General features: G+C 37.6%; 4 protein-coding genes and 1 long non-coding RNA gene across 11 annotated transcripts in view; 4 read left to right on the top strand and 1 right to left on the bottom strand.

Annotated features, from left to right (window-relative positions):
* Positions 1-25,391: 25,391 nt before the first annotated feature.
* Positions 25,392-46,939, top strand: LOC122299305. Of its 2 annotated transcripts, XM_043109480.1 has the most exons (15): positions 25,392-25,819; positions 25,941-26,148; positions 26,242-26,382; positions 39,381-39,496; positions 39,668-39,739; positions 39,938-40,025; positions 40,207-40,454; positions 41,695-41,945; positions 42,043-42,242; positions 42,651-43,004; positions 43,690-43,791; positions 44,049-44,295; positions 45,352-45,494; positions 45,740-46,024; positions 46,594-46,939. In XM_043109480.1, the coding sequence occupies exons 1-15, from the start codon at positions 25,467-25,469 to the stop codon at positions 46,813-46,815; spliced, it is 3,030 nt and encodes a 1,009-aa protein (XP_042965414.1). In that variant the 5' UTR covers positions 25,392-25,466; the 3' UTR covers positions 46,816-46,939. The 2 variants fall into 2 exon arrangements, with proteins under 2 accessions (XP_042965414.1, XP_042965415.1); XM_043109481.1 differs by lacking the exon at positions 45,740-46,024.
* A 2,868-nt stretch (positions 46,940-49,807) lies between these two features.
* LOC122299315 lies at positions 49,808-65,660 on the bottom strand. Its single transcript, XR_006239652.1, has 4 exons — positions 65,417-65,660; positions 65,106-65,255; positions 50,926-50,982; positions 49,808-50,488 (listed from the first exon to the last, which is right to left on the bottom strand). It is a non-coding gene; the product is annotated as an uncharacterized LOC122299315 (long non-coding RNA).
* Positions 65,661-72,044: 6,384 nt separating this feature from the next.
* Positions 72,045-74,860, top strand: LOC122299308 (protein FAR-RED IMPAIRED RESPONSE 1-like). Its single transcript, XM_043109494.1, has 5 exons — positions 72,045-72,245; positions 72,335-72,421; positions 72,519-72,608; positions 72,690-72,792; positions 72,875-74,860. The coding sequence occupies exons 1-5, from the start codon at positions 72,186-72,188 to the stop codon at positions 74,476-74,478; spliced, it is 1,944 nt and encodes a 647-aa protein (XP_042965428.1). The 5' UTR covers positions 72,045-72,185; the 3' UTR covers positions 74,479-74,860.
* An 8,141-nt stretch (positions 74,861-83,001) lies between these two features.
* Positions 83,002-84,250, top strand: LOC122298786 (protein FAR1-RELATED SEQUENCE 5-like). The gene is made up of 5 exons (XM_043108645.1): positions 83,002-83,202; positions 83,292-83,378; positions 83,476-83,565; positions 83,647-83,749; positions 83,832-84,250. The coding sequence occupies exons 1-5, from the start codon at positions 83,143-83,145 to the stop codon at positions 84,248-84,250; spliced, it is 759 nt and encodes a 252-aa protein (XP_042964579.1). The 5' UTR covers positions 83,002-83,142.
* Positions 84,251-129,122: 44,872 nt separating this feature from the next.
* The window catches only part of LOC122299302, an 11,994-nt gene continuing 7,325 nt past the window's right edge, over positions 129,123-133,791 (top strand). The window contains exons 1-10 of one of the 6 annotated variants that reach the window (XM_043109469.1): positions 129,145-129,260; positions 129,452-129,494; positions 129,627-130,014; positions 130,136-130,343; positions 130,453-130,575; positions 131,758-131,873; positions 132,043-132,070; positions 132,312-132,355; positions 132,770-132,857; positions 133,032-133,243. In XM_043109469.1, the coding sequence (XP_042965403.1) occupies positions 129,686-130,014; positions 130,136-130,343; positions 130,453-130,575; positions 131,758-131,873; positions 132,043-132,070; positions 132,312-132,355; positions 132,770-132,857; positions 133,032-133,243 (1,148 nt within the window). In that variant the 5' untranslated portion in view covers positions 129,145-129,260; positions 129,452-129,494; positions 129,627-129,685. Of the gene's footprint in view, positions 129,261-129,451; positions 129,495-129,620; positions 130,015-130,135; positions 130,344-130,452; positions 130,576-131,757; positions 131,874-132,042; positions 132,143-132,260; positions 132,356-132,769; positions 132,858-133,031; positions 133,244-133,791 lie in introns of all 6 variants that reach the window. The other 5 variants (XM_043109464.1, XM_043109465.1, XM_043109468.1 and 2 more) reach the window with 5 other exon arrangements.

Here is a 133,791-nt window from a genome sequence, read left to right as displayed (position 1 = left end):
GTCTCATTGGAATAGAGGTGTCACTGACCCAACTTAATTTGTATGGTTGTGGATGTTTCCCCACTAGAAGTTTGAGTTTTTATACAATTTCTTGGGAAATCACGTTCATTCTGCTTCTGTCGTCAATAATAAGGTTTAGAGACTTCCCTTGATGTTCCACTCGAGTATGAAATATGTTATTGTGCAACCAATCATTGCTAGCCAGTTCTTCCTTCTTCTACCCTGTCAATACTCGTCGGATCACACAAATAGGCATTTTAGAGCCTTCTAGTATTTCTTCAAGCCTTGTGACTTCGAGGTCCTCGTTAGTATTCGATGTTTCTTTCTCTTCTACTATCTTGAACTAGTTCTCGCTAGCCCAAGTAAGCCTCTATTCTTTTGTGGGGCATACTATTGCAAAGTGTCTACATCCTCCACATTTGTAGCATTCCTTAAGCTTGCTTTTGCCCGTATCACATTCTGAGCTTCCTTTTTATGGTGCCATCTGAGTCTTGTGCTAGGTGCGTTCATTTGGTGAAGCTTGGTTTCTCTGGGTTGGGTTCCACTTTTGTGCAAGAGTTGCCCAGTTGGACATGGGTTCCGGGGTGGGGGAACTCCGTATTGTTGCTCCAGGCATAATGCCAGTTGATAAGCTTCTTCAATGCTTGTTAAACGAATGGTAAGCAGGTCCTTCCGAATGTCGTCCCATAGGCCCGCTTTATAGCGTGCGATTGATTGGCATTCTATTTCGGATACTTAGCTGTGGATGTTGAGTTCATGGAATTTGTTGGTATAATCGTCTACTGAGGCTGCCCCTTGCCTCAATACTAATAGTCCTTCAAATAGCATCTCCTCATAGTTGATCGGTAAGTATTTCTCTTGCAGCTTTAATTTCATCTCTTCCCAATAAGTAATCGGAGGTTGGTGGAGCCTATATAGCTGTTGCTCAACACTTTTCCACCAAACTCTTGCTTTTTCCTTTAAGTTCATTCTCACAAAATGGACTTTATGGTTAGCTGTCATCACAAAATGGACTTTATGGTTAGCTGTAATCCATTCCTAGAAAGCATAAGTGTTTAAATTCCCATGGAAATCAGATACCTCGACTCTAATTCGTTGCATCACCTTATCACGGTGATTCTCTAGAAATTCCGTTCGATTCATGAAGAATTCATACGGGTTGCGAAGGTGTTCTCACCGTTATACGCTCACAACATCCACCGAGATCCCTGGAAGGGAGTGAAAGGTGGTATGTGGGATTGGTCCTTGCTATTTCCATCTCCTTCGAGATGTAGTTTTTGTCCCCCGTTCTCCAGTGTGTCCTCTTGCTTGTTCACTCATGATCCCTCTGGTTTATCAAATACATGGTTCTAGAATACACCGACCTTCTTGTTAAGAGAACCTACTTGGTTAATTACTTCTAGCAGGAGGTTGTCTCATTGTTGCGGTGTTAAGTGGGTGGTGTTGGGGTGCTTGTTACTGCATGTGTTCATGGTGTTGACGATGGAAAGCTTTGGCTCTTGATACCAAAATTGAAGCAAAACCTCCCAATACTAAAAATAAAATAAAAGTTGCACACTTATGGCATCTCAACAGATTGCTCCCATCTCAGTAACCAATATGTAATATTATTAAATCATCAAAAATGCCTCCAACTTTACATTTTAGATCCTTAAATAAATGTCAAAATTGCAACTAAGATACTAACACACTAGAACTAGGAAAGAACATACTAACATACTAGAACTAGGAAACGATAACATCTACATGGGCATTCAACCCTTATTGATAAAAACTAATTACTAACTTAGCCTTATTGATAATTACTACTACTATTAAAGAGTATCCGTTCGGTGCTGTTGAGTCCTTCTTGCACTCGGACTTTGTTACTTAACCTATTGTAATTCCTTCACTAGGATCAAGGAGTCACTTTTGATGATGAGGTTATGGATTCCCAAGTGGACACTCAACTAGAAATGCCTGAGAATAGCAAGCATCTCGATTCCTACTGCATCTCTAACTCCCTGCTATTTCTTATTAGCCATCATAAGAACCTCACCCTTACAATCACTAAGAATTGCTCCAATACCTGCACTGTGATGGGTTGGAAACATGGCTCCATCAACATTTAATTTAAACACTCCTGAAACGGAGAGGTTGGGGGGGGGGGGGGGGGCTCCCATTGGCAATGGTGTCTCACTAGTTTCAATGGCTTCCCCTCAGTCTCTTTAAACACCTTCTGCACTGTTGTAGCTTGGCCAAGAGCTTGTTCAAGATGCAGGCATTTGTTCTAAAAAATTAATGAATTTCTTCTGTACCAACAGCTCCAAGATATAAAAAGGAATAGCTCAAGGTCTTCTTTGTGCCCCATCCCAATTAGGTAGCCTATAATATCACCATACTGTTTATGAGAGTCTATTGATCAACAATAGGCAGATACTTTTCCCAACATTCTTGGATGGTAGGACAATAGCAAAGAGCATGGGCCACATCCTCCACCTCAGTACCACAAAATTGATACATTTCCTCATTCAATACCTGTCTCCTCTTCAAATTATGTTTGGTAGGAAGACTCTCTTTACAAGTTTTCTAGGCTAAGATCTTAATCTTATTAGGGAGTTGCATAGCCTATAAACTTCTCCACAGTTTCTGTAGGGACATAGTCTTCGAGCATTCACCGTCCATGCTGATTTTTTTGGACTCTTTGAACAATCTATATGCACTTCTCACACTAAAATTCCCATTATTTTCATGTGCCCAAATTAGCTTGTCTTTTGGTGTACCAGGGCTAAGTATTAGTTTCAGCACCTCATTAGTTGCTTTTGTAGGTAACACCGTGCTCGCTTTCTCAACATCCCACCACTTGATATGATGATCAATTAGGCTGCCCACAGTTGCATTGTTGATAGTGATTTCTTCTTCTCGCATGTTGTTAGGAAGTTTAATGTGACCTGGAATCCAATAGTCCCTCTAGATATTAATAAACTTACTCGTACCTTCTCTCCACCTACACCCCAAGGCCATATGCATTTTGGCTTCCCAGATTCCTTTCCATGCAAAAGAGGGAATGTAGTCTAGTTTAGAACCCAAAAATGGATCTCTTAGAAAGTACTTGTCTTTAAAAATTTGGGGTAATAAGGTCGGTTTCTTGCATAATCCTCCATCCCTGCTTGGCTAAGAGAGCATCATTAAAGGTTCTAAGATCCTTAAACCCCATTCCCCTAGCCTGTTTATTCTCACATATCTTAGCCCAACTTATTCAGTGAAGTTTATGTTTTTTTTTTTTGATCCTACCAAAATTGTGCCATCATTTACTCCAGCTCATGACACAAGCTGCTAGGGAGTTTGAAACAACTCATAGAATATGTAGGGATTGAGAGAGCTACAACTTTGATAAGAACCTCTTTATCTCCCTAAGATAGCATCTTCTCCTTCCAGCTTTGAAACTTTATCCACACTTTAATTTTTCATGTCTGAGAATGCTTTTGTTTTGGCTCTACCAACGAAGGGAGGCAAGCCTAAATATTTTTTTATACTGTAAGAACTGCTACACACCCAAGAAGTACATAAGCTCTTCTTACTTCACAGAGTCCACGTTCCTACTGAATACCATTGTAGTCTTCTCTATATTTATTTTTCTGCCCTGAAGCCTTCTTATATCTGCCTAATAACTGTTGAATTCGATTGTTGTCTTCTATAGTAGCCTTGCAAAAAAGGATACTATCATTAGCAAATAGCAGGTGAGAGATTCTAAGAGCCCCACCATTTGCACACATTGAATTTTTCTATAGGAAAATTCATCACCAACTCGAGAGATGCAATGGAGGCTAAATCCCACGATGAAGGAGGTGGTAAAGAGTGAAGTCTTGAAACTTTTGGATGTAGGTATCATTTATCCCATCTCGGATAGTCAATGGGTAAGTCCTACTCAACTAGTTCCTAAGAAATCTGCGATTACTGTTGTGAAAAATGAAAAAGCGGAGTTAATCCCAACTAGAACCACCATAGAATGGCGCATGTGCATTGATTTTAGGAAGTTAAATGCTTTCACAAGAAAGAACTATTTTCCAATATCATTTTTGGACCAAATGTTGGAAAGAGTTTCAGGCCATGATTTTTATTGTTTTCTTGATGCTTTTTTTAGGATATTATCAAATTGAAATAGCTCTTGAAGATCAAGAAAAAACTACTTTCACTTGCCCTTTTGGAACTTTTACATTTAGGAGAATGCCCTTTAGACTTTGTAATGCACCCGTCACATTTCAGTGATGCATGTTAAGCATCTTTAGTGACATGGTTGAGCATATATGATATATTGGAAGTGGTTATGGATATTTTTCAGTCTATGGTGATTCTTTTGATGCATGCCTTACTAACCTCACCTCTGTTTTTGGCTCGATGTGAAGAGAAAAACCTGCTTTTAAATTGGAAAAAATGCAATTTTATGGTGCAGTAAGGTATTGTTTTTGTACACATCATTCAGCTCGAGGCATTGAAGTTGACAAGTCCAAGATTGAACTAGTATCAACGTTACATATTCCAAAAACTGTCGAGGATATTAAATCATTCTTAGGACATGCCGGTTTCTATAGGTGTTTTATCAAGAACTTTAGTTCCATATCGAGATCTTTGTATGAGTTGTTAGATAAGGATTGTGTTTTTACTTGGTCTGATGCATGTCAAGTTGTTTTTGAGCAACTCAAATCCATGTTGGTCATTGCACCTATAATTCAACCACCTGATTGGTCATTGTCTTTTGAGATCATGTGTGACGCTAGTAACTTTGCTATAGGTGCCGTCCTTGGTCAGTGAAGAGATAAACTTCCATTTGTTATTTACTATGCAAGTAAGACACTGGATGCAGCTCAGAAAAATTACTCCACCCCCGAGAAAGTTGCTAGCAGTTATTTTTGCTTTGGACAAATTTAGAGCTTACATTTTAGGCTCTCCAGTTGTTGTATTCACTGACCATGTAGCCCTTAAGTACTTGCTCACTAAAAAGGATGCCAAAACGTCGGCTAATTAGATGGATTTTTTTGTCGTGGGAATTTAATATTATCATCAAGGATAAGAAGGGAGTGGAGAATGTGGTTGCTGACCACTTATCTCGACTCATTGTCAAAAATTCTGAACCTTCTACTCCTGTTTCATATTCTTTTCTTGATGAACAACTTTTAACTGTTGATTCTTTGCCTTGGTTTGCTGATATTGTCAATTTCTTGGTAACAGGACACATCTCACCACATTGGAGCCCTCACGACATCAAAAAGATTAAATTAGAGGTGTGTGCCTAATTGTGACATCCCACACATAATAAATTTCTGTCATGCTGGTGCGTGTGGAGGCCACTTTTCAGCCAAGAAAATGGTGGCTAAAATTTTACAATATGGTTACTATTGGCCCCACATGTTCAAGGATACTTATAATTTTTGTAAAGCAGGTGAACCATGCCAAAAACTAGGTGGAATTACCCGTAGAAACATGATACCCTTACAACCCATTTTAGCGTTAGAAATTTTTGATTGCTGGGGGATTGATTTTTGGTTATCTTTACATCCTTGTTGCTGTAGACTATGTTTCCAAATGGGTCAAGGCAATACCATGTCGGACCAATGATCATCATGTGGTGTTGAAAATTTTTTAAAGATAACATCTTCACTCGGTTTGGGATGCCAATGGTTTTAATTAGTGATGGAGGTTCCCACTTTCGCAATAAACCATTTGCTGCCTTAATGAAAAAATATGGGGTCATCACAAAATCTCAACTCCTTAGAATCCCCAGACCAATGGCCAGGCTGAGTTGGCCAACCATGAAATCAAAGCCATTCTTGAAAAAATTGTCAATCCAAATAGGCTAAGACTTTTTGACACTTTATGGGCTTATAGGACATCTTTTAAAACTGTCTTGGGCATGTCTCCTTATCGTTTGGTTTACAGTAAGGCATATCATCTCCCTATTGAGTTAGAACACAAGGCTTATTGGGTTGTCAAGCACTTTAACTTTGCTACTAACAAATTTGGTGTTTTAAGGAAATTGGAATTGAGTGAATTAGAGGAGTTGAGATGCAATACCTACGACAATGCCGAACTTTACAAGGAGAAACTAAAGCTTTCCATGAGAAGCAAATTCTGAGGAAGAGTTTTCTCCCCAATCAAAAGGTTCTCCTCTACAACTCAAGGTTCCATGTGTTTGTTGGTAAACGTTGATCCAAATGGAATGGTCCTTATTTTGTTCAGATGGTGTTTTCTCATGGGGCTATTGAAATCCTTAATCCACACAATGGTAATATTTTTAAGGTCAATGGTCAACGGCTCAAACTTTTCTTGACAAATTTTCACCAGAGGACACCATCATCTATTTGCTTGATCCCGATCCTCCAGTCGTGCCTTGATATTTTATTTTTCCTTCATTTCATTTTGCATTGTCTTGTTTTACTTTTAGTTTCTGCAGGTACATTTTCTTTCTTTTACCTTTCATTGTTCTCCTCTTGTTGTCCTTTACTTCTTTGCCAAGGTACCTCTTTATTCCTCTTATTATCGCTCTCTTGTTTTTCTTTTGACATCTTTTAATCATTGAGGATAATGCTCACTTTAAGTTGGGGGGTGGAGAGTCTTTTTTTTTCCCCTTCGCATGCTAGGTGTGCTCTGTGTGTCTCTCTAGTTTGATTGAGTTCTCAATGCTCACTTCGTGAAACTTCTTGGCTAAATTTCACAATGACTGTTTTCAAACATCTATGCTTGTGAAAGGAGTGTTGGAATTATGGGTTGCGGTAACTCCAAATGGTTCGGATTTTAGCTCAACCTAGAAGTTTATGTCATACTCAGTCACTTCAAAAAAGGACATGCATGTCTAAGTTGCTGATTGCTATACTTGACAGTACACCAGCGGAATACCTTGGTTGCCTTTCTATTTCACTAAATCAAGCCCAATGTTGCAATTAACAAGGACTCTAATGAACCATATCTTAATGGCTTAAAAAAACACAAAAGTTGAAAGCTGAAAAACAATTGAAAAAAGGGACAAGCCAGAGATCAAGAAAAATCTTTGTGTGCTTTGGAAAAGGCTACCTATCACTAGGGCTTTCAACAAAATGAATAAGGCTTGTGCCAAAGTGAACAAAAAAAAAAAAAAGCCTTTTAAAGTGTGATAGCGTGAAAGCTGCCATTGCAATGGTTTTGAAGTAGAGTATGATCACTTGTGATTCTTCTTGATAAGTTGCTGATATTGGGAAAGATCCAACAAAATGTTACAGTCAACCTTGGTAAGATTGCAGCTCACTTACCCACACACTTACTGCACTTAGTGAGTTGCAATCTTCTACACATTTCTCCTACTTGAGTGTTGAATATGCCATGAGTTTTTATAAGAGTTTTAATCTGATATGTTTTAGTTTCAATACCAATTTTGATGATAATTTATAGTCTAAGGCATAGATTTTTTACTTCAATTATGATGGATGAAAGCCAAGAGTTTGTCTCTCTTAGTCACTCTTTTTCTAGAGACTAACAAAACGCTAGTTGGGGGTGTGATTAGGTGTAAAAAATTGCATAATTAAGTGTTTAAGTGTGTCAATTGGTTATTGCAATATGGATTAAGAGTTTAGTTATGAATATGATTTTAGTAATCGAGCTTAATTGATAAGAGTTGATGATTTGCACTTAGAAACATTTAAATTGCAGCTGGTTGTAACAAAAACACATGTGACTCTCATCACTAAAACCATTATTCCATTTTTGCCCTTAAGTTTATGAGCACTTATGTTTAATTGTTGCTGTGTATTTTTGGAAGACAAAAGATGAATAACTAAATGGCTAAGTTGGAGAGGAATATGCGGCATTTACACCTGAAGAGGAGAGAGGGAGAACGATGTATAAGAAAGGAGAGGAGAGACACATGCACGGCAAGATGGTTTTGGGCAAGAAAGGCTGCGACGTGAGGAGCAGAGCTTGCGGGACCTTTCCCCTCTTGATCTTAATCTTTATCCTTCTTTTTTTTTCTTTCTTTAATGAATTATTCTAGGTTTAATTTGTTCTTGAAAGTTTTGATTTTAAAGATGATAGGCTAGGTTTTAAGCTTGAGATTCAAGGAGTAACCCATGACTGTTTTGGGTTAGATTACCTCTGTTCCATAGAGTTTTAACGATTAACTTGTTGTATTGTATTTCATTTTACTTTTAGAAAGGATTGAAGTGCTCTGTTTCTTGATCTGGATTAGTTGTAGATGTAAAGACACAATTGATGCTTGAACTAGTAATACAACTTCGATGGTTTTCTTTCATTGCTTAAATTTGTTATACAATTTGTTGAGTATCTTAGATTATACTAAAAATTGTGGGCCGATTGTTGTATTATCCAATCATAATCTTTTGGAATGAGAAAATGATTGAGAGAAGAGGAAATTAGTGGTAAATCCTTTATCAAACCAGAAATGGGAGAAACTTGCATCCCAAGTGTTTGATTTATTGTTTCTTACAAGTTCAATTCCATTTCTGCACATTCTCTTTGCAACTCTTAGTTATTGGTAATTTTAGATACATAGATTCATCATTATCTCCAGTCCTACTTGTTTTTGAACCTCCAAATCAGCTAGAAACTCTTGTCTTCATCCAGTTCACCTTTCCTTGGTAAATAGCCATCATTCTGGTGTACCGCTTGAACCTTATTTCTCTCTTCTTATTTGTTATTTCAATCTTTTAGCTTATTGTGGTTTCTTTTGGAATTTCTTGTCACCATAAATGATAATATGTTTTCTTGTGTTATAACTGAGACCTTAATGCTTTCATAATTCTCATTGTCCCCATGAATTTGATCTTGTGATTTACCCTTGTATTACTTTGACAACTTTTGTGCTTGGAAGTCAAAACCATTAGCTTATCAAACCTCCAAGTATCCCCATTCAATGCAATCATAGGCCTTGCTCATGTCCAACTTAATAGACATATAACCATCCTTGACTTATCTCCTATTCCTCAAGAAGTGAATCATTTCATATGTTACTAGGACATTGTCAGTAATAAGGTGTCCTGGTACAAAGGCACTTTGGGAATTGGATATGATATGATTAAGAATAAGCTTGAGCCTATTAGCTAACACATTAGAAATAAGTTTATAAGCCACATTACACAAGCTACTAGACCTAAACTCAATAATTTTCTCAGGCTTATTTTTCTTATGAATCAAAGTAATAAAAGTGTGATTAAGAGAAGAGGGGATTCTATCACTTTGCAGGGCTTGAAGAATAGCAATAGTGACATTATCCCCAACAATATGCAAGTATTGTTGGAAAAAAAGGGGCGCCATTACATTAGGGCCAGGGGCCTTGGTAGGATGCATCTGGTCAAGTGCAACTTTCACTTATTCTCTCTTGAACTCTTTTAACAGCTCCTTATTCATATCATTAGTGACTCTTCTAGTCAAGCCAGCAAGAAATTCCATGTTACTAGTCTGAGGTGCAACAATAAATAAAATCTGGAAGTAGTTTAAAATCACTTGGTCCCTTCCTGCTTCAAATTGCCAAACTCCTTCTTCATCCTTAAGCCTTTGATCCAATTTTTATTTCTCTTTTGGGAAGCCTTATGGTGGAAAAATTTGGTATTTTGATCTCCCTCCTTTAACCAAAGTGCTTTGGATCTTTGTTTCCAAATGATTTCCTCCATTTCTAGCCAATATTGTAAGTTATTTAGAGTAGCCTGGTGATCATCCATTCTAAAATAATGTGGATCACTGGTTTGAACCTGCTGGAGCTGGTCTTGAGCCTATTTGATCTTTTTGTGAAGCAGACCAAACTTTTGTCTATTCCATGCTTCCAATCTCTAACTACAGCTTTCAACTCTAGTAACAATATTATTCATGGACAGCCCTTTATGTCCCCCCTATCAAGATCTAGCAATCACACCTTCACAATCATCATCTTAAACCCACGTAGCTTCAAATCTAAAAATCTTTTTCTTGCTTCGCAATATTTCACTGCTCTCATACAAAATGATTGGTATATGGTCAGAATGTGTTGCTGTTCCATGTAAGACACGGTTAGATGGAAAAGTGCTAGACCAATTCTCATTAGCCAAGAACCTAACTTGCCTTTCACTGATTATTCATGCCCCTCCTATTACACCATTTAAATTGAGGACCCTCATAGCCCAGGTCACTTAGAAGGCAGTCATCCAATCGCTATCTAAATTCCCTCATTTGTCTCTCAAGCCTGGCCTTTCCTCCCATTTTCTCTTGTCAACAAAGAATCTCTTAAAGTCTCCAAAAACCAACCATGCTTGAGCCCCTCCCCCTTTAGTAATTTGATAAGGTTGCAAGTGTCACTCCTTTTCTCAGTTTTAGGATTCCCATAAACACCATTTAAATGCCACTCCTTTCCACTATCAGCATCATAAACCATAGCATCTATATGATTTTTAGAGAAGCTTTTAATACTGAGTTGAAACCCTTGCTTCCACATTAGAACTAGACCACCACTTCTTCATTCACTTGCCATAGCAAAGCAACATTCAAAGCCCACCTTAACTCTAATGTATTCCATATTTTTCATAGATAATTTTGTTTCCTGAAGAAAAAGCACCATGGGAACTTCCTTCCTGACTAAGTCATGAAGTACTCGAACTCTCTACAGGTTCCCAAGCCCACGGGAGTTCCAACTTATGATTGTTTTGGCTCTCGATGGGGCTGATCCATAGCCTTCACTTTTTGTGATTATAGGGTACTTGGTTCCTGCATTCTCGCCTTTTGGGTCTTCCTTCCTCGTTGTCCATTTGTTGTCTCAGAATAGTGCAACTTCCCTTTTGCCTTCAAACTCTACTGTGCTTGGGCAACAACAGTTGAATATTGGTTAGTTTTCTTCACATGTTGCCACTTCCTCCCACTTTTGGATAGTGTGGCCTTGATTAGCTGAGCTAGTGGGCCTTCCTCATTCGCCCTCCCAATTATCACTGGGAAGTCATGTTTAGAACTCACGTGCACATCCTTTCTCTGCATGTTGTCTAATTAATCATCCTTCAGTTTACTCAGCACCATATTTTCACCTCCATACTCGGTTCATTTCCTTTTATCACCGTATTAATGTGACTAGCACCAATCATGGCATCATGGACTGTCCCCTGCCCCTTCTTGATCACATTTTCCTCTTGCTCGCTAGTCAACTTTCCATCCCTAATATTCTTTCTAGAAATCACGTCCCGGGAATCTGTCATAGCAGATTTGCATGTTGAATCCTTCTTTTCCCCTGCTGTGAATTTAGCAGTCCTCCTATCAAACTCCATCGATCGGACCAGTGAAGAATTCAGATCAACAGGGCCCTTTTGCGTCTTGTACTCTCCTCCCTGTCCCATAGCAACCCCTGCACGTAGCCATGGACCAAATGGCATATGAACATCCTTATGCATGTCTTGCTGAGTGTGCTGCAGATTGCATTCTGTGTGGTTATGGCCTAACCTCCCACAGGCATAGCAGAAATTAGGCAATCGTTCATATGCAAATATGAACCAACATGAACCAAACATATCCAGATTGATCATTTTGCCACGCATGAGTGGTTGAGTTATATCCATTTTCACTCTTATCCTCAAGTATTCTCCCTATCCAACATCTCCCTGTTCTGCATCAACTTCCTCCACAGTCCCAATTACACTACCAATCAGCCTCCCCACTTGTTCGTTCATAGTGTGTAACGGCATATCATATAATCTGACCTAAAAGAAGGCTTCTATGATTCGGATATTCGTAACTTGTAACTCTCCTTCAACTACTTTCATAAGTATGAGATTCCTATCAAAAGACCAAGGCCCTTCTCATAGAACACGTTTTTCATCACGTTCATCTTCAAACTCAACTAGCAATAATTTGGAACCCAACTCCTTGAACGCGATTTTTCTAACAGGCTACCAAACTTTCTTCATCGTACTTTTAAATGCTTTTGGATTGTAATATCACTCTGTAAAAAGGGATAAAAGTAAGCATTATTCCCATTGTGCAACTGTTGGCTAAGTAAAATGAGAATCCACCAATATTTCTCCCTCTTCCTTCTCCGACAGAGACATATTCTTGTACAATGGTTCTAACTCGTCAGCCATCATTACTGAATGGCAAAGCCTGTACTACGACAATAGAGAGACCTCTATAGAGAGATGAGACTTTTTATGATGCGTTGAAACATTTTTTTAACTTTAATTGTATCATATGTATATAAACATTTATAACTTTAATTGTATTATATGTATATAAACATTTTTTTTGGTTGTTTTATGTATTTGCTTGAATTTTATGCAATTTGTGAGAACCGTGTACAATGGAATGCTGCAACTAATTCAAAATAACCACATGAACCTCATAATCTCAGGCATAAGTGAGAAATAGTAAGCGAGCAAGGTGAGCAAATCCACGGGCAAGCAATTAGTAGGCAAAGCACAATATTGGGCAAGAAAATCTTAGAACGAGCAAGAGAGCACAACGAGTAAAGACATTGGCAAGCAATGAATGAGCGAGCAAAACATTGGGCAAGTGAAATAAGCGAGCACGACATTGGGCGAGTGATCGGTGCAAAACTGGAAGTGCACAGTATCATAGTTTTATAGTAAAGTGATGAGAAGAGTATTGTCCTTAAGAATTGGTAACTTATTTTTGGCAAATACCGAAATTAAACAAATCTCGACTTTATTTGAAAAAGTCACTAAAATTTTTGTAATTGCAATTTGAAATAAAATCAATTCAAAGAAAATATTCAAACGAAAAGAAAGATGTTGATTGAAGATCAAATTAATGACAAAAAAGAACTTCTAGGAAATTGATTTCACCTAATCCCTCACTATACTTTTCTTATCTAACTAATTGAATTTAATCCACCCTGTTTGTTAGCAAAATCTCCAAGCTCATCCAAAAGCCTCTTTCGATAGTCAATTGGAAATATTCTTGTTCACCATTTTACATAAGAGTATGCAAATTAATAAAGTAAAAAAGTATTAAGACCAACGATTTTAAGACTACATAGTTCATATAAGCCTTTCGATCTCTATATTTATCTATGCTGAAATATCCAAGTTCTATCTTATAATTCCCTCTTTTGATAGCAAATCACAATATCAAAATCATCTAATTAATGGCCAGTCAATTAGAAGCAATAAGTTCAGAATAAATCAGACAAACATAGAAGAGAATCAGACCAAACTAGCTAACCAAAAGGCTCCTCAACTCAATGATTTGGAGGTGCACGATAACAATAGGGATTTTTCGAGGGAGTTAAGCTGGAATTTCCCCATTTTGATGGAGATAATCCATCTGGGTGGGTGTTTATGGCCAATCAGTATTTTAACTTCCACTAGACTCAGCTAGGCCATCGCCTCTTGATGGCTTCATACCATATAGAGGGTGAGGCACTTATTTGGTACTAGGATGCATTGGAAAGTGGCCATTTCACTAGTTGGAAGAACTTCAAAAGAACCTTGCAAGTTAGGTTTGGACGCACGACCTATAATGATCTTGTGGAAGCCCTAACTCGATCTAAGTAGACCTCCATAGTAGTAGTTTACAAGGTTTAGTCTGAAGCTTTATCAGTTGAAGGGTTTACCAGATCATCATAAACTCAACTGCTTCCTTAGTATCTTAAAGGATGAGATACAACGTGTTAAACGCAATCAACTTGAACACTGCCTTTGGCTTGGCCTTCGCATGTTAAACGCAATCAACTTGAACGGTTCCTTTGGCTTGGCCAAAATTTAGGAAGAATACATAGTTAGCACAAGGAAAATGTTTAAATCTGGAGGGGAAAAGGGAAACTCACCCATGAGTGTCACTTTGAATCATTGGGGACAATCACAAGAGGGTAGCAGCAAGTGGCAGAAACCCTTTACTCCTACAAGAAAAAGACTGTCAACATAAATAAATGAAAAATGAAAGTAGGGATTGTGCTACCACTGTGATGAAAAGTGAAACCTAACCCATGTGTGCAAAAGGCCTAAGGTTTACCTATTGTAGGGCAGTGACGATCCTTTAGAAGAAAAGGGAGAAGAAGTTGAAAATGGGGAGCAGAAATGGGAAGAAGAAATTGTAGAAACCTTAAGGGATCTCCTTAAAACCCATTGCAGGAACCCCAGCCCTAAGATGATGAGGTTGGTGGGTAGGATTGGGGGTGAAGAGGTGGTAATTATGGTGGATTCTGGGAGCACACACAGCTTCCTTAACCATTCCATAGCTTGATGAGCTAGGATGGTCATTGATAACTCAATTAAACTCACAGTTAAATGAGGTGTTTTGTGATGTAGTGTCTATGTATGCTGGCCATATTTTGTTGGGGAGGTCGTGGCAGTATGATAGGAGGGTGATCCATGATGGGGTTAATAACATTTATAGCTTTGTAAAGGATGGCAAAATAATCAAGTTTGCTCCTTTATCCACAAAATATGTCAATGAGGACCAACTGAAACTAAAAAATGAAGTTGAGGAAAAAAGAAAGAGTGAAAGTGAAATTGAGAAAGAAAGAGATAGTGAGGCCGAAAATGTGTGTGAGAGAGAGAGAGAGAGAGAGAGAGAGAGAGAGAGAGAGAGAGAGAGAGAGAGAGAAAATGAGAGAGGAAAAAAAAGGAATGAGGCATAACATCAAGAAAAAGAGAGAGTGAAAAAGAAAATAGAGAAGTGGTTGATAGTAAAGAAAAAAAAAGTGGAGCCACAAGAGAAAAAAGAAAGAGAGACTGCAGAGAAAAAAGGAAAAAAAAGTGAGTTTTTATGCTAAGACAAATTTTTATACTAACGAATTTAACTACTTTTTACAGGGATATGAGGTCATGATTCCTAGCAGAATGTTTAGTGGATTGCCACCTATTAGAGAGATAGAGCATTACATTGATTTTGTACCAGATGTGACAATCTCTACTCAACCTTTCTTTGAAGAACATGAGTTCTTGAAGCACTTAAAGGGACAAGGTAAGTTGACTAGAATGCACGCCAAGTGGGAGGAATGTAATGAGACTTTTCCTCATGTCATAAAATATGCAGATGGTAAGAAAAATTTTGTGGTTAATGGATTGGCAAGAAGGTATGTCCTTATCTTTATTTTAAATGCAAAGTTATTGAGATTTGAATATGATAATAAATTGCATGCTAATGATGATGACTTTGCTAGTGTGTATGTAGTAGGTGAGAAAGCATCGTTTGGTAAGTGTTATAGACTAGATTGGTATTTATTTAGAGAGAATAGTTGTGAGCCTGTTAGTCTTATGCGTGAGATGCTTGTGCATGGATGTGGTTTGTTGCAGCATTTTGGTGTAAAGAAGACTTTAAACGTATTGCTTGAACATTTGTAGGAGTATTATTTGCTATTCATTGAGGTTGCATATAATTGGAGTGTTCATTCTATTACTAATTTTTCACATTGTGAAATCGATTATGGCTTTAATCCACATATTCCTTTTGATTTAATGCCTTTACCTGTTGATGACAGAAGTAGTTTGGGTGGACTTTTCCAAATTCTTGATAAAATTAATGATAATTCATATAAAGTGGATCTTTTAGGTAAGTATCATGTTTTTGCTATTTTCAATGTTACTGATCTTTTTCCCTTTGATGTAGGTGGAGATTCGAGGTTGAATCATTTTGAGAAGAGGGGGAATGATGGGCACCATGGTAGACAAGTCTTAAAGATCTTTTGCAAGTTTCAGATGGGACAATCACAAGATCGAGAACTAAGAAGAGTAAGGAAGCAATGCAAGGATTGGTGCAATCCACTTGGGATGAGTCTAGCAAGAGCCCAACATTCAAGATGTGCTTGAGAATAGGAGATCCAGTTTTCATCCATGTGATACAAGCTATGAAAGACATGACTTGTGGCTATTGTTATTGAAAACTTTGGACTTGTTTATTTCATTAAAAAGGCTTATTTTATTAGTCATACGAATTAGTCTAAAATAATTAGACTTGAGGATGTCCAGCCCACACATATGTTTTATGTTTTATGTTTTATGAACTAGGGTTTCAAAAGAAGTTTTTAAGGGTAGTTTAGGGATTGTTTTAATTTTCAGTTAGGATTTGTTTTGGGAAGGCCTTGTATTTCGCCCAAGGGTATTTTGGGAAAGGATTTTATGTTAGCCTAGGATTTTTTTGGGGATTGGGTATTTAAGGTACTATAGCCGCACTGTTCAAAACAACATATTTTTGAATGAATTTTCATTTGTGAGTTGAGTTTATCTCCTCTTGTTCTTCAATGAACTTTTAAACTTATCAAAAGTAAATCATAATCTTTGTGGCGTTCTTCCTTATAATTTAGCTTCTTGTTTTTCAACATGTCTAGATTTTCATATAATCTAGGTTCTTGAAACGAGTTCCTCAACGGGTCTAGATTTTCTATTTGGCTTGATTTTGGCTTCTTAGGTGTGTTTTTAAGTTGATTGTGGATTTAAGGGGTTCCATTCTCACAGGTTCATATCATAAGTACACCCTTATTGCTCTTCTCGTGGTGTTGAAAATTATGTTAGAGGAACTCCATCTTGCGATTCAATGCCTTTGCCAAGGCGTGATTTCATCACCCCGCGGTAGTTATCCTTGGGAGCTTGACCAAAAGAGTCATCACGTGGAAAGCTAGGTTGCACCATTTTTTGCCTACCAAAACGCAACCCATTACTTCATTCCTTAACTCAAAAAGATCCTAGATAATTAAAGCCTAAAATTCTGGTACAGCACCTAGGTGACTTGTGGTTTTGAACGCAGCGGAGAAATAAAAAGGGCAGTCTAAACTACTAATGGTACAAAAAATTCAAATTACAAACTCCAAATACAGTCATCCAACTAGATAAGAAGTAAACACTAAATCAAGCTACATAAGGGAAAAGTCCTTAGGTCTTCAGTCCTTAGGTGAGGTCGATCCTCCAAGTTCAAGACTGTCCTCTGTATCAAAGTCTATAGTTTTGCTTTGATGGGGACACCAAAGTGAGATTTCACAATCCTAGTAAGTAAAACCAATAGAATGACACCAAAAAATATAAGCACAAAAAAAGTGAACATGTCACTGCATTTGAAAAAAAACAAGAGACTTACCAAAATTGCACAAAGTCAATATGCTTCTCAACAATTTACAAAATATGCCACTCATGCCATAAATACACATTTCTATCCATTTAAACACTGTATGCACCATGGTCTCCCTAGGGACCATCCGTCATCCTGTCTCCATTCGTCACACCATAGGTAACGACTGGGCATGTGACTTCGTAACTCGTGATGCCCAGCTTCGTGCTCGGTGTGTACATGACCAACCATCCTCTAGCCTCTGCCAGTAGAGAGGCCACGAAGTTGGCAAGAGAGCGTACCATCCCAACCGAGCCCATTGTCTCCTGGCGACAACCTAGGGGACGTCACTCAGTTTTACATGTTTCTAAGTGATCAAAGGAGCTCCATTGAGATAATGCCCCATCTCTGCTTGGGGTCGTGATATGTACACACTCATAAAATATGTTTTTAATCTTTTGACACTAGAACATAGTTTCTCTGGTTTCACAGCACAACCATAGAACAGAGCACAATTAATAAAATCATGACAAGTAATAACAATTTAAAATGCAAATGCATGACAAACAGTTATTGGATGACATGGCAATAGGTACAACAAACAATGACAGAGCTACACACAATTTCACAGATTCACAAATTACAACTACATGTGATTTCCAACACTTCGCCTGGCCCTCGGCCAACAGTTCCAACACCAACGACAGTATTATATCCCAACATTCCATAAGGCCCTCGGCCACTTAACCAATCACAACTAGACTGCAAGAAACATAGTTTAACTATTAATTCCGTATTAGTATTTCAAGGGTCTACCTAGGGTTTTACTTACAACATGGAAAGACACTTTTTGGATGATTAAGCGTGATGACTTAAAGTATCCCGCAAGTGCGTATGTGTGTTCGTCGTGTGGTGGCGTTTGGAGAGGCAGAGCACAACGGCAACAGTGGTGGCATGGCAGAGGCAGTGGTGGATCTAGACACAATGGGGAGATCTATGATTAGGGAACATTAAAGGGTAGCCAATCTAACTTAAATGTGTTGTGGAGGATGAAAGAGCAAATTCTTCGAGGTGGAGGGTGGCGGAGCAGATCCCAAAGGGGAATTCTATATTCAGGTTGGGGGTGTATCTAAGGGGAAAAAAGGCTAGTCGAACAACCATTGTAAACCTACTGGAAGGGGGTGGCCCGCGGCACACGACAACGCTAGGGGAAAAAGTTGACTTAAACCTACGGGATGGCAAAACAGAGGGAGAGGAAGAAGATGGGACAAGATTTGAGAGCAGGTGAGGAGGCTTGGGATGATTTTTGAAAATGGGAGGTCCGGCCTATTTATAGGATATGGAGTGGGGCTTAGGGAACGTAGCTGTGGCTGCGATTGGTGGTGCGGGACGGTGGGAGGAAGTCGAACATTGCACGCATGGCATTCAACGATTGGCGTGCATCGGCAATAAGTAGTGGACATTGCTGAGAGGTGCACAGGTTGGGAGAGTGGAATGGGAGGTGGCGGTAGATGTGGGCGGTGGCCAGTGCTCCAAGGATGCGTGGCGATGGTGCAGTGGTGGCATGGGTGGCAATGGCTCACGAGTTATAGGAGGGAGGAGGAAGAAGAAGAAAAGAAAAGAAAAGAAAAGAGAAGAAGAAAGAGGTGTGTGGTGTTGGGAGGAAATGAATGAGACCTAGGGTTTTCTTCCTACAGCCAAAACGACGTTGTTTTGGTGGGGGTAAGGGGCTGGGTTTCAGACTCCAATTAATGGGCTCAAGGCACACATGTTGGGCCCAAATCTGCACCTACATCACACTAAAAACAGCCCAACTCACACAAAAACAAGAAAAAAAGAAAAAAAAAAAGAAGAAGAAAGAGAACCCAGTACTTCATAAAAATTGGGCACCGTCTTGACCAAAGAAAAACACACACCCACACACACAAGAGAAAGATTGGGCTTCACACTTACTACACTCTTAAAGAAAAATGCTTTCTATTGGAACCATGAAATTTGGGCTTTTAAAGAATTAAAGAGGGCTATTACCCAGCCACCAATACTTAAACTCCTAGGTTTTTCCTATCCCTTCATCATAGAGTGTGATGCTAGTGGTAAGGGAATAGGGGTACTGCTGATGTAGTCTAGACAACCAATATCCTTCTTAAGCAAGGCATTAAAAGAAAGGGCTTTATCACTATTTACTTATGAGAGAGAATTGTAGGCTTTAGTGAAGGCTATCTAGAAGTGGTGTCCCTATTTCTTGGTTCAATCTTTTATCATCAAAACTATCCAACAAGCCTTAAAACCCTTCTAGAATAGAAGGTAGGGATTGAGATTTAGTAGAAATGGTTAACAAAATTTTTGGATTTTGATTTCGTGATAGAGTATAAGTAAGGAACGGAAAATAAGGTGGCAGATGCCTTATCACATAGAATGGAAAATGAGGAATAAGTAAAAGGCCGGTTAGCTGCTATTACCTTTCCTTCTCCATCTTAGGTTGAGGAAATAAAGTAGAGCTACTCACTATTTGCTGAAATGTTGGAATTGCTAACCATACTAGTAAATAATCAAAAGGCACCCAAGGGTTTTACTATCCAGAGGGGTTTGGTTTTAAAAAGGGGAGGATGGTGATAGTATCTAAGTCACCCTTTAAGGATATGGTACTTCAATATATTCATGTTAACCTTACGGTAGGACATGCAGCTACTTGAAAACCTATAAGAGGGCTAAAAAGGATTTTTTAATGGATGCAAAAGGATGTGAAAAGGTTGGTCAAAGAATGTGACATTTGTCAAGCCAACAATTATGAAACTATTCCTCCTACAGGTTTATTATAGCCACTCCCCATTCCCCAGCAAGCATGGTCAAACATTTCCATGAACCTAATAGAAGGTCTGTTCATTTCTAAAAGGGTCAGTTTCATCTATGTGGTAGTTGATAGATTCACTATATGTGGGCATTTCATGGTCCTGGGTCACCCCTATACAGCACAGGATGTGGCTAGATCTTTATGTCAACAATGTTTAAGTTATATGGATTCCCAAGGTCCATAATGTCCGATAGGAATCAAGTATTTCTAAGCTCATTTTGGAAGGTCTTGTTCAAGCTACAAGGGTACTACAGTTCAGCATACTACCCTTAAATTGAAACTCTCAACAAAACCCTGGAAGGATACCTCCACTGTTATATTGAAAATAAACCTAAGGGTTGGAGTCAGTGGCTGCATATGGCTGAATGGTGATATAACAATACATACCATGCATCCACCAAATTAACTCCTTTTGAAGGATTATATGGGTACCCTACCCCAAAACTCCCTAAACCTCATCTAATGTGGCTATGGATAAACTCTTGCAAAGTAGGGAACATATTATGAAAATTTTGAAGGAAAATTTAATGATGCCCAAAACAGAATGAAAGTGTATGCGGATCAAAGAAAGACTAGAAGGAAATTCGAGATAGGGGATTGGGTTTACCTACACCTTCAACCCTATAACATGAAACTTGCACCTCTCTTCTACTAGCCTTTCCAAGTGGTTGAGAAGCTCGAATCCGTGGTGTATTGCTTAAATCTACTAACTTGTTTGAAGATCCACCCTGTCTTCCATGTATTTTACTTGAAAAAGAAACTGCGACACCAAATTTAGCCCATCCTGACTTTACCACCATCCAACATTCTGGGAGAAATTTTACCAAAACCAGAAGCCATTGTCAAACGTTGTCAAGGTTCTAATTAAGTGGATAGGCACAACTGAGGATAACAATAGATAGGAGAAGCTTTGGAAGCTTCAGGCACTTTACCCACACCTTGTGGGCAAGGTTCTTTAAGTGGGGGAGGTTGTCAAGAACCTAAGTCGGAATGGTGTCGTTGGTAGGAGTGGCTTTACAGTGTTGTTCCTTCAGTAGTTGTTTTACCTTAAATAAAGTCTAATACTCTGTCGTTTGTAATTCCCTAAAACACTGTGTTTTGTCAAATACGCAATAGGCATAGATGGAATTATTTTGTTTGTTACCGCATATTTGGTCATTTAAGTAGGGAGTCAATTATGGGTTTTGTTAAAGCATGTATTAAAGGCATGGGATATGGAGGGAAAAAGTGATTTGTAATTGTGAGGGTTCCTAGAGATGTAGACTGCCTTGAACAATCCAGAATCTTATGTAATACAGAATTTTCATTTATCCCATTTGTTCATCTCTTCCAATCTCTCATTATTTTAAAAAAAAATGTAGAGTCTTAATAGCATACCTCAGTCTCTCTCTCTCTCTCTCTCTCTCTCTCTCTCTCTCTCTCTCTCTCTCTCTCTCTCTCTCTCTCTCTCTCTCTCTCTCTCTCTCTCTCTCTCTCTCTCTCTCCGATCTTCTCTTCGCATGTCACTCATTATTTGAAACATGGATCTAACCCCATTTTTCATTGTCATAGAGCACCTCGAACGTCTCTTGATGATGGTGTCTCACTCTTGAATCCAATCAATCAACGCATGGAAGTAAGTGATGCTCGATACCTACCTCTGAAAATGTTGTTGTTGGTATTGATGATTGTGCCAATTTTTTTTATCATGTTTTTCACTATTATGTCTATGTTCCATGGGTTGAAATGGTGGCCACGGGAATGACCTTGCACCTCTATTACATGATAGAGAGATTTCTGGTTTTTGGCCTCTGGTTGGCTTTGCCCTGTATTGTGTGATTTGTTGTATTGCTTTTGCTAGTCTTTAGTTATGGTCCTATGCCTCTATTACATACTTGTGAGATTTATTTGGTTGTGTTGGTCTTTGTTGTGGAATGTCTTGTTGTCATTGTTGAGGTCATCTTTGGAATTTTGTGGTGTGTCATCTCTTTGGATGTTTGGGTTCTCGATTGTGTTGTTGAAGTTTTGGCTTACTGTCCAATTGATTTTTCTATTGTGTAAATTGTGAAGTTTTTGTATTGGCCTTTGGTCTTGGTTTTTGATTGATGCATTGCATTGAAGTATTGGTTGTAGTTTTGCAAGGGGTTGGTTGTATGTTGGGAGTTGTGTTTAGTTGGGGGAAAACGTTGGTGGCTGATTGTAGATCACAGGATGATGTCATGGAAGGGTGAAGTTGAGTTTTGGCAACTTGGCTTTGTGTCCATTGGGACTTCATTGTGTGTCTGTTGTTAGATATAATTGGTATTATAAATTTTCTATTTTAAACTTGTTGTGAAGTTATAAGTTATACTAGCTAGGATTTTTCCTCATTCACATTGTTTTTTAGCCGTAAAGTGTTGCTAGAATTTCTCACATTTTCTTTGATTTACAACTTGTGATTGCTTGCTAGAAATTTTCCCATGTGCACTACTTTTTCATCGCATAATTGTTGTTGAATTTCTTACCACTGGACTGTTTATAACAAAAATTATTTCCTGAAACTTTATCATCGGATTGTTTTTTAACTTGTAACAGCTTGTTGAATTTCTTGCCATCAGATTTGTCAATGTGAGTCGCATGAGCACAAATACACAATGCAAATGCAATGCACAGGAGCGGTGCAGTGCAGAACTTGAGTGAAAAAATGATAATAGAGATGATGGGTTAGATAGCAACTTCAATTGAGTTGATAACGGGTTAGGTAGAAACTACTAACTCTAGAAAAAGAGTTCCGACAACAATATTGCTAAAAATTAAAAAAAAGAAAAGCTTTCACTGAGGCAACTTCAATAGAGAGATTTTGACAATTTTGACTTGATATTGCTTGTTTGCTAAAATTTGTTACTTTCTGATATTGTAGTCTTGTGCAGTATTTCAAATATTCAAAATTTTTTGTTATTGTCATTTCCTCTAGAGTTCAAAGTCGAAAAATTGAGAATGTTACCGTACAGAGGGAGGAGAAGAAGAAGGATTCGGGAGGGAGGAAAGCAAAGGAGGGAGAGGGGAGCTTGATTCTCAATCATTAAACCGTTTTTAAATAAATCAGCTTGCCACGTCATTAACGTCATTAGTGTGGTGCATGCATCTAGACCGCCTTAGAGTAGAATTACTCCGATTCCCAAGCCGGTCATCTTTAACATTTTTCTATATTTAATTCAGAATATAAGATTTTAACTTACAGCTTGTTTCAAAACTAAAAAATAAACTTACAGCTGGCCTTCGTAGGCGATCATGAGCTGCATCAGCACCTATTACCATGTTGACGTAGTTTAATACTTCGGACTATAAGTACACTTCCATCGTCAGCAGCATGACGTAAAATTCTCAGTTGGTTGAATTTGTCCAACCAAATTGGGGTTCTATTGCATGTAAATACACAAACGTGTAAAAGATACAGTAGTCATATTATTATTTAAAAAAATAAAGTTTATTATTAAAAAATTAATTTTTTAATAAATTATTTATTTATTTATTTCTTAAAAATTATACGATATTTATACATTCACAATTATAAATATAATAATATAATTTATCTTATATCTTAAAAGTGATAGAATTGTAATTTTTTTTAATATAATGTAACAAGAAATATAGAACAGTACTGCCCACGTATATTGAACGAGTTCTTCTTAATAGTCGATGTATAAAGAATATTATCCATTATATTAATATTATAAAACTTCATTTATAATTTATCAAAAAAAAATTCATTTATAAAATATTTTAATTTCAAATTTTTTTAATAAATTAAATTTCCAAATATTAATAAAATAAAAAATATATAACCACATCCAAATAGAATATTTTAAATGGAAGCCTGGAACCGTTTGAAGATTCTGAAGTTCAACTTATAATAATATGGAAAATGATAGGGTTACGATCCTTTCACTATCTATTTACTATTTTTTTTTATATGATTTTTTTTAATTTTTAATTTTACTTAATGATTAAAAAAGTGATTATTAATAAAATTATATATTTTTTTAATTTTTTCTTAGTGATTTAGGATGTTAAAAAATAGTTAAAAGAAAATGATAAGAAAATAAAAAAAATTCAAATCCTTTATAAGTAATAAATGAATAGTGATAAGGTAGTAAGCCTATCACTACCCAAATAAGAGTAATGCTACATACAGTCGTGGAGTATATAAATTTCGTGTAATTATTAAAAAAAAAAGTAAAATTTACGATTAAAAAATTAGTTTTTTATTTTTATTTTTTTATATAAATCTCGTATTAATTCATTTTTTTTTTAAAAATTACACTATACTTACACAAATACGATGGCTAATATCATTTCTTCTCAAATAATATTCCACGCAAATAATCGTAAGGATTATTCCTCGTGGTTTCCAAGGTGGGTGGTCACTCGGCCTGTTTCTTGTAGAAATTGAAGTCAATTTTTAATTTGAAGAGGAGTCAACTAGTTCCGACAAATCACAAATGTATTCACTTTTTATGGAGATGTAAGGTATATCGATAGTACTGACTAATTATGCTAAATGTATTTTTTTTTCCTTTTTCTTAGATATTAAGAAAAATGTTTTATAATTAAAAAAAATAAAAATAAAAAAATAATTTAACACATTTCTTAACAGCTAAGGGAAAAAATGAAAGGGACCATCGGTATTTCTCTTTATTTATTTTTGATAGAGAAGACAAACACTATATAAATATTAATATTTCCGTTTCTACTTTTCCCATCACTGACTAGTCTGATCGATCATTCATTGCTTTTTGAAACTTTGAGGCTACGCCGCTACAAGCCATGTGGGTCTTCGATTACTTGTTTTGATGGAGTATCACTTTCGGTCATAAAGTAAAGTTGAAATTTATTTAAAATTTGATATTGGTACGGATAAAATTTTAAAATCTTTTATCTCTATAAAAATAAAATATTTAAATTTCCTATAACAGAAAATTAAATATAAAAAGATTGTTGAACTATTATCTGATAAATTATTACAGTTAAAACCAATAATTTTAACAAAAAAAATTGATTGATAATGTTTGTTCAGATCTTTCAAATACTTTCTGCGTAGAAAGAAACATGTGTTGTTTTACCTTATATAATATAAGATTTTTCTGATTTGTAGCTACTATGCCTGTTGGAGACTTACATATATGTATATGTATATATATATAAAGTCTAGTAAACATTGACCTTCATTTTCCTTGTTCCACCGCCTCATGCTAATGAATCTACCAGGTACCTGAATCCCTGATCTCTTCTCCCTATCTCATACATTGCTTTTTGAAACTTGGAGGCTAGGTGCCATGTGGGTCTTCGATAAGTTGTTTTCTTGGAGCATGACTTTCTGGTTTCTGTTCTTCCGCGCGCCACTGTGATTTGGTTTCTGTGAGAACTTCCTATATATAGAAAAATATACGATATTTTTACATGCAGTTCTCTTGTTATGCCCGTGGTGGGTAAATAGTAAATACCACTATATTTTATACCCTACATGATGATCTCATCAGTCAATTCTTCTTCTATATTCTTCATCTATAGTCTTTTCGAGAACTTAATATATTTAGTGTCTATTCTTTTGTCCAAAGTTACAGGTTTTGAGTTGTTGAATTAGTAACGGGAGCGACGACCTCTAAGAATTGCGCCCATTTCAATGGAAGCCCTTGAGATGATGAAAAATGCTGCGAATGATTCTCTACACGCCTTGAAAATCAAGATCCAGGGGGTGCTCATGCAAATTCTGATGAGGTTTATAAGGCCAACTGACACATACCTTTACCTACCTGAGCTTTCACAACATGCAGTTGTCGTTGCATTTCTGAGTTGTCTCGTTTTTATCTCGTTGGATATGAGTAGTATTCTTAACGACGACGACAACAATATTCATGGGTGGTGGTCTCCACATCTCTGTTTGGTTGGTTTCTTCTATTTCTTTATGCACCCTTGGGTTCATTTCTTTTCCCAGCCGTTGATAGGGAAACCCAGCTATGCAAGTTTCAATAAATGGTACTTAAATACTACTCTTAATCCTGTGGTATATAAAAGGGTTGCTAATCATTGTAGAGAGAGAGGCAGACAAAACCGATATCATTCACTTAATTAGGAATATATTTTTTTTCTTTTGCAGGTATGTCTCCTGGCTTTTGATAACAACTGTTGATCATCCAATGGAAGAATCCATGAGAATGAATCTGTCTTTATTTTTGACAATTTTTGCCCTTTCTATTCTGTGTCTTCTTCTCTTCCACACTATTTGTTATGGCTTTCGCTACATTTTCTCACGTGAGGTTCGAAAGTGGCCAGAGATATACTGGACGATGCTACAACTTTCGTCTGTAAGCTAGTCCTCATAACACTTTTGTATCAACATATCATCTCGTAGTTTTTCCCATAATTGACCTCCAATGCTTTTCTTCATGCTTTTGAAGGTTGTTAGTATAGCCTGCTGTATTTTTCTGAGTAAATGTAAAGAAAGACCGCGTGAACCAAGAACTTTTAGAGACCAAGTCTGCTCATACTTAATCGTGCCGGACGTAGGCTCTGAGATCAATAACCATCATTATCCCAAGGTATGTACGGGTCAACCATGCATTTATTAATTTTTGATTAGTTCTATTCTTATTTTATTTTATTGACAATTATATGAAAAATAGTAATACAACAAGGTAAGAAATGAAGTGATCGATGTGGTTTTGAATGGTTCTGCTCGATTTATGATCACCATCCTAATAAGGCAAGGGGCAAATATAACTCATGATGCAGTGTATAGATGAAATCTGATACAAAAAATGTAGCACAAATCAAACGGTATTCTCTTCACAATATTTAAGATCATAACTTTTCTAAATTTCATAGAAATCCACTCTGCCTTGTTCACTTTCACAAAATTTTTCATCTCATATCATCTCATCTCATCCGATCATTACAATTTTATCAAATTTCTACAAAATAAAATAAACAATTCAACTTTTTCAAATTCCAATACAAAAATAATATTAAAAAAATATATTCTAATAATATTTTATTCAATTTTCAATTTTAATCTCAACTCATCTTTGAAAACAAATGAGGAAGTCACAGGAATAAGCTACAAAAGAAAATACTCTATGTTAATGTTGTGCTTTATACGCCTTTGGGCCAGGCTCTGGCGACTCGGCTCTTCGATCCTGAACCTGCATAATTGGAGATAACACAGAGAGTCGATGGCTTGGGTGCAGGCTGGAGAGTCTCCGATGCTTAAGTTAGTATCGATTTAGTAGTTTGTGCGAAAGAGTTGAAGAATTAGAGAGAGTTTTTCATACTTGGGGATTGGCTTTTCTATTAGGTTTCTGGAGGGAATCGCCCATACCTTGTGCTAGGAGTACATGTCCCTTCAAATGTTCCTTTAGTTAGATTTCTTTAATGAGGCGTGGCTTCTGGGGTGGCACAGTTAATGAGGCGTGGCTTCCTGTGCCTTCTATCCTACTTGTGCATGCCGTCAGGCTCTTCCTCCCTTGCTAATAGAAGATCAATGGCTCTTTGTGTTTCCTACCCACCTGCTTGTACACTATTCCCTAAGGCTAGGCATCGTAGGGGATGCCAAGACCCTGAATGGGCAGAGGGGTCCCTAGTCGGGCCGGACTCTAAATGTTTGGGCTTGCCTTATGAGCCTTTGGCCAGAGGGAAAAATCCCTTTACAGTTACCCAACCAATTCCTATCGGATTAGTCTGATGGGAATTTCTTCTTGCCTTTCTCTTCATGTCTTCCTATGGTCGTTATCATTTGACATCCTCTCTTTTCGAAAGGGTGGCCATTTTACTCCTGGCTTTTCTACGTGTTAGGTTCTTGGTCACCCCTACTTAGCCTTTTCGTCATTTGATGCAACATGCGATGGTTCCCTTTCGGACTTCATCGGCTTGTTTTTTGATGGTTGAGTTTCGGTACTCAATTGCGTCCATTTTGTCCCTTCTGCATTGATGGTGCAGGCGGCTACCTCCACGACACATTGTTCTGCAAGTTCCACGGGATTTGAACCGTTTTGTATCCCACATCTAAAACATGGGGTTGGAAAAGCCAATTGTCACTTCCCTTTATAAGCTCAATCTTGTTCTCTTTTCTCCCCTTTACCACATTTGCATCCTTCCCGCATTCTAACCTTCTTATTCTCCCTTGCTTGCTTCCTCCTTCTTTCCACTACCTTCCTTATTCTCAATTTCAATGGCTTTCAAGAAGGCCATTCAATCCAAGATTCCCGGGGAGTTAGATCGGCCTGAGGTCCACACCTCGAAATAAACTTTTGTTTGTTACCATTGGTGCTTGAAGGCTACCCCTGAGTTCTTGTCATTGTTGATTTCCACCTATCACATTTTGGAGAAAGTTGTTTTTAATGTCCTTGAGCCACGGGAAGGGGCAATCGACGATGAGGGTTATGCCTCGTATGTTGACCTCTTCCCTAGCATGTTCTCATCTGCGTTGAGGTTACCCTTTCCCTGCCTCATTTGTGACATGTTGGACGTTCTTAGACTAGCTCCCTCCCAGCCTCACTCGAATGCCTGGAGGATTTTGATGTACTGCTACATTCTATGGAGGCGTGACTTGCTGAAGTTTGACCTGGAGCATGCTGACTTAATTGGCCACGAATTCCATCTGACCCGTAACATTATAAAGCGTGAGGAGAACCTTTGCAGTTTCAGGGTGATGCATGCCCTTGTCGCACTGGAACTGCGCTATTGCAAGGTCAAAGACTAGACCAACAAATTCTTCTTCTTTTTGGGGCAGGTGACCCACGGGGAGTTCCTTGTCTGAGCTAAATGAGGGATGTATCTGACGACAAAGCAGTACGACCAATGGCTTTTTTTGAGGAATTGCGTCATATTGCCCTCATCAAGGAGTGGGTGAAGAATCACCCAAATGCTGTCATTTCAGAAGCCCTTCTCCGAGAGGAGAATATAAGGGCATATCTGCCTCCCCTTAGCCACACCATCTTCTGCGACCACACCATTCACATGCAAATGCCAGCCAATTAGGCAAAGAAGCGTTCTCCCAGCCCTCCCCTTGTAGGCAAGGGGAAGAAACCCCACAGGGAGAGCGCTAGAGCCGACAGTAGCCGAGGTTGCTCGCAATGACGTCTTAACCACATTGACGGCGACCAGCTCTACCTATGAGTCGGTTGATAAATTGACCACCAAGGTGACGGCCCTCCAATAGTCATTGAGCCGACTTCAAGGAGAGAATACTGAGTTAAGGGGCCACTAAGACACTGAGGCCCAGTAGCTCAAACTATTGGAGGAAGAACGTCAAACCTTCTCAGATGCTCTAAAGGGCACGAGAAGACTCACTGTCGGCTGCTATCAACCAAGAGAAAAGGAGGGCCGAATAGGTGTCCAAGGAGTTTGAGAAAACCCAACAAAAGGTAGCCGCCTAGGATGTAGTCATCGAGGACTTGCGGAGTGACTTGTCCCAGGTCTAAGAGGCCTTCCCCCATTTGGGATAGTTGAGGCCAACAATATTTTTCCATGATAAGGCTTGGTTGGACGAGTATATTGAAGGCCTTAAGGGATGCGGGACCACGTTCTATAGAACCCCTATGCGGATTCTAGGGCACTTGAGGTGCACTTAAGAGCCCTCGACGACCGTGATCTCCCTCTAGGCTATGATGCCCTTGAGCATGGTTGCAACTTGGGCTAAGACATGATCCCCGGCCCCTTTCCTTCTGACTCTGAAGCTCCCGAGCTTGATCTCTAGGTGCCAAAGGTAGATCCTTGAACTTCTGAGGTCGACCCCACCGCGCCCGAGGTAGACCTTGATGCTCCGGGGCCAGATCTCGGCACTCATCTGCCTTAGTTTTTATCTATGTTTCTCGTATTGTAATATTCTTCGTGAAGATGTGATTTTCCGTTTTTCTTTTTTCTCTTGTAAAGACTTCAATAAAAAAAAAAAACATGTAATCTTTTTTATTGTCCTGTTGTGCATATTAACTTACTGCTTTTCCTTTTCCTTTTTCATTGGTTGGGCTGATGGATCTGATGGGCTCCTGATCTCCTGGTTAGCTAGTTCGTGGAGACAAGGGTTGAGGCAAGTCCATGAGGACACGGTACTTGGCTCCCTAATCTTCTCGTCGGCAATTTTCGAGTCTGTTTCCTTTGCTTTCCTTTGTTTGTACTTCTTATATACATTTTGCATGCTTCGAGGAAGCGTACGGGTGAGGGACCATTTACACCACGGACAATTTGTAAGTAGAACTCTTAAGGAGTTAAGCCACGCCATGGAGAGACTGGGCCCCCATTTCACTGGGAGAGAGGTTGGGATGCCTTGGGCAAATCCCTTGTTTCTTTAGTCTCTCCAGAGGGTGAGTTGTCAAATAGCCAGTAAGTTTAAAACATAGCTAGAGTTAGGCAGGAAGTGGGCTCACCGTGTAGTGTCTGTACGTACGTGGTCGGGCAGGCAAGCAACTTGCTTGCGCATTTGGGCAATTGGGAGGTTGCGCCATCCTTGACCTTCCCACCCTGTTAACTTGTTATAGAAATGGTGAATAGCTGGGCAGTCAAAAGGTGAACAATTTTCTCTAATTCTTTAGAGGAGGTTGAGCAGTGTGTTCAGGTTGGACTCACCTCGTTGACCCTTACGCTTGGCAAGGGGGCCGAGCAGCACATTAGGGCTGAGCTTGCCTTGAGTCTCTAGAAGAGGTCGAGCAGTGCGTTCAGGCTGCACTCACCTCGTTGACCCTTGTGCTTGGCAAGGGGGGCTCAGCAGCACACTAAGGCTGAACTCGCTTTAAGTCTTTAGGGGAGGTCGAGCAGCCTGTTCAGGCTGGACATGCCTCATTGATCCTTGCATTTCGCAAAGGGGGACCGAGTAGCATGTTAAGGCTAAACTCACCTTGAGTCTTTAGAGGAGGTCAAGCAGCGCGTTCAGGCTAGGCTTGCCCTAAGTCTTTGTAGGAGGTCAAGCAACACGTTGACCCTTGTGCTTGGCAATGAGTAGCTCATAAGAGTGAACTCGCCCTAAGCAACATTGGGAAGTCAAGAGATCGAACCTGCACTTCGCCGTGAGGCATGCCGGGTCACCTTAAGGCTGGATCGACCTGTGGCCCTCAACGGGAAGGTAAGTAGGAGACATTTGTTCATGCTGTGAGAGTCAAACCAGTCACTGTAAACAATCTCTCAAATTTGCTAACCTAGGCTATCCTTCCAAAGTGTGGCAGAGGTCCAAGGTGCTACTCGTTTGGCATTCCGTTATAGGAGAGGGCGTTTTGGAGTAGGATCGGGCACTTGAAGGACTAAGCTCGCACTCCACCAAGGGAGGGGTAGGGATGCCTTAAGCTAAGCCCACCCCTTTGGTCCCTTAGGGAGGTAAATTTTCGGATGGCAAAAAAGCCGGCTTGCACTTCACCATGATGGGGGCAGTATAAGTCGTTCAAGCAATCGAGAGGCTAGACCCACTCTCCTATGTGTGGGAGGTCAGGCCACCGCGCGGCTGGACCTACCTATCGTCCTTCACGTGGGGTAGGTTATTCAGGTAGTTTGTGATTGGACCCGTTCCCACTTGCTGACATCACTGGGAAGGTAAGTATTGGGTCAGGCTGGCCCTGATCCCACTCCTCATCGTAGCGGAGGTTGGGGTAAGTTTCTCGAGCAGTCGAGAGGCTGGACCTGCTCTCTGTGACGCCCCCAAATCCCCACGCCCGAACACGGGAAAATTGAGGCGTCCGGATGGTGACAACCCGGGTCACCATCCCATCGACGGGTGCCAAGTGTGTGCAAGGCAACAGATGTGTACAGAGAAACACGCAGCGGATAACGAAGGTCATAACTAAGTACCAGAATTTTTCTTAACGTAATACAAGCTGTTTAAAACATACATAAATAAAATATTACAAAAACCCAAATACAGTTTTAAACAAATATAAAAGATAGCATCAGCAACCCGGCGGAGCCGCATCCTCGGGCTCAGCCTCCTCCTCTTCGTCCTCTAACTCTGCACCAAAAGCTACGGAACCACGAATGGTACCGCAGGTAAGTAAAACCCAAACACTACCAGATAAAAACACATAAAACTCAAACAAGATGCATGAACCATGCCCAATGCACAAAGCCCATAAAACACAAGTTTTCCACACACGCCAAAAACCCATTTGGCCGCCAAAAGTCCATTTGGCCCAATATCTCGCCAGAAGTCCATCCGGCCCAATATCTCGCCAGAAGTCCATCTGGCCCACGCCAAAAGTCCCATTTGGCCTCATAAACCATTATCCAATTTTAACCGTATGCACCATGACCTCCCCTAGGGGTCATCCGCACACCCTGGCTCCAGTGTCACACCGTAGAGTACCACCACGCATGTGACACCTAACGAGCGATGCCCAGTTCCGCGCCTCCCGCGCGTGCGTAGCCAAGCATCCTCTAGCCCTCGCCAGCGAAGGGCCACGGAGTCGGTGAGTAGGGCGATGCCCGGTTCCACGCCCGGCGCGTTCGTAGCCAAGCATCCCCTAGCCCCGCTCCCGTCATCTCTCTCGACAACTCAGGGGACATCACTCAGTTTATTCCGCTCCCGAGTGACCAGAGGAGCTCCACCGAGATAATAACCCATCCCGGCTTGGGCTCGTGATACACACGCACCCGCAACACACTTACGCCAATACACAGGCTTTTCACGTAAAACCACAAACACACGTGCATGCACCATGTAATGCCATAACAATGCATAATAAAATAATCCAACAACATAAAACAAATAAACAGGAAACTCCGTCCTCCATCCATCCGACCCCCGAAACTCCTCGGACTCAGTCCGGAATCATCAACCAACAACAATAAATAATTGAATGAGTAATATATATTAAAATCTGAAAATAGGGTTTGGAGAATACTTACAGCGCTATATGGCAATTTTAGAAAACAAGCGGCATTGCAAACGGCGGAAAAACAACAACGTCACAGTGAAAATTCACTGTGGCCGTGGGTTTGAAAAACCCACTTTTGAACGGGAACAAACTAGGACACGAGATTGATAGAGGATGGTCAAGGGATGGTTGTGAAGCTATTGGAAGCGACGAACGGCCGTGGGTGGCGGCGGAATGGCCGGAAATGGCCGGATTACCCAAAACGGAAACTATGCTCGTAGGAGCTGTTCCGGTGATCGTTGGAGGCCGGAAATGGGTGGGTTAGGACGGCAAGGAGTCGGTGATGAAGTGGTGGCCAGAGGTGGAGCGACGGCGGCAGATCGGAGCCAAAACCGTGCGGCTTTCTTGGAGCTTTTCCGGCCAAATGGCCGGCCGGTTGGGGGTGAGCTTGGGTGGGGTGGTGCACCGGAGGGAGAGGAAGAGAATGGGACCGGTGGGGGGCCGAACGGTGGCCGGACGGCGGCGGTAGGGGCTGGAGAAGAGGACGCCGGCGTGAGGGAGAGGGAGGAGAGAGAGAGAACACGGGGGGGGTCCGGATCGGGGAGAGAGAAGAGAGAAAAAGAAAAAGAAGGAAAAAAGAAAGGAAGGGAAAAAGAAAAAAGAAAAAAGATGTGAAAAGAGATGAGGTCCAGTCCTCATTCCGGGAAACGAAACTAAACCGCCAAAAAGATTAAAACCACACAACAACTAAAAGAAATAAAACACAACCACAAATAAATTATATTAAATTAAAAACAAATTTTAAAACGCAAATAAATTAAAATAAAATAACTGATATATTAATTATAATAAAAACAACCCTTCAGTGAAAATACACGTAAAAGCGGGTCATCACACTCTCCTCCGTGGGGAGGTCAGGATGCCGCGGGAGATGGACTTGCTTGTCAACCCTCATGGGGAGGTAGGTTATTTGGGCAGTTTAGGATTGGACCCGTTCCCACCTGTTAACGCTCATGAGGAAGGTAAGTAGTCGGGCAGCTGAGAGCTGGCCAGCAATATGCTGTGATGGGGGTAGAGTAGGTTGTTCAGGCAGTCGAGAGGTTGGATTCGCTCTCCTCCATGAGGGAGGTCGGGCCCCTGCAGGAGCTGGACCCGCCCATCATCCCTCATGAGGAGGTAAGTTGTCCGGGTAGTTTGGGAATAGACCTGCTTCCCGCCCGTTGACATCATAGGGAAGGTAAGTGTTGGGTTAGGTTGGCACTAATCCTACTATTCATTGTGGCAGAGGTTTGGGTAAGTTGTCGAATGGCCGAAGGGCTAGACCCACTCTCCTCTATGGGAGGGAGAAGATGGCCTTAAGGCTCGTCTCGCCCATTGGGGCCCCCCGGGGAGGTAAGTTATCGGGTAGTCTAGGACTGTACCTTCTCCCGCCTGTTGATGCTCACGAGAAAGGTAAGTTGTCATACAGCCGAGGGCTGGCCTGTACTCCGCTTAGGAGTGATAAAGCAGCACTTAGGTGTGACTTATCCTGTTGGTACCCCTCGGGGAGGTAAGTAGTTATTGGAGATTCTACTGATAGAGATTTACGTTGATGGAGATAATGTTGGTGGGGATTACGATGATGAGATCGGGAGAATTTACACATTCTATTCCTGAAAAGTCATGCTTTCATTAATAAAATTTACACTGTTGATATAGGAATGTAAATTACAAATTATAAAACTTTTATCAACAAAATTTCTCAATTTCCACAGGCACTCAGAGTTTTGGGAGTATGGCGGTTTGTTCCCTTCGTCCGTTGTGATATGCACCCCCACTCCCCCCTCCAGCCAGTCAGGAGGAGTCGTCGGTGAAGACGTGCCAAGGCTTCATGTGAGGAGTATATTTGACCCCTTTCTAGCGGCTTAGGCTCAAAGGGAACACTTCCAGTGGCTCGTTTGGCTTCACCTTTTTAAGCTGTCGAGGGGCAGACCATGCGTACCTTGCCAGCCCTGGGCTTCAGTTCTTGCATGTAGCACTCTCGTGCCAAAACCTCTCCCACTCCATGAGAGGTCAGGAACTTCATCTTCAAGTGGTTGGTGGATGTTACTACTCTCAGGCAATTGAGGGTTGGCTAGCCAATTATGGCATTGTAACACGATGGGTCCTTTACCACCAACAAGTTGACCATGATAAAAGTTGTGCAATGGGTGTTGCCAGCCGAGACGGACAGTGTAATGGTCTCGACTGGCTAGACAATTTCCTCGGAGAAACTCTTCAACGACATGGGAGCCAGTTGGAGTCAGACAGTGTCTATCCCCATCTACGTGAAGGCTTCTCAAAAGAGGATATCCGCCGAGCTGCCATTGTCGACGAGGATTCTCCTAGTGGTGAAGTTGGCAAGCAGATTACAGGGGCCAATTCTTTCTTTTGTACTTGGTGGGGCGGTAATCCATCGAGTACACTTCATGGTACATTGCTTGTCTGGCGTGCACCTTCTGCCTGGACGAGGTTGCATGCCAGCCGGTGAATCCTCATGCAATGGTCCTGATCTCCCCCAGTAAGGGTCCTTCCTGATGTGGCAATTGGGGACGGCCACGTGGTGGTCTTCACTCGGCCCCCTTCACCTCTGGCTTTCTTCCCTCCTTAGGCTGTTGCCCCTCTTGACACTCCTTTCCGAGGACCTCCTCCTCCTTTCCTATTCCAGCTTGTGGGTGGGAGGATATCTCAGCCTTGACTGATCTGCTTGCTCCTTTCGCCCTTTTAAGAAATGTAATCTTTGGTATTGTTGGTAGTGGACTGGTGGTAGGTGCAATAGTGGTGGTTGGTGCTCTCGAGGTCGTTATCTTAGGTGGGCTACCAATCATCTTTTTGGCTGGCGATCACTGACCGGTCAAATCGAAGTTCTAGGCTCCTTCATAGGGGCTTTGTCCCTCTACTGTCGCACGTCCTTTCTCCACCTTCTCGCGAGCCTTGCCTTTGGCTTAGGCCTTCCCTTTCTTGTCTGCACGCTCTAGTTCATTCATCCTCAGCTCGATTAGGGCACAGAGTGTGTCCTCGACATTGATGAAGTTGTCGGTTGGACTCGTCCTGGTCATCTATCATTATGCACTCCTTATTGAACCTAGACAAATATGCTTTCAGGCTCTCATCCTTTCCTTGTTTGATGGTGAGGAGGTACGCTGCAAAGCACCCCTTCTCTTGCTTGCCATAAACTACGTGAGGAACAAGCGGGCTAGTTCCCTAAAGCTGTCTATGGACTTGAGTGCCAAGGACCCAAACCACACTCTCGTCGGCCCTTTCAAGGTTTGGAGGAAAGCTCTACAGACCACCTTCCCTGGGAAGCCGTGTGGAGTTATATGAGCATTGAAGGTTTCCAGGTGCTCGAGGGGGTTTTTGGTCCCATCATATATCTACATTAGGGGGACCCAAAACTTTGGTGATAAGGGCACAACTATCACCTTCTCGTAGTATGGCATACCTGTGCTGGTGAGTAATTGGTCTACCAATGATAAGGTGCCCATCTTGCTTGCCATTTCCTCATATTTTCCATTGAGGTTACACAACTCTTTTTGCATTTTCTTCCTCCCTTCCTCTGCGTCACCTTCCCCTCCAATGTTCCTGGACCTGACGTGCTTGGTATTGTTGGGCTTTGCGTCGTTTTCTGGCTCGTTCGTGGTTCTCCTAAGCATCTCGTTTTCTTTTCAGAGGGTCTCCACCTCGGTAGTCAGCTTCCCTACCAGCTGTTCCATCGCCACAAGTCTTACTTGTATATTTATCGACGTTGCTTCTTCTTGTCCTCGAGTCATTTGAGAATGCGTTGTTGTAGGCATACTAAAGACACGTGAAGTCTATATAGATTCCACAGATGGCGCCACTGCTAACATCGTGTTTCGTATGCCTTTGGGTCAGGCTCTAGGGACTCGAGTCTTCGATCTTGGACTTACACAATTGGAAAAAACATAGAGAGCCGAGGGCTTGGGTGCAAGCCAAGGACTCTCCGATGCTTAAGTTAGTATTGCCTTAGTAGTTTGTGTGAAAGAGTTGAGAAATCTGAGAGAGTTCTTCGTACTTGGGGATCAACTTTTACACAAGGTATTTTTTTTGGGGGGGGGGGGGGGGAATCACCCATACTCTGTGGTAGTAGTATATGTCCCCTCAACTGTTCCTTTAGTCAGATTCCTTTAATGTGGCTTGGCTTCTGGGGTGGCACAATTAATGCAGTGTGGCTTTCTGTCCCTTCTATCCTGCGGGTGCACGCCGTTAGGCTCCTTCTCATCTGTTGTCAGAAGATCATGGGCTCCCTGTGTTTCTCGACCACTTGGTTGTACAGTGCTCTTTGAAGCTAGGCATCGTAGGGGGATGCCGAGGTGATGCATCTCTTCCTCCCCTGACTTTGGGGCTTCCCGCGTGATTGTGCCATGGGTCGTCCTTAGCTTTGAGACCGGGGACCCTTAATGGGCCGAGGGGCTGCCCAGCCAGGCCAGACTCCCTATGTTTGGGCTTGCCTTTTGAGCCTTTGGCCCGAGGGGAAAAATCCCCTTACACTCTCAATATAATTCCCTCTAAACAACAAGCTATTTGTTCATTATTGCAAAAGAAAATCTATGTATCTAAATACTTATAATTACAAACCAATTCCTAATTAATAACTTCTTAAAATTGGAATCGAGTTTGTTAAATAGAATGAAATCAGGCAAGTTTGCTAGACCAAAGTGTCTAGTACTACTATGATTATTCCGAAATAGTATTGTGATTCTCACTTGACTGTGCGTCGAATGAGAATCGAGTGAATTATTGGATTGCAATCCCAATTGGTTACTAGTGAATGTCGAGTGAGGCCTTTGTCTGACTCTTCCTTCATGTTTTGTGCCATATTCTTTCCAATTTTTAATCTCTTCTAATCTTCTCAATGCTCCATTTCTTCAATGACAATGTGGTTAACATCAATAACTGAGTAGCAATTAAGGATCATAACGAACTTCATCAGTTTGAGCTTAATTGTCAGTACAAAAGAGATGTCAAGTAATTAGTCCTACTTGTAGTTGTAGCCACTAGTTATGTGATGCCCCTAAGTTTCACTTGTGATTTGGTGAAATTAGAGATTTTGGGATGTTGACCACATAGGTCATACACCCATGTGGTCTGGACAGATAGAGAGAGAGAGAGAGGGGGGGGGGAGGGAGCCAGAGGATGCTTATTGGTAGTGTGAAGGCTTGAGGTGGAGGACAGTAGCGGTAGACACCACAACATAGAGAGAGAAAGGAGAAGAGTGAATGTGTGGGGGAGAGGGAAAACCAAAAAGGGAGGAAACTAGAGAGGGAGAGATCGAGGGCATACCTTCCCACTCTTGGAGTCTGACGACAGCAATGGATGGTGTGGGTGATGCCAAAACCCAGGGGAGAGGAGAGCAGAAGAGAGATGGCGAGAGAGTGAGGGGTTAAGAGACTGAAGAGGGAGATGGTAGGAGAGAGATTTTTCTTCGCAAGGCTATCGAGGCAAGAAGGGTAGTGTGGGAAGGGTAGCCAGCTCGATGAAGTAGGAACCACGACAACGAGGACTGCAACAACGGAATACTCACTATGGATGGAGAGAGAGAGAGAGAGAGAGAGAGAGAGAGAGAGAGAGAGAGAGAGAGAGAGAGAGAGAGAGAGAGAGAGAGAGGGAAATTGGAACAAAGAGAGTGAAGTAACCGCCAGGTGGGTGGGGTTGTTCTGCACATTGGAAGGAAACCTAATGCCTAGGGCTTAACGGGCTGGGTATCACAAGACGAGTAATGCTAAATACAGTCATAGGTTGTGCAAACATCGCATACTCCTTTTGAAAAATATTAATGTCTATTATTAAAAAACTAATGTTTTCATGTAGGTCTTATATATATTTACTCACTTTTTTCAAAATGAGTGAATGACCCTTACGCACTTTATGATTGTAAATATCATTTAAGATACTTGAAAATTAAATGCAAAGTACTGCTCTTAGCCAGGAACTGAACACAAGTGGATCCACACACTTGTGGCCATGCAGTTACAAGAGATAATTAGTAGCCCTACTTTGGACATATAAATCTTAGATTTCCGGTGACCTTCTCTAGGTCATAAAGTTCTGCATCATTTTCTAATTACTTTGATGTCGCTCCCCACAAATATGCATTACGCCAGGCATATTTAAGCTTATTCTAACGGCTAAGTACTAGTGAATCAATAAAAATTAAGAATTGAGAATCTGAGATTAAGAAAAGATGCAAAACAGTGATAAAACTCTTTTAAGAGTAAAGTTTATTGGGCTCAAATAGCTATAAAAATCTAAAATTGTGAGAATTTTGCCAAAAAGGCAAAATCCTAATCATTACGTAAAAATAAAATACATGATAAAATAAGAATTCTGCTAAAGATCATCTGGCCCAATTCGAGGAATCGTCATCGTTCCTTGTCATATTTGTGCTGATTTGCCTTATGAAAGTAGTCCAGCATCATCAAGATAGAGATTCTGCCAAAACTGCATCATCAGACCTAGATCCCGTACATCATGTATCCAGTCCATTTTCCTAGTGCTTGTTCATATCTTGCCGTGCACTTCCTGCAAATGATGAAGCTATTTGCCATCGATTACTTTCAACAGGAGGCCATATGTTTTCCAATATATATACATAAATACACAACAGGAGGCCAAATATATTTTTCCTTACTCTAATTATTGTGTATATTTTCAATATTGGTGGATGTTTTTCCTTACTCTAACTGTGTAACCCGGAATTATTTCCCAAGGTTTTTAGCGATGTGTTCCCCCAGGTTTCAACGGACGAAATGCATGCTCTGTACTCGTTATGGGCCACATTTATAGGCCTTTACATTGCCAATTGTATAGCGGAGAGGTTAACAGCGTGAGTAGTATTTTGTACCTTAATTTTCTATTGTGCATGTACTTTTTTTTTTTAATTTTAATTTTTATGCTTGAATTGAATTATTCAGAATTTTTAATGATGTCTTGCCTAGAATATATATATATATATATACAAGCTAGACTAAGTTTTCTCTTATGTTCCTCTGTCCAGGTCAGGTGAAGAATATGAGAAGAATAAAATAATGAAACCGGATTTCTTAGAAATGGTTCCCTGGTATTCAGGGTATGTCCAGTACTGTGTTATACATGTGTGTGTGTGTGTGTGTGTGTGTGTGTGTCGTGTGTATACATGTATATAAGATATCCTTTTTCAACTGTTTTCTGTCTTTTGAGATATTTCCCCGGCCCAAAATTAAAGAGATTTTCAGTAATATTTACCTGTTTAACATTAATTATATGGTGATCCATGGTTGTGTTGCAGAACATCAGTTGATCTCTACAAAACAGTTTTTAACATCGTCGTATCAGTAAATTTCTTTCTAGGTCGTTTTGACATGCGTGTATTGCAGGTATATCCCAGGCCATATGTTGTCGCTCATATATTTATATATATATATATATATATCATATTGTGTACGTGTGCCGATTAGCAATCAATTTTCAGCACTTTGTAATTAAGCGAAAAACTAAACTTATAAATATATAGAAAAATCCTATTTATAAGACGATGTGGTTTGACTTCATGATCAGGCTGCAGCAATGAACAGGGTAGGAGGCCGTGTGCCAAAGAATAGAAGGAAAGGTCAAGATGATGATGGAGATTTTTTGTATGAACTTCATGGTGAAAAGAAAGAACTATGGTTTGACTTCATGGCCGATACTGGTGATGGTGGAAACTCAACTTATACAGTGGCACGGCTACTTGCTCAGCCCCGTATTGAACTTGGTAAACATACCTTAAACCGTGGAGAATTGCTACTCATTGGAGGGGATATCGCGTAAGTCATGATCTTATATATTCATAACTAAAGAGAATAATTCTACTTATCATCACCACACATGCACCACACACCACACACTACACATATTTTAATTTTATTTTTAATTTTTCTTATAGTAAATATGTGGTGTATGGATGATAATTAGTAAAACAACTCAATTAGTTTAACAAGAATATAATAAAATAATAAAATAATATTAAAATATATAAACTGTGTGGTGTGGGATGATGAGTAACATCTCTCAACTAAAAAACTATATATAAATGTCCTTAATTTGCTGTCATTTTATCTTTAAAACATTTTTTCATTTTGTTTCCAAACTAGGGTACGTAGCAACTTTAAAAGCATGTAAATAAGATATATATTTACAAACAATAAATAACTTTTTAATAGAAAAATGCTATATTGCTAACAACAATTCCAAATCGACACTTAAGGCATGTTTGGACACTTAGAGTATATTAGAATTTAGTGAATAATAGTGAAATAGTTTGAGTAAGTATGTGTTATTGGGTTTTGAAAAATGAGAGAGAAAATTTTGAATAAAAATATTATAAAATTAAAAATTTATTTGAATATAATTTTTGTTTTAAAGTTTGTAAAAGTTGAATTGATTTTTGTGTTTGAATAATGATTAGGTAATAATTAGATGAAAAAGTTAAAAATTTGAAATTGAGAAATATTTTGTATTAATTGAGTGATATATATTTGAGAATGAAATTATGAGAAATTTTGTAAAATATTTTTAGAAATTTTGTAGTGTTTAAACATGCCCTTACTGTTATATATATTGTAGTTGTAGTTACTATTCATTTATATATATATATATATATACATATATATATATATATATATTTACTCAATAACAATTACTCTGAATGACTACGGGCCTTGACTATTATTTACAATACATAAAACATATGACAATTTTACACCATATTGTTGGGCATTCATTTTCACTAGCTAGTAATTAGCATGCCCTTGATTGTTAACTAGGTTATTATAAACTGAATGGTTAAAATCACTATTTCATCTTACCTAGTTAAATTTCTGAAATAACTAGATATTTAGCATATATATATCAAGCAAAATGAAATCTGTTTTCATATCTATATATAAATTATAATAGACATCGTTTTAGACATCTGAATTATCCGATCTTTAATATGTTCTTTTCAACATTTTTAATAAATGTTTTTTGTTTAATTGGGATGTATGTCTTGCCGTTGAATTATAGGTATCCTAATCCATCACAATACACGTACGAAAGTCGTCTCTTTCGCCCTTTCGAGTATGCCTTGCAGTCACGATCGTGTGCTGGACAAGGATCGTGTGCTGAACAAGCACGTATGGCTGTGGACAAGCCTAAAGCGCCTCCCGAGGTGTCTGATCCATCAAAGCAGGGAAGAAAAAGATCCAAAAAGCACCCCCCAAAACAAGTGAAGCCATATGAGGGGCCTCGATGTTTTCTTATTCCCGGAAACCATGGTTTGACGTTTTAATTTTTATTAAATGAAAGCCCTCAAAAGTGTGTTGTCATTTAAATGTTATTGTGGTGTGATAACCTCTACTTTCGGCATGACAGATTGGTTTGATGGACTTCATAACTTTATGGGTCATATATGTCATAGGAGCTGGTTGGGCGGGTGGTTTATGCCACAAAGGAAGAGTTATTTTGCTTTGAAACTCCCTAAAGGATGGTGGCTTTTTGGTCTTGATCTTGCACTCCATGGTGATATCGATGTGTACCAATTTCAATTTTTCTCAAAACTAGCCAGAAAAAGGGTATCGACGTTCCAAGTTCTCTATTTCATTGTCTATGTTAAAATGAGTTATAACCAAGATATATATTATAGGCATTGAGGGGAGCCGACGATATTGCTCTCTATGACCGATCTAAAAAGGGCCATGCGGGGTATGATATCGAGTGGTATTAGTAGTGAACAGGCATAATGGAGGGTACAATATTAATGCTGAATGTCATGAAACACTAAGTGGTTTAGGTTGATTGACAGCTCAAGGTCCAACAATATTAACGCATGTCTACTCATAAAGGAAAAGTTTTGCATCAGTACTGTTTTCATCTATAGGATCAAATAGGCTCTTATACTATATTTTAATCCCATGTTTTGCTCCTAAACATTTTGTTAATCGAGCTAAACTTACTTTTTTATTGGACCATGTGTGATCAAGGTTGGCGAGAGAGACTCTGTGATTGTTATGACGCACCAACCAGATTGGCTTCTTGATTGGTACGAGGATGGTGATCAGCATAATTATAAGCACAATATTTCAGACCTAATATGCAATATTCTGAAGAGAAAGTGTAGGCTTCGGATTGCTGGGGACATACATCACTACATGCGGCACGAAAGAGTTAACTCTGGTGGTGGGTCAGATGAGCTGATTTATCCACAACATCTACTTGTAAATGGTTGTGGTGGGGCATTCTTGCATCCTACCCATGTGTTTCGCAATTTCAGTAAATCTCATGGAGTTTCCTATGAGTGCAAACAGGCTTATCCTACTTTTGAAAAGTCAAGAAAGGTACTATACTCAGTTTTTCTCTTTTCTGAGTCCAATCTATTTCCATTAATTAGGACTGGTTTGGTTATACAAATGAAACTATTTTATCTCATCTTATATAATCATTATAATTTTTTCAAATTTCATGTAAAATATAATAAATAATTCAATTTTTTTAAATCTTAAAATAAAAATAATATTAAAAAATAATATTCTAACAATATTTTAGTTAACTTTTAACTTTTATTTCATCTTATTTGTATAACCTGACGAGGCCTTAGTATCCAGTACCAATTACATTTTGTTACATTATCTTGGGGGGTGAAGTCAGGATTTATATACAGGGTTGGTAGGATATATAAATGTTTGTATATAACAAAAGTTCAAAGATTATTTAAAAGCCTGCATGAGTATATAGAAAGTTTAATTTCAAGTTTAATGTAAAATAAAAAATAAAAATATTTAACATGCCATTTGTTCTCAATGTTCTTTCAACAAATAAGGGTGATTAATTATTACATTAATTATCAAATTAAATTATCAACTTAATTTATGATTTATAGAGAATAAAACATATTTGGGATTGAAAAAATTCACATCTATTACTCTTTTATTTTTATTTTTGCATAACTTTAGATTAAACTAACAAAAAATTTCAGAATTTTTGCAGCTTATAGCTAGCTAGGTTCTCATTGATTTCGTGCAGCTTGCGTGGAGAAATATTTCGCACTTTCGGAAACAGAACTGGCAATTTGATTTTATTGGTGGCATTCTATACTTTATATTGGTCTTCTCGATGTTCCCAAGGGTGAATTCCTATTATTTTCTTTTCTTATAAATATATTTTGAGTTTTGATAAACAGTAGTCAATGTGTTAGCACACCACTTAATTATAGTGGTACTTATTATAACTTTAAAAGAATTAATCATCAAAACAACAATCGTTTTGTAACATTGTTGACATGGAAAAGACTTAATTAATTCTAAATAGATTTTCTTATTATTAATTAAGGTCTCTCCATATATATCACATTTGTTTTTTGCCTTTCTTTGTTGCCTGGCCAGTGTGAGCTTGGTACGGTGTGGAGTGCTTTTATGTACATGGTGCATCACTCTTATGTGTCTCTGGGTGGTTCAGTGCTATTTCTAATGGCATCAATTGCATTTACACCCTCAAAAAGGTCATGGACGACAAGGATTGTGATTGGGTTTTGTCACTTCTCCGCTCACTTGGTCGTAGATCTCATTCTTTTGTGGCTGTTCGAATTGGGTGTCGAGACGTTTGTCCAGATCGGATTATTGGAATCTTCAGGTGGGATTTCGATCATTCGCTTTACATATATCCCCCAATTTCTTTCTTTACATTGTTGGTAAAAGTATGAACCGCATAATATTGGTTTGATCAGCGAGTACTAAAACTTTGAAATGAGCATGATCCCGAACTACAAAGAGTTATATATTAATTTTTCAACTCAACTGCTAAAACTTTGCAATGTACAGTCCTAGAAAAATTCTATTTATCATTCGCTACATCATACAGTACTAACATGTGATTTGTTATTTTTATTATTTTATTTAAACGTATATATTGATGTGTAAACAACCCTTCTATTTAAACATATATATTGATGTGTAAACATGTGTGTTTAAATAGAAGGATAAAAATGAAAATCACTTAATAGTATGTGGTGTGAAGATAATAAGTAGCATTTCTCATAATCTTAATATGTAAGAGCTAGTCGTTATCAAAAAATAGACAACATGAGATAGTCTTAGGTTAGGTTTGGAGAGTGAGATGATAATTTTTTAGTTTAGATGAAAGTTGAAAACATTATATTTTAATATTATTATTGTTTCAGGATTTGAAAAAGTTAAATTGAGATTTGAAAAAGTTAAATTATTTATTATATTTTGTATGAAAATTTGAAAATATTGTAATGATTAGATAAGATAAAATGAAAAGTTATAATAATCAAATCTTAATAGGTGATACACATTGAATTTTTTTAAGAGAATTACTATTATTTTAAGATCTCTACACTACACAGTGTGTATATGGCACGATTTGATTTAGAATATATATTTTAAAATTTGAATGTTATAAGTTAAATTTTACCATTTAAGTGATATGTATATATGATGTGCTTTACGTACCAGCTTGAGGATAGAATAATTATTTTTTTAATATTTAAAATGTAGTTCGAGGACAAAAAGTGTAGATACACCTTATAAATCAGCTGTGGTATTTGTTTCCAAATTGTTACTTTAATTTGTGATAAGTTTCAATGAGAAAGAAAAGATTCATTGGATATTATTATTTATTTTTTTCTAAAAGTTTGAAATTTTGTTTGTTTTTTTATTTTATCAGAATATCACTCTCTCTATCGATCACTAGAAAGTATGCTTATTCAAACTGCCTCAAATGGCAATCGGACTAGTTTAGAACAATGGACATTCGGCCTTTATCCTGCCTGTATCAAGTATGTCATGACTGCATTTGATGTGCCAGAGGTAAGAAAAACTCTCCCCTAGGTGTTCCACAAGATAAATGATATTTACAGTCTTAAAATATGTAAATCTTACGTACTACCATTTAAAAATTTTGATAAAATTGAGACTCACATGAAAAAATTATTTTTTAAATGGTAGATCCACTCTTTAAAAAAGAATATATGTGTTGGAACCACAGCTGTTCTCTCTTTTTCTTTTCTTTTTTACTATATATCTTAAATTCGTTTGAAATTTGCTATCATCAGCACATAGTTGTCACAAGGAGGAATATATGTGAGAATGGGATGGAGTCTCTATCTCGAGGGGCTACCATTGTTTATTATGTTTCCGTCTTCCTTTATTTCTGGGTCTTGTCCACCCCAGCAGTTTCCATGGTGTTTGGATGCTACCTATACATCTGCGTCAATTGGTTTAACTTACACTATGATGAAGCCTTCTCCTCTCTTAGGATTGCTAACTACAAGGCTTTCACACGATTTCACATCAAACCAAATGGTGATCTTGAAGTTTTCACCCTTGCAGTTGATAAGGTGAAAAAAGAAAAAAACCCATATTACTTTTCACTTGGTGATGCTATATATGTTTTTGTTATGAATAGAATACGAATTTAGGACCTCTTCTTTGATACTCATCAAAATTACCACTCATTCTAAAAGTTTAAACTTTTAAGACGACTGATGATTTCACATGAGTTATATATATATATATATATATATGGGATAAATTCAATTTTCACCATCAAACTATCTCATGAGTTGCACTTTGATTGGCACTAGTGTGAAAAAAATATTATATTCTTGTCTCTGGCCTTACTGTACTAATGCCCTTTTGATCCATCATTAAGGTCGATTCCCTTTGAGTTTTTTTCTCCTCTTCAAAATTAATTATAATTCCCCTCTTCTTCTTGTAACAGTTTCAAGTATTCAGATTTTTCCTTAATGTCCTTTTCTCTGCACGTAATTTATGCTAGGAAATGTAGAATATTTTCTGAAAAATGTTGGAAATTAAAAGTATCTGTAAGAGCATTATTGGCAAGCCCGTACTAGTCTTAAAATTCATATAATTGTAGTTAATTACCATACTTCGTGTTGATATATAGGTACCAGAGGATTGGCAGCTGGATCCTCAATGGAAACAGGAATCAGAGGAGTTGCGCCAGCGCAGAGAGTTTGGAGAGCAGGAGTACCCGGAGGAGTTGAGCTACCGTAGAGAGTTTCCTAGCAAATGGAGGGCAGCTGCTTCGTATCAAGACCCCTTAGATACTGTGCGTATTATTGATCATTTTGTAATTCGACAACAAAATATAAGACCCAATTCCTAAGGGTGGCAACATATGGCATTATCTGTAAACTTAACAGGTATAGGACATGAAATAGACGAGTTTGAGATTGATTTAAATGAGTTTGGGTCATAAAAGATTGATATAATAAGACATGATTAATAAACGGATTAATTACAGGTCAACTTGCGAAATCTGCGATCAACCTATATAACATGAATAAGTTCCATTTTGAATTTCTTAAGTGTTTATAATAATATATCAACTCGTTGGATGTAATATTAATATTGGTATTTGACTATTTAATTATATTATGAAAAAATAATTTTTTTTTTTTAATAGGAAACTTGAAATTTCATTCATAAAAAGAAAGTAACAGGCATTTATCAAACCAAACGGCTTGAAAAATAAAGTCTGGACAACAATCACACAACATTGAGATACTCTCAACTTTCCAAGCAAATTGGGCAAGAATGTGAGCAACCCGATTGCCTTCTCTATAGACATGCTGAAATTTGCATTCTACAAACAGTCCTTGTAGCTCTCTGACTTCGCTCAATAATGGAACTAAATAATGCATCAGATTCAAGTTCATTGTTGAGCACTTGTACAGCCATCAAACAGTTTGATTCCACCATTAATCTTAGGATATCCATACTAGCACAGAACTGTAGAGCTCAAAAAATAGCCAACACTTTAATGGCTTCAGCAAAGTTCGCTTCAAACTCAACTTTGCTAGTGCCAATTACCAGTCCCATCCCAAAGCACCAAATCCACACCTGCCTTATGGACCTCAGAAAAAACAGCACCATCACTACCAAGAAAGAGGGTTTTTCCAGCGATTTTTATTCTGTTGCAAATAAAAATGCTACAATAAGTAACTTTTAGCAGTGATTTTATTTTCATCGCTGAAAACAGTCCCAGAATTTACGCTGGTACAAGAGTCAATTGAAGCAATTTTCTCAGATATTGCGGCGATTGTTTTCTTTGAAAAAAAGAAAAAACATCTTGCAACGAGCTAACAATCGTCGCAATATAGTTTCTGGCGCCAAAACACACGGATTGTTTTATTTTTCCCCATTGAACCTGTTTAGTCATTCCCATTACTTTCACTCTTAGTGAACTCCTTTGTTCATCCCCATCCCCAAGTACGTACCATTGCTGTTATACCCACCCCCGCATGGCTTGACCAGCATTTTCAATCCCCACCCAAGCTTCTATTCCTCCACTTTGTTAGCCTTCCCAGCGGAAGCTATAGTCGTCTTCTCCTCTCCATACAACTGGGTGCCTTGCGTTTAGGAATTTGAAACATTTGGTTTTTCAACTATTTTTAAGGAAATCGAAGGTGGAGATTTGTCGACCAAGACTCTTGGGTACCTTCTGTCACCACAGGTATGGCTACAATGAATTTGTGTATCTCTCCCTCTTCATCCATTCTTGTTGGAGTGTAAAAAATTGCCATTTTTTTGTAGACTAATTTCTAGGCTTTTTGAGCCTGAAATCATGAATTTTTTCACTATAAAAAAAGATAGAATTGCCGGCTTTGGCTATGCGCTAGTAACTATCCAAAAAAAGGCCGCTAATTAATTCGCGGCGTTTTTTTACCGGCGTAACCATCCGCCATTAATGGAAGGTTGCTATTTTCCATGTTCCGGCGTTTGCGCAAACGCCTGTATTTGTAAATCTCATTAGCGGCGTTTGTATATAATTTAGTAGAATTTTATGAAACACCGCCATAGTATCTACATTAATAACGTTTCTCGAAACACCACCACTTTATTGTTGCCATCTCCTGGCATATATACTAGCGGCGTTACCATAAAACGCCACTAGTACTTCATTGCCGATTTATCATATAAATTAGCTGCATTTATTTAAATGCTACTAATAGTACATTGGCGGTAGCACATTGAATTTTTTAACGGCATTTATCTGACCGCTGCCACTTTTTAAAATAGCGGCGTTATGATAAATGCCACTATTAGTAGTTTGCCGACGCATCATATAAATTGGTGGCATTTATTTAAATATCACTAATAGTACATTGGCGGCGGCACTTTAAAAAATTTAATGACATTTATCTAAACGCCGCCAATGACCTAATTTAACGGCGATTAGCTAAACACCGCCACTAGTACGCTGCCGACTCATCATACAATTTGGCGGTATTTATTTAAATGTCACTAATAGTATTTTGGAGAATTTATTAACGGTGTTTATCTAAACAAAGCCAATGTTTAAAATAGCGGCGTTAACAAAAATGCCGCCACATTACACTGCCAGCGCATCATATAAATTAGCGGCATTTTTTTAAATGTTATTAATAGTACGTTTACGGCACATTGAATTTATTAACGGCATTTATCTAAACGACACAGTTTGTTTTTCCTGGAATGCGGCTTATTGTAAACGCCGCCACTAATTCGTTGCCGGCACATTTTTTAAATTAACGATATTAATATAAATGCCGCTAGGAATACGTTACCAGATCATTGCATTAAATAACGAGATTTAGAATGCACCAATAAATATGATATCCCACAATCAAAAAAATATAATATATCAATTAATAATAAATATGATATAATGGATCATTATTCATATAATAAAAAAAATTACAAATCAAATCACATGAAAGTTCTTCATGGATAATTCTTCTTCATATTGTGTTTGTCATTAATTAGCTTTATGACCATTTCTTTCATGGGTAGTTCTTCTTCACATTTATCCAATAGTTCTTTAAAATTGTCATGCATTCGTTGAGCCTAGAAAAGATCAAAAAAGTTATACTAAATTAATAGAGAGAGTAATAAATGTTAAAGGAATAACGCGTAGCAAGTTATATGTATAATGGTTGGGCAGAACAAAAACAAAAACCAAAAAACAATCTTATTAGTCTTCTTGACCAAAAAACAAAGACCAATACCCATGAAATCGTGTTTAACCAAACAAAATCAAGCATTGAAAAATTAATCAACTACAAAATTAAATGTTTAAGATGTTTTGCAAAATGTTTCTTTGGGTAATATTATCATATGATCCTCAAGCTGGAGAGCTTCTAATCTAGTAGCTGAAAGTATAAAAGTCTAGATTCAAACATTAATGGGGAAGAATAAAATGCTTTGTAGGTGTATATATCCTACTGATCAAAATCCCAAAAACCAGAACATGCGCCGGCAATGGCCTATGTCATGCAACATAATCCAGAAACAGCATCAGGAAACAAAGAAATGTACATTCAAAATTCAAGCTTACTCAATCCATTGGTTTTGTACCATGGGCAGCTTCACCGACTAATTAGCATAAGTAATTTGAGTACCTTACTCATTGCCACTATCTCCACTGCATAACCCAAGAGCCTCATAAGCATACAAAGCCAATAATTTTACCAAGACAAAAACATCATTAAATTCAATCTTCAGCTCTAGAACACCAAGATTTTGTTGGCAAACAGCCAACAAAATTTGCAAATATAGAACACCAAACAGATCCCACACGCCATGTTCCACTACCGTATTCGCCATTAAGACTACAAATTCAATAAGCATCTGTTTTGCCGCCTAGAAAGGTAAAGAAAACTAAATAATACCGACTTAACATAAAAGTTATCACCTTGTCAAAGCTCAGGCTTGAGATATGCGGTAAACTCAGTTCCTGTACGTAGCTTCAGTTACCCTTGTATGGAAGACAGGAGAATAAAGCGAAAGAAAAGGTCCTACAGTTTCTCCACGACCAAATAGATCCCACAAGACACGTGATCCAAATCATCCACAACGTTATCCAAAAAAGACAAACAATTTCAATTAGAATCTATTATCAAGCAGAAAGAAATTGGAGAAAATGAAATGACAAAGTGAAAATACATTGGTTGAAAAGAAAATGCTATTCTGAAGAGGTTTAGACGTTGTTTGAGAAACAGGGACCTCTGGCTTGATGTGGAGCATTTGGTTGGTATGCACCGTGATATTTTTTTAAGGCAAAAAGAACTTTCATGGCTAATATCAGACAAAGAGAAGAATTTATCTGTAGAATATTTGCAAAAAAAAAAAAACTAAGAATCCTCATTCCTGATGATTTATGTTATTTTACCTGAATGCAAAAAAACAAAAAAAAAAATGTTTGGCCAATGATGGTTGTGACGCTGCCACTCACCCCATGACAATCAGCTTCCAACTGTTTCATCCTCATCGTCTCATGCTTCCTCACGAGCTTCACAGACAAGGTGAATGAAGAGAAGATGGAATGAGGTTGCAGAGGAGGTGTTGTAGCGTATAAAGAGGTGATCCAAATGATCCACACCATTATCCAAAAAAGACAAACAATTTCAATTAGAATCTGTTTGGCCGCCGAAAGAAATTGGGGGAAATGAAATGACAAAGGCAACATACAAATTTCAACATAAATTGAAAATACGTTGGTTGAAAAGAAAATGATGTTCTAAAAAGGTTTAGACGTTGTTTGAAAAACAGGGACCTTTGGCTTGATGTGGAGCATTTGGTTGGTATAAACCGTGATATTTCTTTAAGGCAAAAAGAACTTCCATGGCACACATATCAGACAAAGAGAAGAATTTATCTGCAGAATATTTACAAAAAAAAAAAAAAAAAAACTAAGAATCCTCATTCCTGATGATTTATGTTATTTTACCTGAACGCAAAAAAAAATAAATAAATAAAAAGGTAGAAAAACGATGCTTGTGACTCTACCACTCACCCCATGACAATTAGATTCCAACCGTTTCATCCTCATCATCTCGTGCTTCCTCACGAGCTTCACGGACATGATGAATGAAGAGAAGATGGAATGAACTGGTTGCAGAGGAGGTGTTGCAGTGTATAAAGAGGCAATAAATATGAATAAGGGAATAAATAGAAGCTGGGAGGGAAATTCAAATTTTTTGAAAATTTCAGAGGGCAGAGTAGGGCGCCAACTTCAGATGAATGTTTAGTCTTCTTCTTTCCTTATTTTCCTCTTCGCCGAGTCTATTATTTTTAATTGCTTGACTTCTTTTCACCGCCTCTTTGTTTTTTATATTCTTTCCTTATTTTATGCTATTAGATATAGTGGGATATAGTGGGATCTCGTATTAGATATAGTGGGATCTTGTATTTTATGCTATTTCAATACAATAAAATTAAAATAATGAAAGGTTTAAAATTAATATTTTAATAGAATTGTGATAGATTTGTTGAGTTTATTATTTAGTGTTATGAAAAGTAGCTAGTTAAAATTTATAAAAGTGAATTTTATAGTTAAAGTTTGACCAAAATTTGTTAAGGCCACTACTATTGCTCTTAGAGCATCCAAGCAAATGAGGATGTTGGCCAAAATTTGAACTATTTATGTAAAAAAAACTATCATTGGATTGGGAAAATTAATCTAAAACATTTTACATTTAGTCTATAGTCATTAGCTAAAGATGGGAGATCACTTTCATTCACCAAAAATTAAAATATTACTTTCTCACTCCTATACTTTTATTTCACCAATTAAAATATTAATTGTGTATTCTACACTTTCATTTCAAATGATTAAATGACCTTTGAAAATATGTTTTTGTAATATTAATTTAATTATAATATAATTCTTAATAATATTAAATTGGTAGAATTATAAAATGTGATAAAAATAAAAGAATGAATGGCTAATCCAATGTGAGGATTGAATAATATTAAATGACCTTCATGCTACAATTCTTGGCATCTACATGACTTAATGGTTGGGTGGAACTCTTTCCATGAGATTGTTTCACATATCATTGAGCGTGATGCCCTGCTGTAGTTCTTTAATGATGAATTAAGTTGTTTGCTTTCTTGTAAAATAGAAATAAAAATTACTATATAAATCACTATAGTATTAGTTATACTAATAATATATCGCTTATGATACTGTTAATTATAGTGATCGATATAGTAATAATAATACTATTAATGATATAAACATACTATCAAAACAAACTTTTGAATACCGAACAATATGGCCAATCAAATTGTGGCCGTCTGGCCAGAGTACAAAGCTAACGTCGCTTGTAGATCAAATGATCAAGAAATTGTTTAAGATCATCGACAATAAATATATAAAACTTGACCACTATACCTTAAACAAACTCTTAACTCGTAGTTTTAGATAATAAAATGTAGGTAGATTAATGCAGAAACAAACCTTGAAATAACACAGATATATATATATACAACTTGACCACTAAACCTTAAAATAACACGGCGTTTATTTATCCAAATCTAAATTAAGCCAACCTTTTATGAGGAAATAAACCTTTAAAATTAGGCCCACTAAGCTCTACTTATAGAAAATAAAGAAGATTTTTAAATTTTCCCTAAGTACAAATTTATTAAAATGTAAACTAAGTTTTGAATTTGAGGCGCCTCTAGGCCTAGCAAAGTGGCATTGTAGGTTGATAGAGTTTACAAATGTCGAAAATTTATCAATTATATGTGAGTAAATTAGTACTTTTTCGACGTTTATCAATTATCAAATTTTAAACTTTAGTACAGTTTTAAATATCTTTGAATCTTTATCATTTTTAGGCTTTATTGTTGTAATCTAATTTTTTTTTTCCCAATTTAAAGAAAAAGAGAATTCAATGAAAACTTCATCTAAATTTCACTCAATATATCTCTTCCATATATATGCTTCATCTAGAACTTCATCTAAAACTCACTCAATAAAACTTCATCAATTTTAGGCTTTATTGTAGTAACCCCATGTATAATTTTTGGCAACCGTTTTATATTCCCCATTAAAATACCTAGGGTTGCTGAAAATTTATTGGTCCACACAATCATCGTCCATCACGTTCTCACGCATCAACGCCTCCACAGATTAACGCCCCTTCGCATCGCCCCTGATCACATCTCCTCCTCCACACAGAAACGTTCCCACACGGTAAACGTTCTACCCACCATCATTATTCCCTTAAGTCTCAACCATCACCACCACGTTCCTCCATCGAGAAGATCAAACATCTTTTGTTTTGCGCCCTCAAAACAGAGCAGGTGGTTGCTCTCAAGTATTCTATTGTACCCTCAAAACAGAGCAGGTGAATAGCCAGGGGACAGGCCTGAGTCCAGAAAGCAATCAAAAAAGTACAACCATATTTCCATTCCAACGTTTATCATTGTAGCAGTCAAGGTAGTTTCTCCTATTTTTCTATGCGGTCTACATGATGTCTTAGTCAAGTCAAAGTAAAAATATATGTCAACATTGTCATTTTTTATTATCTGTAGCATGCCAACATTAAGGATCATGTTTTTCATATCACGGTGATCATTATACTGCATTAAAATTGATATTTCCTCAGTTGGTTGCCGACCTTGCATTGGAAGACAAAAAAAAGGATGATTTATTTATTAGATTTTATAAAAGCCGATCGATGCTTCATGCATTCTCAATAGTTTTTATAATACCTGTTGGACCACCTCTCTGCTGCAACATGGACCAAAAAATGTACTAAATTAGACTTTGTTTTACTGTTTCTACATAATCATTTATCTGATCTCCAGTTAAGTTATGTCATCATGGGAACCGATCGAGCTAATAACTATATATATATATATATAAATATATGTTGAGCAAACTTGACATGATATAGGGCTGCTAATGCTAATGCTTGGCATTCTTGAGAGTTACTGCTAATGCTAATGCTTGGCATTCTTGAGCAACTCATGATATATATATATATATATATATGTTGAGCAAAATTGAAGTAAACTGATCTGGAATACGAATGGTATTCTTGGCAGTCTTTTGTTACCACTCACTTTCCACAATAATAATTAATAACAATATTATATCTTACCATGAATTAGAGAATATGACCCAACTTTAGTATAAGTACAGCCCCATGACCCTGTGACGTACTCTATGACCACAACTCCAATTAAACCTATAACTTGTTTTTTTATTTGGAGTGGGAAAAATGAAACAAAATAAAAGCCACGACTTACATAAACATTAAACATACATAAGTACTGAAAGGAGAAAGAAATCCTACTAAAGCTAGCTATAAATGTCAATGAGCTTAGGCAGGGGTCCATCAATTACTCCAACAGGTGAGACATCACAGTCCATAACATAACCCCATCCCTCTCCACGTTGCCTGCATCCCATATATGCTAGCTTGGCGTTCACAATATATATATATATATATATATTTCTAATTTTCAAGTTCTTGAGGATTAATACCGTGCAGTTTAGTTGTTCAGAAAATGGCCTGTAGCATGCATGCGATGATCCTGGAGAATATTCTCTCTTAACTCCTCATTCACACTGATCAAAGCCATTTAATCAAAGCATTTGTTTAAACGATATAAACGTCAAAAAACTCAACACTTTACTGGTGTAAAATCTATCAATTATCGGCATTTTGTGAGACGCCGCTAATGTTATATGTTATTAGGGCTGAGAGTCGGACGGTCCGGACCGGATAAACCGACCGGACCGGCCATTTTTGGACCGGACCGGACCCAATTTTCAAGGGACCGAAAGGGATTCGGTCCGGTCCCGGTCCGAGGGTTTTTCACCCTGGACCAGACTGAATGGAAATTAAAAAAAATTATTATTTATATATATTATTTATATAATAGTTGTATATAATTAATTATTAATTATACAATTATATATGGTATAAAAAAAATATTAATAGTCTAATATAGACTATAGTTATACTTATACTAATATAGTTATACTAAATCACTATAACTCATACTTCAACAATAGCTATAGTGACCTATACTAATAGTCTACTATTAATACTAATATACTATTATATAATTTATATAGTTATACTAATCACTATAATTAATACTATGTATAGCTATATAGTATATTTATCACTATAATTAATATAATTTAATTATCACTATACTTATATTTAATTAATATATATAAATCATTATAGTTAATACTTATATAGTTATACTAAAGTACTGATTCACCATAATTAATATTACTAATATATAGCTATATTAATGGTCTAATACTATTATAATTTATATAGTTATACATATCATAATAAGTTAATAACTAAATCACTAAAAATATAACTATATATATTTAGTATGAATGTATTATTATATTCTTTAATATATAACTATAATATATAGTACTAGTATATATTAATATATTATAAGAGTTATATAGTATAAATATAATATATAAATTATAATATACTAAATCACCATAACAGTATATATAGTTATACTAATAGTCTACTATTATATAGTTATACTAATCACTATAATTAAAACTAATATATAGCTAAACAATATACTTATATAGTTGTACTAATACTATTAGTTATTAGTCTATTATATAGTCTAAGACTCTCAATTCTAATATAGGCTATATAGTTATAACTAATACTAATATTTATATCAATACTAATAATGTAGAATATAGTTATAATAACTAACTGATTCAACATAACTAATATTACTAATATAATATAGCCAAATTGAATTACTAATAGTCTAATACTAATACAATTATATAGTTATACTAATCATAAATTCATAATAACTAAATCATTATAAGTTTATAACTATATATTTAGTATCAATGTACTACTATATTCTTTAATGTATAACTATTAACTATAATATATAGTACTAGTATAACCGATCAAAAAAATATATATAGTACTAGTATATATATTAATGTATTAACATATTATAAAAGTTATAGTATAAATTATAATATATCATATATTTGTAAATTTATAATAGTATTAGTATAGTTAGCTTAATATGTAATATGTTAGTATTAAATCATTATAATTAATTAGAGTATTAGTAATAAGAGTATTACTATTATTACTATTATTTAATATAGTATTACATATAGTATTATTATCATTACATATAGTTATTAGTTATAGTATTAGTACTAGTATAGTTATTAGTACTAATAGACTAATAGTATTAGTTATTAGTATTACATATAGTTATTAATTATAGTATAGTTATTATTACATATAGTTATTAGTTATAGTATTATTACTAATAGACTAATAGTATTAGCGTATTACTAATATATATATATCTATATAATAGTATACTATATGTATATATATTAAATATATCACAATATTAATTACATAAGTATTAAACAAAATGTCATTGGATAAAAAATAAAAAATAAAAAATCAACCGTGGACCGAATGGACTGACCGGACCGGACCGGACCGATCCTAAGGGAGTTCGGTCGGGTCCAGGATGGGAAAACTCTAGACCGAATAGGTCCGGTCCGGTCCACAAAACCTCTCCGAACCAGACCGAACTCACCCCTATATGTTATTACCGGCGATATATTAGAAACTTCGACAAACACAATTAATATAACGGCGTATAATTAATAAATTATTGGCGTTTGTTTAAACACCACAAAAAATATATATTATTACCGGCGTAACAATATAAATGCCGGGAAACTACTAATTTCCCGGCACATCATTATTATATTGGCGGCGTTGTTATAAACTCCGCCAACGCTATATATTATTACTGACTTAAAAATTTAAACGCCAGGTATTTCAATAATTTATTGGCGGAAAAATTAAGCGCCGATAAATTTATATATCTATCGGCGCATAAACAAAAGCCGCACATATAAATGCTGCCAATTTAGCTTTTTTAATAGTGAATTTTGGCATGAGATTTTGATCGTATACATGCATTTTGTGGACGTGTTGACGTGGGTTTAGATTTCTAGGTACCCTCATGTAATTTGTTTGGCATATATGATTCATAGACCTGCGCAGAATTTTGAGGATAAGTAGCGGCAACTACTTGAGAAGTACGATCTTGTAGATAATGCATGGCTTTATCTAGTTAAGAGAGACTGCTTCAAGAATTTGCTTCTTTTTCTTCTTTTAGTTAAGAATATTCATGAAGTATTATCAGGTTGTGGCTGTCACACGAAGTAACATATGCAAGAATGGAATGGATTCGTTTTCTCGAGGGGGTCATGCTATGATATATTATGCTTCAGTCTTCCTTTACTTTTGGGTCTTTTCAACCCTTGTGGTTTCATCGATGTCCGGAAGCTACTTATACATCTGCATTAATTGGATTCACATACACTTTGATGAAGCTTTCTCTTCTCCAAGAATTGCTAATTACAAGGCATTCACACATTTTCATATCAAACCAGATGGCGATCTCTAAGTTTACACCGTTGCTGTTGATAAGGTGAGTGGGAAATCACTTTCAATCATACGATTTTTCTTTTTGCTGTTCCCCCCTCAGTAAACTATTTTGAAGTTGGTTCTTTCTTCTTCTCCCAACAAGGAATAAGATTGCTTTAGATTTCTGTGTTGAACCACCCTAAGTGTGAAACCAACCCCCTGCAAACTCAGGACCGTTCTCTATTTTGGAGTATCAGGCGCCACCCACCCACAGTTCCTGCAGCAAATGATGCCCCAAAATCTGTAGCAAATTGCTGCACCGAATTCCTCTAGGATTGAAGCTGCTCTCTCCTATAAAAAGGAGAGCTTAGTTGTGTAGAAGGGGTGTGGTGGGAAAACAGAGAGAAAAGAGAGGACGTGAGAGAGAGAATTTGTAGAGTTTTTTGTAATCTCGTACAAATTCAGTAAAAGAGGTTCCAATGGACGTAGGCAATTTGCTAAACCACTTAAATATCGTCTTGTGTGATTTTGGACAGGCCGGAAGCGCAACAATTGATATCAGAGCTCTGGTTCGCGATGTCCAGAAATCAAGTTGATCGAAATCAACTTTTGACAACTCCAGGGTGTTCCTCGCGTCGAGACGAATCCGTTGCTGCAAATGGAATCGAAAACAGAGGTCGGAGGAGCTCACACGTGCCCCAAGAAGATCGGAGCGTGCACCCACGTGCCAGACGCGCATCTGGAGGTTGAAGACGACTGAATCTCATGCTCCACGCGCCCCCAAGCGCAGACACGCACCCCACGCGACCGGAGGTTGATGACGCGTGTCTTCCACGCGCCCCCAGTCACACTGCTTCAGCGCGTGCATCTCACGCGCCAGACGATCAAGACCGTCCATTTTTTCAGATTCTTGTCATGATTGATCTAAGCCATTTGGAGTCCGATTTCAACGATCAAATAGTACTTTCCAACTATTTGGATCATTCCGGACTCATCCGTACGGTTAGAATTTTGAAATTTTGTATTTAAATTTTTTAAATTCAAATGGAAAGATCTGGAAGAGATAGGAGCTCTGAAAATGCCAGTAGCTCTGGACGTCGGTCCATAGTGTCAAATGCCAAGTTTGAAGTTGAGAAGTTCGATGGAACAAGCAACTTCGGCATGTGGCAGTGTGAAGTCATGGACGTTTTGATCCAACAAGAGTTGGATATTACATTGGACGATAGACCAGATGATATGACTTATCAGGATTGGAGGAAGCTGAATACCCAAGCTTGTAGTACAATCCGGTTATGCCTTACCAAAAAACAGAAGTATTTTGTCATGAGAGAGACAAATGTTAAGAAACTTTGGCAGAAATTGGAGGATAAGTTCATAAAGAAGAGCATTGAGAGCCGTTTGCACTTGAAGAAAAAGCTCTTCAGATTCCAATTTCGTGAAGGTATTTCTATGTCTGAACATCTGAATAGTTATAACCAAATTCTTGCTGATTTGTTAAATTTGGATGTTGAAATCCAAGATGAAGATAAAGTTTTACTTTTGTTAAATTCCTTACCTGATACATATGAGCATTTAATTACTACTCTACTGTATAGGAAGGAAAAGATTAGTTTTGAAGATGTATCTAATTCTTTAATTAGCAATGAGTACCGCAAAAGGGATAAGCAGGTACAACAAGATATATCAAGTGAAGCGCTAACAGCAAGAGGGAGACTATAGTCAAGGTATCCCGAAAAGAAGAAAGGTTTTCAATCGAAAACCCAGGCCACATCACGTGGTTCATCAGTCGGCAGAAAACTCGCCAGAGACGAGTGTTCCTTTTGTCGCAACAAAGGACACTAGAAGAAGGATTGTCCCAAGCTGAAGGGACAACAGCAGAATCAACCCACCACAGCCAATGTCGTGGACATAGATAATGATTCAGATTTTGCCTTGACAATTTCATCATCCATTTGTCATTCCGATGAATGGATTATAGATTCCGGATGTACCTATCACATGTGTCCCAATCGGGACTGGTTTACTGACTTCACAAAGATTGAGGGTAGAGCAGTACTTATGGGCAATGACAGTACCTGTAAGACTCAGGGAATAGGTAGCATTCGGTTAAAGCTACACGATGCCAATGTCAAGACTCTGACAGAAGTTCGGTACATTTCGGACTTGCGAAAGAATCTCATCTCACTGAGATTTCTGGATTCAAAGGGATTTAGAATCACCATTGAAGACGGAACTCTCAAAGTACTAATGGGAGTTCAGGTGGCAATGAAAGGTTTGAGGCGAGGAAACTTGTACTTCTTGCAAGGAAGTACTGTTGAAGGAAGAGCTTCCACATGCTGTGAGAAGCTAGATGAGACTGATGCTGACACCACCAGTTTTTGGCATATGCGTATGGGACACGCTGGAGATAAAGCTTTGCAAACACTGATGAAGCAAGGCTTACTCAAATGTGTCAAGACTAGTAAACTGTCTTTCTGTGAGCACTGTGTATTGGGGAAGCAGAGGCGGATCAAGTTTGGAACCGTTGTACACAATACACAGGGAATACTTTACTATGTACACTCCGATGTTTGGGGACCTATCCAAAATGCATCTTTGGGAGGTAAGCATTGGTTTGTAACTTTTGTGGATGATTATTCTCGTCGTATATGGGTATATACGATGAAGAATAAAGGTGAAGTGCTAAAAATCTTCCTTGATTGGAAGAAAATGGTTGAGACTCAGACCGACAGAAAGATCAAGCGGCTCAGATCTGATAATGGAGGTGAGTACACTTCAGACTCCTTCATGGAAGTATGCCGGAGAGAGGAAATTGTCAGACACTTCACGGTACGAGGTACACCGCAGCAGAACGGTGTGGTAGAATGAATGAATCGTACTTTACTAGAGAAAGTGCGATGTATGTTACTAGATGCTGGATTCAGTAAGAAATTTTGGGCTGAAGCTGTGACATATGCCTGCCACCTCATCAACCGACTACCCACAGCTGCTAATGACGGAAAGACACCCACTGAAATGTGGAGAGGTACACATGCTACTGATTATGACTCTTTACATATTTTCGGAAGTCCTGCTTACTATCATGCTAAAGAAAGTAAGCTTGATCCTAGAGCCAAGAAAACAAAATTCTTAGGCTTTAGTACTGGTGTAAAAGAGTATAGACTCTGGTGCATAGAGTCTAAAAAGGTAATCATCAGTAGAGATGTTACATTCAACGAATCTGAGATGCTTAAGTCACATAAGCATAAAGATTCCAATGAAGGCAGCCATGATAGCGAAACACCTAGTGATTCGCAAAAGGTGGAGTTTTCCACTCAAAATGATTCAGGAGAAACAAATGGAGAGCACGGACAAGATGAGGTTGATAGTCTAGTCACAGTACCTCTAATACAACCTGAATCAATAGCAACCAACAGACCGAGATGAGAGAAACGTGTACTGACACGTTTTGCAGACTATGTGACATATGCATTACCAGCTGAAGGGGGTGAGATCCCAACCACTTACAGAGAAGCCATACAGTCCAGTGAACAAGTTGAATAGACAAATGTGATGAATGAAGAGATGCAGTCTCTTCACCAGAACCAGACTTGGGAGCTTGTGCCGCTTCCAAAATGAAAAAAGACAATTGGCTGTAAGTGGATCTTCAATCAGAAAGATGATCAAGCTACTAAAAATGGAGTGTGATACAAAGCTAGGTTGGTAGCCAAGGGCTACGCTCAGACAGATGGAATTGACTACAGTGAAGTATTCTCTCCTGTTGTGAAGCATTCATCCATTCGGATATTGCTAGCTTTGGTTGCACAATATGATCTTGAGTCAGCACAGCTTGATGTAAAGACAGCTTTCTTACATGGTGATCTAGAAGAGGAGATTTATCTATCTTAACCAAAAGGTTTCAAAGAAGCTGGAAAAGAAAATTGGGTATGCAGTTTGAAAAAGTCACTCTATGGCCTGAAGCAGTCACCTCGGCAATGGTATAAGCAGTTTGACCGCTTTATGATGGATCTGAAATACACTCGTTACCAATACGATCACTGTGTGTATTTCAGAAAACTTGCAAATGGATCTTTCATTTATTTGCTTTTATATGTAGACAATATGTTAATTGCATGTAAAAGCAAGGGGGAGATAAATCGCTTAAAAACTCAGTTAAGTCATGAGTTTGAAATGAAAGATCTCGGAGAAGCACGAAGAATACTGAGGTTGGAGATCAGCAGAGATAGGGTGAAAGGTACAGTTCACCTTACTCAGAAGCAGTATTTGAAGAGAATACTGCAACGCTTCAATATCGACTCGAAGACGAAGCCGGTGAGTACTCCTATGGCCCCATATTTCAAGTTCAGTGCATTGCAGTCTCCTAAAGATGATGAAGAGCAGGACTACATGAGGAATGTCCTATATGCAAGTATTGTTGGAAGCTTAATGTATGCCATGGTGTGTACACGACCTGATATCTCCCAGGTCGTTAGCTTAGTTAGTCGCTATATGCATAATCCTGGAAAGGTTCATTGGCATGCGGCTAAATGGATTCTACGGTATATTTTAGGGACCGTAGATATTGGTTTGAAGTTCGAGAAGAGTGAAGATAGTCTAGTAACTGGATATATTGACTCAGACTATGCAGGAGATCTTGACAAACGTCGATCGACAACTGGATATGTGTTCACTATGGCTAGAGGACCAGTTAGTTGGCGATCAACTTTACAGTCGACAATTGCACTATCATCCACTGAGGCTGAATACATGGTTGTAACAAAAGCCGTGAAAGAAACTATTTGGTTACAGGGATTGGTAACAGATTTGGGCTTTAAGCAGCAAGAGGTTACCATTTACTGTGACAGTCAAAGTGCAATTCATTTGGCCAAGAATCAAGTATATCACTCTCGAACAAAACACATAGATGTCCGATTTCACTTTGTAGGTGAAATATTAGAAGAAGAGGACATCAAACTTCAGAAGATTGACACTAAAGATAATCCAGCAGATATGTTGACGAAAGTCGTCATAGGGATCAAGTTCCAACACTATTTAGACTTGTTCAGTATTGTACACTACTGAGCACCCTTGGGTGCATTGGAGCACATTCGATAGCGAAAGTCTCTCATGTCAAAGAATGAGGTGCGTTCATTTGAAGAATGAATCAGTTTGCAAGCAGCCTGGTATGGCACACTTGGGTGGAGGGGGTGATTGTTGAACCACCCTAAGTGTGAAACCAACCCCTGCAAACTCAGAACCGTTCTCTATTTTGGAGTATTAGGCGCCACCCACCCACAGTTCCTGCAGCAAATGACGCCCCAAAATCTGTAGCAAATTGCTGCACCGAATTCCTCCGGGATTGAAGCTGCTCTCTCCTATAAAAGGGAGAGCTCAGTTGTGCAGAAGGGGTGTGGTGGGAAAACAGAGAGAAAAGAGAAGACGTGAGAGAGAGAATTTGTAGAGGTTTTTGTAATCTTGTACAAATTCAGTAAAAGAGGCTCCAGTGGACGTAGGCAATTTGCTGAACCACTTAAATATCGTCTTGTATGATTTTGGACAGGCCAGAGGTGTAACATTCTGCACTACAGTGTTTTTGTTTCACTTCTTCTCCCAACTACTTTGAAGTTGGTTCTTAGTTGGACATGATTAAGTTTGTCTGAGGTTCAGCCCTGTGGTTTATGTGGGAGTGAAGACCTAAACTAATAATTTAATAATAATAGTTGGGGCTTTTCTAGTTACTGTACTCTAATTAGGGACCTTATAGAATTTGCTTCTTCCTCTTATCCCATTTTTATTTTTGAACTAAATTAAACTGTCACACGTCTCCCAAATAGCTAAAGTAAATGCAATTAGTAATGTTGTTGTTGTCTTGGTTTTTCTCCTCTTTTCGTATTGTGGCATTTATGTTTTGACTTATTAACATAATTTTGATCGGTACCACTATCTTGACCCAAGCAGCAAAAAACCCATCATCAGCTTTTTATGTTGTTTACTTGTTTTAGAGGGATCAATTGATAAGTCAAAATATAAAAGAGTCATATTCTAGTTTCAAAATATAGATTCAATGGATGCTTGAATGCCAGAGATTTTGAATTGGTTATTTAACTTTTAAAACTGGTTCAGAATACAGTTAGGAAGACGATACCTCCGAATTATAGTGCCACCCAACATCAATGCTATATACCACTTACACCAGATAGTGGAGCGACTAAACTGAGCTTATATGATAATTGATATTGATGATTTCATTACAAGTTATAATAACTTGATGAGGTAGTTTTAAATTGTAATCTTCATCATTTTTAGCTTAGTAAGATATTTAACTTGTAGAACCAAACTAATATGTAAAAATATTCCAAATATGGCAAGTTTTGTATTTTCCATCTTACTGTTGAATGCAACAGCTTGACATTCTTTGGTAGTTTAGCAATTTAGCTATAATTCATATTGCTACCCACTGACATTCAGGTCCCAAAAGAACGGAAGCTAGATCTTGACTGGGATGGGGAGGTCAAACAGCCACAGCAATTGAACCACCTCAGAAAGTTCCCTAGCAAATGGAATGCAGCTGCTGCCCAGCACGACCCGATTCACACCGTTAGGATTGTTGATGAATTTCTTATACGACAAACGGATAAATCAGATATTGCAACCAGTAATGGATCAGCGGTTTGCTGATCCAAGCTGCGCATATTGTAAGATTTATTTCCTCACCATTGAGAAAGCAAGTGAGAAAAGAAAAGGAAAAAGAAAATGACATGGTCTAGTTCTGGAGTTCCTTTCTGTCAGCTGTCTGCTGCATCCAAAAGGGGGTGCCGAGTCTGCTATTAGATCGGTCTCAGTTAAGCCTATATATGTTGTGTTCTTAGACGATCTAACTAATTTACTACACAGACTACCTTATAGATTATTTATTGTATATAGAAATATAAGGTGACGCTTAAATATTTATTCAGTAAGATGTGCATCAACATCCAGGTCTTCAGACGACTTGAAAATTACTCATCATCTGGTTTTTGGTCTCACTAGTTCGATTGGAATGACGAAAATGTAACCCCCCCTCCCCTTTTTTATTTGTTTCATTTTTACCTACTCTCTGGATTTTTCGAACACATTTCTGCTTATCCTCAAAGTGTTTTTTTCAAAGTGATTCTTGAAATAGGAAAAAATGGGTCATTCTTCAAAACTTGAATGAGATATGAATGCTAACCTGGCACATTTAATTTCCTCCTTTATCTCGCCGGAAAGGCCCACTTTTCAAATTTTCATCGGGAATGGATCGACGCTCCAACTCCTATAGACTCAAAATAATGACTCGGAGTGGAGGATTAGTATTCCTATTCCTTTTCTCCCCCTCAAACTGAGAAATAGAAACATGAAACCAACTTAACGAAATTCTTCAAAGTTATGGCGAACCCATTAATAATCGAATCCATACAATTAGCTTGGAGGGAACAAACAAGATGAAGCGGACAGAGGAAGTCGAGCACCAACTCTTGGGCTCAAAATTAACACACACACCTGGCTCTACTCTTCAACTCTGTGCAAAGAATATAATCTCAAAAGCATATTTCAAGCTTGAGGCTTCTCAATGCTTGGAATGCAACCATGGTTGTTGTCATCTCAACCATCATAACATACGTTCGGTTGAGAGGAGGATAAAAAAAATGACGACTTTTTTAGGTGGTGTTTTTAATGAAGAAAATTCCTGAAGTGCAAGTAAAAGTTGAGAGAATGGAGTGGAAAGCATAATGGAAATGGAGTTAGGGTCTTAAGAGGATGACAGTAATGTTCTGTTTACCACACAGGATTTAGGTACCGTTTAGATAGTGAGTTGATATGAGATGAGTTGAAATGAAAGTTGAAAGTTGAATTAAATATTGTTATAATATTATTATTTTAATATTATTATTATTTTTAGATTAAAAAAATTGAATTGTTTATTATATTTTATGTGAAAATTTAAAAATATTGTAATGATAAAATGAGATGAGATGAAACGAGGCATTTTTTTATATCCAAACGGAAAGTCTCTTGAAAATTAATTGTTGTGTCCCTCCAAGAGGTGAGGCCTCGGGATTGTGGAAGACAACTCGGTTTTTGCTTCTAGTTTGTGGTTTTTCAAGCTCTATCTTTTATGGAAACTTATGAATGATGGACGCTGACCCAAAGTAGAAATATGTCGGCCTCCTCGAAGTAGTTTGCATTTTTTGCCACGGTAGTGAATCAGAGAAACCTGACCTCTTGATACTCTATACCCGAAATAGCACTCTAGAAGAAACATTACTAGCAATGGCTGTCATCTCTCTTTCACCGTCTCATTTTCTCTTCTAAAAAAAAATGGTAAGAGTCGATGGACATGACAGTGGCTTCTTGGAGGATTCATTTTCGAAGTTTCCCAACTAGCAAGCATTACTCTCGATGTTTTTGTGAGGTGAGATTGAATGTGAAGCCCGAGGTGGCATTGGCCGTTGTGGTAGTTGTTGGGTTTGTGGAGCTTGGTTTGTTGTTACAGGCGATCCAATTTGATGACCCAACCCATGAAGGTTTCGACACGGTTTTTTGGTGGAGTTCCAATGAGGTTTGGGCCATGGGAGCGCAAGCTTGAGCAAATAAAGTAGAAAAGTAAAAACTAGAGCTTCTACCATGTGATGTTATAAATATGTACTTAATAAATAGTATGGCCGGTTTTGAATAGCAAATTTCACCCCCAATGTGTATTTTGTTATTCCTCAACATAATAAAATTCTCTACAGTTTTATGGACATAGGCAAGTTGTAATTTTATAGATATTGTGTGATTGGTTGCTCTTGTTTGCCTTTTACTTCTTTTTTTTTTTTTCTCATTGTTTTCACAACAACAGCCACCTCGAGGACTCTGTCGATTCCTCACGCAGTTGCCATCAATTTTAGGAGGGTTATTATGACTAGGAGCCATAAGGTTTCTCAACGATTCCGAATTCTTAGAAGAAAGGGAACATAAGAGGAAAGAAGGAGGTGAAAACTGAAAGGAAAAGACGAGCTTGGAACATTAGAAGATTTAAATTCGGGCGGTACAAGAATACTTTGAATTATACTAGTTGCTTATGTGTTACAGTCTTAGTGGCGGGCGTAAAGCGGAAAAGAGCACCGCATCCTGTTTAAAAATTTTCCCTTTCCGTCATGGGTCTCGATGGTTCTAACTTCTAATAATTTCAAAGAAAGTAGAGATGCAGGAGTATTAATAAAACACATTAATTATGAAATCCTTAGGGGTGCATGTATTTAGAAAATTAGAAAGAATATTAATATCGGTCATGCCCAATGCCCATAGCCATCAGGCATCAGCACAGGACCTGAAAACAGTCATCATGTGCGTTGACCATTCAAAATTTGAATTTTCATGGTAAAAAAAAAATAAAAATTAAAAAAAATAATGATATATTTGTATGTATGTATATATGTAGTTAATTGAAGAGTTTTTTAATCATCAGGATTAAATTAAAACAACGACACCCAAAACTCGTGTGTTGAACGAGTTTTATTTATTTGCTCGATCTGTATGATTCATTGACTCAGCCGGAAACTGGAAAGGATACCTCATAGGCTCATCGTCAGCCACCTGACGTGAAATCTACCTTATTGATCATCTAATAATGTTGTCTGTTATTGACGTTAAATAAAATATTATATATAATTTTTTAATATTAATTTTATTTTAAAATTAAAAAAAAATTAAATTATTTATTATATTTTATATTAAAATTTATAAAAATTATAATAATTATTTGAGATGAAATAATTTAATTTTATATCTTAATACTAAAAATAAATTATATGAAAACAAAAAGGAGTGAAAAGTATTTAGGATGTAACAATGGAAGTAGAGGCTCCAACTTGCATTTCTATAGTGCTAGTCCTAATCACTTTAAATGCTTTGTATATGCAATCCTGTGCGTGTTCCCATTTTCAACGATGTCTCAATTCAAAGGTGATCCAGAATTTAAGATCTCTGAGAAGTGATTGAAAAACATCTCTGCGAGTCCAGCTAAAAGAACCAGAATTTACGTGCTCAGCCAACATCTGTCATTATTTCTACCATCAGTCCAACATGTATTAATTACAGATGTGGGGGCCAAATTGTCAGAGGTAGCTTTTCCACGTCGCGGTCATAATTGAGTTTCGTTTAAAGAGAAATATTTTAATAAAAAAATTTATAAAATTAAATTTACAAACATTTTATCAGTTAAAAACTAAATAAAAAAACTTTTAATTTAAATAATTTAAAGTAAATTCATATCAAATACAACTCAAAATTTAGTACACGACAAACCACTTAGACCATTAATCGTAAATAAGTAATATGTTGAGTGTGTCTCAATATAAAAAACTTTGTATATAGATTTTTTCTGAAAAAAATAACTCAATTTGAGTGATGTTGGTTGTTTTCGGTAAACAAAGTCATATATTAACTTGAATCATTACATTTTCAGATTTTCTTATTTGTTTCTCGGCATTAGATGTTGCTTAGTTGCAAGATAAACTTACACACGTATTCGACCGAAAAGTATTCATTTTGTTGAACATGTCCTGTTCAATATTCTTTGACGATTACTTCTACAGTCATTGAAGAAGTGTGCGAGAAAGTGTTTCGACATGTACATTTTATATTTTTATTATAATTATTGTTTTCATGCATTTTTCTTAATTATTATACATTTAAAAATAAATAAAAAAATTACAATATTATTAAAAACATACCTTCTTAATCATCTTAAGATAAAAACATTAAAAATAAATTTAAAAAAATTGTCAAAACCCTTACCCATATCGAGACCCAACTGTCGGTGTCGGTAAATATAGAATTTTTCTTCTGTCCGCTTCTGACAATGGCACATGTAGTCGGAAAACACTAGGTTCGCATTTGATTTCTACTGAAATCATCTACGGAAATGTTTTTTTATTTTTTATTCTACTTTAAGTAAATATTTTTAAATAATCCAAAGGATCCTTCCTCGTTGTAAGAGCATTCACATTGGTTTAGGCATATGCATATGCAAAATCATATCTTTTGGAGATTCAATTTGCCATACAAGCAAAATTTCAACATTGACTTATGCAAATTTGAGACAAAATAATAATAAAATATTATCATTTTATTTTTTTTTTTTTGCTTTTTTTTAATAGGGTTTGATATTCAAATATGTAAAATATTTAAGTAAAATATTTTTTGGAGAGTGAATGAGTAAAATATGTAGTAAAATATTTAAAGGTAAAATATGTAGAAAGAGAGTGGGAGGAGAGAAAAAGAATGAATAAAATATGTTTTGGAGAGTGAATAGTAGAACTTTAAACATGTAAATGTACTGTTCATAGCTATGCAAATATTTGAAGATGCATAATCTAATGTAGATGAATTTAGGCTCATATTATGCAAATATGACTTTGCATATGTATATGCATAGACCAATGTGAATGCTCTAAAGGCATCAGCAATGGAGTATTCATCTTCATCTTCATCTTTGAATTTGAAGATTATGCCTTTAAAATGTCCTGCATTGGTATATGCATCTCTATAATTTTGAATAAATTGCTACAGTGTTTATTCAAAGATGAATAACCACTTTTCATCTTTAAATATTATTTTTATTATTCTTTCTCTCTCCAAACTCCCAACCGGCTCTCTCTTTTTCTCTTTTTCTTTCTTTTCTTTTTTCTCTTCTCTCTCTTTTCTCTCTTTGAATATTTTATTATTATTTAGTCAAAAAATACATAATCTAATGTAGGAAATTTTGTTCATATTCAAAATCAATCTTCAAATTATGAAAATTTGCATATGAAAATGAATAATTCATTACTGATGCTCTAAGCAAGGTGGTCGAGTTTCTTCTGGCAATTAAAGGCAATGTTCGACTTGAAAAAGAGTCAGCTAATGCCGACAAATGTATATATTGTTTTTGGTAGAGAAGACAAACATTATAAATATTAATATTTCTTTTTTTAACTTTTCCCATCACTGACTAGTCTGATCGATCACGTGTTTACTACGTTCTTTGTACGTCTATATAAGAATAATTATTTGATATTAAAATAAATATACTCTCATCCTACATTTTTTATTATAAATAACTTTTTATATATATTAATTATTTATATCATTATATTTTAAAATAACAATATTTTTATAAAATAATGTTATTTTTATAATTTCGGTAAAGCTAGGGCTTTATGCCTGCCTGTTGTCCAGAATCCAGCAATAGAGAATGGACTTTGAACATTGAAAAAAACTTCTTTAGTAGCTTCAAAAAAAACAAAAAAAGTGAGTGGGATGGCAGAAATGACGTGGGTCAAGACAGCGAGAATTCAGAGAGAGCACGGCAGACTGGACTGAACAAATGAGCTTGTTCGCTTTCGAAATGGAAGAGCAAAGACGTGGAAGTTTTACGCTGGCCCGTGTTCTGGTCTGGAAGAGAGAGAACTTTGGTCTGGTCTAGTCTGTTGGAAGGGAAGATGAAGTGAAGGGTATTTTTGACCTTTGAACAAAATTTTAGGAAAATGACGTAAAGACGTCCTCGTGCGCACGCAGGCCCCCAATGGGGCCTGTACGTAGCACGTCCCGACAGAGTGGGAGAGAGAGGAAGGCTGAGTAACGGGTAGCAGCGTTCAGTGAGAAGTTTTTTACGCTACAGTGCTTCACATGATTTCTGACTTTGGGATCGTTTAAAGTGTTTTAAAATATATTTGAAGAGTTACACTACACAACCACCCACTGTTCACGCATCCACCGCACTCCAGCCTACGTGGCAATATTTTTTTTTTTTTTTTTTGAAAAAAAATTAGAAACGCACGTTTTGCTATACATTTCAATTTCTTCCCCCCCCCCCCCCCCCCGCTTCCCTCCCCTGGTTCGTGTTCATCAATTGCAGAAATCTTCCCCGCGTAGGTAGTACTCCTCGCCTCCCCCAGCTCGTGTCTTCGCGGGCCTGACCCTCTCCCCCCCCCCCCCCCACCGACATCAGTACGGAGCTTTGTGGGTTCAAAACGCCGTCACGGTGGAACCGAAGTGAACATCTGGGTGCACCAGTTCCGTATGGGTTCTCGAGCCCCACGGTTTCGGCACGGGTTCAGTCCTCCAGTGGATGAGCTGCTTCCGAGACCCACCTTCTCTTGTCTTGAAAGGGTAAGAAACTAACGGCTAGGGTTTTGATTTTTCTATTTTCGTTCACATCTCCATTTATAGCATTATTCTGTTTTGTGTGGTATTTGCGTTTATTACCCAGCATTTGATGTTGGTTTCTGCGATTTGATGTTGGTTTGAGTAGCTTTTTTTGTTGTAGAGTTACAGTAAGTAAAGTCGGTAGCATATCTACCATTAAATTTACTCAAGAAACGAAGAACGCCACTAAAGAGAACTTTTCAAAATCTATATCCAACTGTTGACAACAAATAAAAACACAGAACTTGCATCTTCTCACACCAGCCTTCCATAAATATCACTGTTAGAACAATATTCAAAACTTATGCCCCTAGGAAATTCAAGTCCCACGAATATCCAAAATATATAAAAAAGTTTAAAGCATTTCCAATAATTTCTACAAATTTAAACACCATATTGACCGAAAAAGCTTGTTGCTTGGTTGTGAGAAAATTCAAGATAAAATTTAATTCATTACATGGATTTCCAAATTGCATCCCTAGCTTGTCATTAATTTATATTTCTTGAGAGTTGATAACGTTGCATGCACTAAGCACAGAGATTACAATGAATATTGCCCCTGGTTAACATTTCTTTGAATGATTATCCTTAAATATAATGGAGGTGTAGCCAGGCAGCCTGAGTCCCCTACCCCAAGTAAGGTTCCTCACTATTACTCCCAACAATTTAAAGATAAAGAAGCCCAAATTACAACCTTGCACTACCCATGATCAGTACTGGAAATATACAAAAAGTTATTAATATAAATTAGAAGTCGAGTGGAGCGGGATATCAATGTTAGAGCAGGTCCTTTTTTTGGCTTTTAATTGATTGATATTTGGTCATAATCGATACATGTCATAAAACTGAATGAAATTTTTTGGAGGGTACTCATGCCAAAAGTTCAATGGGTATTCAATTTATATGTTATTCATAACCTTTTTAATGATATTTTTAATATTTTTTAATATAATATTATGCCCAAATCACTGTAAACAGGAGTGTTATGTGTTTGCAGGGTGTTAGATGAGGTTGATTTTAAGTAGATAAGCTGCCCACCCACTAAATTTACGTGTAGTAGATACTGTTCCATAGAAATATCTATTCAAATAGCGTGATGGGCGAAGAGGAAGATGGAAGGCCACCCGGGCCTCCCGGGCCTTCTACATCGACCCAGGTTTGATACACAGATTGCATATTTGTATATGCTCGCAGTGTTAGATATTGTAGCATCAAATTAATCCATGGCTTTTTTTTATATTGTAGGGATATCATGGTACTGGACTTCCATATGGCCCGCCATATATGATGCCTACATATCCAAATCCATATCCGTATACTTGGGGTAGCCAGGTCAATAAATTCTGGTTTCATGGTTGATTGACTTCATCCATTTAAATTTTGTTACGTGCGGGGGTTTGAGTCATTCTAATGCAGTGGGTAATTGCAGCATTTCGCCATGCCACCCTTTGGGCCAACCATGCCATACCCTATGTCGAGAAATCTGGATGAGCTGAGAGAAGGTGAAGATACAACCCAGGTAGTATCTTGTATGGTTTATCTTGTATTGGAGTATTTTGGAGTATTTCTTTAGTAAATAATCTGATGATACTGAACACAGCGGGAGATGCCGCATGATGAACCAACAATGCGAAATCCAAATTTCCCAAGTGGCTCATCATCTATGCAATTTAGTGTTGAAAGTGAAGAGAATGTAACCCGGGGTACACTTTTCACTTGATTATATTAACATCCTATGTATATATAATCAAAGTTTTTCCTAACCTTGTCCCATTTCCTTTTCAGAAACTTCACCCGTCATAAACTTGGAATCCCCAAATGCGGAGGAGATGTTTGAAGATTCAGACGAAGATAATAAAGTTGAGCCTCCGAAAGCTGGTATGAAATTTGGGTCTGATAAAGAGGTTTTAGTGTATTACAAACGATATGCCAAACAAGAGGGTTTTGGTGTTATTATAAGAAGGACGAAGAGAGATATAGATGGGAGTCCAAAGTATGTGACGATATCGTGTGCACGTGGCGGAAAGTACTATCCTAGTGTCGATCGCAATTTATCAAAGCCACGGCCGACGACAAAAACGGATTGTAAGGCGAAGGTTAATGCTCGCCTTGTGAATGGGGAATGGGTGTTGACCAGTGTCGATCTAGTTCACAATCATAGTACTGTTAGCCCTAAGAAATCCCGATTTTTTAGATCTCACAAAAATTTAGATGAATACAGTCAGAGGATGCTCGACTTGAATGATAGAGCAGGTATTCAGATGCATAAAAATTTCAATGCACTTGTGACTGAAGCCGGGGGGTATGAGAACTTGAATTTCCAAGAGAAAGATTGTAGAAATTTTATTGACAGAGCTAGAGTTTTGAGAATGGGTAAAGGAGGTGGGGAGGCACTGAACGAATATTTTAAGAGAATGAGAAAAATGAATGATGGCTTTGTGTCTGTCATGGATGTGGATGATGAGTTTAGAGTTAGGAATGTATTTTGGGCTGATGCAAGAAGTCGAGCGGCATATGAGTATTTTGGGGATGTGATCACGTTTGATACGACGTACCTCACAAATAGGTACGGAATGCCCTTTGCTCCCTTTGTCGGTGTCAATCATCACGGACAGTCCATACTTTTAGGGGCAGGCTTGATTTCTAGTGAGGATACAAAGACTTTCGTCTGGTTGTTTGAAGCATGGCTAGAATGCATGAATGGACGGGCACCCCAAGCAATCATAACAGACCAAGACAGGGCAATGAAGAATGCCATAGGAATAGTATTCCCGAACACTAGGCATAGATATTGTCTCTGGCATATAATGCGGAAACTGCCAGAAAAATTGGCATCCCACGCAGACTACAACGGGTTGAAGACTGCCATTCAGAATGCAGTCTATGATACACAGAGTTGCCAAGAATTTGAGGAGAAATGGGGCCAGCTAATGCATGACTATGATCTAACTGATAATGCATGGTTGCAAGGGTTGTACACTGAGAGATCATTTTGGGTACCAGTTTATTTGAAAGGTGTATTCTGGGCTGGCATGAGCACTACCCAACGTTCTGAAAGCATGAACGCCTTCTTCGACGGCTTTGTGCATTCCGATACGACCTTAAAAGAATTTGTCGATCAGTTCGACAATGCTTTGAGGAAGAAGGTGGAGACGGAGACCACAGCTGATTTCCAGTCCTGTAACCAAACGATTCCATGTGTTTCACCATTCAAAATTGAGAAGCAGTTTCAGACATGTTACACGAATGCAAAATTTAAAGAGGTCCAGGCTCAGGTTATGGGGATGCTTTTATGTAACCCTTCAGTTGTCAGCACACAAGGTAGCATTTCTACCTTTGATGTTTTTGAAGAGATTTCCACCCCCGATGGACAATCAAAAATTTTGTAGTATCTAGTTTACTTGAATGAAGAGGAATTCGAAGTGAAATGCACTTGTGCCCTGTTTGAGATGAGGGGGATTATTTGTAGGCATGCATTTAAAGTATGTCAGATGAAGTACATTCATACTTTGCCAAAGAAATATGTGTTGGACCGATGGCGGAAGGATACAAAGAGAAGATACACACTGGTTAAGAGTAGCTACGATGATTGTCGGGTCAATGCGGATGCACGTCGGTATGAGCTTGTTATTCAAAGATGTACAAGATTTGCGAGCCGTGTTTCTCGGAATGATGAGCATGTGAATGCATTCTTCCAGTTTTTGGATGAGTTTGAGCAAAAGTTGGTAGGTGTAGAGCCTGTCACCTATTCAACAAAGGTGACAGAGAATGTGGACGTCGATAGGGGACCGAAAATTCTGAGTCCACACGTTGTTCGGGGGAAAGGGAGGCCTCCAACGCGAAGAAAGGTCCCGATGGTCGAGAAGGCTGCTGGGAAGAGGAAGAGGAAACAGGTATTGACTTCTATTGGTTCGTCAGTGCGAGGTTATGAATTACAAGAATTTCGGTTCCTAATATATGTTATTTTCTATTTTCCAATTTAGGTAAAGAGGAAAATATTAGACGACGAATCACAAAAAGTCGACCATACGGGGGTAGAAGTTGGTGCTACTGTTAAGGAGAATGTGATCCCAACACAGTGTAGTAATGTAACACAAGTAACACCACTAGCACCCATATACGCCCTTTTAATGTTATTTCCACTAGCACCCATATACGCTATTTATTTGTAATTTTCCTTTTTTAATTTATATTATTTTAATGGAACAAATTCTGTATTACTTTAGGCAACACCAAGCTTGCCCCATGATACTTAGCATTGGATAGTGAGTAGTGTATTTTGGAGATAAAAGATGTATTGTGAACTAAGAAGGTCGCTAGAGATTGGATCGACGGATTTTGTCAACTATGGTAAGCGGGAAAAATGCACGGAATGTGGTATTTAAGTTTTAATTTTCTGCAAATCAGCAAGTTAGAATTTTCATAATGTTTTTTGATGTTTTGTTTCACAACGGGTTGCAGAAAATGTCCCATTTCCTGAAATAGCGTGTATTACTAATCCATGTTATCCAAGTTATCTCTTGCACATCGAGGAACTCCCTATTATGTTGGTAACGGGGATTTTCGCTCTTTTAACATATTTGTGGTTGTGACCATGCAGTTTTGTATGGGGGGAGAGAATGATCATCATCATTTGTCGGGTCATCATCTATGAAATGTGGGGAGTGTAGCTAAATTATCTCCGCGTCCGAGCCATACGGAGTGAAACATAACATACCATTATCTCAGATATTTTATTTATTGGGATTTAGAAGCTTGACTTCTAAAACCATTGTTCTTTCACATTATTTTGTTATGAATGTTAAATATTTGTATAACACTTTATTATAAATGTGTCGGAACACCACTAACTTGGAATATTTGCATTTAATATGTTGCAGGGACTATTATCAGATCCTTTTAGTCTTGGTATTTTGATCCTACTCAACATACAAGAAGTTGTGTATGTATATTGGTTACATTTTTTGGAGGGTATGGCATTTCCTGAAAGGATCATCACAGGTGTTCACCTATTTTGAAAGAAGAATCACTTTTGTAAAGGAAGTTGAAAACTGTATCACAGGTGTAAAGGAACTTGTATATGAACATGTGAAAATTTTACCTTGTAAATTCATGGCTGTATATGACGCGGAACAAATGATTTTAGATAAAAATGTATATGAAGTGGAACATGTGAATATGGCAGGAAAAATTTCATTTTGGTAATGAGTTACAATAGAATGAAGCAGGGTTTTAGTGTATTTCGGATAGCACTACAACAGGGTTTTAAATATGCTATTCGGATGCAAGTTTCATAGAGTTTGTTGGTGGTTGCCGTTTATTGATAGGGTTCACTACTCACTAGCACCCATATAATGGCCATTTATTTCATCATCTATTTGAGATGAGTGGAAGTGTCCTCGACTTGTATATGAATGCTTGAGGGTAGCAGGTCTTGAAAATTTGTTAAAATATAGAAAGTCTTGGCAACAAATGAGTTACACTGCCTGAATTACAAGAAGGCATACACGTTCCAGGTATGCCTTTTCAATGCACGCTACACTTTTGAAAATCTGGAGTATTTTTGTAGATATTGGGTTCTTTTCAAACTCAGCTATTGCAAAGATGTATTTCTTCCAATTTTACAGGTCACTCATGCAGTTAGAAGACAAATGCATAAATAGTATTTTCTGATAAAAATAATTCATTAACATTCGGTACACCCAGAAGATAGTCACAACTAGGGCATCTTGGCAATGCCACATTCTGAGTACAAAACTGTTAGCCGATTGAAAGTGTCATGCAAAATTAGGCTATTACATATCCGGTGTCATAATGCTACATCTGGCTTAGGATTAGTATCTAGTTTTTTACAACCTAAGACTAAGATGATACTGGAAAAATTTACATCCAACTTAATACCAGGGAGACAATCCAAAATACACAAAAAAAAAAACGACCAATCCTATTACAAGCTATCCTTCTTTCCAGTTCACCCTCATGCTTGATAAGCATATGCTCTCTCTCCAATAGTTTGTCCTTTTCTTTTTGAGCTTCATATTCACGCAACAATACAGCATCCTCCCTCTTCCGAACTTCATTCTCTCGTGTCTTGTTTACATTCTCACGTACTACTGATTGAAAGATATCTTCCCAAATGAAGAATTGACATCTTGGTTCTTCCTGTGGACAATTCAAGAATTTCAAGGTTACACTACAGGTCATTCGACTTCATCCATTCCAAAACCAATAAGAAAAAGGGGCAGGAAATATTACCGTGTAATATTTCGGACAAGCATAAAATTTTCTTCCCGGATTGTTGTGGGTGTGGGAGATCTTTAATGGCGATTTCAACCCACACCAACAATTCGGTGATTCAATTTCAAGATCATTAACTACAGAGGATGATGATTGACTTGATGCCATAGGAAAATATCTACATGATGATTGACAAATGATCCCCAGAAAATTATAAGCAATATCAAACGCAATGACTACTTTAACTGCAAGCATAACTGACATATTAAGTGCACGATTGCCATTCATCATTATTACAAGCTATCGGCAGAATATAATCATCATTATTAAATACCACTGAAGCTTAATACCACCCATGAGGCAGGGAATCCAACAATTGGCATGTTAACTATGGGTATGGGGAGCAAAAAATTCTATGCACTTTTTATTGGAATTCCCAGTTTTACAAGAATGGTTAAACAAAACAGTTTTCAAAAAATCTGGGTGAGATGGCTAACTAAATAAGTTTGATATTATCTTTTAGAAGAAACAAGTAATAACAAGCATGCAAAAGTTGACAAGCAATAGTTGAAAAAATGTAACCAGCTGATTTAATCCATTATATCATTCGGTGCACTTAAGCATGGCTTGAGTGGGCCAACCTTACTTCCATTCCTGCTTTAGCATACCAACAAAGAAATTAAGTTATATAGAACTGAATACCAACAATATCATGAAAGATAAATCATACAGAATGGGGCAGCAGTGTAATACATAAAGTAGCATCAAGATAGTAGTCATCCTTCCAAAACCATAAAATCTATACCCCAAAAGGCAATACCAAACCAAACAAACTCATGGGTAGTGCCTTGAAGGTCGTCCACACTAATAACATACAAGGGATGACCTCGCAGTGTTAGAACAAGCCAATAGAAATTCAAGGAATTCTAGTTGCAGGTATTCAGATGCCACCATCTTTAATCACAAAGGGAGGGGATGAGCTCCAATTAAAAACAATAATGCAATTCATACGAAAACTAATTTCTTTTCTAAAAATACTGGAAACAAATAATTCTTAGCCTATGCTCCAAAATATAGGCCCTGCCTCACCTGCAGTTGTAGACATGATTTATCTAAAAAATTCTGCCAAACTCCGAAAACCACACGTCAATATATTGGCAAGCCCACATAATTCTTCAAAAAAGTTCACAAAATCCAGATATGCAATATTAATATCCACAAAAAGCAACACAACACCCAGGAAACAGACAGATTACAGGAACAAAAAATCAACATGAATTTCAATACCAAAATGACTTCCCAAAAAAAACAATTATAACACTTGTTTACATTTTATACAAAAGCAAACAACCTCGCAGACAGCCAATAAAATGTTTCAAACCACAGGTCGTTGTTTACATAAGAGGATCCTATGTCTACCTGGACGGTGGAGACATAACCAAACGATTCCCCAAAAAAATTAGAAAACTTACCTTCACACCGACTCGGTCCAGCGGATTGGGGCTGTAGGAAAGAATGGGGGTGAGAGAGAACTCAAGAAGGGGTGACTCCTTCTGTCGTCTAGGGTTTGGGAAGTCGTCGCGTTGAGAGAGAACGGGTGAGAGCGAAGAAGGAGGAGGAGTGGGTTGACAGATCTGGTTCTAGGGTTCGGGACGGCGTCGGGGTGAGAGAGAACGGGTGAGAGAGAAGAAGAAGGAGGAGTGGGGTGATAGATCTTTCGTCTAGGGTTCGGGACGGCGTCGCGGTGAGAGAGAACGGGTGAGAGAGAAGAAGAAGGAGGAGTGGGGTTCCAGATGTGGTTCTAGGGTTCGGGACGGCGTCGGGGTGATCGCGAACGGGTGAGAGAGAAGAAGAAGGAGGATGACTCGAGTGACAGGGAGGACGGGAAAAAACTCGAAGACACCGGGAGAAGAAGCAGTACGTCGCGAGAGGGAGGAGATCTAAGGGAGGGAGGAGGTCTGAGGGAGAGAGGAGACAGAGAATCTCGACGCAGGTTTTCTCGAGAGTGAGGGGCTGGTGTGTGTGTGTTTGAAATCGGGTGGGAAGGGAAAACCGTGATGTGGCTCCCGACCGGGTTTGCCACGTCAGGAGTGTGGTGTGTGTTTGTAAAACCGGAGGTTGAGTAGCTTTTTTGATATTTGAATGGTTGACACTTCTCACCTGTAGGAGGGTAGCAGAGAGCTTGTCAGAACTTCTGAGTACCCAAACCTAGCTGTAATTTTATTTATATATTTATTATGAAGAGGTTGGTCCTGTCAAAACCAAATATATGCATTGACACGGTTTGGGAACAGTACGTCGCTTCTTTACGACTTTTCCCTTTTCTTAAACAAAATATTAGTTTTACAGAGGAATTCTACCGAAATTCTCTACTAAAGTGTTTTAAATTTTTATTTTAAATTTTTTTTACTTGGTTATTAAGTGTTTTTAAATGAATATGTGATTTTTTTATTTTAAAAAAATGTTTAAATTATTTTAAAATATGGTGAAAGAAAAAGTAAAAAAAAAAAAATAATTTCCACTGAAGATTTCGATAATGTCCTTTTCTAAATTTAATATGTCAAATCATGCATATTGGATTACGGACATGTTTGGAATTACGGTAGGAGGATTAAAAAGTTTTTAAATATTTTTAAAAATTTTTTAATAAAAAAATTAGGTCGTTTGGATATTATATATGAAAGTACTTTTAATCTCAAATAAGATAAAAAGTGTATTTGAGAAAAAATATTATTTTTATACTTTTTCTCAAATGTACTTTACCAGAAGAACGTAATTCGAATTTTAAAAATACTGTCAATAGATAAAAATATCTATACAGCTTTAAGATAATTATAATTTTCAAACTTTTAAAAATATGATTATAATCTTTAAAAATTTCAATAATCACCATTTCTATCTCATAAAATATTTTTTTAATTTGTTTCCAAATAAACGTAATATGTTTGAAAGTGTTTTAAACATTTAGTTATTAACCAATAAATAATTTTTTAATAATATAACTTAAATAATAAGTTATAAACTATAAATTTTAATATTATAAGATATATTTTTTTACTACAATCCCAAACATGCACATCTGCCTTTGTTGTAAGCAGTCAAAGAAGAAAAATGCTACAGGTCATGTTACGAGACCGCAGGTCCATCTATAGCTGATCGATGCTTTTAATATATATATTATTGTCAAAACATTATAAAATATTCTTTAATATTTAAAGAAAATAAAAACAATTATAAAAAAATTAATTCAATACATTTTTTAGTATTTGAAAAAAAATATAAAAAAAATGCACCGAAGAATTTTCCATATTTCAAACATGGATTTTTTAATGGTAATATTCCACGCAAATAATGCAAAGGATCCTTCCTCGTAGTTAGCAAGATGGTCGAGTTTCTTCTGGCAATTAAATTCAATGTTCGACTTCAAAAAGAGTCAGCTAATGCCGACAAATGTATATATTGTTTTTGGTAGAGAAGACAAACATTATAAATATTAATATTTCTTTTTTTAACTTTTCCCATCACTGACTAGTCTGATCGATCACGTGTTTACTACGTTCTTTGTACGTCTATATAAGAATAATTTTTTGATATTAAAATAAATATACTCTCATCCTACATTTTTTATTATAAATAACTTTTTATATATATTAATTATTTATATCATTATATTTTAAAATAACAATATTTTTATAAAATAATGTTATTTTTATAATTTCGGTAAAGCTAGGGCTTTATGCCTGCCTGTTGTCCAGAATCCAGCAATAGAGAATGGACTTTGAACATTGAAAAAAACTTCTTTAGTAGCTTCAAAAAAAACAAAAAAAGTGAGTGGGATGGCAGAAATGACGTGGGTCAAGACAGCGAGAATTCAGAGAGAGCACGGCAGACTGGACTGAACAAATGAGCTTGTCCGCTTTCGAAATGGAAGAGCAAAGATGTGGAAGTTTTACGCTGGCCCGTGTTCTGGTCTGGAAGAGAGAGAACTTTGGTCTGGTCTAGTCTGTTGGAAGGGAAGATGAAGTGAAGGGTATTTTTGACCTTTGAACAAAATTTTAGGAAAATGACGTAAAGACGTCCTCGTGCGCACGCAGGCCCCCAATGGGGCCTGTACGTAGCACGTCCCGACAGAGTGGGAGAGAGAGGAAGGCTGAGTAACGGGTAGCAGCGTTCAGTGAGAAGTTTTTTACGCTACAGTGCTTCACATGATTTCTGACTTTGGGATCGTTTAAAGTGTTTTAAAATATATTTGAAGAGTTACACTACACAACCACCCACTGTTCACGCATCCACCGCACTCCAGCCTACGTGGCAATGTTTTTTTTTTTTTTTTTTTTGAAAAAAAATTAGAAACGCACGTTTTGCTATACATTTCAATTTCTTCCCCCCCCCCCCCCGCTTCCCTCCCCTGGTTCGTGTTCATCAATTGCAGAAATCTTCCCCGCGTAGGTAGTACTCCTCGCCTCCCCCAGCTCGTGTCTTCGCGGGCCTGACCCTCTCCCCCCCCCCCCCACCGGCATCAGTACGGAGCTTTGTGGGTTCAAAACGCCGTCACGGTGGAACCGAAGTGAACATCTGGGTGCACCAGTTCCGTATGGGTTCTCGAGCCCCACGGTTTCGGCACGGGTTCAGTCCTCCAGTGGATGAGCTGCTTCCGAGACCCACCTTCTCTTGTCTTGAAAGGGTAAGAAACTAACGGCTAGGGTTTTGATTTTTCTATTTTCGTTCACATCTCCATTTATAGCATTATTCTGTTTTGTGTGGTATTTGCGTTTATTACCCAGCATTTGATGTTGGTTTCTGCGATTTGATGTTGGTTTGAGTAGCTTTTTTTGTTGTAGAGTTACAGTAAGTAAAGTCGGTAGCATATCTACCATTAAATTTACTCAAGAAACGAAGAACGCCACTAAAGAGAACTTTTCAAAATCTATATCCAACTGTTGACAACAAATAAAAACACAGAACTTGCATCTTCTCACACCAGCCTTCCATAAATATCACTGTTAGAACAATATTCAAAACTTATGCCCCTAGGAAATTCAAGTCCCAGGAATATCCAAAATATATAAAAAAGTTTAAAGCATTTCCAATAATTTCTACAAATTTAAACACCATATTGACCGAAAAAGCTTGTTGCTTGGTTGTGAGAAAATTCAAGATAAAATTTAATTCATTACATGGATTTCCAAATTGCATCCCTAGCTTGTCATTAATTTATATTTCTTGAGAGTTGATAACGTTGCATGCACTAAGCACAGAGATTACAATGAATATTGCCCCTGGTTAACATTTCTTTGAATGATTATCCTTAAATATAATGGAGGTGTAGCCAGGCAGCCTGAGTCCCCTACCCCAAGTAAGGTTCCTCACTATTACTCCCAACAATTTAAAGATAAAGAAGCCCAAATTACAACCTTGCACTACCCATGATCAGTACTGGAAATATACAAAAAGTTATTAATATAAATTAGAAGTCGAGTGGAGCGGGATATCAATGTTAGAGCAGGTCCTTTTTTTGGCTTTTAATTGATTGATATTTGGTCATAATCGATACATGTCATAAAACTGAATAAAATTTTTTGGAGGGTACTCATGCCAAAAGTTCAATGGGTATTCAATTTATATGTTATTCATAACCTTTTTAATGATATTTTTAATATTTTTTAATATAATATTATGCCCAAATCACTGTAAACAGGAGTGTTATGTGTTTGCAGGGTGTTAGATGAGGTTGATTTTAAGTAGATAAGCTGCCCACCCACTAAATTTACGTGTAGTAGATACTGTTCCATAGAAATATCTATTCAAATAGCGTGATGGGCGAAGAGGAAGATGGAAGGCCACCCGGGCCTCCCGGGCCTTCTACATCGACCCAGGTTTGATACACAGATTGCATATTTGTATATGCTCGCAGTGTTAGATATTGTAGCATCAAATTAATCCATGGCTTTTTTTTATATTGTAGGGATATCATGGTACTGGACTTCCATATGGCCCGCCATATATGATGCCTACATATCCAAATCCATATCCGTATACTTGGGGTAGCCAGGTCAATAAATTCTGGTTTCATGGTTGATTGACTTCATCCATTTAAATTTTGTTACGTGCGGGGGTTTGAGTCATTCTAATGCAGTGGGTAATTGCAGCATTTCGCCATGCCACCCTTTGGGCCAACCATGCCATACCCTATGTCGAGAAATCTGGATGAGCTGAGAGAAGGTGAAGATACAACCCAGGTAGTATCTTGTATGGTTTATCTTGTATTGGAGTATTTTGGAGTATTTCTTTAGTAAATAATCTGATGATACTGAACACAGCGGGAGATGCCGCATGATGAACCAACAATGCGAAATCCAAATTTCCCAAGTGGCTCATCATCTATGCAATTTAGTGTTGAAAGTGAAGAGAATGTAACCCGGGGTACACTTTTCACTTGATTATATTAACATCCTATGTATATATAATCAAAGTTTTTCCTAACCTTGTCCCATTTCCTTTTCAGAAACTTCACCCGTCATAAACTTGGAATCCCCAAATGCGGAGGAGATGTTTGAAGATTCAGACGAAGATAATAAAGTTGAGCCTCCGAAAGCTGGTATGAAATTTGGGTCTGATAAAGAGGTTTTAGTGTATTACAAACGATATGCCAAACAAGAGGGTTTTGGTGTTATTATAAGAAGGACGAAGAGAGATATAGATGGGAGTCCAAAGTATGTGACGATATCGTGTGCACGTGGCGGAAAGTACTATCCTAGTGTCGATCGCAATTTATCAAAGCCACGGCCGACGACAAAAACGGATTGTAAGGCGAAGGTTAATGCTCGCCTTGTGAATGGGGAATGGGTGTTGACCAGTGTCGATCTAGTTCACAATCATAGTACTGTTAGCCCTAAGAAATCCCGATTTTTTCTTGCTCAATAAAGTTTAGAGGATAAAACTTCTTAATTATTTTTCATATAAATCATCAACTTTAAATGATTTTTTTTATATTTTCACTTTAAATTCCATACTAAAAAGTCTAATATTTTATAACAAAAGAACTTTAAGAATCATATTAATAAATTTATTATTTTTCTTAAATTTAGTTTAAATTAATTTTAGTGAGGTCACATTCTTAAAGATAGATAATATATAAAAATTATACAAAATTATGAGATTATAGGAAAAAAATTTAAGAGATGCATTTTTAGGTATATAGAAATTTTAAAAAATTTTAGAAATCATATGGGAATTGTAACTTTTTTGGATGAGTCATTTGTTATATTTATAAAATTATAAAATAAATGTACGAGAGATTTTAAAATTTCAAAAAATTATGGGGGGCATGGCCCCTTCAGCCAAACGTGGGTCCACCAGCAGCAGCATGCCAGCAGCAGCGATCGAGAAAAGTCGTATTGTTTCAGTTTTTAACTTTTCTTTTAAAAATATCTCAAAGTCAAGTTTGATATAAATACGAACCAAATATAAATTTAGATGTGTTACAATTTTTAAAATCTTTTAGAGATAGACCTACAAAATTAAGGGATACTAAAGAACAAGTCGTTTTGACGGATTTGTTTTTTAAAAAAAAAATTAAAAGGTGTAAGTTTCGGTCATTCTTTTTAGAAATTTTTAAGTTTCAAAATTATATAAAAAAGTTATTTTTTGGCAAACTCTCATTTATTTTTTAGCAAACACTCATTTATTTTGGTAGCAGCATGTGATCAAAGAAGAAATGTGTAGCAACCTGAAGTAGAAGAATGTTATGCACTGCAGAAAGCGATAGAAATATACAGGGACCTTAATTTCCATAATGTAATATTAGAAGGGGATGCAAAAGTCATCATCATGATAGTAAAGAGTGAAAATGAAGTTTTCCTCTTCACTTAAGGAAAACCTTTAGACCGGTCGGGTGTAAATTTCCTTTTTACACCCACCAGTGAAAAATAAACACATCAAGAGCTTATAGAAATTACAATGAGAATGGATCCAGGGTAAATCCCCTTTTTTCTCTTCCAACCCCGTAGCCCTCCACTTCTGCAATAGCATTGCTACTGATAAGTATCATACATCACATACCTCATGTTTTTTATTTTTTTTTTAAATTCTTTTTAGATTTATTCTTTTTAAACTAATTCAATTTTTTTTCTTTATTCATATACTAAACATTTGATAAAAGAAAAAAATTAAAAAAATTAATGATGTGTGGTATATGAACTTATGTTTAAAATTTTTCCTTCTGCGATACACTTCTTCAACTGGAACCCCGTAGCCCATCTTTTTGTATTCTATGTATATGCTTCAGATATTTCTCTCATGAAAAAAATAGTCCATTCATCTGTAGATACAGAGCACTCTCATCTCCATCTACAGATCTTTGTTTTTTCCATCCAAGCCTCAAGGTACGGCCATCGCACCTGTTGTAGTGTCCATATTCCGTATGCAACTTGCTGTTTCGTCCCTTGCAACGTCCACATCCAACTCCATTTCTTCCCTTGCTGTGTAATAAATATTTTGTTTGTGTCTATTTTAAATAATATAGTTGAGTATCCTTCGTCTCTTTGACATACATGTTAGGGGTGGCAATATGTCACACAACCCGTTAACCCAACACGAACACGACACGATAATAGCGGGTTAAGGTTTAGTCTTAATGAATTCGGGTCAAAACGGATTGACCCGTTAAAACACGATTGCTTAACGGGTTGATAACGGGTTAACCCGTTTTGACCCGTTATGACACGTTAAGAAAGTTAAAGTTACAATTATACCCTTATATTTAAAAATAAAATTGTTAGAATTTCAATTTCGATATTTTTATTATTTGAATTGTAGTTTTGGACTTATAATTAGTTTTATAATTTTTATAGATATTGTAATTTTAACATTTATATAAATTTATGCTAAATTTAATCAGGTTAAAAAGGTTAATTTCGAGCATATTCAACCTATTTACATAAATAGTTTAAAATGAGTTGTATTGTGTCGTATTAACCTATTTCGTAATATTTTTTTAATTTATTTGTTTACTTATAAAAAAAAACATATTTCGTAATATTTATTAATAGGTCAAAACGGGTTGACACGACACGACCCGTTATGTTAATGGGTCGTGTTAGGGTTTGAGATTTTGACACGATAAGCTTAACGGGTCGGGTTAGGGTTGACCGATAACACGATTTGACACGACACGAACACGACCCGTTAACACTATTTGACACCCCTATACATGTACTACATGTGAGAGGAGACTCACATGTATGCGGGTCCAACTCTAAATTTGGTAAGATGCCTACGTGGTTATTTCTGGTTGGTTCATGGGAAAACAAAAATGGCACCACTGGGAGCGCTACTCTTTGACTTATTATGGTCCTAGTTGAAAATATAAAAAATCAAAATGAGTGGAGGTTACAATTTGCTTATAGAGATAAGAATACAGTAGCTCATAAACTAGGCATTGGCAATCACCATTGCCATATGCAAGTGTAAAATAGATAGAATTTATACAATAATTGTTTGCAATGACCTAGTCAAATTTTAAAAATTTGACATAAATGCTACAGTGATTATAAACTGCTCGCCAGACTTGGAGAGCTACTGTGTATTGATGAAGAGAGGGTGTGTATCGAAGAAGTTTTAGATTTCATTGTAAATTGTCCTAAAAAATATAAACATTGTATGGTTTGAGTTCATAGACTATACAGAGTTTTATATTAAAAAAGCAAAAAAAAAAAAAAAAAAACAGAAATATCTAGTTTTTTTTAGTGAAAACGACCTTTTCTCTTTTATGGAAGAATAGTGGTTGTGCTCCAGATAGACCGCTATTATTCTACTCTGATTTGAATTAGTAAGACTATTAATTTTTCCAAAGAACAAAATTGAAAAAGAAAAATTACTATAATATTTCATCCAATGTAAAAATTCATAATAATTTATCCAATCCAAAATTTCCACAATTCTAGTACTGTAGAAATACAAATGAGATTGAGTTTCCCTTTACTTAATATCTGCTATATATAAGTGCGAATATATATATATATTATTCTGAATTTAAAATTAAGAAATATAATGGGATATTCATCGACTTAATTTGTTAGAGATGAATTAGAAATGAGAGTATATTCTTAAAACTAGAAATCAACCTTCCATTAATGACATTGTATTTGTTGAGTACAGTAGAGTCTGGTCCACACCGCTCAAGCGGAGGCATTGGCCGCTCGAGCGAAGTCAGGCAGAGTCGAACGCTCGACGTCAGCTCGACAGTGAGCTCGAGCGGGATGCGGAAGGGAAGTTCGCTCGACGCGCGCTCGACACGCCGCTCGAGCGAACATACGATTTTAGGGATTCCGCCGTTTGAACTATATATATATATGATTTTTTGACTCTTATGTCTGGGTACTGTAGACACGAAAAACACTGTGGACGAACAGTGTTGAGATCCATCTTGTAGTGTGATATTCCTCAATAATAAAATCCTCTGCAGCTCCCGTGGACGTAGGCAATTTGTCGAACCACGTACATCTTGTGTCGTGTGTGATTGCGTGTGTGATTGTTTTTTCTCGTTCGTTATTATCTCTCAATTCATTGTCATCGTTTTTCACAACAATTGATATCAAGAGCCAAGGTTCGGGTCTGAGGAGAAACGATGGCTAGAGATGAATTGAAGGTATCGGGGATCGAGAAGTTTGATGGCACGGATTTTGGATACTGGAGGATGCAGATAGAGGACTACCTCTATGGGAAGAAACTTCATCTTCCACTATTGGGGCAGCAACCGGAAAAGATGGATGATGCTAGTTGGAACCTGTTGGATCGACAGGTTCTGGGGGTTATTCGATTAACCATGTCGAGATCCGTTGCACACAACGTCATCAAGGAGAAGACGACAGCGGATCTCATGGCGGCTTTGTCAGGTATGTATGAAAAGCCGTCAGCGAATAACAAGGTACATCTGATGAAAAAGTTATTCAATTTGAAAATGGCAGATGGTACGTCTGTTGCACAACATCTGAATGATTTTAATACTATCACAAATCAATTGTCGTCTGTTGAAATTGAATTTGATGATGAGATACGTGCACTGATACTATTGGCTTCATTGCCAAATAGTTGGGAAGCCATGAGAATGGTTGTTAGTAATTCTGCTGGTAAAACTAAACTGAAATATGATGATATTCGTGATTTGATTTTGGCTGAGGAGGTGCGCAGGAAAGATTCAGGCTAGACCTCGGGTTTGAGTTCAGCCCTAAATGTTGATTCTCGAGGGAGATCACATGACAGGAACTCAAACAGAGGAAGATCAAAATCAAAGTACAGGGGCAAGAGCAAGTCGAGGCCTGGTCAGCAGGCAACTTGCTAGAATTGTGGCAAAGCTGGCCACATAAAGAAAAACTGCAAAAACCCCAAGAAGACGGAGAATGATAGTGCTAATGTGGTCACTGAAGAAGTACATGATGCACTATTGCTTGCAGTTCATAGTCCAGTTGATGACTGGATACTGGATTCAGGGGCTTCCTTCCATACATCTTCCCACCGGGAACTAATGCGGAATTATGTTGCAGGTGATTTTGGGAAGGTATATTTGGCTGATGGTGAGGCTTTGAACGTAGTGGGGATGGGAGACATTGACATTGCACTCCCTGGCAAGAACAAATGGACCTTGCAAAAGGTCAGGCACATTCCTGAGTTGAAGAAAAACCTCATTTCTGTTGAGCAGCTTGATGAGTGTGGTCATTCAGTGGTGTTCTCAGATAGCACCTGGAAGGTCACAAAAGGGGCATTGGTACTAGCTCGGGGTAAGAAAACTGGTACACTATATATGACTACTGGTTTAATTGACACTATTGCTACTACCGTTGCAGAGAGCACAGCAGACTTGTGGCATTGTAGGCTTGGCCATATGAGTCAGAAGGGCATGACGGAACTTTTGTCTACAGGCAAACTACCAGAACTGAAGGTCAGCTTCTTGAAAAGTGGCAGGATGCCAAAGACAGGAATTCTTGATCTTGTGCACACAGATGTGTGGGGTCCTTCCCCAGTTGCATCTCTTGGAAGTTCTCGCTACTATGTTACGTTCATTGATGACCATAGTAGGAAGGTATGGATTTATTTTTTGAAACATAAATCTGAAGTATTTAATGTTTTCAAAATTTGGAAAGCCATGGTTAAGACAGAGACAGGCTTGAAACTGAAGTGTTTGAGGTCTGACAATGGTGGTGAGTATGTTGATGGCGGGTTCAAGGAGTATTGTGCAGCTCTGGGTATCAGAATGGAGAAGACCATTCCTGGGACACCACAACAAAATGGAGTTGCTGAGCGTATGAACAGGACTATTAATGAGCGTGCTAGAAGCATGAGGTTGCACGCCGGATTACCACCCACTTTCTGGGCAGATGCAGTCAGCACTGCCGTTTATTTGATAAACAGAGGGCCATCAGTTCCACTGGATTGTGGATTGCCTGAGGAGGTTTGGAGCGGGAAAGAGGTTAAGTTTTCTCACCTTAAAACCTTTGGTTGTCTTTCTTATGTGCTTGTTGATTCTGATGCTCGTAGTAAGCTTGAGGCTAAGTCAAAGAAATGCTATTTCATTGGCTATGGAGACGAGGCATTTGGCTATCGTTTCTGGGATGATCAGGGTCGGAAAATCATAAGAAGCAGGAATGTGATTTTCAATGAGAAAATGATGTACAAGGATAAGTCGAGTACAGCTTCTGCAGTAGCTCCTCAGGAGTCTGAGTTTGTAGGATTGGATGTCCTTCCAGAGGTCACAGTGCAGTGTAGAGATATGAGTGGCGGGGAGAGTGGGTCCAGTGCACCCATTCCTATTATTCCGTAGGCAGTTTCAGAACCGTCTACTCCTACAGTTGCAGTTCGTAGGTCAGTTAGGACTATACGTCCTCCACAGTGTTTCTCACCTACTTTGAATTACATTTTGTTGACAGATGGTGGAGAACCGCAGAGTTATGAAGAAACCTTGCAAGATGAGAATTCTAGCAAGTGGGAGCTGGCCATGAAAGACAAGATGGATTCCCTGCTAGGGAATCAGACATGGGAGTTGACAGAACTTCCATCAGGGAAGAAGGCATTACACAACAAGTAGGTGTACCGGGTGAAAACTGAGCATGACGGCAGTAAGAGGTACAAGGCTAGACTTATTGTAAAAGGCTTTCAGCAAAAGCAGGGTATTGATTACTCTGAGATCTTTTCTCCTGTGGTAAAGATCACAACTATCAGGATGGTACTGGCTATGGTTGCCACTGAAGATCTATTTCTTGAGCAGTTAGATGTGAAGACAGCTTTTCTTCATGGAGACCTTGAAGAAGACATCTACATGCACCAGCCTGAGGGGTTTGTGGTACAGGGAAAGGAAGGTTCAGTTTGCAGACTGAAGAAGAGCTTGTATGGCCTGAAGCAAGCTCCTAGACAGTGGTATAAGAAATTTGACAACTTCATGCACAGTGCAGGGTATATTAGATGTCAGGCAGATCACTGTTGCTATGTTAGGCATTTTGACAATTCTTACATTATTTTGCTGTTGTATGTGGATGACATGCTTATTGCAGGGGCTAGTATTGATGAGATCAATAATCTGAAGAAGCAGATGTCAGAGCACTTTGCAATGAAGGATTTGGGAGCTGCAAAGCAAATCCTTGGCATGAGAATTGTCAGAGACAGAGTCAGAGGTACGTTGAGACTCTCACAGGCTGAGTATGTGAAAAAGGTACTCAGCAGGTTCAATATGGACAAGGCCAAACCAGTTGGCACACCCTTGGGAAGTCACTTCAGACTCAGCAAGAATCAGTCACCGGAGTCAGAGGAGGAACAAGATTACATGAGTAAGGTTCCTTATGCCTCAGCCATTGGTTCACTTATGTATGCTATGGTTTGCACAAGACCGGATATTGCCCATGCAGTGGGAGTTGTGAGTAGATACATGAGTAACCCAGGAAAGCAACATTGGGAAGCAGTGAAGTGGATTTTGAGGTACCTAAAGGGTTCCTCAGAAACCTGTATATGTTTCTCTGGAGAGAGCTTGGAGGTGCAAGGCTATGTTGATGCTGATTTAGCTGGAGATATTGACAGCAGAAAGAGTACCACGGGCTTTGTTTATACACTTGGTGGTACTGCAGTGTCATGGGGTTCTAATCTACAGAAAACAGTTTCTTTGTCTACAACAGAAGCTGAATATATTGCAGTGTCAGAGGCTGCAAAGGAGATGGTATGGCTACAAGGCTTCTTGGAAGAATTAGGTAAGAAGAATCAAAAAGGCACTCTTTACAGTGACAGTCAGAGTGCCATATTCCTTGCCAAGAATCCAGCATTCCATTCCAGGACCAAGCACATTCAGATCAGGTATCACTTCATACGGTCATTGTTAGATGACGGACAGTTGTTACTTGAGAAGATTTGTGGAAGCAAGAACCCTGCTGATATGTTGAAAAAGGGTGTTACGCTTGAGAAACTGAAGTTGTGCGCAACTTCAGTTGGTCTTCTAGAATGAAGACAGGAGCAGTGAGTTGCAGAGGTGGAGGATATCATGTTTGAGGAAGACGGCGATACAGCGAGTGTACCAGTCTCCAAGTGGGAGAATTGTTGAGTACTGTGGAGTCTGGTCCACACCGCTCGAGCGGAGGCATTGGCCGCTCGAGCGAAGTCAGGCAGAGTCGAACACTCGACGTCAGCTCGACAGTGAGCTCGAGCGGGACGCGGAAGGGAAGTTCGCTCGACGCGCGCTCGACACACCGCTCGAGCGAACATACGATTTTAGGGATTCCGCCGTTTGAACTATATATATATGATTTTTTGACTCTTATGTCTGGGTACTGTAGACACGAAAAACGCTGTGGACGAATAGTGTTGAGATCCATCTTGTAGTGTGATATTCCTCAATAATAAAATCCTCTGCAGCTCCCGTGGACGTAGGCAATTTGCCGAACCACGTACATCTTGTGTCGTGTGTGATTGCGTGTGTGATTGTTTTTTCTCGTTCGTTATTATCTCTCAATTCATTGTCATCGTTTTTCACAACAGTATTAGAGAAAAAAACATATTGTAAATTAATGATTTTCAGATGTAAAATAATAAGATATTTTAAAAACCTAGATTTTCAGAATTTTTAAAAACCTTCCATCAACGTTGTTGTCTCGTTGTGTTTTTGAGCTGTCTAAGAATAGATTTTTCTAGGCATACGAAAAACATGAAAAAAAAAATTTAGGATCCCATATATGGTGTTGTTGTTAACATCATGTTTTGTATGCCTTTGAGTCAGGTCCTCAGCAGCTCGAGTCTTCAACCTTGGGTCTGCGAACACAAAGAAAACACCCCGAGACGGTCGCCATGGTGGTGGCTGGGAAATCTCCGATGCTAAAGTCAGTATATCGTTAGAGGGGGCGTTTAAGTGAGTAGAAAGAGTTTAGAGAGTTTAACCCTTTTCCCGATACCCTAGAGTCGTTTTTATACCTGGCTTCTGGAACCAGGAGCCCATGCCTTGCTGTGGGGGGAGGTGCCTCCCTGCAGCTTCTTCAGCCATGTTTACTTAATGCGGCGTGACGTTTTGAAAAGTGCATTTAATGTGACGTGACTCTCTATCATGTCTGCCTGTCGTAGGTATGATGCGTCGGATATCCCCTTCCTCTTTGCTTGTTGTCAAAGGATTATGGGTCTTTCGCTTGTATGAGCTACTTACCAATTTTATCCCTTTGGTGCCAGGTGACACAAGGGGGGCTTGAGTGCTCCTTGTTCCTCTTTCTTTTGGCTTGGAGGCCCCCCATGGGCCAGGGTTATCTGGTTAGCTCAGGTCTCTTGCGCTTGGGCCTGTGTTAGTAGACCTAAGGCTTCGGGGGAAAAATGCCCTAATAAGATGAGTTGAGTTGAAAGTTGAATAAAATATTATTCTTTAAATAATATTATTGTTTTGAGATTTGAAAAACAGGAATTTGTTTATTGTATTTTGTGTGAGAATTTTAAAAAATTGTAATGATGAGATGAGATGAGATGAAATATTTTTTATATCGAAATGGGGCCTTAGCCTCTTGAAAATTAATTGTTGTGTATCTCCTAGAGGTGGGGCTGCGGAATTGTGGAAGACAAAACTAGACTTATGCTTCTAGTCTGTGATTTTCAAGCTCTATCTATTATGAATGTTGCCCAGATGACTAACACAAGAGGGGGGGTGAATTGAGTTGTATTAAAAAAATAACAATTATAAATCAAATATACAATATAAAATATAAACAAAATACGAAATAGCAATAAATATAAAGAGTAAGGGTAAGAGAGAAGCAAACTCAGTATGTTAATGAGGTTCGGCCCCACTGCCTACGTCCTCGCCTCAAGCTACCCCTTGAGGATTCCCAAATTCACTATTCAACCTCCTTCAGGTGGAGATAGAAACCTATTACACCTTTGAACAACACCGCTACAAAGGATCCGTGTAGAACACCCTCTACACTTGCAATAACCTTACACATGGTGATTCAACTATTCCCTGTGTAGAACACTTTCTACACGCACAAGGGTTATACACACCCTTTTACTGATACAAGAGCTAATAGTGGGTAGGTTATCAGAAAACACTCCTCAATGAGTGAAATAAGAATAATACAACACAAATTATATCTCTCAAAATGAATAAGGATTAAGGCTCAATGCTCAGAGAAGAGAGAATGAAAGCTTTGAATGAATGTTGTATGCTCTGGATGTTGTGAATGTGAAGCTCTCAAATGATCTATTTATAGGCATATGTGACTTCATATTCAAATTTAAAAAGATTCACATGTCAAAGACAACATCATTCACTTTTTCAAAAAATTCAAATAAAAGGTTCTTCTTTTTCAATTGTCAAAGACAACATCATTTATTTTTCAAAAACTTCAAACCTAATCTTTTACTTTTTGCATATGACAAAAGGAGCACACTTTACTTTTCAAATATTTCAAACCTAATCTTTTACTTTTTGCATATGACAAAAGGAGCACACTTTACTTTTCAAATTTTTCAAACCTAATCTTTTTACTTTTTGCATATGACAAAAGGAGCACACTTTACTTTTGAAAATATTCAAATAAAACATGCACATGTGAAAGATGACAATCAATCATCTTTAATATTTTCAAAGTTCAACCCTTTAATCAAGGCATGCACATGTGAAAGATGACTATCAATCATCTTTCAAAATATTCAAATTTAATTTTCAAAATATTCATGCACATGTGGAAAATGTATTTTAATGCTTTATGATAAAATATTAATTTTGAGCCTTAATCCTAATTTCGAATTTTTAGAGATTTACAATATTACTCTATGACTTTAATGTGAACTTATTCCTTCTTGCTCATGCTTGGTTCCTTGATGTGCTTGATTCCATTGTGTGGACAACTTGAGCTTGAGACTCCTTTATTCTTTGAATTCATTTGTTATCATCAAAATCCATGTGTAGATTTATAATTACACGAAACTTGAAACTTTGGGTTCAAGAATCTCCCCCTTTTTTATGATGACAAATATTTGATAGAACCTGAAGTCTGTATTAATACTTAAGCTCCCCCTGAGAATGTGCGTTAGTTTTTCAAGCAAAAATATAAATATAATTCCAAGCATATATAACAAGTTTAGCAATTTAAACAATGTTAATGTTCTAGTCTAAAACTTCTCCCCCTTTTGGCATCATTAAAAAGGATCGGCAGCAAGTAAATAGACTGAAGAAAACGGTGCGTTAATAGACACTGTAGATAGTTGAAAAAAGGAAGTCGTCCGTGACCCGACAAGTGCTGCAAAGTCTCGAGACCTAACTCTATGAATTTAGTGCAGCTGGAGATTTAAACAATCGCCTGATGTTGTTGACAAACGTGATTGAAGGCTCTGAGTTTCTATAAAAAAAAATGATCATTTTCATCTATCGGATGCTAAAAAAATACATCGCTTCTTGACCTGAGTTATGTTTTTCCACAACGATAGAATGGCTGAGCAATTCTCTTCCACTAATGTTCCAGATTTGAATCAGGAACCCTTGACGCATCAATCATCAATCTTCTCTCCTGAGGCCGTCAATACCATGATAGGAGCAGAGAACCGTTTTTCTAGAAAGGCTGATTCTGAGATTATTGCAGAATCAAGAATGCTCAGTAGTCAATATGCTACCTCTGTTACGATCATGTCTCGGAGGTTAATGGCGAGGGTGAGTGAGATTGATCATCTTAATATGCAAATATCTGAATTACGACAGAAGCTTGCTAATAAGGATAGTGAGAATAAAAGGATAAAGTAAGAAAACCAAGAGTTGAAAAAATTTGCAGATTGGTATGCTCATGATCTGCAACCACGAATAAAGGAGCTGGAATGAGAAAGGGTTCAGATACAAGGTCAACATCGGCAGATAACAGCAGAGGTTTATCGTTTACTAGAAAAATAGGGACAATCTACTGTTAATCTCGCTGGCTTAGTAAGAAAGCTTTTGACAATGTGTGTCCAGCATATCTTGTATTTATAGTTTGTCTTGTTCTTTATGCTATCTCTATAAAAATAGTCTTAAAGTTCATCCGATTTGCATCAAATCTTATTCTCATCTCTATAACTCATCTGCATTCCTTCAGCATTCTCACTTTAAGTTTTCAATTCTATTCTCAATGGCTCATTCTTCTAACATTCCTCTAGATCCATCCATGAGGTATTCTACACCTCAATCTCCTGTCCTTTCTACAGCTGCCATTGGTGCCATGTTGCAGCAAGAAAATAATAATTTGACTAATAAGTCAGATTCTGATGCTATTTATGACTTGGTGAGTCTTGGGACTCGCTACTCTTCCTCTATTGTTGCTTTTTCTCAGCGGCTACAAGCCAAAAACCATGAGGTTGAAAGGCTTAAAGAACAAATTGTTGTAATTCAACGAATTGTTCAAGAGTCTCACACAAGGGAAGGAATCATTCGGCAGAAGAATAAACAGTTGAAATCTCTATTAGATTCTTCATTCCGCTTGCCAGTTCCCATGGATAGGGATGACATGATATTGTATGAAGAGAATGAGCGTCTCAAACATGAAGCTAAGAACCTCAAGTTTATGTAAAAGTATTTAAAATATCTATCTATTTTTATGAACTCTGGTCTACCTTTTAAGAGATATTCATAACATGCATCATACCTATTTCTCTTCTAATCATACACAATCTATCTTCTGGTAAAGGTTTTGTGAATATATCTGCTAACTGATTGTGTGTGTTTGTGAACTCTAGTACTATATCACATTTCTGCACATGATCTCGAAGAAAATGATATCTTATTTCAATATACTTAGTTCTAGAATGTTGTATTGGGTTCTTTGAAAGATTTATAGCACTTGTATTATCACATTTGATTGGAATGTGATTATACATGAGTTTAAAATTTTCAAGTTGTTGCTTCATGTAAAGAACTTGAGCACAACAACTACCCACAGCAACATATTCTGTCTCAGCAGTAGATAGTGCAACAGAATTTTGTTTTTTACTAAACCAGGAAACTAGTGCATGACCTAAGAAGTGACATGCTCCACTAGTGCTTTTTCGATCTATTTTACAGCCAGCATAATCTGCATCTGTGTAGCTGATTAGATCGAAAGATGTGTGCTTAGGGTACCGTAACCCTAAGTTAATTGTACCACTAAGATATCTAAGAATGCGCTTAACTGCAATTAAATGTGATTCTTTTGGAGATGATTGAAAGCGTGTACATAAGCACACACTAAACATAATATCTGGTCTACTGGCTGTCAAATATAATAAGCTACCAATCATACCTCGATATACCTTCGAGTCAACTGGTTTACCGGATTCATCTTTATCAAGTTTAGTGGATCGGCTCATTGGTGTTCCAGTTTCCTTAGCACCTTCCATCCCAAACTTCTTCAGCAATTCCTTAATATATTTCGATTGATTGATGAATGTCCCATTTTTTGCTTGCTTAATTTGCAATCCGAGAAAGAATGTAAGCTCTCCCATCATGCTCATTTCAAATTCTTCCTGCATAGTCTTAGCAAAAACTTGGCACATATTTTCATTAGTAGCACCGAATATTATATCATCAACATAAATCTGAATCAAAAGAATATCATCATTTTCGTATTTAATGAAAAGAGTTATATCAATTTTTCTTCTTGAAAAGCCTTTTTCAATCAAGAAACCACTGAGTCTCTCGTACCAAGCTCTAGGAGCTTGTTTGAGTCTATATAGTGCTTTTGTGAGTTTGAAAACATGATTTGGGGAAATATGATTTTCAGAACCTGGAAGTTGCTCAACATATACCTCTTCATTTATAAAACCATTTAAGAAAGCACTTTTAACATCCATTTGAAAAAGTTTGAAATCTTTATAACAAGCATATGCAAGTAGCATTCGAATAGCTTCTAATCTTGCGACAGGTGCATATGTCTCATCATAATCGATTCCTTCTTCTTGATTAAAACCTTGGGCTACAAGTCGAGCCTTATTTCTAGTAATGACTCCGGACTCATCTTTCTTGTTTCTAAAAACCCATTTTGTTCCAATAATAGTATGATTTTTAGGTCTAGGAATAAGTGTCCAAACATCATTTCTTTCAAATTGATTCAACTCTTCTTGCATAGCTAGAATCCAAGATTCATCAAGAAGTGCTTCATCAATATTTTTGGGTTCAATCTGAGATAGAAAAGCAGTATGATTGCAAATATTTCTAAGAGATGATCGAGTACTGACACCTTGTGAAGGTTCTCTCAAAATTTGTTCTACTGGATGATCTTTCACAAATTTCCACTGTTTGGTTGCATCTTGTATTAAATTTTGATGATCTTTCCTGATGGCTCCATGTTGAACTTCCTCTATTGTGTTCTCTTTGTTGAGATTGAGACTTTCCGTATTATTTATACCTCCTGTTTCTTCATCAATAGATTTCTTGGAGAGTGGAGAATTAGATTCATCAAATACTACATGCATAGATTCTTGTATAGTCAAAGTCTTTTTATTGAATACTCTATAAGCTTTACTATTAGTAGAATACCCGAGAAAGATACCTTCATCAGATTTTGCATCAAACTTGCCTAAATTATCCCTATCATTCAAAATAAAACATTTGCATCCAAATACATGAAAGTAACCAATGTTGGGCTTTTTCTCATTCCAAAGCTCATAGGGGGTTTTATTTAACTTAGACCTTAGCATAACTCTATTTATAACATAACATGCAGTACTTACCGCTTCGGCCCAAAAATAACTAGGCAAGTTGTTCTCATTGAGCATTGTTCTTGCCATTTCTTGAAGAGATCTATTTTTCCTCTCTACTACCCCATTTTGTTGAGGAGTTCGAGGAGCAGAAAAATTATGCACAAAACCATTTTCATCACAAAATGTTTCAATATTTTTATTAACAAACTCTTTTCCCCTATCACTTCGGATACTTGAAATAGTATAACCCTTTTCATTTTGAATTCTCTTGCATAACTTGGTAAAGACATTATGTGCCTCATCTTTATGAGCAAGAAAGATGACCCAAGTATATCTAGAGAAATCATCAACAATAACAAATGCATAATATTTTCCTCCTAGACTTGCAACTCTATTTGGTCCAAAAAGATCCATGTGTATCAGTTGCAATGGTCTAGTAGTGGAAATATGTTTCTTGGTTTTAAAATAAGTTTTTGTTTGTTTACCAAATTGGCATGCATCACAAATTTTGTCTTTAAGAAAATTTGTTTTTGGTAAACCTCTCACAAGATCATTTTTTGAAAGTTTGGAAATAAGTTCCATGTTGGCATGACGTAATCTTCTATGCCATAGCCAACTAGTTTCATTTTGAGCTGAAAAACAAATAGCATCTTGTGAGGTAATTTCTTCAAAATCGATTGTATAAAAATTATTGTTTCTAAAAACAATAAAACAAATATTACAATCATGATCATTCAAAATAATGCACTTATCCATTTTGAAAGTAACTGTAAATCCTTTATCACATAATTGACTTATGCTCAAAAGATTATGTTTTAGACCTTCAACAAGTAGAACATTTTCAATTATGAGAGAAGATTCATTATCAATTTTACCTATTCCCACAATCTTCCCTTTCGAGTTGTCTCCAAATGTCACATGTCCTTCTTCTTTAGATTTAAGATCAAAGAACTTAGTCTTGTCTCCCGTCATGTGTCTTGAACATCCACTATCTAAAAACCACTTTTTTTTTCTTGTGGATGACTTCATGCATACCTATAAAAACAATTAAAATGATTTTTTTTGGTACCCAAGTTCTTTGAGTCCTTTATTTATTAGTATTAGAAGAAACAAGATTTTTAGGTACCCATATGACCCTAATAGTTATTGTATGATTTCTTCTAATAGGACAAGTATGATAATTATGACCATTTCTATTACAGAAATTGCAAATAGCATGTGACATATATGAAGAACTTGAATGATTATAATAATATCTTTTTTTTGACAAAATTATTTTTATGAAAAGAATTTTGAATATTGGTCTTTGATGTAGAAGGATTATCAAAGAAATTTTTATAAGGTTTGTATTTTTGTTTTGGTATATATCCCACATCGGCCTTGTCAAAAACACATCTTTGACTACCAAGAAGTTTTTCAAAATTTCTTTTTCCATTCGTAAAGTTTTCAACAATATTTTCTAAATCGGTTTTCTTCTTATTCAACTCAAGATTTTCATCTTTCAAAATGATACTTTCTTTTCTTAAAATATTAATTTCATTTGTTAAAGAACAATTTTTCTTTTTCAAAGCAGTATATTTGATACCCAATTTTTCAAATTCCTCATAAACCTTTTCTAAAACATTTTGCAATTCTTCATATGAAGGATCTTCAATATTATCAAGATTTGTTACCTCAATGTCATCTTTAGCCATAAGACAAAGATTTGCTGATTCTCCATTGCTTGCTTCACTATCTGAGCTACTTGAATCATCATCTCATGTAGCTTTCATTGCTTTCTTGCCCTTGTTTCGATCTTTCTTTAGCAGAGGACAATCTGGCTTGATATGACCAGGCTTATTGCATTTATAACAAATTAAAGTGTCATTTTTACCTGAATCTTTCTTGGAAAACTTTTTGAAGGATTTCCTCGGAAGAGTTTTATTTTTCTTTAAGAACCTCTGAATTCTTCTTGTTATCATCACAACTTCTTCATCTTTGTCTTCATTTTCCTCATCTTCATCACTTTCACTTTCATGAGGAACAGCTTTAAGTGTCAAGCTCTTCTTTGGCTTTCCTTCTTCTTTTCCTCTTTTCAATGTGTACTCATGGGTGATAAGTGACCCGATGAGTTCATTCACTTCGAGTTTCTTGAGGTCTCTAGCTTCAAGGATCGCTGTTACTTTTGATTCCCAGCATTTTGGTAGAGAGTTGAGAATTTTTCTTACTATTTCCACCTTGGAATAAACTTTGTCAAGAGCTGTCAAGCTGTTTATGATGTTAGTAAAATGAGTGTGCATACTAGAAATAGATTCATCATCATTCATCTTAAACATTTCATATTCATGAGTAAGAATATAAATTTTTGATTCCTTGACTTGCGAAGTTCCTTCATAAGTAACTTCCAAGTTATCCCAAATTTCTTTTGCCGTAGCACAAGTCATTATTCTATTAAACTCATTTCCATTAAGAGCATTAAATAATAAATTCATAGCAGTTAAATTCAAAGTATAAAGTCTATCGTCTTCACGATCAAACTCTTCTTCTTCATTTTTGACCTTTACTCCATCAACTACTTTTGTTGGAATATAAGGTCCATTTACAATGCATTTCCAGATTTCTAGACCTTGAGCCTGAATGAATATTCTCATTCTAACTTTCCAGAATAAGTAATTGTCTCCACAAAAGAGTGGAGGCCGACTGCTAGATTGACCTTCACCAAATGAAGTTGCAATGTTAGCCATAAGATCTTAACTCAAAAGATAGTTAATCTTATAATAGAGCTCTTAGCTCTGATACCAATTGTTGCCCAGATGACTAACACAAAAGGGGGGATGAATTGAGTTGTATTAAAAAAATAACAATTATAAATCAAATATACAATATAAAATATAAACAAAATACGAAATAGCAATAAATATAAAGAGTAAGGGTAAGAGAGAAGCAAACTCAGTATGTTAACGAGATTCGGCCCCACTGCCTACGTCCTCGCCTCAAGCTACCCCTTGAGGATTCCCAAATTCACTATTCAACCTCCTTCAGGTGGAGATAGAAACCTATTACACCTTTGAACAACACCGCTACAAAGGATCCGTGTAGAACACCATCTACACTTGCAATCACCTTACACGTGGTGATTCAACTATTCCCTGTGTAGAACACTTTCTATACGCACAAGGGTTATACACACCCTTTTACTGATACAAGAGCTAATAGTGGGTAGGTTATCAGAAAACACTCCTCAATGAGTGAAATAAGAACAATACAGCACAAACTATATCTCTCAAAATGAATAAGGATTAAGGCTCAATGCTTAGAGAAGAGAGAATGAAAGCTTTGAATGAATGTTGTATGCTCTGGATGTTGTGAATGTGAAGCTCTCAAATGATCTATTTATAGGCATATGTGACTTCATATTCAAATTTAAAAAGATTCACATGTCAAAGACAACATCATTCACTTTTTCAAAAAATTCAAATAAAAGGTTCTTCATTTTCAATTGTCAAAGACAACATCATTCATTTTTCAAAAATTTCAAACCTAATCTTTTACTTTTTGCATATGAAAAAATGAGCACACTTTACTTTTCAAATATTTCAAACCTAATCTTTTACTTTTTGCATATGACAAAAGGAGCACACTTTACTTTTCAAATTTTTCAAACCTAATCTTTTTACTTTTTGCATATGACAAAAGGAGCACACTTTACTTTTCAAAATATTCAAATAAAACATGCACATATGAAAGATGCATATTCAAAGGAGCACACTTTACTTTTCAAATTTTTCAAACCTAATCTTTTTACTTTTTGCATATGACAAAAGGAGCACACTTTACTTTTGAAAATATTCAAATAAAACATGCACATGTGAAAGATGACAATCAATCATCTTTAATATTTTCAAAGTTCGACCCTTTAATCAAGGCATGCACATGTGAAAGATGACTATCAATCATCTTTCAAAATATTCAAATTTAATTTTCAAAATATTCATGCACATGTGGAAAATGTATTTTAATGCTTTATGATAAAATATTAATTTTGAGCCTTAATCCTAATTTCGAATTTTTAGAGATTTACAATATTACTCTATGACTTTAATGTAAAGTTGTTCCATTCTTGCTCATGCTTGGTTCCTTGATGTGCTTGATTCCATTGTGTGGACAACTTGAACTTGAGACTCCTTTATTCTTTGAATTCATTTGTTATCATCAAAATCCATGTGTAGATTTATAATTACACGAAACTTGAAACTTTGGGTTCAACAATGAAAACTTATGAATGATGGGTGCTGACCCAAAGTAGAAATACCTAGGCCTCCTCGAAGTAGTTTGCATTTTTTGCCACGGTAGTGAATTAGACAAAGTTACAAACCTCACCTCTTGATACTCTATAGCTCCCTAGAAGGAACATTACTAGCAATGGAGGCCATCTCTTTCACCATCTTATTTTCTCTTCTAAAACTAGTCTTAAGATTTGATGGACCTAGTGGTGGTTTTTTGGAGGATTCATTTTGGAAGTTTTCTGACGAGTGAGCATTGCTCTCGATGTTTGGTGAGGTGAGATTGAATGTCATGAAGCCTGGGTGGCATTGGCTGTTGTGGCTGTTGGGTTTGTGGTGCTTGGTTTGTTGTTGCAGTGATCCAATTTGATGACCCGACTTACCAAGGTTTTGTCACGATTTTTTGGTGGAGTTTTGATGAGGTTGGGGCCATGGGAGAGTAGGTTTGGGTCGATACTCCTGGGAAAAATTTTGACACTTTTTTTTACTCAAAAAAAGCTAGATAGAGAGTTCGCTTGAAGTTCACACAATAGGTTGCTCGAGTGAAGTTTAAGCAGAGTGTTCGTTTGAGATGTGCTCGATATTTCGCTTTAGCAAACAATGCATAAAAGTGAAAATTAGGGCATTTGCTGTGTGATACTATAAATATGTACTTAATGAACAGTATGATTGGTTCTGAACAGTGAATTTTGCCCCAATGTGTATTTTGTTATTCTTCAGCATAATAAAATCCTCTTCAATTTTGTAGACATAGACACGTTGTAATTTTATGTTGTGAGATTGATTGTTCTTGTTTGCATTTTACTTTTGTTCTCATCTTTTTCACAACAGCAGCGATCTCTTGGGCTCTGCTGACTCGTCACGCAATTGCCATCAAGTTTAGGAGGATTGTGACTATGAGGAGCTCCCATTTCTCAACAATTCCGAATTCATTAGAAGAAAGGGAACATAGAGAGAAGGAGGAGGTGAAAACTGAAAGAAAAGACGAACTTGGGACGTTAGAAGATTTAAATTCGGACAATTACACAGTGCAGCACAAGAATACTTTGAATTATGTTAGTTGCTTATGTGTTACAATTTTTTTGGTGGGTGTAAAGTAGAAAAGTGCACCGCATTCTGTTTAAAAACTTGAAAAATGCTAGGTGGATCAATGGTCTATCGAAGCATTTGCACCGACACCGCATTCTTCCGCTGCAGTTTATACTCCAACGTGTAACCGCAATTTTAGACGTGGAAGAGTCTGTTTGGGTTGAGTTTGAAAATTTAAAAAATACTTTTAATTATTTAAAAATTTTTTTAAAGAAAAAATAATATGTTTAGTTAATTTATAAAAAATATTCTAATCACTTAAAAAATTGAAAGTCTACTTTTTAAAAAAAGTATTAAATTAAAATTTTTATCGAAAATCTCTTACAAATAATTATATATTTTAAAAAAATTAATATAACTAATTTTAAAAATATTTTAAATACATATTTATTAAATAATAAATAACTTTTAAAATATAAAATTTATTATTTAAATTTTAAGTTATAAATCGTAAAGTTAATTTATATTTTTTACCATAATTCCAACAATGTAGGAAGTCCAGTTTCAGTCACACGTGATCGGAATATGACATTAAATAGTGCAATATTCCACGCAAATAATCCTGGAGGATCCTTCCTCGTAGTTAGCAAGGTGGTTGGCAATTAAAGTCAATGTCCCACATTTGAAAGAGTCACCTAATCCCGACAAATGTGTTTATTGTTTTTTTTTTTTTAAGTTGCATTAAAGAGAACTATGGCCTTCAGCCATTACATGAGTCTTATACCAGAACTGTTACAATCAACCATAACCTGAGACTCAATACATAGGTTGATTTTTATCAATATCTATCACTTCATTACTTAAAAAAACAGCTTGTTGCATTTGGTAGAGAAGAGAAACATTATAAATGTTATAAACTATCTTGAATTGTATGACCACATTTAGCTAGCCGTCAAATGTATAGTACTAGTGCATAGTACTAGTCGTCAAATGCATAATGCATAGTACTAGTGCATAGTGCTAGTCGTCAAATGCATAGTCCCCTTTGTACTCCTATATATATCGTTGAATCCTTTAAGAAATTCATAAGTTTCATAAATATTATAAATGTTATAACATTTATAAACTATTATAAATGTTATAAATTATCTTGAATTGTATGACCACATTTAGCTAGTCGTCAAATGCATAGTGCATAGTATTAGTGCATAGTGCTAGTCGTCAAATGCATAGTGCATAGTACTAGTACATAGTGCTAGTCGTCAAAAGCATAGTCCCCTTTATACTCCTATATATATCGTTGAATCCTTTAAGAAATTCATAAGTTTCATAACCTCTCTGAGCTCTATCTCTTTCTCTCTCCTTTTGAAAGTTTTATAACACGTTATGGCTCTATCTTTTCTATGATTTCATAACACGTTATCAGCACGATAGTTCTGACGATTTTCAAGTAAGTTTTTCAATATATTTTTGTAGTTTTCAAAATGAATATGAAATGTTACATTACTTAATAAAAACTCTATACTTATGTTCCTGATTTATATATGTAAAAAATGTCAAATTTTACAAAATTGGAATTCGTTGCTCTTGACATTTCTGGAAAAAATTATTTATTTTAGATCCTTGATGCTGAGATCCATCTGGATGCGATGAACCTGGGAAATACAATTAAAGAAGGAAATCAAGGGGCCCTGCAGGACCGTGCTAAGGCAATGGTTTTCCTTCGGCACCATCTTCATGAAGAATTAAAAACTGAGTATCTAACGGTGAAAGATCCACTTATTTTGTGGAATGATTTAAGGGAGAGATATGAACATCAGAAAACTGTAATCCTCCCAAAAGCTCGTCATGATTGGATGCACCTGAGGTTGCAAGACTTCAAGAGTGTTAGTGAGTATAACTCTGCACTCTTTAAAATTAGCTCGCTATTGAAATTATGTGGTGAAAAAATCACTGATGATGACTTGTTAGAGAAGACATATACTACTTTTCATGCCTCGAATGTGCTCCTGCAGCAGCAGTATCGAGAGCGAAAGTTCAAAAAATATTCTGAACTTATATCTTGTCTTCTATTAGCTGAGCAAAATAGTGAGCTTTTGTTAATAAATCACCAGTCACGTCCTACTGGTTCTATATCATTCCCTGAAGTGAATGGTACTAGATTTACATCATTCCCAGAAGCGAATGGTACATCTTTTCAAAGAAAACGAGGGCGTGGACGTGGTAGAAAAAACTATAGAAGTGGAGGTCCTAGAAGTGACCACACTAAAAGGGACAATAATAGATATACACCGTACCACCAGAAGTGGTTCAACTCAGAGAAGGGCAAAGGTCCTCAAAACAAATTTTTAAAGAAAGATGAAGATGGATGCCATAGATGTGATATGACTGGACATTAGGCTCGTATCTGTCGTACAGATAAGCACTTAGTTGACTTATACCAATCTTCTATAAAAGAAAAAACAAAGAAATTTGAAACAAATTTTGCTGAACCATCATATGCTTTAGATTCTATAGATGGAGAAGATATTACAAGCCTTGATGTTTCTGATTTCTTTGAGGATTCTAGTGTTAAAGTTGATCATGGAAGTGTTCCTTTTTCATTAATGTATTTCCTTTATCTTATTATAAAATATTTTTATATTCTGTAATGTTTTGTAGTAATGAAAGTTTTATTTATTCTTTTATACTTGTTATAAATTATTGATGATATGATTTATCTGAGAATGGAAATGGAGCATCCCTGAAGGATCGCCCTAAATCAATAATTTTATTGAGTATCTCATATGAGTGATACTTGTACCAAAAGCTCAGTATGATTTATGCACTTGAAGTTGCATAATTAAAATTGTGGAAAGAATATATATTTGAATGAACGTGTGCTCCTGAAGTAGCAATATCGAGTATGCTCCTGAAGTAGCAATATGAAATGCAAACGTTCACAATATATTCTAAATTTGTATCAGGTCTTTCAGTGACTGAGTAAAATAATGAGTTTTTGATAAGAATCATTAGTCACGTCTTACTAGATCTATATCATTCCCTGAAGTGAATGATAATGAATTTATATCATTCTATTCCCTGAAGTGAAAAGGATGATGCGTTTCATTCAAAGAAACTAAGAGATTGGACGTGATAATGAATATCTTTTCGGGCCAGAAGCTCGTATTGGAAAAACTGTAAGATTTCTCTTTGAGATGATATTATACAAATTATTAAATCAAATATTATGATGCATCAAAAGGTGATATGATTCAAAATATTTGTATCTTTTCATGGTTATCTTGATCATCCAAAATCAATTACGATAAGTCGAATGATTTTCATATGGACGTCCATAAAAGAACCAGAAGATTCTTTTACTATAAAGTCTTACCACCAGAAGTGGAAAGAAAAATTTGCTTGAAGCAAATAAGATGAAATTATTCAACGTTATCTTGATTATTATATGTGAACCAGAAGTTCAGATGATAATTAAATTTTGGATGCAATAAGATAAAAATGTCTCATATTCTAGCTGCTAAAATCCCAGCGAGGATTGAAATCCCTGTAGGACAATTAAGAAATTCAGTAGTCTGAAAGCATGTGAGACCTATTGATACAAAAGGTACTGCATCTCAAAAGAGAAAGGCACAAATAATTTGGTGCTCCTGAAGAGGCCATACCCACAAAACAAGCAATAAAGTCCATCCAAATACTCTGTATAAAATTCTCCTATATAAACTCTTGAAGAGTGCCTCCTGAAGAGGTTTTTCATCAAAATGTCTTCCCTTAAAGAGGGACAGGTACCTGAAAATAACGAGATCTCGTTACATTTCATAAATAATGGAGAAATTATGGATAGAAATAAAATCGTTGTCGACAACGTATTTCCATATGAGATGGCAATTGACATTACTAGAAGTAATGATAAAAGTGAATCAAGAATCGTCGAAGAATACGACGTAAAATATTGGCCAAATTTGAAAGAAACAATTCCTGCAGAATTGATTCACTAGTAAAATATGATGCATCGGGACTTATAGTCCAAACACCTAAAAGAGGTGATGCTTGTTGAATGTCAGTGGGTATTTATGGAAAGGAAATAAAAATGTGATATATAAATCACGAGTCAGTTTCTCAACTCCTGCAGAATTGATATCACTTAGTAAAATGTGATAAATATGGATTTGAAGTCCAAACACCTAAAGAGATCGATGATTTTTGTTAAATATCAGTGGATATTTATATACATGATATAAAAAGCCTGAAGCTTTTAATATGAAAATGTGATATAGAAATCGCAAGTTAGTTTCTCAAAGAAACAATATTGATATGATTTTAAAGTGGTTGAAATCATATTGAGATTTTTATTAGCTTGAAAGTTACCGAGAGTTTGGATATGCATGATTAACTGCATATTTATATGGATCATTGGATCATGATATATATATGAAAATCCCTGAAGGATAGAAAATATCTGAAGCTTCTAATATGAATACATCTGGAAATATGTATTCTATCAAGTTTCAAAGATCCTTATATGATCTAAAGCAATCCAAACGCAAATGGAAACAAGCTATTATTGCAGTTTATATATATGATTTAAATGTCATTGAGGCTCCAGAAGAGCTCATAAAAACTGCACATATTTGAAATATAAATATGAAACCCTTGCGGCTTCAAGGGGAAGATGGATGATGTTATTAGTCATGAAATACCATCTTTTAATACAATTAGTATTTCAGATTCATATTATGGGTTTGATATGAAGTGTGCATTATTAAAGAATAAATAAAAGAGAGCACATAGAACATCTACCAAAAGATAGAAACACAAATATGAATATTTGTGAAATATTATTTTATTATCTTGAAGTAAAAATTACAGAAATTTGAGGCACTTGGTCTCATTCTTCAAACGCTCTTGTTCTTCAAGAATCTGCATGGCATCCCTATCTAAAGGGGTGGGCAATCGAAAAGAAGATTTAAGCAATGATTTTAAATTCCTATTCTCTTGCTTTATTGATTCTATCTTCATGTTGGACTTCAGAAGAAGTCGCTGAAGTATAGCAATATTCTCATTGAGATTGTCAACTCCACAAGTTCTGGATTACAGTTGCTGAGAAAATGCGACAATGGATGATGAGTATCGGGTACCGAGACTCACAAGCTCATAGATAGCTTCATTATCTGACCTATGAGTCAGATCATTATATTGCATGATAGCACCTGTGGTAGAAGCAGGTACAGCTGATGAACGAGGTGCAGAGTACCTCATATATTGGCCATGAGAAGATCGCTGAGCCATTGCAGGATAAGAATGCAGAAAGAGATTGCAGAGTAAAAATACAGTATGATTACAGAAAAGTGAAGAAGATGAGATGCGAATGAAAAAGAGCTGAATATCTCTTTTATAGAGAAAATTATGATACAACATCTCTCGTGAAGAAAGAGAAAAGAGACGAAATATAGCTTCATAGCTCTGCGGCGCCTGACAGCACGCCTGACACCTACAAAGGAGTTGAAAATCCGCGGTGCTTGTCTGATCTTAAAAGGCTGGCCACCGTTTTTATTAAAAAATGAGGTTAGCGGTTTAATGTTGATGAATTCTCCACTAACTGTGTTATTTACAAAAACTCCAGAAGAGTACAACTCCAGAAGAGTAGTGATGAGCAAAAGATCCAGTTGTGATTATTTTATCAACATGGATCAAGTCCACAGTTAGTTGGATGTACAGATGTGAGTTATCTTTCAGATACACACAAGAAGATCATTGCAATTCATGAGAAGAAAGTTGAAATTGATATCAAGAAGGTACGGTCAAGTAAAAATCTGGCAGATTTATTCACTAAAGTATTACCAACTGCAACATTTAAGAAGATTATGCAGAACATTGGAATGCGGAGGTTTGAAAACCTGTTATCATGCACTTTTCAGGGGAAGTAATGTCTTGAAAACTTGTGCTGATTGTACTCTTTTTCCTTCGCTAAGGTTTTATCCCACTGGGTTTTCCTTTGCAAGGTTTTAATAAGGCAATCCTAAAGCACTCGGCGATACACATGAATACTGTACTCTTTTTCCTTCGCCATTGGTTTTTTCCCACAGGGTTTTTCCTTGGCAAGGTTTTAACGAGACATATTATTTAAATATGGTCATCCAAAGGGGAAGTATTATAAACTATCTTGAATTGTATAACCACATTTAACTAGCCGTCAAATGCATAGTACTAGTGCATAGTGCTAGTCGTCAAATGCATAGTGCATAGTGCTAGTCGTCAAATGTATAGTGCATAGTACTAGTGCATAGTGCTAGTCGTCAAAAGCATAGTCCCATTTGTACTCCTATATATATCGTTGAATCCTTTAAGAAATTCATAAGTTTCATAACCTCTCTGAGCTCTATCTCTTTCTCTCCCCTTTTGAAAGTTTTATAATACGTTATGGTTCTATCTTTTCTATGATTTCATAACAATAAATATTAATATTTCCTTTTTTACTTTTCCCATCACTGACTAGTCTGACCGATCACTTGTTCACAACGTTCTTTGTACGTCTATATATGAATAATTATTTGATATTAAAATAAATATACTCTCATCCTACATTTTTTTTATTATAAATAATTTATTATATATATTAATTATTTATATCATTATATTTTAAAATAATAATATTTTTATAAAATAATGTTATTTTTATAATTTTGGTAAAGCTAGGACTTTATGCCTCCCTGTTGTCCAGAATCCAGCAATAGAGAATGGACTTTGAACATTGAAAAAAGGAAAAATATAGTTGCAAGCACAATTGTGCACTAATCTGTGCACCAATGTGATGTGATTGGTCAAAAAAAGTAGATTTGATTGAAAACAGTGTTAATTTAAATTTGAAGTATGAATAAATCAGTATTGGTACACAGATTAGTGCGCGATTGTGTTTGTATGTAGCAAAACTCTTGAAAAAATGCTCCTCACTATTTTACCACAACGATAACTTTGCCCCTCCCCTTCCCAGCCCCCCTTCTCTCTCTCTCTCTTTCTCTGTCTCTCTCGGCCTTCGAAGACCTTCACATCGAAGACTTCTGAAGACCTTCACGACGCCGAAGACTTTCAGACGGAGCTGAAAAATAGACGCCAAAGACTTTCAGAAGACCATCACGCCTTCACGTCAAAGAATTTCTGAAGACCTTCACGCCTTCACACCGAAGACTTTCATACCCCTCCCCTTCCCAGCCCCCCCTTCTCTCTCTCTCTTTCTCTGTCTCTCTTTCTATTTTCGTGAGCTTATCCAAAAATAGAGTCGAACACAGAAACGAAACTGATCGCTCCTAGCGGACATCGCGTCTTATACATACGTACGTGTTCTTTATATTAATTGTAAAGATGGAATAGTTCATTAGTTGATCTCTGTCAATGCAAGAATATTGATTCAGTTTTCTCTGCATGCATTTGTAATTTCTGATGATATTAAGCTCACTTATTATTGGGGATTTGAGTGAAAATCAATGTGAAACCTCAACTGTTAAGCACTTATATATAAACCTTTAACGGTGGTTAATGGTAAGGAAAAAAAAAATATTCCAAGAGTAGTACTCGATCCGGCCTCATAGCTCGGTTAGAAAACTTGTTAAAAAACAAATTAAAGCTTATCCAAAAATAGACTATTTTCGTGAGCTTGTCCAAAAATAGAGTCGAACACAGAAATAGAGCCTCGAAACGAAAGCGTGAGCTGGCTAGTATCTTCTTGACGCTGAATCACCATCTCCGATGCACGAGAAAATGTACAGCCATGAACGTAAACAGCATCAGCGGAGCTAAAACAGAATTATAGGAGTGGGCTTCGTAGCTCTAATAACCGTAAATAGCCATGATCGTCGATCGAGTGGGCTTCGTAGCTCTATTGGAGCTAAAACAGAGCTATTGGAGCTCGGGGATGACGACGATTATCTACCTCCTGGAAGCATGGAGGATGAAGAAGCAGAAGATTACTCAAGCATGCAACAATCAGAGATATCTAGTGAAAATATTATTAATATTGAGCGTGATTATATTGCTCTTTCACTTATGCATGGTTGAAGTTATTTTTATTCCATTATAATTACTGAAAAATCTATTAGACTATTTTCGTTGTTATTTTATTATAATATTTTATTTCTATCAAGCATATACCCTTTTGTGTCATTTACACCTCAAAAAGTGCTTTTTAAATTTGTTTCTAAACAAATCTAATATATTTGAAAGTACTTTAGACATACGGATCCCAAACAGTAAATAACTTTTTAATAGTAGAGCTTATTACGTTAAGCTCTAAGCTATAAGCCTTAAGTTAAAAGTAATATTTTCTACCACAAGCCCAAACATGCACTGAACAAATGAGCTTGTCCGCTTTCGAAATAGAAGAGCATATTTGGGATGTGATTCTGATTCATGCATTGAGAAGTTAGATGCTTACGCGTCAGTTTATTATTAGAGCATATTCTATAATTGTTGAGATTATTTTTTAAAGAGAAAGTCTAAACGCAGGCCTGGGGGGCCTCCCCGCGGACGGTCTCTTACGTGGATTAAAACGTCTCGTTTAAATTAAGTGATGAAAACGCCCCTTTTTGGTTCAACTGATCGAACCCCTCAATGAAAATACAAAATGTAGCTTTTTCATTTGTGACCCTTCTTCTCCATCCATTCGAGAACACGCAGCATTTTTCTTTCAAAGCCGCTTCTAAGCGGTCGGGCTGGTAAAGGGCTGTTAACAGCCAGCCAATAGAATTTAGACACGTCAGTTATTACACATTAATAGAAGTAGAACCGGTTACACAGGATGGAAGGCAACAATCTGAAACCGAGTGATACACACACGGCCATCTCTGAAACCGAGTGAAAAGAACAGCAGCCGCCCCCTCTCTAAACTCGAAGCCTGAGCGCCGACCACCTCCCGACGCCGACCTCCACCAGTCCAGCACGATTCTGAGGCTGCCACCTCCGCCAGTGGGCTTTGATTCCGAGGCTGCCACCTCCACCACAATGCCTGAAAGTCGACCGATTGTTGACGCCCAGGTAAACAATCCAAAACCGAGCATACCTCCACCGCTAGCATCCACCGCCAACAGTCCACTACCGCTAGTCCATCGTTGTCCTCCTTGGCTGATTTCTCCCAGACCGATTACTCCAGATTTCACCCAAGCCGTGCTGATTTTCATGGCTAACATAAAATCTTAACCTTAAAAAAAAAAAAAAAAAAAAAGATCATCGGAGAGATGGGCGGGAAGTCATCTTCATCATTCTCAGTCTGTAACATAAAACCTTAATCTTTTTTTTTTTTTTTGTCCGTTTGATTTGGTAAGCAACTCACAGAAGCTAAGGGGAGGCAGCTTACGGGAAGGGGTTTTTTTTGGGGGGGGGGGGGGGGGTTTCGTTCGGGGAGGCAGCTTACGGGAAGGGGTGGGGTTTTAGTTTATGGGAAGGGGTGGGGGGTTTCGTTCCAAATCACCGGAAGGGGAGGGGGGTTTCGTTCACGAAGGGTAAGGGGAAGGGGGTGCTGCGAAGGGAAGAAAGGGATGGGGTGCGGTGGTCTGTTTTCGTGTCAAACACTTTCTGCTATATCCAATAAAAATGAACCCCAAGAGAATGTAGCAATGAAGGGCCTTGCAGAATATATCTCTTCTTGATGATGGACAAGGCACGACACTTTCTTCATTGACAGTGAGGTTTGGGTTTCTTTTTTATTTTTTCTATTTTTATTTTAACACAATAGTACCTTTTTTTTTTTTCAAAGTGGTTTGAGTATATGGAGCCATTGATGTCAAAAGAGCTTCTTTATTAATTTCCCGGCAACTTGGTCTGTCGGACTGAGATGGTTGCGGTTGAACTTTCAAAACTGTTGGGCAGTGGTGCAAACGGACGGAAGAGATGACCGACCCCTCACAGCGAGCAATGGTCTGTTTCGTAGAAGTGACACTACAAGAACTGAAGGGCACATGCACCGAGTATTCGGTGTAACAGAAGTTCACATTAATTATAGTGGAAGTCTTACGTGTCTAAATACTAGTGGGTGGCTGTTAAATGGGGAAGGCCAGCCCGACCGGCTAGAAGGAATTCTCTTTTTCTTTTGATCGCTGTTGTCTTACTCTCAGCTCAGCCGAGGAGAAAAAGAGGGAGAGACTGATATAGATAATGCAGAAACAGAGAAAAAGAGAGAAGACACATCAGTGCTATGTGATTGTGTATGTGTGTGTGAGTGGGAAGCAGATGAGGAAAGCAACTGTGAAAAGGTTGACTGGAAAATCCTTTTTGTGTGAGGGGCAATCATTTGCAGCTTTTTCCTTTTTGCCATTTTCCACAAAATAAAAACTTGTGAAAAATACAATGAGCCTTTGCCATTGGCAAATTGAAAGAAACTTATCAGGTTCAAAGCTGTGGGTTGTTGCAACTGGTGCACGCCAGAGCTACCATGGCGAGGAAGAGATCGAAATGGTGAGGCACGGCATTTTCCCCTTCCGTTTGAACTGGGCATGCATTTTCCCCTTCTCGGTTCATTTGCATCTTTTTTCTTTTTTTTTTTTTAATTAAAAAAAATTATTTTTTATTTATTTATATATATATATATATATAAATGCCACGTCAGTGGCGTTCCCGGGCAGGCACGGCATTATGCCTGCCTGTAGCACTACTCTAGCCGTGAGCGGGGAGAGTAGTGCTACAACATTAAATATAAAATATATATATATATATACACTATAAGAGAAGCGGGCTTTTATAACTAAAATTTAATGAGCAAAATGACTATTTCCTACTATTTTGGTAGGAAATAGTCCTTTTAGTCATAAAAGTTTGGTCACAAAAGCTCACTTCTCTTGTAGTGATACACACACGCACGGAAGAGGCCTTTCTTCCACTACGACTTATACTTCAACGCGTAAGCCCAATTTCAAATGTAAAAGAGTCCATTTGGGGATTGAGTTTGAAAGTTTAAAATAATTTTAACCGTTTAAAAGTTTTTTTAAAATGATATATTTAGTTTTTTAAAAGTTTTTTATACGCCTTTGAGTCGAGTTTTAAGCAGCTCGAGTCTTCAATTTTGAGTCTGCAAACACAAAGAAAACATCTCGAGACGGTTGTCGTGATGGTTGGAAAATCTCCGATACTAAAGTCAGTATATATTTAGAATGGGCGTTTAAGTGAGTAGAAAGAGTTTAGAGAGTCTTAACCCTTATCTTGATATTTTGGAGTTGTTTTTTTTTTTTTTTTTTATATTATTTTTTAATATTTTTAAATATTTCAAAAAATAAAAAATTTATAATAATATTAAATAATTTTTTTTAATCACTAAAAAAAAGAAAAAAAAAAAAGGCTGGGAGAGGTGGCTGCAGCGGGGATCTTGCATTATTCAAGTTGTTATTTCCAACCATGCAGTAAGTCCAGTTTCAGTCACACGTGATCGGAATATGCCATTGAATAGTAATATTCCTGTTCCACGCAAATAATCCAAAGGATCCTTCCTCGTTGTAAGCAAGGTGGTCGAGTTTCTTCTGGCAATTAAAGGCAATGTTCGACTTGAAAAAGAGTCAGCTAATGCCGACAAATGTATATATTGTTTTTGGTAGAGAAGACAAACATTATAAATATTAATATTTCTTTTTTTAACTTTTCCCATCACTGACTAGTCTGATCGATCACGTGTTTACTACGTTCTTTGTACGTCTATATAAGAATAATTATTTGATATTAAAATAAATATACTCTCATCCTACATTTTTTATTATAAATAACTTTTTATATATATTAATTATTTATATCATTATATTTTAAAATAACAATATTTTTATAAAATAATGTTATTTTTATAATTTCGGTAAAGCTAGGGCTTTATGCCTGCCTGTTGTCCAGAATCCAGCAATAGAGAATGGACTTTGAACATTGAAAAAAACTTCTTTAGTAGCTTCAAAAAAAACAAAAAAAGTGAGTGGGATGGCAGAAATGACGTGGGTCAAGACAGCGAGAATTCAGAGAGAGCACGGCAGACTGGACTGAACAAATGAGCTTGTCCGCTTTCGAAATGGAAGAGCATATTTTTTTAAAGCGTGTGGCTCCTTATAAATAACCCTTTTTGAATACCGCGTTTGTGGCACGAAGGGTGCGGACAGAATGGGAGAGAGAGGAACGCTGAGTAACGGGTAGTAGCGTTCAGTGAGAAGTCTTTTCACGCTACAGTGCTTCACGTGATTTCTGACTTTAGGACGTTTAAAGTGTTTTAAAATATATTTGAATGGTCGACACTTCTCACCTGTACGAGAGTAGCTGAGAGCTTGTCTGAGTACCCAAACCTAGCTTTAATTTTATTTATTTATTTATTATTTTAAAATTTTAAGGTAAATAATAATTTTTTATAATATTAGATTAGAGGTTTTAAGTTCTAACCCTAATTTATACTTTATTTTATTTAATTAAATATATATTTCATGGCTTATTTTTTAGATAAATAATAATTTTATAGATATTGTCTGATTGGTTGTTCTTGTTTGCCTTTTACTTTCTTTTTTTTTTTTTTTTCCTCATCGTTTTCACAACAACAGCCACCTCGAGGGCTCTGTCGATTCCTCACGCAGTTGCCATCAATTTTAGGAGGGTTATTATGACTAGGAGCCATAAGGTTTCTCAACGATTCCGAATTCTAAGAAGAAAGGGAACATAAGAGGAAAGGAGGTGAAAACTGAAAAGAAAAGACGAGCTTGGAACATTAGAAGATTTAAATTGGGGCAATTACAAGGTGCGGTACAAGAATACTTTGAATTATTCTAGTTGCTTATGTGTTACAGTCTTAGTGGCGGGCGTAAAGCGGAAAAGAGCACCGCATCCTGTTTAAAAATTTTCCCTTTCCGTCATGGGTCTCGATGGTTCTAACTTCTAATAATTTCAAAGAAAGTAGAGATGCAGGAGTATTAAAAAAACACATTAATTATGAACTCCTTAGGGGGTGCATGTATTTAGAAAATTAGAAAGAATATTAATATCGGTCATGCCCAATGCCCATAGCCATCAGGCATCAGCACAGGACCTGAAAACAGTAATCATGATGCGTTGACCATTCAAAATTTGAATTTTCATAGTAAAAATAAAAAATAAAAAATAAAAAAAATAATGATATATATGTATGTATGTATATATGTAGTTAATTGAAGAGTTTTTTAATCATCAGGATTAAATTAAAACAAAGACACCCAAAACTGTGTGTTGAACGAGTTTTATTTATTTGCTCGATCTGTATGATTCATTGACTCAGCCGGAAACTGGAAAGGATACCTCATAGGCTCATCGTCAGCCACCTGACGTGAAATCTACCTTATTGATCATCTAATAATGTTGTCTCTTATTCACCATTGAAAATTAAATAAAATATTATATATAATTTTTTAATATTAATTTTATTTTAAAATTTTAAAAAAATTAAATTATTTATTATATTTTATGTTAAAATTTATAAAAATTATAATAATTATTTGAGATGAAATAATTTAATTTTATATTTTAATACTAAAAATAAATTATATGAAAACAAAAAGGAGTGAAAAGTATTTAGGATGTGACAATGGAAGTAGGGGCTCCAACTTGCATTTCTATAGTGCTAGTCCTAATCACTTTAAATGCTTTGTATATGCAATCCTGTGCGTGTTCCCATTTTCAACGATGTCTCAATTCAAAGGTGATCCAGAATTTAAGATCTCTGAGAAGTGATTGAAAAACATCTCTGCGAGTCCAGCTAAAAGAACCAGAATTTACGTGCTCAGCCAACATCTGTCATTATTTCTACCATCAGTCCAACATGTATTAATTACAGATGTGGGGGCCAAATTGTCAGAGGTAGCTTTTCCACGTCGCGGTCATAATTGAGTTTCGTTTAAAGAGAAATATTTTAATAAAAAAATTTATAAAATTAAATTTACAAACATTTTATCAGTTAAAAACTAAATAAAAAAACTTTTAATTTAAATAATTTAAAGTAAATTCATATCAAATACAACTCAAAATTTAGTACACGACAAACCACTTAGACCATTAATCGTAAATAATGTGATGACCCGTTTTTAAGTGTATTTTCGCTGAAATATTTGTTTTTATTTTAATTAATATATTAGCTATTTATTTTAATTTATTTGCGTTTTTAAAGTTGGTTTTTAATTTAATTTATTTTATTTGAGGTTGTGTTTTATTTCTTTTAGTTGTTTTGCGATTTTAATCTTTTTGGCGGTTTGTTTCGTTTTCCCGGAGTGAGGATTGGACCTCATCTCTTTTCACATCTTTTTCCTTTTTCTCTTTTTTCCTTTTTCTTTTTCCCTTCTTTTCCTTTTTCCCTCTTTTTCTTTTTTTTCTTTTTTTTCTTTCTCTCCTTTTCTCTCCCGCGTTCGGACCCCCCCCCCCCGTGCTCTCTCTCTCTTCTCTCTCCTCACCCACGGCCGAACCCCTTCCCACCGTCGACCCAGTGCCGTCCGGCCACCGTGGGCGACACCTCCCCCACCATCCTCTTCGTCCACCTCCGGCGCACCTCCCCACCGGTTTCCTCCCCCATCCGGCCGGCCGTTTGGCCGGAAAAGCCCTCCAAAGGCCGCACGGTTTTCAGCTCGATCCGCCGCCGTCGCTCCACCTCCGGCCACCATTTCTTCACCACTTCATCACCGACCTCTTGCCGTCCTAACCCACCCATTTCCGGCCTCCATCGACCACCGGAGCAGCTCCCACGAGCTTGTTTTCCGATTTGCCCTTTTTGGCCATTTCCGGCCATTCCGCCGCCACCCACGGCCGTCCGTCACTTCCTATAGCTTCACAACCACCTCTAGACCATTCCCTATCAATCCCGTGTCCTAGTTTGTCCCCGTTCAAAAGTGGGTTTTTCGGACCCACGGCCACAGTGAATTTTCACTGTGACGTTGCTGTTTTTCCGCCGTTAGCAACGCCGCGAGCTTTCTAAAAATACCGTATAGCGCTGTAAGTATTTTCCAAACCCTATTTTCAGATTTTAATGTATATTGCTCTTTCAATTGTTTTATTTAATTAAGCATTTATTTATTTTATCTGTTGTTGGTTGTTGATTCCGGACTGAGTCCGAGGAGTTTCGGGGGTCGGATGGATTGAGGATGGAGTGTTTGTTTGGTTGGTTGTGACTGGTTGATTTGATTGGACCGTGTGGCGTGCGTTGCATTTTATTTGCGTACATGTGCGTTTTGCTTTATTTGTGTAATTCATGTTTATCAGCGTTTTGGTCTTTGGTTGCATGTGTCTCACGAGCCCAAGCCGGGATGGGTTATTATCACGGTGGAGCTCCTCTGGTCACTCGGGAGCGAATAATACTGAGTGACATCCCCTGGGTTGTCGCAGGGCGACGACCGGATCGCACGATAGGGTGACGATGTCGTGTCGACTCCGTGGTCCTTCTAGTGGCGGGGACTAGAGGATGGCCCAGATGGTTCGCGCTCGTGTCGTGAGTCTGGGCATCACTCGTTTAGGTGCCACATGCGCAGTCGTTACCTGCGGTGTGGTACAGAGCCATGTATACGGATGATCCCTAGGGGAGATCATGGTGTATGCGTAATCGGAACTCCTCTGGTCACTCGGGAGTGGTTAATACTGAGTGACGTCCCCTGTGTTGTCGAGAGCGATGACGGGAGCGGGGCTAGGGGATGCTTGGCTACGAACGCGCAGGGCGCGGAACCGGGCATCGCCCTACTCACCGACTCCGTGGCCTTTCGCTGGTGAGGGCTAGAGGATGGCCCAGATGGTTCGCGCGTGTGACGTGAGTCTGGGCATCACTTGTTTAGGTGTCACACGCGTAGCCGTTCTCTACGGTGTGGCACTGAGCCAGGGTGTGCGGATGATCCCTAGGGGAGATCATGGTGCATACAGTGTGGGTGTGGTATGGTTTTCGGTTATGATCTATTTTCTGGGAAAATGGTGGTTTGGGCCATTATCGGGGATAATGGCGAGGTTTGACTTCTTGGATGTTTTGTGGGCCATATGGGTTTTGGCGTGCGTGGAAAAAATGTGGTTTTGCGGGGCATGTGTTTAGGTTGTTCTTGCATGCATGTTGTTTGAGCTATATGTGTTTTTATCTGGTAGTGTTTGGGTTATACTTACCTGCGGAACCATTTTTGGTTCCGTAGCTTTTGGTGCAGAGTTCGAGGAAGAGGAGGAGGAGGCTGAGCCCGAGGATGCGGCTCCGCCGGGTTGCTGATGCTGTGCTTTTTATCTGTTTTTAAACATGTATTTGTTTTTTTTTATAATATTTTATTTATGTACGTTTTAAACAGCTTGTATTACGTTAAGAAAAATTCTGGTACTTAGTTATGACTTTCTTTATCCGCTGCGTGTTTCTCTGTACACATTTGTTGCCTGACACACACTCGGCACCCGTCGATGGGATGGTGACCCGGGTTGTCACCATCCGGACGTCTCAATTTCCCCGTGTTCGGGCGTGGGGATTTGGGGGCGTCACAGGTGGTATCAGAGCAGTTTGGCTCTGGGTAAAACCACATGTCCCGTAGGTAGTACCAGAATGTTTTAAAGTTGTGTTTTAAAAATTATGTTAAGTATAGTTGTTTTATTTGTTTATTTGTTTGAGCTTGGTTGCTTGTTTTTATTTATTTAGTTATGTTTTAACATGCCGGTTTCTTTTGTTTCTTGTTGTGTTGTGTTGTTTTTGTTTATGTTGGTTTTGTGACGTTTTTTTTTGTTTTCTTAAAGGAGGGTCAAGTGTGGTGTTGTGTCGGGAAATGGGAAGACCAGGAAGACCAAGGAAAAATACTCAGGAACCGCAAGACAATACCTCCAGAGATGACTCCTTAGCCGAGGCAATAAGGCAGATGACGGAGTTTATGCAACAGAATATTAGGCCACAACAGGCAGGGCCTTGGCCACCACAAGGACCTTGGCCACAACAAGGGGGTCCTTGGCCACAACAAGGAGGGCCTTATCCACCACCAGGAGGGCCTTATCCACCACCAGGAGGGCCCTGTCCACCACAAGGAGGGTATTGGCCCCAACCAGGAGGTCCTTGGCCATATCAGGGAGGACCTTGGATGCATCCAGGAGGGTCCAGTAGCATGGTGCAAGCCGGATGCACCTATGAGCGCTTCCTAGCGCATCGGACTCCACACTTTACTGGAAATGAGGATCCTCTTCAGGCTGGAAAATGGATCAAAGATCTGGAGAAAACCTTTGAGGTGTGTGGATGCACTGAAGATCAGCAAGTACTCTACGCCAGTTATCTTTTGCAGGGTATCGCTTCTGATTGGTGGGATACCAAGAGGGTGCTGTTGGAATCTGAATTGGGATCTTTCGCTGCGGTGACTTGGCAGCGTTTCAAGAAGGAGTTCAATGACCGCTTCTTTCCCGCATCGGTAAGGAAGCAAAAGGCAAGAGAGTTCTCCAATCTGGTCCAAGGGGGCGCAACAGTGGAACAATACGCCCGGAGGTTTATAGAACTTGAGCGATTTGCTCCTCATCTTGTTGCCACTGAGGAGATGCGAGCAGATCGTTTTCAGGAAGGGCTACGCCCTGATATACGCCGTTTGGTGGTCAGCCATCGGATATCCACTTTTCAGGAGTTAGTGGATGTGGCCACCCTTATAGAGCGGGAAAATAATCTGAGTATGGGCTCCCCTCCAGGGCAAAAGAGGCGGAGTTTTTCTGGTGAAGGAAGCAGCTCGGGTTCGCCCCAGAAGTTTGTTCAGCGGTCCGGGACTCGACCGCAAGCATCCTCAAGTGTTCGCATGGGAGGACGTGTACCTGTTTGTGGAGTTTGTAATAGAGCCCATGTGGGCGAGTGCACTTCTGGTGGGGTTCGATGTTATAGTTGTGGCCAGCAGGGTCACATTGCCCGAGAATGTACACGAATAGCCCAAGGGAGCCGTGGAGGTAGGCGCGGTGGAAGGACCAACCCGAGGCAAACAGTGCAAGCTCGGGTTTATGCTGTCACACCCGGAGAGGTGGATGATGAGGCACCAGCGACCCATGATGCTGGAGTAATCACAGGTATGGATTAAATTAATTTTAAGTTGGATTTAATTTTTGGTGCATTTGGCTCTTTCTTTGCTTTTTTGGATTTCATGGGTTGTGTGTTTGGTTCAGGAAGGGTCCGTTTGTATGAGTTTTATGCTTGTACTTTGTTTGATTCCGGTGCTTCACAATCGTTTGTATCTTCCACGTTTGCTCGGGTGTGTAACTTGATTACGGAACCGTTGCCGAAGGCCATGGTAGTGGCACTACCCGATGGTGAGATGGTGTGGTGTTCCAAGGTTGCTTTGGGATGCCCGTTAAATTTTGAGGGAAGGTCTTTGGATGCTGATCTGGTGGTGTTCAAGCTGTTGGGTTTTGACATCATCCTCGGGATGGATTGGCTATACCGATATTCGGCGACTATTAATTGCAGAAGTCGGACAGTTAGCTTTCAGCTTCCGGATGGAGATTGTCTGGAATTTGCGGGGAGTAGATTAAAAGAGAAGCCGATGATTATATCGGCGATACAGGCAAGAAGAGAGATTGCATGGGGAGCGGATGCATTCTTGGTTCAGATGGTGTCCACGCCGTCTGAGAAGAAGTCCTTGGCAGACATTCCAATTGTAGAAGAGTTCCCCGATGTATTTGTGGATGACTTGCCCGGACTACCCCCTGTTCGGGAGATGGAGTTTGTCATAGATTTGGAACCTGGAGCGGCTCCTGTGCATAAAGCTCCTTATCGCATGGCACCGGCTGAATTGAAAGAGTTGAAGACTCAGTTGCAAGAACTGGTAGAGAAGGGATTTATTCAGCCTAGTACGTCGCCGTGGGGTGCTCCAGTTTTATTTGTTAAAAAGAAAGATGGAACCCTTCGTATGTGCATTGACTATCGGGAGTTGAACAAGGTGACCATCAAAAATAAATATCCTCTCCCGCGGATAGATGATTTGTTTGACCAGCTTCAGGGAGCAGCCGTGTTCTCTAAAATTGATCTGAGGTCGGGATACTACCAGCTGAGAATCAGAGAGCAGGATGTGCCAAAAACTGCTTTCAGGTCGAGGTATGGACACTATGAATTTAAGGTGATGCCGTTTGGGTTAGCTAATGCCCCTGCCGCTTTCATGGATTTAATGAATCGGGTGTTCCAACCTTATCTGGATTCTTTTGTGGTAGTATTTATTGATGATATACTGATTTATTCTCGAGATGTTGAAGAGCATGTGTATCATCTTAGCTTGGTGCTTGAGAAATTGAGAGAACACCGGCTTTATGCCAAGCTTAGCAAGTGTGAGTTCTGGTTGGAAGAAGTTAAATTTCTTGGGCATGTTATTTCCAGAGACGGAGTGGCTGTTGATCCCAGTAAGATAGAAGCCATTTTGTCATGGCCACGCCCGACTACAGTACGGGAGATCAGGAGTTTCTTGGGGCTCGCCGGTTATTATCGAAGATTTGTAGAAGGTTTTGCTCGCCTATCCGGACCTCTCACAGCCTTGACTCGGAAAAATACAGAATTTGTATGGTCAGACAAATGTGAGAGAAGCTTCCAGGAATTAAAGAATCGGTTGACGACGGCACCAGTGTTAGCACTCCCAGAACCGCATAAGCCTTTCGTAGTCTTCAGCGATGCGTCCAAGTTTGGGTTGGGTTGTGTCCTTATGCAGGAAGGACGGGTTGTAGCCTATGCATCTCGTCAGCTTAAGGACCATGAAAAGAATTACCCGACGCACGATCTAGAATTGGCTGCGATTGTTTTTGCACTCAAGATCTGGCGGCATTTCTTGTATGGGGAAGCTTGTGAGGTATTTACTGATCATAAGAGTTTGAAGCATTTGTTTTCCCAGAAAAATTTAAATATGAGGCAAAGGCGGTGGCTGGAGCTAATCAGTGACTATCAGTGTGAGATCAAGTACCATCCAGGAAAGGCTAATATAGTTGCTGATGCTTTGAGCCGGAAGTCACATTTGGAAGACGAAGCTGAGCCGTCGGAAGTGGATTCGTTACTTTGTGGGATGAGAAGGCTCCTACTAGAGAGTTCGCAGCAAGTGGAAATTTTATCATCAGTTCTTGATATTCGGGTAACCGATTTTGAAGAATTGAAAGCTCTCCAAAGAAAGGATCCGAAGCTGCTGAACATCAGGAAAAGAGTTCGAAAGTCTCGAGGGCCGTTGCACTATAGCATGGATAGTGATGGGATATTACGGTTCCGAGATCGCAGAGTGGTTCCAAAGGACTCAGATTTCAAAGAGCGGATCATGGCGGAAGCTCATGCGGCCCCTTATTCGGTTCATCCCGGCAGTACAAAGATGTATCGGGACTTGAAGAAAAATTACTGGTGGGATGGAATGAAGAGGGACATTGCCTTACATGTGGAGAAATGCCACACATGCCGACAGGTAAAGGCCGAACATCAGAGACCTGCAGGTATGCTCCAACCCCTCCCAATTCCTGAGTGGAAATGGGATGACATCACGATGGACTTTGTTGTGGGTTTGCCGAGAACGCCTAGTGGGAAGAATTCGGTTTGGGTGATTGTGGATCGGTTAACGAAGAGTGCTCATTTTCTGCCTGTTAATAACACCGACTCTTTGGGTAAGTTGACCCGTTTGTATGTTAAGGAGATAGTGCGGCTACACGGCATACCAAAGAGTATAGTGTCGGATCGGGACCCGAGGTTCACATCGCAGTTCTGGAAGAGTTTGCAGGCAGCTTTGGGTACTAAATTGAAGTTCAGTACTGCTTATCACCCGCAGACAGACGGCCAGTCAGAACGCACCATTCAAACTCTGGAAGACATGCTGCGAGCGTGTGTCATGGAATTCCAAGGGAGTTGGGAAAATCATTTGCCGCTCATTGAGTTTGCCTACAATAACAGCTTCCATGCGACCATTCAGATGGCTCCCTACGAAGCTCTTTATGGGAGAAAGTGCAGGTCGCCCTTGTGTTGGGATGAAGTTGGGGAGAGTAGAATTATTGGACCCGAAATAATTCAAGAGATGCAAAGCCAAATCCGGATCATCAGAGATAAAATGGCGGCAGCTCAGAGTCGCCAGAAAAGCTACGCTGATACCAGGAGGAGAGAATTGTCTTTTGAAGTAGGTGATTGGGTTTATCTTAAAGTCTCTCCCATGAGAGGTGTTAAGCGTTTTGGTAAGAAAAGGAAACTAGATCCGAGGTACGTCGGCCCTTTTCAGATTCTGGAGAAAGTAGGGTCCGTCGCCTACAGAGTTGCTTTGCCAGATTATATTGGGGATGTTCATGACGTCTTCCACGTATCATCCCTGAAGAAGAGCTTTGGACAGCAAGAGCCACGCTTCGTCGACCCAGCAAGTATTCAGTTGCAACCGGATCTCACTTATGAAGTTGTTCCGTCACAGATTATGGATTGGAAGGAGCAGCAGTTGAGGTCCAAGACGATACCGTTGGTTAAAGTGGCTTGGGGAGATCCGTTAGCACAAGACTTCTCATGGGAGCGAGTGGCGGACATGAGGGAGCTATATCCATATTTGTTTGAATGATGAAGGTATGTAATTTAATCTTGGTCTCAGTTGGTTCATGTGCGTTTGTATGGTTTGGTTTAAGTTGGTGGTGATCTTGCAATTTCGAGGACGAAATTGTTTTTAAGGAGGGGAGGATGTGATGACCCGTTTTTAAGTGTATTTTCGCTGAAATATTTGTTTTTATTTTAATTAATATATTAGCTATTTATTTTAATTTATTTGCGTTTTTAAAGTTGGTTTTTAATTTAATTTATTTTATTTGAGGTTGTGTTTTATTTCTTTTAGTTGTTTTGCGATTTTAATCTTTTTGGCGGTTTGTTTCGTTTTCCCGGAGTGAGGATTGGACCTCATCTCTTTTCACATCTTTTTCCTTTTTCTCTTTTTTCCTTTTTCTTTTTCCCTTCTTTTCCTTTTTCCCTCTTTTTCTTTTTTTTCTTTTTTTTCTTTCTCTCCTTTTCTCTCCCGCGTTCGGACCCCCCCCCCCCGTGCTCTCTCTCTCTTCTCTCTCCTCACCCACGGCCGAACCCCTTCCCACCGTCGACCCAGTGCCGTCCGGCCACCGTGGGCGACACCTCCCCCACCATCCTCTTCGTCCACCTCCGGCGCACCTCCCCACCGGTTTCCTCCCCCATCCGGCCGGCCGTTTGGCCGGAAAAGCCCTCCAAAGGCCGCACGGTTTTCAGCTCGATCCGCCGCCGTCGCTCCACCTCCGGCCACCATTTCTTCACCACTTCATCACCGACCTCTTGCCGTCCTAACCCACCCATTTCCGGCCTCCATCGACCACCGGAGCAGCTCCCACGAGCTTGTTTTCCGATTTGCCCTTTTTGGCCATTTCCGGCCATTCCGCCGCCACCCACGGCCGTCCGTCACTTCCTATAGCTTCACAACCACCTCTAGACCATTCCCTATCAATCCCGTGTCCTAGTTTGTCCCCGTTCAAAAGTGGGTTTTTCGGACCCACGGCCACAGTGAATTTTCACTGTGACGTTGCTGTTTTTCCGCCGTTAGCAACGCCGCGAGCTTTCTAAAAATACCGTATAGCGCTGTAAGTATTTTCCAAACCCTATTTTCAGATTTTAATGTATATTGCTCTTTCAATTGTTTTATTTAATTAAGCATTTATTTATTTTATCTGTTGTTGGTTGTTGATTCCGGACTGAGTCCGAGGAGTTTCGGGGGTCGGATGGATTGAGGATGGAGTGTTTGTTTGGTTGGTTGTGACTGGTTGATTTGATTGGACCGTGTGGCGTGCGTTGCATTTTATTTGCGTACATGTGCGTTTTGCTTTATTTGTGTAATTCATGTTTATCAGCGTTTTGGTCTTTGGTTGCATGTGTCTCACGAGCCCAAGCCGGGATGGGTTATTATCACGGTGGAGCTCCTCTGGTCACTCGGGAGCGAATAATACTGAGTGACATCCCCTGGGTTGTCGCAGGGCGACGACCGGATCGCACGATAGGGTGACGATGTCGTGTCGACTCCGTGGTCCTTCTAGTGGCGGGGACTAGAGGATGGCCCAGATGGTTCGCGCTCGTGTCGTGAGTCTGGGCATCACTCGTTTAGGTGCCACATGCGCAGTCGTTACCTGCGGTGTGGTACAGAGCCATGTATACGGATGATCCCTAGGGGAGATCATGGTGTATGCGTAATCGGAACTCCTCTGGTCACTCGGGAGTGGTTAATACTGAGTGACGTCCCCTGTGTTGTCGAGAGCGATGACGGGAGCGGGGCTAGGGGATGCTTGGCTACGAACGCGCAGGGCGCGGAACCGGGCATCGCCCTACTCACCGACTCCGTGGCCTTTCGCTGGTGAGGGCTAGAGGATGGCCCAGATGGTTCGCGCGTGTGACGTGAGTCTGGGCATCACTTGTTTAGGTGTCACACGCGTAGCCGTTCTCTACGGTGTGGCACTGAGCCAGGGTGTGCGGATGATCCCTAGGGGAGATCATGGTGCATACAGTGTGGGTGTGGTATGGTTTTCGGTTATGATCTATTTTCTGGGAAAATGGTGGTTTGGGCCATTATCGGGGATAATGGCGAGGTTTGACTTCTTGGATGTTTTGTGGGCCATATGGGTTTTGGCGTGCGTGGAAAAAATGTGGTTTTGCGGGGCATGTGTTTAGGTTGTTCTTGCATGCATGTTGTTTGAGCTATATGTGTTTTTATCTGGTAGTGTTTGGGTTATACTTACCTGCGGAACCATTTTTGGTTCCGTAGCTTTTGGTGCAGAGTTCGAGGAAGAGGAGGAGGAGGCTGAGCCCGAGGATGCGGCTCCGCCGGGTTGCTGATGCTGTGCTTTTTATCTGTTTTTAAACATGTATTTGTTTTTTTTTATAATATTTTATTTATGTACGTTTTAAACAGCTTGTATTACGTTAAGAAAAATTCTGGTACTTAGTTATGACTTTCTTTATCCGCTGCGTGTTTCTCTGTACACATTTGTTGCCTGACACACACTCGGCACCCGTCGATGGGATGGTGACCCGGGTTGTCACCATCCGGACGTCTCAATTTCCCCGTGTTCGGGCGTGGGGATTTGGGGGCGTCACAAATAAGTAATATGTTGAGTGTGTCTCAATATAAAAAACTTTGTATATAGATTTTTTCTGAAAAAAATAACTCAATTTGAGTGATGTTGGTTGTTTTCGGTAAACAAAGTCATATATTAACTTGAATCATTACATTTTCAGATTTTCTTATTTGTTTCTCGGCATTAGATGTTGCTTAGTTGCAAGATAAACTTACACACGTATTCGACCGAAAAGTATTCATTTTGTTGAACATGTCCTGTTCAATATTCTTTGACGATTACTTCTACAGTCATTGAAGAAGTGTGCGAGAAAGTGTTTCGACATGTACATTTTATATTTTTATTATAATTATTGTTTTCATGCATTTTTCTTAATTATTATACATTTAAAAATAAATAAAAAAATTACAATATTATTAAAAACATACCTTCTTAATCATCTTAAGATAAAAACATTAAAAATAAATTTAAAAAAATTGTCAAAACCCTTACCCATATCGAGACCCAACTGTCGGTGTCGGTAAATATAGAATTTTTCTTCTGTCCGCTTCTGACAATGGCACATGTAGTCGGAAAACACTAGGTTCGCATTTGATTTCTACTGAAATCATCTACGGAAATGTTTTTTTATTTTTTATTTTACTTAATGATTAAGTAAATATTTTTAAATAAATATATAATTTTTTTAATTTTTTAAAAATATCTAAATAATTTTTAAAAATGAGAAAATAAAAATAAAAAATAAAAAAAATTTAAAATGACAAATAAAAATAATTTGTGGACGTAGCAACGTTCTATGTAGTCCAGTACCCTTCAAATGTTATGAAGAGGTTGGTCCTGTCAAAACCAAATATATGCATCAACACGGTTTGGGAACAGTACGTCGCTTCTTTACGACTTTTCTCTTTTCCTAAACAAAATATTTGGGGCCAACGTTCGTTGATTCAAAAAGAGAGGAAGAGAGAGAATGAGAGGGAGAGAAAGAATGAGAGGAGGCTCACATGTATGGGGTCCAACTCTAAATTTGGTAAGATGCCTACGTGGTTATTTATTTATCTAAATAAATGAGACGAAACAGCAAGTTGCATACGGAATATGGACACTACAACAGGTGCGATGGACTTTATAAATATAATTTTATTTATTTATTTATTATTTTAAAATTTTAAAGTAAATAATAATTTTTTATAATATTAGATTAGAGGTTTCAAGTTCTAACCCTAATTTACACTTTATTTTATTTAATTAAATATATATTTCGTGGCTTATTTTTTAGATAAATAATAATTTTATATTTTAAACATGAAAAATAATTTTTACAAATTATAAATGGATAAATATGATGCATACCTTAAAAAATATAAAAACAAATATTTATTTAGTAGGATGATTTTTTTACAAAAATCCTGAGCAGAAGTTGTCTATTTATAAAGTCCCCTCCGTAAACATTTACCTTCATTTTCCTTGTTCCAGTACCGCCTCATGCTAGTGAATCTACCGGCCACCAGGTACCTGATCTCTTCCCCCTATCTCATACATTGCTTTTTGAAACTTAGAGGCTATGTGCTATGTGAGTCTTCGATTACTTGTTTTTTTGGAGCATGACTTTCTGGTTTCTGTTCTTCCGCGCGCCACTGTGATTTGGTTTCTGTGAGAACTTCCTATATATAGAAAAATATATGATTTTTTTTACATGCAGTTCTCTTGTACGTGCCTGCGGAATCCTTCTAGCAATGCCCGTGGTGGGTTAATACAACTATATTCTATACTCTACATGATGATCTCATCAGTCAATTGTTCTTCTATATTCTTCATCTTTAATCTTTTCGAGAACTTAATATAATTAGTGTCTATTCTTTTGTCCAAAGTTACAGGTTTTGAGTTGGTGAATTAGTAACGGGAGCGAAGACCTCTAAGAATTGCGCGCAGTTCAATGGCAGTCCTTGAGAGGATGAAAAATGCTGCGAATGATTCTCTACACACCTTGAAAAAAAAGATCCGGAGGTTTATATGGCCAGCGGACACATCCCTTTACCTACCTGAGCTTTCACACCATGCAGTAGTCGTTGCATTTCTGAGCTGTATCGTTTTCATCTCGTTGGGCAATATGAATAGTAATCTTAACGACGACGACAACATTCATGTGTGGCGCTCTCTACATGTCTATTTGTTTGGATTCTTCTATTTCTTTATGCACCCTTGGGTTCAATTCTTTTCCCAGCCGTTGATAGGGAAACCGAGCTATGCAAGTTTCAATAAGTGGTAATAAAATACTACTCTTAAACCTGTGAAATATAGAAGGGTTGCTAATCATTGTAGGGAGAGAGGCAGACAAAACCGATATCTCTCACTTTGGGATTATTTTTATTTCTTTAATTTGCAGGTATGTCTCCTGGCTTTTAATAGCAGCTGTTGATCATTCAATGGGAGAATCCATGAGAATGAATCTGTCTTTATTTTTGACAATTTTTGCCCTTTCCAATCTGTGTCTTCTTCTCTTCCACACTACTTTTTATGGCTTTCGCTACATTTTCTCACGCGAGGTTCGAAAGTGGCCTGAAATTCACTGGACGATGCTCCAACTTTCGGCTGTAAGCTAGTCCTCATGTTGATCACGCTTTTGAATTGTATCAACATATCATCTCGTAGTTTTTCCCATAATCTTAAACTCCAATACTTTTTTTCTTCATGCTTTTGAAGGCTGTTAGTATAGCCTGCTGCATTTTTCTGAGTAAATGTAAAGAAAGACCGCGTGATCGTGTCTGCTCATATTTGATCGTGCCGGACGTTGGCTCTGAGATCAATAACCACCATTATCCCAAGGTACGTACGGGTCAACCATTTATTAAGTTTTGATTAGTTCTATTTTTATTTTATTTTATTGAAAATTATATGAAAAATAGTAATACAGCAAAGTAAGAAATCAAGTGATCGATGTGGTTTTGAATGGTTCCGCTCGATTTACGATCACCATCCTAATAAGGCAGGGGGCAAATATAACTCATGATGCAGTGTATAGATGAAATCTGATACAAAAAATGTAGCACAGATCAAACGGTATTTACTTCACAATATTTAAGATCATAACTTTTCTAAATTTCAAAGAAATCCACTCAAAGTCACAGGAATAAGCTACAAAAGAAAACACTCTGAATATAATTCCCTAAGAACAACAAGCTGTTCGTGCATTATTGCAAAAGAAAATATATGTATCTAAATACTTAAAACTACAAACCAATTCCTAATTAATCTCTACTTAAAATTGGAATCAAGTATGTTAAATAGAATGAAATCAGGTAAGTTTGCTCGACCGAAGTGTCTAGTACTACTATGATTATTGCGAAATAGTATTGCGATTCTCCCTTGATTGTGTGTCGAATGGGAGTCGGGTGAATTATTGGATTGCAATCTCGATTGGTTACTAGTGAATGTCGAGTTTGACCATTGTCTGACTCTTCCTTCATGTTTTGTTCCATATTCTTTCTAATTCTTAATCTCTTCTGATCTTCTCAATGCTCCTTTTCTTCAACGACAATGTGGTTAACATCAAGGAAAAATATAGTTGCAAACATAATTATGTACTAATTTGTACACCAATGTGATGTGATTGGTCAAAATGTAAATTTTATTGAAAACAGTGTTAATTTAAATTTTAAGTATGAATAAATCAGTATTGATACATAGATTAGTGCGCGACTGTGCTTGTATGTAACAAAACTCTAACATCAATAGCAATCAATAACAAAACCCTACATCATGCATCCAGTCGGGCCATTTTCCTAGTTATTCCTCATATCTTGCCGTGCACTTCCTGCAAATGATCAATCTATTTTCCATCGATTACTTTCAACATGCAGAAGGCCACATGTTTTTTAATATATATACATATATACACAACAGGAGGCCACGTATATATTTTTCCTTACTCTAATTATTGTGTAAATTTTCAATATTGGTGGATGTTTTTCCTTACTCTAACTGTGTAACCCGGAATTATTTCCCAAGGTTTTTAGCGGTGTGTTCCCCAAGGTTTCAACGGACGAAATGCATGCTCTGTACTCGTTATGGGCCACATTTATAGGCCTTTACATTGCCAGTTGTATAGCGGAGAGGTTACCAGCGTGAGTACTAATATTTTGTAGCCTAACTTTCTATTATATTGTGCATGTACTTTTTTTTTTTTTTTAATTTTTATGCTTGAATTTAATTATTCAGAATTTTTAATTATGTCCTTCCTGGAATATATTTATATATATATTTTTAATTTTCTCTTATATGTTCCTTGTCCAGGTCAAGTGAAGAATATGAGAAGAATAAAATAGCAGAAATAGAATATGAGAAGAATAAAATAGCAGAAATGATTTCTGTTTCTGCAGGCGAGGAGAAAAAAGTAAATTAATATGGGACTTACATACAAAAAAAAAAAATATTTTTATAATTTTTTTTATTCATATAGGTCCCCTATGAAAAAAAAAAATTTATAATTTTTTTTTATTTATTCTGTACAGCTGTTGGAATCCCGACTGCGTTTCCTGATTGCATCTAGCAAAGCTCGTAAAATAATGAAACCGGAGTTTTTAGATATGGTTCCCTGGTATTCAGGGTATGTCCAGTACTGTGTTATAATATATATATATATATGTATATATATATATACAGATAATATATATATATATATATATATATATCTGTGTGCGCGCTCGCGCACGTGTATTATATGTATATATACCATTTTTCAACTGTTTTCTGTCTTTGGAGATACTTCCCTGCCCCAAAATTAAAGAGATTTTCAGTAGAAAAAATATAGTTGCAAGCACAAGTGTGTATTAATCTGTGCATTAATGTGATGTGATTTGTCAAAAAGTAGATTTTATTGAAAACAGTGTTAATTTAAATTTTAAGTATAAATAAATCAGTATTGGTACACAGATTAGTGCACAACTGTGCTTGTATGTAGCAAAATTCTTTTCAGTAATACTTGTTTAACATTATCTGGTGATCCATGGTTGTGTTGCAGAACATCAGTTGATCTCTACAAAACAGTTTTTAACATCGTCGTATCAGTAAATTTCTTTCTAGGTCGTTTTGACATGCGTATGTTGCAGGTATATCCCAGGCCATATGTTGTCGCTTATATATATATATATATATATATATCATATTGTGTACATGTGTCGATTAGCAATCAATTTTCAGCACTTGGTAGTCAAGTGAAAAGCCAAACTTATAAATATATAGAAAAATCCTATTTATAAGACGATGTGGTTTGATTTCATCAGGCTAAAGGTGATGATAGAGACTTTTTGTATGAACTTCATAGTGAAAAGGATGAACTATGGTTTGACTTCATGGCCGATACTGGTGATGGTGGAAACTCAACTTATACAGTGGCACGGCTACTTGCTCAGCCCCGTATTGAGTTGAAAGATAGTGGAGGTCGTAATCATACCTTAGAGCGTGGAAACTTGCTACTCATTGGAGGGGATATCGCGTAAGTCATGATCTTACATATTTATAACTAAAAAACTATATACACTTTTTCATTTTGTTTCCAAACTAGGGTACGTAGCAACTTTAAAAGCACGTACATAAGTTATATATATCTATATATATTTACAAACAATAAATAAGTTTTTTAATAGAAAAATGCTATATTGCTAACAACAATTCGAAATTGACATTTAGGGCATGCTTGGACACTTAAATTATATGATAATTTAGTAAATAATAGTAAAATAGTTTGAGCGAATGTGTTATTGGATTTTAGAAAATGAGAGAGAAAATTTGAATAAAAAATTATAAAATTATTTAAATATAATTTTTGTTTTAAAGTTTGTAAAAGTTGTATTGATTTTTGTGTTTGAATAATGATTAGAAAATGATTAAATGAAAAATTTAAAAATTTAGAGCTGAAAAGTATTTTATGTTTGAGTAATATTTGAGAATGAATTAATTATGAGAAGTTTTTAAAAGTTTTTAGAAAGTTTGTAGTACTGTTCAAACATGCCCCGACTGTTATACATATTGATCGTTGTACGT

The sequence above is a fragment of the Carya illinoinensis genome, chromosome 16 (assembly GCF_018687715.1).
Source record: "Carya illinoinensis cultivar Pawnee chromosome 16, C.illinoinensisPawnee_v1, whole genome shotgun sequence".
Taxonomy (NCBI): domain Eukaryota; kingdom Viridiplantae; phylum Streptophyta; class Magnoliopsida; order Fagales; family Juglandaceae; genus Carya; species Carya illinoinensis.
The sequence above is the reverse complement of the archived record's forward strand: the minus strand, read 5'-3'. Positions and strand labels throughout refer to the sequence as shown.

What these genes read in the sequence shown, in the direction of transcription:
- LOC122299305 (XM_043109480.1), top strand. Translation starts at nt 25,467, where the DNA reads ATGGAAGCCCTTGAGATGATGAAAAATGCTGCGAATGATTCTCTACAC. An exon ending in TCTTATTCCCGGAAACCATG is followed by an intron (nt 41,946 to 42,042) that starts GTTTGACGTTTT and finishes TCGGCATGACAG; the next exon opens with ATTGGTTTGATGGACTTCAT. An exon ending in CTTTTGAAAAGTCAAGAAAG is followed by an intron (nt 43,005 to 43,689) that starts GTACTATACTCA and finishes GATTTCGTGCAG; the next exon opens with CTTGCGTGGAGAAATATTTC.
- LOC122298786 (XM_043108645.1), top strand. Translation starts at nt 83,143, where the DNA reads ATGGGCGAAGAGGAAGATGGAAGGCCACCCGGGCCTCCCGGGCCTTCT. An exon ending in GGCCTTCTACATCGACCCAG is followed by an intron (nt 83,203 to 83,291) that starts GTTTGATACACA and finishes TTTATATTGTAG; the next exon opens with GGATATCATGGTACTGGACT. An exon ending in AAGGTGAAGATACAACCCAG is followed by an intron (nt 83,566 to 83,646) that starts GTAGTATCTTGT and finishes TACTGAACACAG; the next exon opens with CGGGAGATGCCGCATGATGA.
- LOC122299308 (XM_043109494.1), top strand. Translation starts at nt 72,186, where the DNA reads ATGGGCGAAGAGGAAGATGGAAGGCCACCCGGGCCTCCCGGGCCTTCT. An exon ending in GGCCTTCTACATCGACCCAG is followed by an intron (nt 72,246 to 72,334) that starts GTTTGATACACA and finishes TTTATATTGTAG; the next exon opens with GGATATCATGGTACTGGACT. An exon ending in CGTATACTTGGGGTAGCCAG is followed by an intron (nt 72,422 to 72,518) that starts GTCAATAAATTC and finishes GGGTAATTGCAG; the next exon opens with CATTTCGCCATGCCACCCTT.